This window comes from Colossoma macropomum, unplaced genomic scaffold, assembly GCF_904425465.1.
Source record: "Colossoma macropomum unplaced genomic scaffold, Colossoma_macropomum, whole genome shotgun sequence".
Classification (NCBI taxonomy): domain Eukaryota; kingdom Metazoa; phylum Chordata; class Actinopteri; order Characiformes; family Serrasalmidae; genus Colossoma; species Colossoma macropomum.
The window spans coordinates 27,330,488-27,474,666 of NW_023494810.1; the positions used below are offsets into that span (position 1 = coordinate 27,330,488).

Here is a 144,179-nt window from a genome sequence, read left to right on the forward strand (position 1 = left end):
TACTGGGGCCCCTACATACAAAAATTACTTTCAATTAATAAAAGAATGCCCACATAAATAGTTTTACATAATATTTTCTCAGATTTGCAAACACTCTCAGAAAAAAAAAAAAGTTATGAAACTGTCACTGGGGCGGTCCCCTCAAGGGTACATCTCAGTACCTTTAGTCAGGGAACAAAATTGTACCATAATCCATTGAAATTATATATTCAGTCATTGACTCCCCACACCCCGTCTCATCTCCAGACTTTTAATTTCGCTGTTCTGTTTTAAAATATTAGGTTATGAGAAGGTATGGATATGTGTACTTTAAAACCACTGTTGTACCTTTGAGGGTACATTTACATTGTTTGTACCTTGATGAACAAAAAAAGTTCCTTCATAGAACCTTTATTTCTGATAGTGTAGTAGTGTATATATTAGCATATTGTTGTTTATTTACAATATATTGATTCCAGCCTTTTAAACTCTATGTCTGTATCATGATACCAAATAGCCTACATATATAATACCCATTCATACAGGATGACAGTCCCATAAGAAGTTTAAGCCTTAATAAAACAGGATTAGTTTTACATGTGGAGGTGGTGTAATACCATTTTTACTGGAATTTCTCAGTATTTTCGTGATGTTTTTTACCGACTGAACGCTCCATTAAAGGTTTCTGCACCTTTTATCTTCTATGAAAAGAATTGTAGGAATAACTACAAGTCATATTAATACTGTGCGAATGTTGGTCAAAACAATATCATATCCTGTGGAAAAAGAGTTTCTTTCATATGAAGGCACTCAGGAATCGTTTAATTTATTTTCTATGGCAAAAGTCAAGCTAGTACTGTCCTACCTCAAAGGTCCTACCTCAAACTCAGAACATTAAAAATTACAGAAAGATGTCTGATTTTATGCAGTGGTGTTGACTCCTGGCTGTGACCTCCCAAGCTAATGACAGGATACATTCACTGAAGACAGCGAGACACATGATTAGGGTAATGAAATATCAGCTAAATAAAATGTTTTAACATGTTTTTATGTCATTTATACTGAGATTTCTTATCCTGTATGAATTGGTCACCGTGGCGTGCGCCCGTCCACCCAACTCGGAGCTCGGGCCCCGCCTTCCTGCCGGCTTTGGCATTACATTACAGACATCCTTTGGTTAAATTACATTACCCCACCTCCCTGTGGAAAACTAATCCTGTCTCAATACTGTTTCGGTGTAAATAATGCTCCATATGTTAGCTCACAGTAACCGGCCCAAAATGCTACCAGCCCACTGGGAATTCTCCTGACTCTCCCAATTGCCCACTCTGGCATTGCTTTAAATGCCCTGCTGAAAAAAAAAAAAAAAACAGCAAGCATTTCATGCTGGTCTGTGCTGGTCTGGTTCTGGTTTAGCTGGTCAACTCAGCATGGCCTTGCTGGTTGATCAGCATACCAGCATCAAAACATAACACATGCTGGTTTTGCTGGGGAAAAGCCATGCTGGTCTATGCTGGTTTTCCTAGCTGGGCGTACAGCTTTTTTGTTCTGATTCAGAACTCTCCACAGCCTGAGACTTCAGTTCTCTGGCAAAATATTACACCTCTGCAAAGAAGGTCGATACCAGTACCCTGGGCAGCTATTGAATTTTATGCCTTATTGTGTCCAGCTGCTTTTTCTCGCTCACTCGATTCATCTATTCATGTATTCATGTATTTGTGTCTGTAAGCATAGATTCTAATATATAGGGTGTTGTGATACACCTCCACACACTGACTCTGCTCTACTCTTTCCCTTGACAAAGGAAGACACTTTTACAGCATATAGGAAAAAACATCACTGTTCAACAGTTCAGCTTTAACACAGCTTCTCCTGCTCTTTAGGCATCAGTTGTTGTTGGTTGTTGAGTGTAGCACAGGGTTTGAACAGTGAGAGAATTTATTAGGCTCTGAAACTGTCATCATGACCTGCCTAAGCAGTCCTAACTAGTCAATTAAGGCCTTATTAAGGCTTGAGACTTTTCAACAGGATGGGTTTGCACATTTTTGCCCCCTGCAAAAAAATTATTATTATTTTTTTTTATCTTTAAATTAATCAAATATAAACTTCAAAAATTAACTCAATATGTAAATGGGTCATTCTCTATTTGGAGTTGGAAACCATGTCACAAAGGTTTCAGGGCTTAAAAAGATGCTTAAAATATTAGGCACGGCTCCAAAAGTCGGTAACACTTTTCCTTTATGATTTCTCTGATTTTTTAAAATTTATCCTGTTTCATAGTCGCTCTACATCTGTAAAACAGCTCATCACAAAACCAATGTTCAACATTTGGGAAACCATTTTAATATAAAACAATTTTTTAAGAGGTTTAACTTAGGAATTTGTATAAAACAGATTCATTTTTACTTTTTATATCTTTAACGTTACACTACACTTAAAAATATATATATTTTATTTTAAAATTTATTTAAAAATGTCAGAGATTTTGGTCGCTGGTTTTATCAGGACTCTTATGTTACGTTTTATTATTTAGTATTTTCAACCCTATTAAACTGCTTCTTTGGGTCGAGGCTCATCAGAGAGGAAGCATCTCAAGGCATGCGGAGGCGAGTCCATACTTTCTCACTATATTTCATTAATTTATTAATAATTTTGTTTATCAGGCAGCTCATAACTTCTGTGTGTCACCGGTGTTATTTGCTTTAATGGCTGGGTAATTAAAATGTTGTCAAAATAATGCCTGATATCATTTTTATTACTGATTTTGAATAGTTGCACAAGGTCATTTGATGACCAATGAGTCAGCCAGTTCACAAAATCCTCGGTTTGAAAATGTCAGAATGTCACTGGAGTCACAGTCACTGGTGTTACACCATATTCATATAACACCAATGACATGTAAAATATTTTTGAAATTAAGCTCTTCATTTTGCATATGTGATAACAGGAGGTGTTATGGACATTAAGATTGTTTAGTTTTGGGATGAAAAAAATGATTTTTTAAAAATGTATCCACCTGAATTCCCAATCCAAATGGGGAATGACCCAAATAGGCCAGGGGTGCTCAAACTTTGCAAAAAAAAGTACGTCAATGAACAAACCCCTCTAGAGGTAAAGTGGACGAGAAGCAGCAAAAACACTAAAATGTGCAAATACGTGCTTCAGGACCAGGGCTGGGAACCACTGTAGTGGACAGATCTTGGGTCAGTGTTTTTTCCATTCAGAGACACATGTTCCTCAGCTGTCAGTGCGAATAGGACAGGTGGACCGGATGGCCAGGCGATGCTCTGACCCGACCTCACAGGCAGCTGGCTGGGCCCGAGTCCCGACCTAATGTTCCTGAGACAGCACGCCGTCCCGACTTCTTTTCGAGCACACCTCGGTGCTGTTACCATAGCGATGGGGGAGAGATGTGTCACAGCAAGCTGCTCTAGCTGCTCTCTCTCGGGGAGCCGAGCACAGAGCACTCGCTTTCAGACAGCCAGAGTGAGAGGAGCCGGTCGCTGCATTGTGTAGAGAAAGAAAAGAACTCAGACAGAGAGACAGCGAGAGTGAGAGAGAAAGAGATGGACAGGGAGAGAGACAAAAAGAGCGAAAGCAGGAGTAAGTGAGGCTGCAACGTTTTTCTAACCTTAGGACCTAGTCATGGAAAACTACATCAGCAAGACCACAGAGTAGCTGTACTGTGGCCTGCAGGCAAGATCTCTAGTTGACACCCCTATGACAGAGTGTGAGCTGCTGTTGTCGTAGCCAATCACAATTCACATTTTTTTCTTTATTTAAGATTATTTTCACACAGTGGGAATCATTTTTTGCGCTTGGGTCCATAAGTCTAAGTTACACCATTTAAATACATGGATATTTAGACTCATATATTAGAATATTGTTCTAATATAAAATATTCAAATTTCTGTGTTTTGGAATTTTTAAAATAAAGGGAACGGTTACATTTTTTACACATTTTTCTTGGCAAATTCAATTCTCCTCCAGGATTATTCTTGGCGAGTTGAAGTCACCCTACTGTGCTCTGATAGGCTAGTTGAATTTTCTGTGCTGCAGTCTGATTGGTCAAGTAAATTTACTCTTCTGCAATTCGATTGGTTATTTGAACTCTCAGTCCTGTAATGTTATTGACTCAGATCTGCAGTGTCACTGGCTGGCTGAATTATTAATCCTGGAATCTGATTGACTTGTCAAATATCTTACCTGCAAGCTGATTGGCTAGTTTATTATTAGTCCTGCAATCTGACGTGCTAGATTATCAATCCTGGATTCTGACTGAGTAGTGGAGTTATTGGGCCTGCAGTCTAGTTGGCTAGTTGAATGAACAATCTTGTAATCTGGCTGTCTGATCTAATTTTCAATCCTGCAATCTGACTGGCTGATCTAATTTTCAATCTTGCATATGACTGGCTAGTCTAACTACCCATCATCTAATCGGACTGGTTAGTTGAGTTTGTCCTCCCACAATCTGACAGGCTAGTTGAATTTTTTCTGTGTTGCAATCTGACTGGTTAGTTGAATTATCAGTCCTGCAATTTGATTGGCTAGTTATCAATCCTGTTTTCTGACTGACTAGTCCAGTTATCAAATCTGCAATCTGATTGCCTGATTTCCCTAGTCTAATTATCAATCCTGTAATCTGACTGGCTAGTTGATTTTTTTTCCTGCTGCAATCTGAATGGCCAGCTGGATTTTCTCTCCTGCAATGTGACTGGTTAATTAAATTACCAGGCCTGTAATCTGACTGACTAGTCCAGTTATTTCCAACTCTGGTCCTGTAGGCCCATTGCCCTGCACTTTTTTAGCGTTTTCCCTGCTCCCAACACACCTGATCCAACAAATCAGCTCATTAACAGCCCTTTATTGAGTTACAGTGGCTGAGTTAAACCAAGAAAAGCACTAAAGGGGCAGGGCAGTGGGCCTCCAGGACCAGGGTTGTGAAATGATCAATCCTGTAATCCGACTGACTTGTTAAATGCACTTCATTGCCTAGTTCTCTCCTGACACCTCCCATTTCACCTCGCAATTTATAGCACTCACAAATCTGTATAGCCCATCCACATAGGCTAATGTCCATGTCTTCAGACTGTGGGAGTAAATTAGAAATTACGAGTGATTATATTTCTTAAACGAGAGCACCAGATTCTTCTTGCATCAGTGGTGTTCTTACTGTTGCTGCTAAACTGACCTAATGAGAGGTCTTGACTACAGATTGCAGGCAAAATTCTTCTTAGATCTTGTGAAATTTGTCAAAAACAATGGAAGACCTCATCAAGACCATGGGAGAAAATCAACTCACCTGGAGGAAACCCACAGGGACTCTGGGAGAGCATGGAAACTCACCCAGGGCAGGAGTACCTGCACTGTGGCCTGCAGGCATGGTCTCTAAATGACATCCACTTTGACGGTGACATGGGTGTGAGCTGCTGTATTTGCAGGCCAGTCACTCATTACCGTCACTCAGTTTACATTTGGGGTTTGAATACTGCAGCCCAGAACCTGTTTATTTTATTTCCCTATGCCCTGTTTCACTGTCCAGCATTTTAAATAGTTAACGCCATCAGAGCTTCTCAGAAATGTCAGTATTGTCATATACAGCATTGCCTGCGGCAGAGTAGCAGAAGATGTGCATCCATCAAGAGCAAATAATGACTGTCATTGGCCGAGGAGCAGGACAACACACCATGTAACAGGGGGAAACAATCAAGTGGGTTTTTCCCCACCTTGTGACATTCTCTGACTGTTTGCCCCATCATTGCAGTAGATCTTAACAATAGGCTAGGCATTAGGTCGAAACAGCAGTCCAAGAGTATGTGAAAAGTTTGGTTTTAAGCCTGCAAGAGACAAAGTTCTCAGTGTCTATCCATCCAGCCTGGGTCTGACTCACCAGGCAGTCGTCTCTCTCTCTTAACAGCCCTGAGAATCGTGCTCTGTCTCCCGCTGGAATTGGAAGAATTTGGCTGCCACTTTAAAACAGAGAGCTAATTAGAAACAGCACGGCTGACTGCTGGGACCGCATTTGATTATTCATGGGGTGTGGTGGAGTTCTGACTACTCTGTTGTGAGCCCTAATGTTTCTCACAGCGTTCAGGATAAGAATATTTCTGCCCCAGGCTGCTAGACACGCCATCGTGGAGGATAGAAAGAGTCTGTTTAAACATAGAGCCTAAAGAGAGTCAAGTACACTCTCAAAAATAAAGGTGTAAAAAACAGAACAGTAGTCTAGAGATCTGCATTCCTGCAGAGATTAGCTCCAACCTGCATCTATCATGCTGCCCCCTTACTTAGCACTAATGCACCTGATCCAGCAAATCAACAATGTCTTCAGAAGTTAAAGGGTAATTTTGCCAGTACACTCTTGCTTCAGATCTGAAAAAATCCACAAGTGTCAAAGGAACAATTTTATTCTGGGAGTGGCAAAAACCAGAAAATCCATCCACATCCACAAGGCTTGTGCAAAATAAGTCCTAGAGCAAAGAAAAACCCCAGGCACACCATCTTAAGAAAAATATGCAAAGCCTTTATTGAAACCTGGCAATATGTATAAAAATGTGCCATAAAAATCCACAAATACAAAGTGTTTCTGTGCATCCTTCCACTTTGAGAAGACAACTCAACACCATGAATCTGAAAGGATGTGTAGCTGTCAATAAGTACTTACTGAGAAAAGGAATCGGACAAAATACGAATAAAAAAATGGTGAATCAAGCAAAAAAGAGAGGCTGAGTCTTTCAGAAGTAAAGATGAGCAGGTGTTCACCACTCTGTGAAAGACTGCACGATCAAATAGTGCAACAATTCAAGAATAACGTTTTTGGTACATAATAACATTAAAAGATTCAGAGAATCTGGAGAAATCTCTGTATGAAAGGGACAAGACCAAAAATCAGTATTTGCTGACCATGACCTTTGGGCCTTCAGGTAACTCTGCATTAAAAACAGACATGATTTTGTAGTGGAACTCGTGGACCCTTCTGAACACCACTGTCAGTTTGTCACTGCATCCACAAATGCAAGTTAAAACTCTAAAATGTAAAGAAGAAACTGTACAGGATCCAGAAACACTGCCACCTTCTCTGGGCCTGAGCTCATTTAAAATGGACTTAGGACTTAGTGGAAAAGTGTTCTGTGGTCCAACGAATCAACATTTGAAATTTTTTTTGGAAATCATGGACACTGTCCTCCAGGCTAAAGACCACTCAGCTTGTTATCAGTGCACAGTTCAAAAGCCAGTATTCATGATGGTATAGGGGTGCATTAGTGCACATGGCATGGGTGACGTGCACATCTGTGAAGGCACCATTAATGCTGAACGATATATACATGTTTTGGCAGCATATGCTGCCATCCAGACGACGTCTTTTTCAGGGAAGGCCTAGTTTATTTCAGCAAGATGATGCCAAACCACATTCTGCATGTATTACAACAGCATTGCTTTGTATTAAAGTCCAGGTGCTGAACTGGCCTGTCTGCAGTCCAGACCTGTCACCACTGAAAACATTTAGTGCATTTGGTGCAATTGGTCTCCTCAGTTCCCAAATGCTGTGTTGTTAAATGAAGAGTGTTGTTAAACACAGTGGTAAACATGTACCCATCCCAACTTTTTTGGGATGTGTTGTTGGCATCAAATTCAACATGGGCATTTATTTTTCAAAAAACAATACAATTTCTCAGTTTCAATGTTTGATATGTTGTCTTTGTACTATTTTCAATTACATATAGGGTTTAAATGATTTGCACAGCATTGCATTTTGTTTTTGGTCAGGTTTATAACAGTAATGAATCAATTGCTGCATATCCACCTTTTGTGTGATTCTGTTTCAATAAATACAACCAGCAATCTATGTTCTTTCAGATTGGGTCACAAATAATATTCTGTCCTGCTATTTAGTTTCCTCCAAAATGATAAATTAGTTCAGATCATTTCCATTGTGTGTGAAAAGGTGTCTTTGTGAAAAGAGGCCCAGTGAATGCTGGGAGCAGAGGTTTATTTACAGTTCAGGTAACCTTCATTTTCTTGTATGTGTGTCACCCACCCACCCACTTAATGTGACATGTGCATGGCTGTACTGTTGCATCCTACAAGACTTGGTAATGTATAGTAGCTAAATCCAGTCATATTCGCTGTCATTTCCAACCACAGTCCTGACCAAAACTCAAACCTCCCCTACGGCCTCCAACTGCCTGTCCATTCAGGCTTCACGTAGGGGGCATTTTGGAGCGCAGCAGGTGCTCGTGCTGTTGGCTGAATTGCTTATGTGTGTGGGAAAGAGTGCAATGCTAAATGGGTCATTAAAACCAGCGTAGGCCATAATTATACAGGAGAAATGCAGAGGCCAGTGTGCTAATGGCATGACCTGCTATTGATTTTTGAAACATTTGACCTTTGCTAGATAAAAAAAGGGACTAAGAGTTTATTTAATAACTCAATATGCTGTAAAATTCTTGCTGTTCATTAAAGAACTTTAATGTAAAGGGCAATGGCACTGATCTTTTCAAAATTTCTGCATAATTCAATGGTTGAGATGTAAACAAAGACATTCAGAGTGGTTTGAAGAGGAAACGGTTCATTGTAGAGAAATCTATTGACTCTGTAACTTTGCCACAAATGGACTTTGGAAAAGACAATTTGGGCCATTTGCTGACAAATGAACAGTAATTTGATTTTGCTGAGCTTTATTGCAAACCATTTATAAGTGAAGAGTTTCATTACAAAATACTGTATAATCCATTTGTAGTTTTGGATATGATGCGCTTTTGAAAGGAATAACAGCTGATGTATGATGGAAAACATATCTTATTTCTCTAATAAAAGTGGTATTTATCATAATATAGCATTGATGTTTCCTATATGTGTAAAGCCCACTCTCAACAAAGTACATAATCAAAAAGGACAGGTGCATATTGTTTTTTAACAGATATTTTGTGCAGCAACAGAGTCAGTAAACTTACACGGTGCATCTATATGGTAGGTGTTTCTGATAAAACGGCCTATGAGTGTAGGTAACTAATAAATTAGCAGCTCAGTGTTGTTATAAAAAAGGGGTGTGAAGTAATTCCAGTCTACAGACTTCTTTCTTCTGGCACCATGAATTATACATTATTATAGACATAAGAAAATAGAAATTATTATTACTTAAATTAGAGAAATCACTCATTTCAAATCAGCAGGCTTATTAAAAAGGGTCTTTTTTCAAGGGTTCTTTAGTATATGCAATGTTTACACACTGACTAGCCACTTCAATAAGGCCACCTCCTTGTTTCTACACTCATTGTCCATTTTATCAGCTCCACTTACTAAATAGGTGCACTTTGTAGTTCTACAATTACAGACTGTAGTCCATCTGTTTCTCTGCATACTTTGTTACTCCACCTTTTACCCTGTTCATCAATGGTCAGAACGCCCACAGGACCACCACAGAGCAAGCATTATTTGGGTGGTAGACACTGACGTGGTGGTGGTGTGTTAGTGTGTGTTGTACTGGTACGCGTGGATCAGACACAGCAGTGTTTAAACACCTCAGTGTCACTGATGGACTGGGAAGAGTCCACCAATCAAAAATGTCCAGGCAGCAGCGTCCTGTGGACAGCATCCTGTGACCACTGATGAAGGACTAGAGGGTGACCAACACAAACTGTGCAGCAACAGATGAGCTACTGTCTCTGACTTTACATCTACAAGGTGGACCAACAAGGTAGGAGTGTCTAACAGAGTGGACAGTGAGTGGACACAGTGTTGCAGAGAAACAGATGGACTACAGTCGGTAATACAGTCTGGATCTACATAGTGCACCTATATGTTGGTGTACAGCAAATAAATAGAAATTGCACACAAAAATGCCACATTTAAGTTTGTTTTCGTGTTTATATGGTGCATTAACTTAAAAAAAAAGGGATTTGACCACGGCTGTTCAAAATCTTGCATAAGACTGTAGATGCCTTCCATGTGTACTTAGAGGCAGAAACCTATATTTGAATCCAAAAAGGTCATGCTGACAGATCTGGATGGATAAAAAGCAATAGCAGGACGGCACTGGGAGACTTTTTCCTCTGCGTTCGTTCGCCTGTCCGTCACTTCTGATCTGCTGTCAGAGCTGCAAAGAGCGGCTGCACCAATAACAACCTCAGTCTCCGCAGTGTCCCCTGCCATCACCCGTCTCCGAGCATCAGCCTCATTCCTACATAGGCAGAGCGTGGTATGGTCTGCAAGCTCCCCTTGTTCTGTATTGTATATAGATTTTAGAATGTGGTGAACTTCTCCTTGCTGGACAGCTTCTTATGCTGTATGCTTAAGCTGACTGCTCTTGATTTCTTTGCAAAGGGAACTACATATGCATACCCACTAATGTACAAAACACAGAAATGTAATAATAATAATAATAATAATAATAATAACAATATTACAGTGAGAGCTTTTTCAAATACAAAATACCTAATAAAGGCTCATAATAGTAATTTTCTATAGGTGTAACATATATTTTGTTCCTGAGTACTCATAGTAAGGAAGAAGTGTGCCACAAGACAGTGGCGCCATCTGTTGGTTTCAGCTGCTGTACACACTGGCACCCCAAGTTAAAAGGGAACTTTTTGATTTTTCAAAATTTCCAGATAATTCAACCAATAAGGTGTAAAAAATACATTAAGAGTGGTTTGAGGTAAAATATATATGCATGTATGTATGTGTACATATATATATATATATATATACACACAAAAAAAGTATTCACTCATCTGCCTTCACACGCATATGAACTTGAGCGACATCCCATTCTTAATCCATAGGGTTTAATATGATGTCGGCCCACCCTTTGCAGCTATAACAGCTTCAACTCTTCTGGGAAGGCTTTCCACAAGGTTTAGGAGTGTTTATGGGAATTTTTGACCATTCTTCCAGAAGCGCATTTGTGAGGTCAGACACTGATGTTGGACGAGAAGGCCTGGCTGGGTTGAGGTCAGGACTCCGTGTAGGCCAGTCAAGTTCTTCCACACCAAACTCGCTCATCCATGTCTTTATGGACCTTGCTTTGTGCACTGGTGTGCAGTCATGTTGGAACAGGAAGGGGCCAAACTCCCCGAACTGTTCCCACAAAGTTGGGAGCATGAAATTGTCCAAAATCTCGTTATGCTGAAGCATTAAGAGTTCCTTTCACTGGAACTAAGGGACCGAGCCCAACTCCTGAAAAACAACCCCACACCATAATCCCCCCTCCACCAAACTTTCCACTTGGCACAATGCAGTCAGACAAGTACCGTTCTCCTGGCAACTGCCAAACCCAGACTCATCCATCGGATTGCCAGACGGAGAAGCGTGATTGGTCACTCCAGAGAACACATCTCCACTGCTCTAGAGTCCAGTGGCGGCGCTTTACACCACTGCATTCGACACTTTGCATTGCGCTTCGTGATGTAAGGCTTGGATGCAGCTGCTCAGCCATGGAAACCCATTCCATGAAGCTCTCTACACTGTTCGAGCTAATCTGAAGGCCACATGAAGTTTGGAGGTCTGTAGTGATTGACTCTGCAGAAAGTTGGCAACCTCTGCGCACTATGCGCCTCAGCATCCGCTGACCCCGCTCTGTCGTTTTACGTGGTCTACCACTTCATGGCTGAGTTGCTGTCGTTCCCAATCGCATCCACTTTGTTATAGTACCACTGACAGTTGCCTGTGGAACATTTAGTAGCGAGGAAATTTCATGACTGGACTTGTTGCACAGGTGGCATCCTATCACAGTACCACGCTGGAATTCACTGAGCTCCTGAGAGCGACCCACTCTTTCACAAATGTTTGCAGAAGCAGTCTGCAGGCCTAGGTGCTTGGTTTTATACACCTGAATTCAATGATTTGGATGGGCGAGTGAATACTTTTGGCAATATAGTGTACGTATGTATGTATGTATGTATGTGTGTGTGTGTGTGTGTATATATATATATATATATATATATTATATATCTCACTGCTCTCGGAAGAAAACTTCATATCTCCATTACTATTGTTTTTCAGTTTTTGACATAATTTGAAAATGCCTGTTGCCATTTACATTGTGTGTACATTTCATGAGGAATGGACTAAAAGAAATTGTCCAAAATGACTGGGAAAAAATTCTGGTTCCAATGACTTGCATTAAAAGTAGAGTATGTTTTTTTCCTTCTCCTGTAAAGTTACCATTTTGGAGATATGAGGTTTTCTTCTGACAACAGCGATAAATATATATCTCTCTGTTGTTGGAAGAAAACCTTGTCCATTCATACATATATAAACCAAACTGAAACTAAGATTATGAAAGCATTGCTTTTATTCCAACAAATGTATCTAACTGCATTAACTGCAAGCTTGCATTGCATTTTGGGCTCATGAAGAGATTTAAAATTGTGAAAAAAACTAGTCTCCATTTTCCACTGGGCTCTCTTGACTCGCTTCATCACTTTCCATCTTTTCATCATCTGCCATACAAGAAACAGCAATTACAGATTCAGAAATAATTCAGTAATACACAAAATATACAAGAAATGCATATATGCCTGGCAATTCATGACAAAAAGACTTAGCAGCAACTCTACATCTGCACAGACACTTCTTGCATCAGATTAAATACTGCATCTGTCATATTCCATTACATAAACTGGGTTTGATTTAAAATGTTTTTATTATTGTGACATTTCAATCCTACTGCGACATCTCACCAGACAGATTTATGAGTAATCCTGCTTTGTGAACTAGCGCTGATGTAGTGTTAATGAAGGTCTGGCTTACTCTCCAGTGTCTGCTGAAGCTCCTGAATCGTACTGAGGAGCACATGGAACTGTTTCTTACGAAGCTCCAGCTGAGGAAATGAGAACAAGCGAGAGTGAGAGAAAGAGAGTGAGTATTTATGTATGTGAGAGAGAAGAATCTGCAACAACAACAAACAATGCATGACTTTTACCTTGTCTTCCACGTTCTCTTTAATTTGTGAAAGCTGTTGAAGTTCTTTGTCCAGCGCCTCAAGCTGCCTGTGATGACAAAAACATACAATTACTTTGATTACACACAAGAAGACTACAGAGCCAGAGGTTTTCATACTGGTCATTTCAGGAAGCACAATTGTTTAAAGAGCTTTGGCAAAAAAGATTTTGTTCCTGTTGCTCTTGTATGATTCATAGCTTGTAAATTTCTTTGGATAAACGTCTTTGGATTACGAGGCCGTTAAGAAGTCGAAATACGATTATTGCTACATGCCAGCTAACACTGCTATGCACTGATATGGCTAGTAACCTCACCAAAATAGCCCATGCACACTACTTCAAATATGGTTATTAAGCTGCTTTGGCAGTATTAGTTTACAGTTTAAGAACCTGTGTCATTTTATAAAAGCAATAAGCCACTTGTGTTACTGCAATTTTACCACGGGGAAGGGTGTTTTTAGGCACGATGTGAAGCAGAGCGCCTAACACTCCCTTCCCCGTGATAAAATCACAGTGACGCAGAGCCTCAAGTGGCTTACTGCTTTTATAAAATGCCGGCCAACGTAAAATATAATAAAACACACAATTTTCATAAAACAATTAATACTAATCGACATAAACAAGTATTCTGCCAAGAAATGTAGTTCCTGTAGAGTGCGGTATCGTTGCCAAGCAACTATGGACCTCTGAATGAGGAGAAAAACGTTTGGTCTTAGTTCTAGTTAAAAAATAAGTTGCCAGCCCCTCAGTTTAAACAAAAAACGGGTTCTTACTTCATCAATATACTCGGTGGTCAATGCAAGCAGCATTTTGGAGTCAAAGGTTATTCCATTAACAGCACAAGGATTTTTTTGTGATGCAGCGCAGTGATACAGAGTACAGTTGCTGTGAGGTGGTCATAGGTGGCCATATATTGTGTGTTTTACAACAGCTTCAAACACGGCTCAGCCAATCAGATTTTAGGACCGGAATCATCCGTTTTATGAAACAGTATTAAAGTACAGTATTAGATTTACGTTCATGCACGTTCATTTCAATGCACCGTGTTCCCTTGTTTTTAGCACGGATGCAGCATTATTCATGTTTCAACTCTTTAATTCTTGTTTTAATTCTTCATTTTTCCCACTCCTGGTACGGGCTTGTCACTGACTTAAGAATGGACCAAAACTTATACTTACTTCATTGTTTCGTGTCTGTCTGGATGCTGCTGGATGACCTTTGCCAATGCGTCATACTCTAAAGTGAAGACATTAAAAAAAAACAAAAACCAACGTTTGTATCTTTTTGTATTTTACTATAAAAACATTTGAGCCAATGACCCACAAACACTGATGCCTTGAGTTGGGTGGGCTGTCACTATGAAATATTCAGAGTTCTTAAATAAAGACTTTGAAAAATGGTCTTGACGGTAAACCATGTTCAGCCCATCAAAGATTCCGAAATACATCATTGGAAAAAAGGATAAACCAAAGTACTACTTGGCTGGGATTAATTTTACATGGGGAGGTGAAGTAATATAATTACTACTAGTGTCAATAAAGATTCTGGCAGCTTCTGTCTACTATAAAATAATCTGTAGAAACACCCCCATGATTATGTCAATACCTTGTGTATTACCATAATAACACAGTGGCAGCTCAAAGTGCTTTACATGTGATAAAGCTTAACAGTAATACAATAAATTATAAGTGTCAATTTAGAATCGTATAAGAAAATGACACAGATCAAATTCAAAGATATCCCATGTCAGTAAATATTCCATAATAAAGACACTTTTGCATTTTTTCTTAAGTATAGAGGCGCTCAAGAAGCATTTTCTTGTATTCTCTGTGGTCTAAATCAAGCCAACATGTATTGCCCTATCTGCACAATTCTGAACACTGAAACATGTAAGATGACAGAAATTTGTTTGATTTAATGCAGTGATGTTGATCTTTGGCTGTATACGCCCTCACTAATGACAAAGCAAAGGACATTGCATTTGCTTAAGAAACCCAAGTAGATGGTTATGGCAAACAAAATTACACTTTTTTTACACAACTAGTAAATATCAGCTGCCATTTACGCCGTGTCAAAATTTCATTACAAATGGACCAATAAAAATGGTCCAGAATGATTTCTAGTTAAACTAAGTTGAGCTAGTTACATTAACTTGCATCAAAAGTTTAGAATGTTTTTGCTTCTCTCATAAGTCACTTTTATGAAGATATAAAGTTTTGTTCCAATAGCAATTATATGTGAAAACACAGTGTGGGTGTCTATTAGGCTGCTTCTTACTGTATAAGCATGATCACCATTCAAATACCAACTAATCACTGTCGATTCAACAAGAAAGAATATTTTTAATTAACGATTTTTAATTGATTAACTACGACAGAAATAGTCTCAGCTGATCTTACCTTGTCGGTTCTTTCGTATCCTCTTTGCCCTCTGGATTTCCTTCTTGCACTCTGCTATTTTCTCATGTGCCGATGATATACTTTGCTCTGTTGAGGAAAGAGATGTTCCGTGGTCATGTCCAACAACATGCATGCACTTCAAACCACTAGATACCACACAGCCTCTCTGACTACTCATTAAAAGCCTCACCAATGTCTGTGTAAATTTTTTCGTAGTTCTCCATCTCCTTCAGGTTCATGTCGTACACCAGCAACGTCTTTCCCATTGAGAACTCGCACTGTGTCAAGATGCCCAGCATCCTCTGGTACTGCGCAAACCTGTAGGAGGGAGGACAAGACACCTGAGCAGGTGAGGCCTTGGCGTAGACTCATAGGATGCTGTACAATCCGACGATGGCATCCCAAGGTGGAAAATACTACTTTAAGTTTGGCCACAGATTAGCTCAAACCCAATTATATCACAGATCAAATTACCCTTCCTCTGGTGTCACGTTTGAATGGCACCATTTGATGAAGCTTTTCAGGAGCACGTTGATGCGCCGGTCATCTCCAGCTCCATCTCCATCAATAAGAAGGCGCTTGCGAATGACCTCATCTGGGGAAAAACATTCACAGTAGTTTATGTAAGTTAATCAAAATTCTGTTCATGACTAATCCACATTTGTTGCAGGATTAATTTAAAGGGGATCTCGACCAATTTCTCGAAATTTCTGCATGACTAAATGGATCACATATCAGCAAAGTCACTCTGAGTGGTTTGATGTGAAATGCTCTGTTCTAGAGAAACTCGCCAGTCAGAAATGTTTACAGTGGTTGTGATAGGAACCAGACATCTGAAGAGCTTAATCCCTCTAAAAGCTCCCTCACAGAAAGTTACTGCATGAAATGGTTATGAATACACTGCCTGATATGTTGTTTCATGTTAGTTTTGTAATAGTTTTGTAATAAAGTTTTGGTCTAAAATGTATTTTAATCAATTTATTTTATTCTATTCTTGGTGAAAGGATACATGCAGGGTGTTGTGAGGCAAAATAGTCCCTAAAGAAAACTTTTTTTCCCCAGATTTTCCACTATTCTACCATCAAAGACATTACACATAAAAACACAGAAGACATATGTAGTTTCATTAGTGGTTTTGGATAGTAAATGCATATTTGCATTGTAGACATCATGACCGCTGGCTCCTGTAAGGAAACCTGAGTGAGTATGTTTCTCTACAAATGAACCATTTCACATCAAACCAATCTGGATGACTTTCTTTATATCTCAATCACTGATCTATGCAGAAATTGTCAAAGCCTAGCCACTGACTTGTAGGCTAATGATCACACCCAAGCTAACACTGGCCTTATATTTGGTTCATTAATTCATGTAAATTCATTAGACTATAAAATGAAAATGGAAACTCTATCTTTATTCAGCTCTAAAAGGCCAGAGAGTTAACCCACTTTGCTAACTTTGGCTTTTAGCTTGTTATCCTTCTCATCTGCCATTTCTATCACTTAAGTAATCCATTTTTCCACTGTAGTTATGATTTAAGACCACTGTTACATGGCCGCAATAAGATATTGACCTTCCTGGCAGTAATGCCAGCAAACTGGCTTCCTTCTGTGTTTACCATTGAATAAAAAAAATAACATTATAAAATTCCCACAAAATCCACCCCAAAGTAGTCATGCCTTTTCAAAGTTCCTCACACCTTCAACATACCACGTCAGTGGTAGGTTTTTCCAAGTCTTTAAACCAGAAAATACTGCTCTAGAGACTTAAACTATAGGCATGTTTACAAGAGACGCAGCAACGTTTAGATTTTTTATTTTGGCCGTCGTGTCCCTTTAAGATTATAAAATATCCTATGATCTCATCATTTACGATAAAAGATGTCTAAGGAAAGCCAGCAGTATCACCTCAGACCCCACCCACCCGCTGCCATCTGGGAAGATATATTAGAACATTCAAGCCAGAACCACCAAGTTTCTACCCACGATCTGTTAAACTCTTCACACCTACAGCAAACAGCAATTCATTCATTCAAATGCTACACAAACTATATGCACACTGCACTTTAAATGTTACGCCGAACTACAGGCTGACTTCACGCATACTTGGACTGAACACTTGAACTAACATTCATAGCATTGTCTACTAAAACTACCTCTGAAAAACTGCTGCACGTATTTTGCACTTACATATACACACTGTCAAGTCAAGAAGCTTTTATTGTCATTCTATCTATGTAAAAGTACACAGTGGAGTGAAATTACGTTCCTCCAAGGAACAACGTGCAACATGGAACAAAATAGACAGTACAAAGTGCAACGTGCAGACGTAAGTGTGCAAAAAGAATTAGATTAGAAACGATACAATAAATACGATACATAAAACAGATATTAGACACAGTAAACAGACAGGACAGTACAGCACCGACACAGCACTCGTTTCTGAGCATGAGGTAGGGTTGTGAAATAAGGTGCACAGATTATCTAACAACCCTACCTCATGCTCAGAAATGAGTGCTTTGTCTATGCACCAGTGCACTTCTGTCAGTTTATTCTGTATTTATTGTCTCTTTATGTATTGTGCGTATACATCCCACTAATACATGAGCACTCATGTGATTGTCTGAATGTTTATGCACCAGAGAAGTAGCCTATAACCCCGTATACGTACAATAACAACAAGATTGAACTGCATTGATTTGAATGATGTGCAGAACTCAACATAAGCACATGATGTACTAGCTTATTATTATTATTATTATTACTGTCCTGTGTTGTGTGACTGCTACTGGCTGCTAAATTTCCTTCGGGATCAATAAACTATCTCTCTATCTAGTTATCTATCTATATATCTATGTAGTTATCTATCTATATATCTATCTATCTGTCTAGTTATCTATCTGTCTAGCTATCCAACTATAAACAGAGCTCTAAACTGACGGAGTGCAATTCTGATTTTGCAATCTCTCAAGTGAAAAACGATTTAACGTTATACATTTTGTACATTGTTATCCTTAGTTTCCATAAGTAAGGTTAGCTTTAACGTTAGTTAGCAACGTAATAAAGACAGATTCACTCTGAAGATCACCGTTAGCTAGCTAACCTAGTCAGTTAGAAGCTAAAGATAACAGAAAATACTTTTGAAAGTATATATTTTGTATTGTGTGTCATTAGCTGAGCAAAATCTAGAGTCAGTCTGAGCTTTTAAAATAAAACATTACAGCTCCTTTATTGAAATCTAGACTAGCGAGTATGCTAACGGCTAACGTTAGCTAGCTAACCGGCAGGCTGTTACAGCTACCGCAGCGTTTTAAACCGCTTTTAAAAGCGCTGTACTCAAACACACACCCGCGTTTACAGCTGCGACCATAATCTGTTCAAATATACGAATGAAAATGCTGAAATAACAGTCAGAAAACATCATCTCACCATCGGTTATGCTGCCCATTTGTCCTGTGCTGTATGCAGTCAGTGACGTTTCACCAAAACTTTATCGACGCTCTCACAAGAGGGGGCAAAATGAGGATGCGGGGAAACAGCGCCCCTCGAACTCATTCATCACCGAACGCGTGGACCCACATATCCGCGCTGTAGAGCACAAACGTGCTTCTGTAAAGCAGAGCCGGATTAAGGAGAGCCTTTTTTCTCAAAATGAACTTTCACACCATAACTGATCGTCGCATTTGAGGGAAATGATCTTACTAGCAAATCAAAATCAAATCACGTTTATTGTCACATCACATTTACACAGGTGGAAAGTGAGTGAAAATCTTAAGTGCGTAGCATTATACATATATATATATATATATATATATATATATATATATATATATATATATATATATATATATATATATAAAGAAAAAAAGATAAAAAGAAGAAAAAAGAAATATATATACACCGACTCTGAATATACACATATACATAATATACACTAGTATTGCACTATTCCAATGTACAGTTGTTCAGTAATAAGTTATGAAATAAAACTATGAAATGTGCGGTTGTACACATTTCGTATGTGCAGTTAGTCTGAGGTAGATGAATAAATGAGATGCAGGTACACAATAATCTTCCAGATTATACAAGATACGGATAAAAGATGTACAAGATGTCAATCTATATATGTGTACAGATTTGCTAGATTGAAAGTGCAGAAGATCAGAGCGAGTCTGATGAGATGTGGATGAGGTGTAGATTGTCCACGGAGATGATGACTCAGAGGTGCAGTGACAGGTAAGAAAAGATGGTTGTTAGAATTTTAGAAATAAATACACATTTTCTGATTTCAGTGTTTGGTTTTAGGGGAGCTTTGCTGCCTCCCTTTTCTCCAGTTATATCAAAAACGTGACTGCACAACGCCAGAGGGCGCCCACGAGGGAGTCCTCAATGGATAGGGGTGAATGGAGCTAAACGGCTAAAAATGAAAAGTTAAAATACTTTATAACCACTTGTCCAGGACCTTCTTTTAATTTCGGGACGTATGGGGGTGTGTTTCACTAAAAAAGTAAAGAAAACCTACCTGCATGTTTCTATTTTTCTAAAGCAAACAGCTTTTGGGCAGCAGGACACTAGCATTGCTGCTACTGAGTGCTGATTGGTTGGAATTACTGCTACGGGTGCTGATTGGCTGGCGAGCGGAGCAGCTCATTGGCTGAATGAAGCTGACTGACGTCATGAACGTACATGAGGCGCCGTTATAAATCTATAACTGGAGTTCAAACGCGCTCAAAATATAACAGCGGTGTTAAAATGTCTTCGGCTGCTCTGTGATGAGGAAACGAATACATTCTTCTACGTAATAAACGTTTAAGCGTTTAAAAACTATGATTTTGCTCGAATGCTCCATATTGACCCATTCATTTTGGACTCGCTCGGGAGCGCCCTCTAGCGTCCGACACACCCGGAAGATATTAGTGACAGTTCTCTTCTCTCCACATTCTCTGACTGTAAAAATCACAACTCCGGATCAAAACACGGGTTTGATCGAGGAGAAATTTGCCACACATACTAACAGACACGAAGCTGAATTTAGTTTCCTGCTCGCCATCTGTTCTAATTTTCCCGTTCCACCTTAAATGGCGCAGCGGTTGCAGTCCAGCGCCTCAGGTAAGCGCTTCAACGTTTTAAGGTGGAAGGTGTGAATTCGAACAAGAAGGCGGCGAATAAGAAGCCGAGAGCGTCGCGCAGCAACAGGGACGTGCGAGCGAGCGGGCGGCGCGAGAGCGAGCGCATGCGCGCGCGGGCCGCCGCGGTGACGCGCTCGTCCCAGAATGCTGCGTGGTAAACAGACATGGACGCACCTGGTGGAGACCTCCACAGTCACTGAGCACCGCGTTCGCTCCCCCTTCTTTTACTTTAGTTCCCGAGCCCCGTCTTCGTCTCCAGCGCGCCCAGAAGCGAGCGTATTCCTTCGGTTGCGGAGCCCCTTCTCCCCTCGGAGCCGGAGGACGGAAAGGTAAGGGAACAAAAGAGGAGAGCGCTGTTAGCTGCTAATGGCTGTTCGGGGTTTTTCTGCTCCAAATGGCTGCAGCTGTTAGCAGCCGAAGCTAACTTGCTGCTACCGCCGCCCCCCTCCTCCTCCTCCTTCCCCCCCCTTCCCTCCCTCCTCTCTCTGAATGTCACTAACATTTTATTTTGGTGACGTAATTCTCCACCAACTTTAATTCGCGCTTTTTGCTCCCTGACGAATCCCCTAGGCTCAGTCATGCTGTCAGAAACTCTTTTACTTGATTATACTTTCTTGTTTTTGTGCCAGTTTCGCCTCCTTTTTTCCTGCTTTCACTCTCTGCAAAGTGCACTTGTTCAGCTGAAGGAGCCAGCAACCAGCACGGCGCAGAACAAGTGAGCAGCAGCACTGGCAGTGAATGGAGGAGTAACGGTCGCCTGACAGAGGGAAAAATAACTCAACACAGTTTGATTTTTTTTTCTGTGTTTTTAGCGAATAGCTATGCAAACGACCGTGAGACGACTGAGGCTCTCAGAGTTGGAAGTGAAACTGTGTAAGTCGACTTATGAACTGTCACTGTCAGTTTCACTGCAAATAACTCGACGTCTGTGAAGTTTTTTTAGGTCGAGTTGTTGTAAATATACACTCTTAAAATGGCTCTTTAGTAAAGGCAGCGGTTCTATTTAGAATCACGAGTTCTGTTTAGACCAATTTCATGCTTAAAAGGTTCTCTGCACGGTGAAATAGTTCCTCAGATTGATGGAGGATGTTGTGTATGGTTGTATACAGAACCTTTTTGAGAATGGTTCTGTTTTGCACCAGAAATGGTTCTGCTACTGCTACAAGCTCGACATTGTTGTAACAGCAGAAGACTTTTTAGCGGTGTATAGAACCAAAGAACCATTTAAGCATGAACCATTTGAACGATGTCAAGCTTGTAACGGTAGAAGAACCCTTTTGGTGCTATATAGAACCATTTTTTCAAAAAGATTTTATCTAAAACCATATACAACACATTCTCCATCAGTCTGGAGAACCATTCCACTATGCAAAGAACCATTTAAGCATGAAATTGTTCCAGATAGAGACGTTCCCTTTACTAAAGAACCCCTGAAGAACCACCTTTTTTTAGGGTCTACCAGTAACATATCAGTCCTTCTGTCTCTAAATTTTAAAGCAACTAAAGCTGTATTTATTTACTTTAGTATCTAACTAAGCTGTTGTTACAGTGTCAAGCTTATAACAGTAGAAGAACCCTTTTTGGTGCTATATAGAACCATTTAACTAAAACCACACACAGCACATTCTCCATCAATCTGAAGAACGATTTCACCATGCAAAGAACCATTTAAGCATGAAACGGTTTAAATAGATCCGTTCCCTTCACTAAAGAACCCCTGAGGAATCTTTTTGAGAGTATAGTGCAGTAATAATAAGTAAGGCGAGTGCGTTTCTGTTCTAGTCTTTAAATTTGCAGTGCAGTTCTTGGGATAGTCTTCAATTCCGTGGGCCAAAAAAAAACCCTCACGTTTTGAAATTTTTTAGCAAACAACTATGCAAATGTTGCGTGAGATGAGTCGGAGCTTCAGTGAGTTGGAAGTGAAACTTTGTAAGTTGCTGACACGTCAGAACCGGCAGAACTTTTGTTGTGAATTTACTCCAAGTGAGGGTTTTTGAGCTGTCAGTGTGAAAGTCCTGATAGTAGTAAATGAAGGTAAATTGACTTTCGCCATAATCCTAAAGCTTGTTATGCTGTGTGTGGAATAATCTTAAATCTGAAAGTCCACTCGCCTTGACTTTTAACCCAAAAACTTTTCTAGGAAATAAGTGTGCAGATGTTTCATGAGATTACTCCCAGAATTGAAAGTGAGACTGTTGTAAGTTGTCGACCTGTCAGTTAAGTGCAGTCTGTGAAGTAACCATAGGCCGATAATTGATGCGGTCGGATAGTGCGATCATTTAAATAAGTGCTGATATTATGCCAACTATTATTCTTTCATTCTCAATGGACATAAAGAACCACTGGATTTTAATGTCTGTCTTCATTGTAAATGATTAAGTAATAGTAAAAACCAACCCCTGTGGTAATTATACGGTTATTATGTAATTAATTAAATATTAAGTATCATGCTATAGGCTGAGGCTCTGTAACAGTCACATGTGGTACTTTGTAACAGAATTTGCATCACAATAGCATCAGTTGATAGTAAGTTGATAGTCGTTTGTTGAAATTTGCATTGTTGTCCGCACTTTCTGTTAAGGTCTTCAGTCATCTTGGTTAATAAATTGCCTGTTAATATAAATCCAGGCAGCTGGACTTGTCTTATAATCTTAAAATTGGTTGTGCAGTTTGTTATTATCTTCAAGATCATCCAGCAAGTCCACTGATTAGTAACAGCCTCTTGCAGAAGGCAAAAAAAACCTCATCATGTTTCATAAAATCCAAATATTTGGTGAGGTAGTTTTGCTTTTTTAAGAACTAGAAGTGAAGGTGCCAATTATCGACTGAGTCATTGCAGTTACGAACCCTTCATGTCTCTGAAGGCTTTTAATCATCGAGGAGCGTTGAGTTGTACGGTGGTAAGAGTGGATTCATGTAAAACAGACCGCTCACCTGATATTAGAGCCATTTGAATTGTGGCTTATCCACATTTCTATGCTGAAATATGTTAATAGCTATTTTCCCACCAAGTGCTGCGTTTGCTTAAAGAGGATTGGACGCCTTTCAGCTTTCTGAATGGGATAGTTGGAGAGATAAAGTGGGACACTGCCCTTGCATTTAAAATGCAGTTTCAGTGGCTCATTATCATGGAAGATTATATACTATAATGGCAATGTTTTAATTCATTGTCAGCACAGACTTGTAAAACCAAAGAACATGGAATTATAGGAAGCCTGCCAAAACTATGGTCTTAATATTTCAAACGTCATGTGCTGGGTCAGAGCTCAATGCAAATATTAACCCTTAACTGCCAGGAAGGTTTTCAGTCATCCAGCTCATTAAATTTTTAATAGTATTAAATTAAGGTGGCCTTACTTGACCACTTCACATTTGCTGAGCAGCTTTACATTTTGTTGTGTAGACCTAATTTATGTTGCGTCATAAGATGAAACCACATGTCTATTTTTTTATGATTATGAATATAGGAATGTAGTCGCTTTGTGAAGAAAGCTTTGGAAAGATTTTGGGTTTTGTTGAATTTTGTCCATTTAGAGTCTGAGAAAAGCCAGTAGTCCTTCATGCTTTAGGTCTTTGAGTTCAAAATGTGGGCGTCTGGGTCAGGCCCTGTAATCTTTTATAATGTTCACAGACTTTGAAGGGGTTTTAGGAGGTGTAGCCACAATATACAAAAACAAGATTTTAACAGCGGTGCCTCTTGATCATCCTAAATGTATGTAATCTTTAATATGTCCATTTATGCATATTTGCTAAAAATCTTACATAGAATAAAAGTAATTTCATCGTGGCTTGTTTTCATATTTTAGATGCACTGCACTAAATTTCAATCTTATGTAACGATCTATATCAGCCGCTTCAAAGTGATTTAATTGTCAAAAGAGCGTTTTTACTCACTGACTTTCTGTAGGTCAGAATTAGAAAACATTTCTTTAGTAGTTACAAAAAGTGTATCCAGTTTTGTTAACGTGCATTATGTGACAGACTTGAGCCAAAATTGAACACTTAGTCTTACAGTCGGGTCTTTTCTAAGAAGGCATTAGCGACGTGATATTTCCTTCCACTTCCTGAGAAAACTTTGTGACCACAAAGAAAGAAAGTTCATCAGAAGCTTCGATGAGAAGCTTCATACCAGCACCCTCGTGGGGAAATTCCTCCTCCCTCGCCAGTTACACAAACTGCAGGCCTACAGTCACACTGAATAACCACAACACTGCATCACTATTTATATAAATGGCATTTCCACAGCTTGTGATAATGTCAGACTTGAACTATAAATTAGGATGTCAGAGCTTTCGACGCAGAATAGTGATCTTTACATGGGAATTTTATCGTTTTTTTCTACATTTTCTAAACAAAGTAATTCAGAGCATTCAGGGTAGTTGATATGAAATGCGCTTTACTAGAGAATTGTTTACAGTGGTGGTGCTAAGAATATGACATCTGAAGAGTTTAATGCCTCTAGAAGCTCCTTCATAAAAAGTTATTACTTAGTAGTTATGAATTCGCTGCCTGATGCCTGAGACATTGTTTTATGATAGTTTTTAGAAGGTTTTGGCCTGAAACATGTTTTTATAAAATCTATTTATGGTGGAAAGGTACATGCAGGGTGTTCTAAAGCAAACTAGTATTTTTCAAATATATGATCATCAACATTACATATAAACACTTAGAGGACTTTTACATATCGCTGTTGTTGGAAGAAGACCTCATATCTCCATTTTGGACATTTTTTCAGTTTTGGCCTAATTAGAAAATACATGTTGTTCTTTACATTGTATGTTATTTTCATGATGAATAGACTAAAAGAAATGACCCAAAAGACTTGGAAAAAAGTCTGGTTCCATTGACTTACATTGCAAGTAAAGTAGGTTTTTTCCTTCTCCTGTAAAGTTACCATTTTGGAGATACGAGGTTTTCTTCCGACAGTAGTGATGTGTAGGTTCACTGGTCATTTTGACAGTAAATAAAATGGCTATGTTTGCTTTGTAGACCCCTGGTTCCTATCACCGCCACTGTAAAGAAATCTGAGTCAGTTCATTTCTCTACAATGAACCGTTTCACATTAAGCCACTCGGAATGACTTTGTTTACATAACGATTGAACTATGCAGACTTTTTTAAAAATTGGTGGAATTCCCCTTTTGGCATGTCCAAAGCTGCACTATTTTGATGTGATGGATTTTTATCACAACATGGTCATTTGCTTTATTTGCAGTATTGGCTCGTTCTGCGATACAGGCTGCCTTTGCTATTCATCTTACCTGCATTGTTATATAGCTAAAGCTTAAAACGCGCTAAAAGGCCAAATAGTTTTCAGAGCTGCTTTTTATCTCTGTGAGGGATTAACCGGCTGCCAACTGCAGAGCTCTCAGGTGGTTAACCAGGGATAGTGCTTAGTGGATTGGATTACTCTGCAGCGACGGGTTGCTCCATAAGTAGCTCATGTACCAGGGTGAAGACTGGAGACCAGAAAGCCACAACCAGATTCACTTGGCCTCGGGCCGAGAAGCATCTCCCTCAGACAGACGTGCAGCTAACTCCCTAAACGGTGATTATTGCACGCTAGGCTATGAAAACAATACTATCAACTTTCTCCCTCTGCTTCTGCTGTCTCGCCGGCAGGTCCTGTGTTCAGCGCGTGTGGCCAAACGGAATCGCCAAAGCTGATGAGGATCTGCTGATTTGTGCAGCTGAGTTCCAGTTTTCACTTTTGACTAGGTATGAGATGTTTGGTGTACCTCACTCAGAATCAGGTGCTTTTTGTAACACCAGGCTTTCACATCGCAGGCAACCACACTAGTGTCCATGCCATACATTACAGTACAGTACAGTACAATACAAGACAAGATAATAGAAGTAAATAAAATAAGCACAAAGCAGTAAAGCATAATAAAAGGCATATATATTAGAGAGAGAGAGCTGTGTAGATACAGTCGTATGCAAAAGGTAACCTGGTCAAAATGCATGCTTTGTTGATTTTCCAAGTGAAGATAAGTTAGCACAACCTCTATAGGGAGCAAGCTTAAATATGACATTTTCTTGCAAATTTAAGTGCATAATTTATTTTATTTTAACAAATTTAGTGTAACATACACAATATACAATGTGCTATAACTTTGCATGGGCCACATTTTGTTATTTTGATTTTTTTTATTGTTAAATACAACAGATAAACAGTAATTGTGAATTAAAGGATGATGTTAAAGGAGGATGTGTTAACTTATTTTCACTTACAAGATCAACGCTTGTCATTTGACCAGGGGTGTTCAAAATTTTACAGACCATAGAAAGATGAGCACCTGAATGGTGCAGAATTCCCCAGAACCTCTGCACATATTACTATATAGTAATGCAGTACTGTACAAAGCAATATTATACACCATATATGGAAACACTCAAAGTGCTTTATATCAAGTTACAGTAATTGTCATTGAATTAATCATTGAATTGTCACTGAATTAAAAAAAGTAAATCGCTGAAAGAACAAATGTATATAAATTCCCTGATGTAGTGTTTCAGCCAAGGCTTGTTTGAGGTTTTATACATTTATGTTTATGTATTTGGCAGATGCTCTTATTCAAAGTGACTTACAATGTGATCATGTTACAGAGGCAAATGTAGCTTTAGGAGTCTTGCTCAAGGGCTCTTATTCGTATAGAGTAGTGTGCTCACCTGGGCAGGGCAGCGATAGTACCCACTACACTATGAGTCTAATGTAGCTACCAAGCAATGGAAGCTAATATCACACCAGTTTAACTGAAGGCTTAATCATCACACACTTCAAGCCAAATTGAGCTGAGTTGATCTGAAATAGACTTTCTGATGTGGCTTTTAATACTGTATAACATACTTTATGGACACAATTCACGCTTTAAGACATCTGTTACTAAAACTCAGCTCGGCAAAACTAAATAGGCAAACGTAAGATGGTAAACGTTTCTTGGCAATGGGCAAAACTGTGTCAATTTTCATTGAAATAGTCCTTTAAAACATCATTTTATTAATACACTCCTTCCTCTGAACTGAGTTTGACCTTAGTTAAAAGGAGAAGCAAAGTTTTATTTACGAGTATCAGTACAACTTGAGCACACATTTTCATCAGCGATCACTGCTGCACCATTGTTATTATGCTGTTATCACAATGAGTTTTGATTTGTTCACTTTGTGATTCCGTCGTACTCATTATTTATTGAGGAGTTTGTTTTTCCATTTCCCTTTTGTTAATGTGCATTGGTTGCATAGGCGAACATTGCTCTCTTTACATATAAACTTAACCTCACTTGGCATTCATAGCAGTTTTTAGGTAGATTTGATATTTAGTGCCACAATCATACTTTGCGTAGTAAACTCAGACCAAATCCTCTGCTATCAGAATAGTTTAATGGAGGTAGGCATTCTGTCTTGTTATTGAGGCTTTAATAGACATGAGAGTTTGGTGTATAGTATAGTGTTTTGTTTTTTTTTTTCCTTTTCTCTGGTTGACTAGTGGAGCTAACCAGACAGCTGGTACTTCTAAAAAAATACTTTGCTTGAAGTCAGGCTGAAATCAAAATGGACCTTTCAAACTTTGTTAGTTGATGTACCTAATAATGCCTGGGCAATATCTACAAATAATTAGGACAATATTTTCTACAATATTTCTAAATATAATATTGCCCATCCCCCCTCTAAAAAAGTGGTCTGAGGCAGCTTTGACCTACTTTCTGTTCTGTTTTCGTCTGTATGCCTTTTAAATATTGATTGTTTAATTAAAAATCTAATTAAACTTACATATTAAATATGATACTGAGTAGCCCAGCATCATTTGAGAACTACTTCAGCTAACATTATATAAGTGTTGTTGCAAACAAACCTGCGTGTTCCTGAGCTTCTTCTGGTGCAGATTCACAGCAACTTGCATGCTAATAGCGCTCCCTGCTGGAGAAACTTCAGACTGCAAGTGACTTCCAAAGCTGTGCCCACATGCTTTCCACGTTAAAAAAAAAAGGTGTTTTCCGTCTTTACAGCGGCGTTTTTATAATTCAGCTAACCACCGGACCACTTAAGCTGTACGGAAAATACTGCACACTGGTCGTAGAGGAGGATCAGAGGAACTCTCCAGGTTAGAGTTAACTTAGCTGCTCTGCGCTAACTTTCAGTCATTTTAGCTCGTTTTGTCACCTTGAGGCATTTATTTTTGATTCCATTCAAGTAAAGAACATTAAGGGGAATCCATGCGGTAATGCTAGCGTTACAGCGCCTAGCAGAGACAAATAACACAGACAGCTTCTTAACAGACTCCTCGCTCTCTCTCTGGTGCGAGAGCCTGCACATTTCTTAAACATTCCCAATGTATTTTCCAAGCTGTTTAATGGTAAATTAGTCTCTCAGTTCTTTTACCAAAATGGCGATGATCTCCTTTTACGCATTGCCGTCGGGTTGCTTGTCTGTCATCGACGATATCCAATTACATCGCCCTATCGCCCAGGCCTAGCACTTAGTTGTATTACTTTAGTTCATCATCTCATGTAATTTAAAAGACAAAATTCTTGTTTTCCATGGTCTTCCATCCAATTGTGTTGACTTTTTTGATTCGTCTTGACCTTAAGTAAATGTATATTAAAGTCTAAGACACAATATAATAGTATGCAGTATATTGTCCATCTTTACATTTCTCACTACCAAAACATTAGAAACACTAAACAGAGGTAGAATTTGCTCACAAACCATTTAACATGAAGTCTAGTTTCTATTGTAAGGTAAGAATCTACAAGAAGTAATTACAGATCATTGACATAAACGGCTTTACAGGCTAGCATTAAGTCTATGAAAAGGCAAAAATTGATTGACGTTCTTACCCTGCGGTCACATTAGCAGGTGACAGCGACAGGTGACCAGTCATTTTCTATGGAATTGGGCAGTTTGCAGCTGCAATTTAGTGACAAGTGACAGATAGAACTGCGATTTTCTCAGTATCGTATCATTTCAAATTAATTATAATGTGCTGAATTATGACATACTGACATTTCATTCCTATTCCCCATTTCTATAATAGTGTTCCTATAATTGATGAGAAACTTACAAATTTGTAAACTTATAAGTGCAGTTTATATTTTAAGCAAAACTGTAAACTGTGTATATTTTCTTATCAGACTATGAGCAGGTGACAAAAACAGCGGCCTTGAACAATCCCAAGCAAAGAGACACACTTGAAACAACTTATTTCCTCCTAATGTGAACATATGTTTATAAGTTTTATTGGACACATCCTATTTTATACTGATCTGCACTCAAATTGAATTAGTGTAAGTGTAAAAGATGGAGATTCTTCTGAATGTTTTTTATGCACCTAAAAAAGAGCTGTAGTTACATTTTTGGGATTTTTGTCCGGGATACATGCTACCTATAGATTTAAAATTAATTTAACTGTTAATGAGGATTTTGCACTGAAAAATCTTTTTAGTCTAGAGCAGTGTAAAGACACACAGTTGTGAACTGCTCAGTTATTAGAATGCCTTGCCTTGCTCCAACACATCTGATTTAACTTGATATTTAGCTAAGGATTTGGTTCAGATGAGTGAAAAAAAGGAAAAACGCAAAACTGTGAAGTAGTTCTGCCGTCACTCTTCAAACTCTAGAGCTAAACCAGAGCTAATCTACATCTGTCAAATGCACCCATAAAAGTCTGTAGGGATGGGCGATATGGCAGAAATGATAAAATCATGATACTTCAAGACATTTTCATGATACAAGATGTGCATCACAATATATATTTTTTCTAAATTTGATAAGTTGGAACAGGCTAAAAGAACATACCGCACTGCATTAAATCCACTCAACGTGATCTCATATATCGCAGTACTAGTGAATGCCGTCCTATTGCCGACCTCTATATGAAAGTAAAGGGTAAGGTATTTTAAAATAATAAATGTATATTACAAGTCTAATAGCTTTAACAAGACAAATACTTTAAGTGCACAAAATTCACTTCAAAGTTTTTCTTATTTTTCATGTGCCTTGACTGTTTCCAGTATTTCCATCTTTGCAAATGAAGCTGTTCTTTCCTCTTTGAAAGTGTGTCAGTCTCACACACTGTAAGTGAAGTCTGGAATAAAGAGATTTATTCATAACACAGTGCAGATCAGTATCATGATCTGAATAAATACATTTTTCTGCGCATATGTATTATGTAACTGCATGTGCTCTGTTATGCAGTATGTGTTCGCTCCATTTTTTTGAGTTGCTTTTGACCTTTTTCAAGGATGAACTTGAATGCGTTCGGAGAAGTGGCATTCCGGGTACACATGAAAGTTAATCTTCATCTGAATTGCACTGTTGGACAGTGATCCTCGAATGAGAATGATCTGCGATTCAAGATTAGGATAAAAGAAGATTCCATGCAGAACCCATCATTCGTTCAGACTCTGCGAGTCAGTTTGGAGGAATTTACCCTCACCATTGAGGGGGTAACAATATTAGAAAATCCTTAGGATAAGGTAGGAAAAAAGGCAAGCCTGCTAGCCAGTCTCTACCAGAAGCACGACATACATCACTTTGAGCATGTTTAATGACAATGGTGACGGCTTATCACGTGTCTTCTCATCTGACAGATCTAACAGGGTTTGCTTGCCTGCTGCAGGTGTGCGCTGGGTGGAGACCATGAAGTGTACGTGTGTTTTCAGTGGGACAGGAAATTTTAGGGAGGATTCTAATCAATGGTTTCTAACTACATACATAAATTCATTGTCTGTTTTAGCCAACAGCTAACAGCGGGCCTCTCAGGAGCGATGTGTAATAGGCAAGACTTTTTTGCTACAGTACTGACTGACATGTAGAAAAGATGATTTTTTCAAAATTTCTGCATAAGATGTAAAGCCATGCAGCGTGGTTTGATGCAGAATGCTCTGTTCTAGAGAAATTTACAGACTTAGAATTGTTCACAACAGCAGTGATGGGAACCAGACGTCTTCGAGTGTCCGATGCCTCGACTTACAGTTATTATGCTACAGCAGTACAAATACGCTGCCTGATGCCTCAGACATTGTTTTCTGATAGTTTTGAGATAAGCTTTTGACCTAAAACCTAGTTTTAAAATGCGTGCAGGGTAGAGAGGTACATGCATGTGCGCAAACTGGCACATGTATGTTCACTGGTGGTTTTGGATGTGAATAAAATGGCTATATTTGTGCTGCAGACGATCACGCTCCCTGGTTCCTATCACTACCACTGTAAAGAAATGTGAGTAGGTACGTTTCTCTACAGTGAACCGTTTCGCATCAAACCACTCTGAAAGGCCTTTTACATTGCAACCTATGAATTTTGCAGGAACTTTTTAAAATCAGTGGAATTCCCCTCTAAGCTGTTTTCGGTTATGTAGGTTTAGTCTCTGGTCTCTGAGGACTAGCCTGTGGATACACACTGACAGACAGGCTAACACACCATACACACCACACCATGGAGAGACTCTACAGACTACAGCGATTGTTATTTTATTACAGTTAGTCTATAGCTTGCTTTATTAAGCATACCGTAGCCTATATTGGATTAAAGTTACTTTACAACACGTTCGTAAAGTGTTTACAAACACTTTTACATTGCACTTACATGTTATTTTACTGTATGTTCATAAAATATTTCAGGAATGACTTTGAATTGAATAAAGGGGGATTTCCATGGATTTGGAATTTTATTGAATAACAACAGCAACATAATGAGTCATTCAGAGTGGTTTGACGTAAAATGCTCTGCTCTAGAAAAACTTACTGAGTCAGAACTGTTTGCAGTGGCGGTGATAGGAACCAGATGTCTGAAGCATTTAATGCGTTGAAAATTACCTCACTAGCACATGAAATGGTTACAAATTTGCTGCCTGATGTCTGAGATGTTGTTTGATAATAGTTCTGAGATAAGCTTTTGGCCTAAAAACAGACTTTTTTAAATTCCATTGATGGCTGAGAGGTGCATGTAGGTCATTGTGAAGCAAATATTTTATCGTTACTAACATTACATAGAAACATTTGTGTAGGTTCACAGGTCATTTCGGACAGTAAATGAAATGACTACAAATGTTATCACAACTCCTGGTTCCTATCACTACCACTGTAATGAAATCGGAGTCAGTACATTTCTTTATGGTGCACCATTTTACAGAAAATCACTCAATTACATTACATCTCAAACAGTGATTTATTGAATTATGCTGGAATTTTGAGAAATTGGCAGAATTCTCCTTTAAAATACAGCTCAAAATGCTTTTCAGTGCAGTGTTTAAAAAAAACCGGGAAGAAACAGAAGGGAGTCAAAGACTTAGAAAGTAAAAAAGGCAGAATAATAAAAATGCAACAAATAAAAGTCTGACAGAAAAGAAGAAATACAGCAATTATAAATGTGTAAGTGAATAGAAGAAAAGCACAACCTGTACAGTAGTGTAACAGTACAGTATCAATATAAGTAGGGAAAGTAATAAAAGCAAGTTTTATTAAAACTGAATAAATACGTTTATAATGGTTTTAAAATCAGAGACAGAAGGAGCCTGGTGAATATTTTATTGGTACACTCATAAAAAAAGACTGTTCTTCAAAGGAATGGTTCTATTTAGAACCATGAGTTCTGTATAGAACCATTTGATATTTGTAGCACCAAAAAGAGTTCTGCTGTTGCTACGATGCCAAGCTTATAACAATAGCAGTGCTATATAGAACCACATACAACACATTCTCCAATCTGAAGAGCCATTTCATAATGCAAAGAACTTCTTAAGCATGAAATGGTTCTGTGTAGAACTCATGGTTCTAAATAGAACCATGCCCTGTACTAAAGAACCCTTGAAGAACCAGATTAAGTGTTCCAGATCTTTAGCACATAAAAACAAGACTCTTTGTCATGTGGTTTTATTTAGAATGATGTGTTCTGTTTAGAACCGGTTCATGCTTAAATGGTTTGTTGCATGGTGAAATAGTTCTTCAGAATGATGGAGAATGTTATATATTGTTGTATATGGAACCCTGGTTCTATATAGTTCTATGTAGCACCACAAATGGTTCTGCTACTGTTACAAGTATAATGTTATAACAACAGCAGAACCCTTTTTGGTGCTATATAGAACAAAAGAACCAATTAAGCTTGAAACTTATGGTTGTAAATAGAACCATTCCCTTTACTAAGGAACCCTTGAAGAACCATCTTTTTTTTTTTTAACAGTGTACCAATAACATATCAGTCAGGCTCCTTCTATCTCTCAACTTAAAGCAACTAAAAACATATTTATTTACTTTACTATCTAACTAAGCTGTTGTTATGATGTCAAGCTTTTAACAGTAGAAGAACCCTTTTTGGTGCTATATAGAACCACGTTCCAAAAAAAAAAAAATCTAAAGTCATATACAACACATTCTCCATCGAAGAACCATTTCATCATGCAAAGAACCATTTAAGCATGAAATGGTTCTATTTTAAACCATGCGTTCTACACAGAACCATTTCATGCTTAAATGGTTCTTTGCATGATGAAATGGTTCTTCGATGGAGAATGTGTTGTATATGACTTTAGAATTTTTTTTTTTTTTTTTGGAACGTGGTTCTATATAGCATCAAAAAGGGTTCTACTACTGTTACAATCTTGACATCATAGTTGCCCTTTACTAAAGAACCCTTGAAGAACCAGATTACGTGTTCCAGATCTTTAGCACATAAAGCAGAAAGGCTCTTTTTCATGTGGAGGCCAGCGCTGACACGAGTTGGCAGTTCTAGGCATTTAGAGACGTGTGAGGGTCCTAAAGCATTTTAAGGGGTTTATAAAATAGTCATAGTTCTACAGTCAGCTCTAAGGTAACAGGCAGCCGGTGGGGTGACGCTAGAACTGGTTTTTGGCCTCGTTCTCTGGCGTGTGTTAATGTTCTAGCTAGCTGTAGTTCTGTTTGTTGTTGTAGGAAGTCCTGTGAGCAGCAGTGCCTCACAATGGGAGAAACAAACAGTGCTAATAGTCTTGGCAATCGACTACCCGGAAGTTTTTCATTCCACCTTAAACTTTTTTTGGCTGTGAGCTTTTAAACCTGCGTCGCGGGGACAGATGGTGCTGAAGTTGGTTTCATATTCGCCAGTTTCTTTTTCGAATTTTCCCGTTCCACCTTAAATGGTGCAGCAGTTACATTCTGATGCCCGAGGCGCCGAAGTGTAACTGCTGCACCATTTAAGGTGGAACGGGAAAATTCGAACGACAAGCTGGCGAATAAGAAGCGACTTCAGCCTCGTGTTTTTTTCTTCTTTACCTCAGCGAAGCAACACGAAGCGCGCTGAAATTAACCGTCGCTCTCTCTCTCTCTCTCTCTCTCTCCCTCCCTCCCTCTCTCTCTCTCTCTCAGTGCGGGTGTATGTGTGTGTTTCTGTGTCCCAGCGGGAAGCATGTCGGACAGGGCCGATGAGGAGGTGAGGGGGGAGCGGAGCAGAGCGGCCAGACAGCAGCTCCAGCAGCAGCAGCTCCAGCGGGGAGAAGCAGCCACAGCAATGGCGCCCGCCTCCCTCCCCAGCCCGCAGATCATGCCGGGCCAGTCGTGGAGCAGCTGGGCGGACGCCGTCAAACTCCACGGGGGCGACGGTGAGTGGAGGAAAAAACACACGCAGCACACGCCAACACGCTGAGGGTGGGCGGATCGATACTCGAGTATCGACACCTCCGATCCTCAGAATCGATTCTCTCATGAAAACGTGTTTTCTTTAACCCTTTAATGCCCATATCTGAATTTTTGCTTAAGCACAACGATTTTCTTTTTCAAATCAATCAAAAATATTTGTCTTAAAAAAGTGATTTTTAAATCAGTAAAAGGGGAATTCCACCAGTTTTATAAAAATTTCTGAATAATTCACTTGTTGAGATGTAGCTAAGTAAAGCGATGAGCTGTGAGATAATTAATTGTAGAGAATCTTATCAACTAGGATTTCTTTACAGTGGTGGTGATAGGAACCGGAGGTCATGATGTGTCTTTCTGAATGATAATGATGATGATTTTAAAATTAAAATTATTTCGAGACTGTTTTGCCCTAAAAGCTCCCTGCGATGGTTTGTATTTTAAAACTACATTTTAGTCAAAAACTTTCTCAGAACTGTTGAAAACAATATCCCAGGTAACCATTTCTTGTAAAACTTCTCTTTAAGGTAGCTTTTAGAAGTGTTCAGCTCTTCTCATGTCTGGTTCCTATCACCACCCCTGCGAAGTTTCTCTAGGACATAACATTTCACACCAAACCCCTCCGAATGACTTTGTTTACACAGTTTCGATTTATTTATAATGAAATTTTGAGAAGTAGGTGGAATTCCCCTTTAATTTATCAAATTGAATTTTGTCTTTTGGTCATATGAGGCTGTATTTTTGTATTTGATTGTGAATAGAAGGATGAAAATTACATTATTATAAAATTCCGATGCTCATTTATATCTATGCAAAATGTTGTCACTTTAAATGGATCAGAACAGATTCTGTGGCATTTCTTTCTTCCATACAAATGTATTGATTGGAGTTGCATTGAAAATAACATCTTTTTATGAACCCAAATGTATCTTTGATGCTGAAAAAGTGGACAAGTGATTGTAGGATTGGGCTGCTTTTCTTTCTGCTCTCGTCATGTTTTTCATATGCACACACAGGTGGACACAGCCTGAGTGTTCTATAATGGCAGATCAAATGGATTTATTTCACTCCAGTAATCTTTATTAATCATCTTTTTTAATAATCAGTCCAATTATCTTTTCCTTTTTTATTCATGTCCTTGCTGTCAAAGCTGTTAAATGGGTTTTAATTGCTTTTAAACAATGACAATATCTGTCTATCTATCTATCTATCTATCTATCGATCTATCTATCTATCTATCTATCTATCTATCTATCTATCTATCTATCCATCTAAAAAGGCAGTTAGTTTCAAATAAATTAATAAATAAATTCTGTAACAGTCCCACTCGATTACTAGAGTTTTGACCGCGTTTTCTTTTTTTTTCCTGTGTAGGTGCAGATTCAGAGGAAAGTTTCAAAGAGTGCGCGAAGAATCGAGAAGCCATGCGTTTGTGCAGAGAAGGTGAGTGGTAGATATTTTATTTTTCTGCATTTGCTTTTTGCAGGTTTTTGTGCTAGTTCTGGCACTGTGTGTGGACTTGCGTGTGGCGCGTCAGCTGAAATCTGGACAAACTGGAACAAGTGCAGCCAAGTGTGGGGGGAAAACGTGGTTGTCATATGGAGTAGTTAAACATTTTACACATTGTTGTTATCAGTGCAGTCTGCTGGATATGAGAAGGGACTCTCTCTCTCTCTGTCTCTCTCTCTCGAACATCAAGGCTGCGTGTTAGTAATGAAAATGCTTATGACAGTTTCAGGGTCTGAAATGGAACAAAAATACCAACCAACTTTGTGTTTGACCTGCTTATGTATTGTGGCATAATGCTTGCAAAAGGTGGGGCGTCGTAAAGTATTGGGCTGATATCTGCAGCAGGAATATATATACTGGATCGGAGGGGGGTATAAGAAATTCAAACCTATCCTGTAATAAATGTTTTGAAATAGAACATGCTCACATTTTGTGGTGTGATGTTGTTAACTGTGTATTTCTTTCTGTGGAGTAGGAGGGTGATTGAGTAATTTGAGAACAGTGCTTGTCGTAAGTGCATAGCTCATTTTAAAACTTAGTAGTTTTATATAAAAGAAAGAAAAGATTAGATCAGTATTGGTATTGGCCAGTGTTCAAGGTTTCAGTATCAGTATTGATAAAAGAATAAGTAGAATTGTTTCATCTTTAGTGGACACACTCGCAACTTAGAAGGAGAACACCCTGTTTTGGTTCAGTCTCAAATATAATTCTTTGATATAGTCGTAGTGGTTGGTTTTCGTCAATGTACACTTTTTAGAAGCATCTCAGAAAAAACCTCAGAAAAAATACCTGTAAAAATGGTGGTGCTGTAAATTAAGCATGTATACAGTCTGTATTTTATCTTTCTACAAACATTAATAGAAGTGTTTTCTCACTGGGAAAGCTCACTGTATTTTGAGCTTCAGTTGACTGTCTGCTGTTGTGCTAGTACAGGGACCTACCTTTTCATTGTTGACCATTGTAGATTATTGCCCAAGCGCTGCAGCTTAATCCCTGTTGCTCATGAGTCATAGTCACACACCAGGCCTGTCGTCGTCAGTCAGCTTTTCATCCCTGCATCATAACAACCAGTTATTAAACAGAATTAATTATGTTTACATGTTGTTAATCCTGTCTGAGTGGCGTGGGGTGTCAGGTTTACTCCTGTGTTGGCCTTGTGAGAGAGAGGAAGATGATCCAAATTAAAGAGATAGTTTGACTTATTTAAGTTAGACATTTTCTTCTTAGCCCAAATAGTCGATCAGCCACAACATTTTGATGTCAGAAGTTTGCTCCTTTAGTTCTACACTGGAGCTACGAGGCTGATGTTTCTAACAAGTAATGGAAGCTCATGATCACTGAGTAGCAGAATGCATATCACACACTGATCACAAACAGTGTTGAGTTGTTTCTGACACTGTTTTAACAAATGGCATTTGCAAAAGTTCTGGGACATTTTAATTTTTTTATATTTACTTTTTCCAGTATGTTAAACACAGCAAATAAACAGAAATTGTGCACTAAAGTTTTCAGAGAAAATGTCGTATTTAAGTGTGTTCTCTGTAGAGGATGTCTTAACCAATTTTCACAATTATATGTATTGTTTTGTATATAATCAGCAGTACATGTAATTTGACCAGGGGTGTTCAAACTTTTACATACGACTATAAATGTGGATGTGATATTTGCCTACTCAGTGGTAACATGAGCTGTCTGGCTTACTTTACAATTCGCCAGCTAGTGCAAACAAAACAAAACAAACAGCCCCCCTCAGGTGTCTACCTCAAATTGCTTTGTAGTTTTTCAAAAGTCCTTCCCACCTTCAAGATGCATCATCAGAGGGGGGTTTATATAGTCTTCAAATCAGAAGGTGTTACTCTAGAGACTACTGCGGCAAAACTTGGATGGGAAACATGGCTGAATGATGGTATTTGGAGGAGGGGGAGACTTAAAGGTCCAATATCATGTGACACAAAATTTTCATCACTGTTTTTGAAATAAGCATTTGATATAATATGTAAACCATGTCAGTGTACCAAAGTTGCAAAACACCCCGTTTTCAATTAAAGGCAAATTTTGTAATGTCACAGAAATCAACATATTTGCATGCAGCTTAGAGCAGTTTAGCCCCACCCATTTACACTGAAGTTTTAAGGTGTTTCAGCTCTCGCTGCTATTTGAAGGAGGCACAGTACAGGACAGCCAGTTAGAACTGAGACCATTTACATATTGCTGTTGTCGGAACAAAACACTGTATCTCCAAAATGATAACTTTGCAGGAGAAGGAAAAAAACCTTCTTTATTTTTATTGTAGGTCAGTGGAACCAGACTTTTTTCCAAGTCATTTTGCATCATTTCTTTTGGTTCTTTCATCATGAAATTTAAACACAATGTAAAAGACAATGGGCATTTTCAAATTCTGTCAAAAACTGAAAAACAACAGAAATGGAGATACGAGGTTTTGTCTCGACAACAGCGATAAATCGGTCTTAAATGTACAGTAGCAAAATCAGCCTGTTGAATTTTAAGGGATAAAGAGAGGCTATACAGTGGTCATGTAAAAGCAAAGAATGACCAAAACCAAAAATAAATGTCTTAAGTGGACCTCAGGGGAAAAATAAAATACAAATAAATCCAAAACAGAGAGAGTGCAGTAAAATATGTTGACATGGATGATATAATATTTATTAATTTATTTATTTAGGAACAATTTGTGGTTTATTCCAATGTCATGAAAGCTGACTTCTCAATTTGCATAGATTTTTATGTTTTTTTGTTTTTGTTTTTGTTTTTGTTTTTTTTTTTGTTTTTTAAACCAAAGTGGTTGCACTGTGTACTTGTGAGGATCTCTTATCTAACGGTACATTTGCACGGGTACACAATGAAGCCAGTGTGCGCACATGGCATTTTGTGATTTACAGCAAAGCAGTCTGACTGTAGAGAGCCTGCAGAAGCCACGGTGCCCGGGAACCTGTCAGAATTATCAGCCTCCGTTTGAGCTAGAGAGGAAACAAACAGCTCTGGTGTGGTATTGATTCGGAGTGGACTTGCTGGGTTTGCTTATCCTGAGTGAAAGCTGCTGCATGTTAGTCTTGTTGGGGAGAAGGTTACCAAACACGAGCGCCTTTTTCGCCTTGATCTATGACCGAAGCCTGGGCTTTAAATATTACGAGAAAAATGTCAAACCTGGTCTGTAATCAGTGCCAAAAAGGGCTGTAGTTCTGCCAAGGCCATGTTGGCGTGCTGCTTTGTTAAGGTTTTGATTTCAGTTTCACTTTCATGTAAGCGTTTGCCAGGAATAAGGTGCAGAAGTGTGCGCGTAGACAGAACAACACCGGGCCACACCCAGTACCTGCCCGAACACACACTGATCAGTTGGGATATTATTATAGTGCACTACCTCAGGTGCACAGAGAGAGATGCAGATAGATAGATTCATTCTGTTTTCCATTGCCAAACTGCTTTCTTTCTCTAATTCCCTAATGAAAGAAGAGATGTGATCTGTGGGTGTATGTTGGTAGAAAATGCCCTCTCAGGCTGGATTTGGACCAGCTTGCTCCAAACTGTTTTAAGAGAAAGCACAGAACTAGCTTCAGATCAGTGCAAAAGGGCAAAAGCTTTCAAAAACATGAGAATGCAGTGAGCTGTTCTGGCTTCTGTTTCTGCAGATATGTCTGAATTCAGCCAAATTTAAAGCCTTGATATGTAGCATGGACTCACAGCACTAATACTTCATTATATCTTATGCTTATTTTGTTAAAGGGCCCATATCGTGGAATATGGATTTTTTTTTTAAATAATGTTGTAGCAAACACTGTTTCTAAACACATCGTTCACTGTTGAGTCCATATATGGATAGAAAAGCTGGAAAAACAGCCCATTTTGAATGAATTTACATATCCGTTTATTTAGCCTACAGCAGTTTGGCTCCGTTCATTTACTTCATGGAAAAAACACTGGATGTGCTTCCTTTAAATGTTGCCATTCAAACAGTGTACAGTATGAGTAACATCCCAGATAAGGTCTTATTTTGACTATGTAGTTTGCATGTCTTGGCCTCAAGACACTTAGCCTGGCTAGACATTCCACTGTTGCGCATGTGCCGCTGTTTGGTTTTTAAATAAAACACAAACTAAAAGAGACACAGTTGACCAGTTGTCAAGCTGTGTTCAATCAACTGCAGAACCTATTTTCTTTACTCTGTCTTAAAAATGTGGCGATCAAGTCAATTATTATTGTGTGTGTGTGTGTGTGTGTGTGTGTGTATGTGTGTGTGTGTGTGTGTGTGTGTGTGTGTGTGTGGGGCTGGGCAATAAGGCGAAAAGCAGTCAGTATATTGCTATATTTCATATATGTGCAGTTTCTGTGACCACATTGAAAATCTGGGATTTCTTTCATTTATACCTGGAAATAAACAAGTTTTAGAATTTGAAAAAATTAAAACAAAGTTGTGACAAGTAAAATGAAGAAATATTCAAGATTCTCAATTATTTTTAGGCCACTGTTCAAATTTAAACAAATTTGTGATGCTGACCATGTTAAGACCTTTTTTATTTTTAAAATGATTTTGAGTCTGATCTCTTTCATTGAAGAACGTGTTCAGACGGCTCTCACGTGGATTTGATCTACTTATCAGAGGTTTTTGCACAAATTTGTGGAGGCCTTACCAGCTTGAATGCACACTTGTACTAGATACCAAGACCAAATACTAAGATTAAGATTCTGCTTTTAACAAGGGATGCACTGATATCATTTTTTTTTTCTCTTCCGATATCGATACCTGATTCTTAATTATCGGCCGATACCGAGTACCGATACCGATGCTAACTTTATGTAAACTACCTAGCTTGTAAGTCCTGATATTCCACTTTTTACGTATTTTATTTTGTGTTCTGAGTCACAAATAAAACATATCAAGCTTGAATTAATGACATTTACTTGTTGGATTTATAGTGTAGGTCTGCAGCAGCCTCTCTGGCTCAGCAAAAAAGGACTGTAATATTACAGTCATTCATGCTGTCATTAGCAGAGGTTGAGCTGCGGATTTCTCGGCTTTGTAGAGGCAAAAAGCTGTGAGACCCCACTGTTGCTTGATGCAGCTGATTGGGCTAGCGGACACAGGCCTCGCTAGCAGGCTGATATGCTAAAGGATAAACCAAAGCTGAAGGCTTTCATTGCCTCAGAAGACTGGCAGTTCCTTACATGTCTCCCCAACGTTCGCTCCCTCAGTAACAACCTGGACCAACATGAACTCAGACTGTAACTGACTATGCAGCAGGAGATGGGAGATTCCTGAAAGAAGCCTGACTCAGCCACACATATTAAGGGGCTCCCGTTAGTGTGTTTTACAGTCTGTATGTTCTGGCAAGTGAAGTTCCTGCTAACATGTCAACACCTTCTGCAGCAACAGTTCACAAACAACAGCCAAAGTGCAACGTATCACTAAAAAAATTTTGGAATTAATTGTTTCGAGTGACTGACTGTTCTCTGTGGTGGAAGACATTGGATTTTGAGACGTATACCGTAGCCTAGATGCAGGAATTATTTTAGTAGGGTTGTTTTATGTAAAGTGTTTTTATTTATGGTCAGCTTTTTCCATTGTTTAGCCCAGTGTGTCCTGAATTTCTGTTTCAGTTTCTGCCAAGAATGAAGCTTTCAGATGCCCTCAACTGTGAGCATAAGATGTGCCTTCAGACTGAGATGTTACCCAGTTTTGTATCTCTAAGAAAATAATCTTGAGTACGTTAAATATGCAGTACATCTCTGAGCCCCAGTGTGTGTGTGTTGTGTATGTAATGTATAGTGTATGTAAATACACACACACACACTAACATGAGCTGTAAATCAGAGCCAGATAAAGACAGACCTGCACGACTCACTTCTGTACAGTCATCAGTGGAACGTGACTGAAGGCTGTGCCGCGTGGTGAGGAGCGCTGAGACTGGAGACTTACACACACACACACACACACACACACACACACACACACACACACACACACACACACAGGCTCGCTCTTAAAGCAGCGTGTGTGTCGTCTCTCCCTGCGCACCTCGGTTCTAAAGACTGCTCTGCCTAGATCATTTATCACTGACAATGAAGAGGATGGTGAAATTATCATCTCTCCCTCTCTCTCTCCCTCTCCCTCTCCCTCTTGCCCTCACTCTCTCCTTCTCTCACATGCGTGCTCACCCCCTCTCCTGCTCTACCTTCTACCTCTTGCTCTACTGCTCTCTCTCCTTCTTGTTCTATCTCTTCTTTCTTGTCCTCTCTTTCTCTCCCTCTCTCATGCGTGTGCTCAGCCCCTCTCTTGTTCCTACTTGCTCGCTCTTTCTGTTTCTGTCTCATTTTATTCCTCCCTTTCTCGTGCTTTTACTTGCACACTTTCTCCTTCACTGTCTCTCTTTTTCCTTCTCTCACTTCTTTTTTCCTCATTCCTCTTTTTTCGTCCTTCTCCCTCCCTCCGTGTCTTTCACCTCTCTCTTCCTCTCTTTTCTGCCTGTCAGTTTTTTCCTTCCTGCTTTTTTCTTCCATTTACCTCGTTTCACCCCTTTCTGTCTCTCTCTTGCTTCCCTCTCTCTCTTCTCCCTCCCTCTCCTCCCGTTCGCTCTGTTCCCTCTCCCCTTCTCTCGTTCTCTTTTCTGTCACTTTCTCCTTCCCTGTGTCTCCCTTTGTCTTTCGCTTTCTCTCACCTTTTTTTCTTATTCCTCTGTCTTCATACTCACTCCTTATGCACTACACTACTCTCTCTCTCTCTCTCTCTCCCTCTCTCTCTTCTCTTTCTCTCTTTCTCCCCACACTGAGTAAGAAGGCTTTTGATTGGCTCTGCTTTTTCTGTCGTATCAGCCTTTTTGCATGTCTTGCCTGCTCCAGTTTTCTAAGTTTTCTCCTCTTTGCTGTTCAGTCTGATGTCCAGGGAATCACTAAATTGCACAAAAGATCCCCAGTTTTATTTTTTATTATTAGCAGCCATCTGGACCTTCTCAGCATGACGGCGTGCCTTGAAGGAGAGATGTCTTGCTCGAGTGATGTTCACCCTTTGTGTTTCTAATGGTATAATTAGTGTAAAGTTGCCCAAGTGCCCTTGATGGCTGAGAAAACTTGATGTCATGACGTTTTCCAAGTTCATTACAATATTTGAATTAAAATATTTACGTTTGCATTAATAAAGTAAATGAAGTCTGTAGAGATTTTCCAATACCAGAATTTTGGTAATGTCAGTGTCTGTGAAATTACACAATTCTCAATACCTGATTGGATACCCAGCCAAAACTGAAATTCCAGTGAGCAGACATTCACTGAAACCTGTGAACATTGACAATGAAAACAAATAGCATGCTGGTTTGTGGCCTTCAGGTACAAAAATAAAGCAGGCTTTATTATGCACATTATTATTGTTGACATCATTCAGGTAAATAATATTGTATCAGTAATATAGTGTAAAAATACTGCTTGGTGAGCAGTAGCATTAAAAATACTGTAAATGTACCTAAAAGGCTGTACATTAGAGTGAGGCATAACTTGAATCAGTATAGAAATCTATAACTAAGCCATATCAAACCTTGTGTGCCAATACTTTAATAGTAATAATAATAATTTTCAATTCAGACGTTCTCGAGGTGAAAACACCTTTATAACGCTAGCCCCTAGTTCACCATCAGACTGACTGGAGGGTCACCTGCTTTGAGCTCCTTCACATTAGGATGCTGTTATTTGAGGAGCATGGCTAAATTTGACGAGTTATCTTTAGTTTGATATGATTGATAATATTCTTTGCAGTCGTTTTGTTTATTTATTTTTTTTTTATGCATGGATTGTATTAGCAGTCCATCAAGAATGTGGGACGAACTTTGACCTTGTACTGCCAATACCGTAAAAAACTAGCTCTGTTAAGTTGTTTTTCTGTTTTGACTTTGACTTAGCCCTGAAGTAGAGGTTCTTGAGACCTCTTTAGAACCCAGGCTTCTTAAGTACTACGGCATCATATTGCTTCTGTTGGGACAAAACCTTGTATCTCCATTTTTGAGGTTTTTTGTTTGTTTCAAACAAAAAGAACAGTACAGTACTATTTTCCAGAACAGTATTATTTAAAAAATTTGGACAATCCTAAAAAAGTACAGTTAGCCTGTGTTGTATGTTTGTTTGTGTACTGAGCTAGAATGAAAAACTAGTGCTGTAAGAGAGCATGCAGGTTTCCACAGATTCTGAAAATGTCTTAATTTTTGATGATTTGAGGTATTAAAGACTAGTATGTGCATTCAGAAGTCATTGTATATGTTAGACTAATTTAGAATAACTTACTAATACATCCAGTCGACTGTTGACCTGTCAAAAACTGACCACTGATGAAGGGCGAGAGGACGGCAGAGCTGATAACAAAGTCAAACACACTGAAAAGACTATGTAAGGAGAAGAGAGAGCAGTTACCGGAGCTACATAGGGAAATTAAGAAGAGACTGGTGACTTCGACACATACATGTGTCATACCTCTCAAAGCGTTATATCCATGTTTGAGTAAGACAGACATTCATACATGCCATGTTTTAGTTTCTTTGCATTATTATACTGTGACAATGGTTTAGTTTTTCCTTTGCTGAGATATTAAAATGCGCTGAATTTGGTTTTAAAAATTGCACAGCAAGCCTGACGTGGTATTAGCTGGAACAAGGGCTGGGCGATAAAACGATAACGATAATTATCGCGATATAACTGTTCCTCGATAGAGCCATACGACATGTTCGATAAATGTTTGATATAATACACCATTCTCACGCTTCCACATTCTAGCGAAAGCCTTGGTGGCGTTTTCTACTGCAAGGACAGCGACACTACTCTGCTGTCGCCAGGAGAGGGCGCACTTCTGAGTTTTTCTACATGATTAGAGAGGGAGGGGGCCACGAGTAAGATGAGTCTGAACGGCTGAAACGTTATACAGTGAGTTATACATATGAGTTATACAGTGGAGTGACCGGCGATCTGTTCTCCTGTGACGAGGTCAGTGGTGTAACTATACTGTCCTACAGTGAACTCACCTCTTTCCGTGCCTCCTAACCAGCTTTAGCAGCGTTAAATCACAATCACAATCACAATCCTCACAACTAAAGCGCTGTTACAGCGCTCGGACAGTCACATTTAAGTATGAATGCATTCCCGAGCAACGAAAGTGAAAGAAAGAAGTGGGTTCATGTAAATTACAGCCCTGATTTAAACGAAAGTAAACTGAGGAAGCTGTGAGGCACTGGAGAGCGGGAGAGCGCTAGCTTTCCAGGCTAGCTGTTTTTAGCACCTGGCTAACTTTAAGCAGCGCACTGTCACTCGCACAGCACGGCAAATTGATGACACTGTAGATCAAACACGACACAAAAGCACCACTTTCAGTTTAAACATGCCTAAAAGGAGGACTCTGTTTGTCTGGTGTTGATATTTTGCGGTTCACCCGTTAAACTACTACGATAGTGTAGAGAAATCCAGTCGTCGCTTCTGGTGTCTGAATACTGTGATGTCTTTTGTAACAGGGTAGCCAAGCGCTTGTCACCGGCTAAAAATAATCTGTTTTCTTTCTTAAATTATGACTATTACAAAATAGTCATGCTTTTCCAGCTGGTAAAAACAGCTCACCAGACACTCTCTCCCACTCTCCCATGACAGATTTGTGAAGTGTTCCACTGTTTGACTGTTTGTCTCGTTCCAACCATAACAAACAAAACAGCAATTAACCACCCAGGAGCAAAAATCAGCCTTCAAACTTGAAAGAAATAATGATTTGACATTTATCGCGGTATGTATCGACGTCGAACAATATGAATTTTGTTTATCGTGATAACATTTTTGGCCATATCGCCCAGCTCTAACTGGAACAATGAGGTCAGATGTGTTGGAACTGACAATGGGAAAGGAAAAGTTAGTCCTTACTATTAGCTGAAGGTTAGAGTATAATTGCGTTGCACAATAACACTTTGGTCCTACAAACAGTGAACAGCTTGTTTTGATTGAATTATTCTCTTATTCTTGTCTTTCTACCCAACAGGTTTGTTCCTAATTTATGAAACAGAATGTTGTTAATCCTCTTTTATCTTATAACCCCACTAAAGCTAAAAACCAGTGCTGTTATGTTCCATCAGTACTGATACACACATATAAACTATACATCAGCCGTTACTGTGCTGAATGATACATCGAGTTCACACATTCCACAAGCCAAACCCCAGTGTTACTCATACTCCTACCCAACACAGGATGTCAGTAGTAGCCAGAGTAGTAGTATGACGAATGGTTTTGCCTAGAGGAGCTCAATTAATTTTCCCTAAATTAGTCATCTGCAGGGGCAGTCCCCTGTGGTGCAACTTCACGTTTAAAGGACCTTGCTCATGATGGCTGTAGCTGGATGTTATTACATGGAACTGAACCCATGACCTTTTTGCTTCATGCTCAATGGCCAAATTCTTTGACCTCTGGGTTTACACCACCCGTTCTAGTGCTCATTAAGGCATGATGGAGTTGGTAAACCGCTTGATTTACAGTAAGTGGCCCTTCAGAACATCTGAAGCGTGTTAAGTGTAATGGAGGACTTGAATCATCCACCATCCAAGAGCAGCTTTCAAATGGAGCTCACTGCTGTGACCACTCCACTGAAAGCTGTACTCGCGGCAGGAAATTGAAAAGAGTGGTCGGACTGAAGCGGTTACATCACACTAATATTAACCTTCTCAGGTCCCCCATGTCGTATATGCCTTGAAACGCCTCTGCATACATTTTGTTTCATTATTTCTTACTCACAGCTCATTGAAGCAGAGGAGACGTTCTGTTGGAAGGATTCCGTTTGGGCTGCTCTATAGACAAAATACTTCTATTGTGATTGAATTACTGTTGTGATACATTGGAATTCTTTGGTGGATCAACAAAAAAGTGGAGCCTGTATTATTTTGATTAAAACTTTTGTTGGATTGCATTGACACCTTGATTCAGGAAAACACCCAAAGAAACGCTTCTCTGTTGGTCCGAATCGGTCAGAATGCTTGCGTTGAATATAAGGCTCATTTTCATAATGTTGTCTTCTACAGCACCAGTATTGCAAAGACCAACATCGCGATAATGATTAACAAGCTGTATTTTGTGCAGTAGGTCTGCAGGTTATTGACATAAAATGCAGTGTTCAATAAAGCTGATGATATGAAGTGACATTATTAGGATAGTGTGCCTTTGACCAAATAGTGCCCGCAAGAACAGACTTTTTTCCGTAACTTTTTTTTCGCAGACTGTTTTTTTTGTAACCTGTAAGTCTGTTAGAAAGAAGAAATATATGTATATTTTGTTTTTTAAAAATCTCCTTGTGCTTGTCCTTGATGCTGGTTTGTTGTGACAGCATTAGCCAATACTGCAAATTTTGCAGACAACTCTGAGAGTAAGAATAGTATCACATTCAAAGTGTTTTTAGGCTTGTTGTTCAGGACAGAGTAGTTTTTGGTAGGTCTGTAATCGGTTATTTAGCTGAATGGTAAAGGTCACTCACTTTCCAAGCATGAGGATAGAGGTCTGCGCAGGATTGTTTTTTCAGTCCCACCCGCTCCCGCAGGATTGTATCCCGCTTCTGCAGAAAATCGGAATAATTTGGTCCGCTCCCGCCCGTGCAGTTCCATCAAGGTGAATTGACATCCATTATTTGACATAGTCTATTCACAAATTAACCAGAGAGCGGTTATTTTTGGTACTTTTGCTGGGCCCGCGGCCATCGGAATGAAAGCTCTGCTGTCTCACATGATCACTTGCTTCGCTTCACTTTAGAATTACTTAATTTATTTTGTTTTACTGTTATCACTTTATATTGTTTATATGTATGATTTAGTGATCGTTCTACTTCATTTAGGCTATTCTTAATCTGCGGGATTTTCTACACACATGCTTTGTCCTGCTCCCGTCTGCAGTGGGCTGCTTATCCACCTCCTCCCACGCGCAAAACACTGAAAATTAGTCCCGCGCCACAAGATTTTGTGGTGGGTGCTGCGAGTCCAGCAGGAGTGCAGACCTCTACAGGAGGGCACAGGTTAAGCCCAGCGCAGGGCAGCACTTTTTTGGCCTCTGACGCTGCATTGTTGCCCGTCTAATTTTGTGACTCTGGTGGTCTGCGCAAGGTAATTTGATCCGTTCTGTCACATTTATCGTTCAGGCTTGTTAGGTAGCCATGCCTTGTGTTTGCAAGTAGAAGTGATATTTTATTATAATTTGGATTTGATGGAAAGTTACTGTGTATAGAGTCTTGTTTTGCAGAACATAAAATCATCCTTTATATTTTTGCTGTTGTTTTAGTCAGAGATGCACCCATCATGAATTTTTGGTTTCTTTTCAGCCAAATCTAACATGTTTTTTTTAATTAGGTTTATTTTGTTATTAATTTGTATTTCTTTTTTCCAAACAAAGCTTAAAGCTTATTTTTTAACAAAATATGGGTTCTAAATGATCACATTGAAACACACTAGCACATTTCCAGTAGCCAAAAACACAAAAATAATAAATCACATTATTTTCTCTTTAGTGGGACAAACTGGCATTTCACATTCTTAAATGAAAAATCAGTTGTCTGTCTAAGTAATATGAATTAAAAAGGCTATTTTTCTCAATGACCCATGCATAATCATGCAACGACATTTTGGTACAGGTGTAGCAATTCAGATACAGTGTGTGTGCGCTTACCTGATTCATGTTACTTATCATGAACGACACTGATCTGCCAAAACTAAAATGATAAACTGGACAATTGCTTGTTTGCAGCAAGAATCTGTTGGTTCTGCTCTTGGCCGACATCTCTAGTTTTTGTCGTTATTTGACGCTGAAACAAAGGAAAAGGTTGGAAGTGCAGACTAGGCTCTGTTAATACAGAACATAAATTAAATGTAAATGTTATTAAATACATAATGTATAAATAACTATGCCGTTTAAATGGAATATACAGCAGTTACATCTCTAAGGGTTATTTAATTAGATTTTCTTTTGTGCTAACAGTCGAGGCTCTATTGAAGGAGACGTTACACAAGCGACAGGTCTGTCACAGCTGAAAATATCTGGCGATACTGATGTTGTTTATCTTCTACCTTCTGACAGCCAGCACTGGCAAATTAGGTGTGCTTAACATCCTGATTTCCAGGGAAGCACCTGATTAGCTGGAGAGCAGGTCTGGGTGAAGGAGCTATAAGAGCACTTTTCGAGTGGCTCTGATTTTTTTGGAGTGTCCTCTCGGCTGTGCGGAGGCGCTGCGGTCCTTGGCCCTGGCCTCAGCTGCGGCGCTGCGCCGCTCTCTCAATTAGTCAGACTAATTAACTCCCCGACTCTCCTGGTATAGGATCATCAGTGCCTTACCACTCTGTGCTCCATGTTTTTCCCTGCTAGAAAGATAAGGTCATTGCCAGTGCTCAGTTTTTGAGGAATCCTATTAAACTACTTTATTATTTAGTGCTGATTTACAAATTAAAATGCATGCACATATACAGGATAAGGGCTACAAACGTATTGATGCATATTGTATTAGTGATGCACCTTGCATGTTCTAAAAATGAATTAATAATGTGACATGGTTAAAGCTTGACCTCTGTTGTTTGCAAATGTTTAATCTTTTTAAGCTTTTTTCAAAATTGGAGCAGAATGCATACAACCTTTTCCTAAAGCCCATGGGTCAAACACAAGCCCCGTGGGCCAAGTGAGGCCTGTGGCATAATCCTTTTTGGCCCACGAAATTATTTTAATTTTCTATTATTAGTAGCCTGTTTCACCCTGAGATGCACTACAGTTCCCAGCATGCACTGCAACATGATGTGCGTTCCGACACCCTTCCCCAACAATAGTCTACGGGTCAGCGCTTACACAGAAAGAAAAGATGCGTGGTGTGTCATTCAAGCAAACAGACAGTTTTAAAAAAAACTACCTAAAACAATCTGTTTTTATTTAGAATTGTTTTTGAGTACATTTTCAGTGTCTCGGTCATGGCAACATGTATATTAAAATTGAAATACAAACACAGCTGGCCTATGGATTTGCTGAGATTTTTTAATATGGCCCTTTTAGTGGTTGAGTTTGACACCCCTGTCCTAAAGTTTGCGTCACAGTATGATACCCAGCAGTCTCAGATTTTGAAGACTGTAGTAGGGGATGTTCACAGACACTGCTGCTACTTGGATTTGTGCTTGTTTTTGTTAAACAGACTGCAGATGTTAATATTATGTGTATCAGTCAATTACCAGTCTAGATTTTTGGAAAGATCATGTTTATTGGCCGTCTGATGCCACGAAGACAAACTGCTATTTTGCCGTGTTCATTGGTACTGAAGTAATTTGTTTGGTACAGATAAGTGTAACGTTTTTCTGTAATTATGAAACCAAGTAGGTGTAGTGCCAATTTGTGTATTTTATAAGTGTATGTGTATCAGTAGGCATTAATAGATAGTCATGCAAAATAATTTTTTTTTAAATGAAAAAAGGTTAACACATCCTCTACAGAGAACACACTTCTGCACAATTTAATGCTCAATTACTGTTTATTTTTTAATTTAATATATAAGGGAAAAAACAAAATATAAAGTGTGGCCTATGCAAACATTATTGGACATTTTATGTTTTCTTGTTTTCCAATAAGCTAAACTCAGAACTGGGAATGTTAAAACTTTTGCATACTACTGTATGTACTTATAATAAACATTGGATGTTGCCGTTGGCCCACAGTTGCCATTTGGTGTGTCCCTAGTCAGAGGCAAAGGCCAATACTGCAACAACGTGTTGTACAGCCTTTATGTGTGTATACTAGAAAAAAAGAGGCTTGATATGAATCCTTTGGATTGATATTATTATCATTGTTGTCATTATTTTAGTACATTTCCTAATAAACAGCTCCTATATAATAGAATCCTGCCCTCATAACCCTATATTTCTGAAGACCTGTATGTTTCCGATGGTAGTTCTACCGTGTGTAGTGTGTCACAGTTCAGCTGATTTGAATATTTTCCTGTTTAAAAGATCTTGCTTTCATTTTTTTAGCTGTATCTACCTTTATGACTTTGTTAGAATGCAATTGTTTGCATTTCAGTGAGCAAATCACTCAGGCTCGGTATTATTATCATATTAGTTAAGCGTGAGGAACGTGAGGAAAGGTCCATAGATCTAGCCAGTTAGTTCTAATGTAACACACGCAGTGAACAGTTGCCTTTTTATCTGCAGGTATTTTTTTCTTACTTTTATCTATTTTTGGCACAGTTATTTGTGTATTTTTTGGCAGATAGTGATTTTCTAACAGTGCACGAACTTTGCAGTTACAGATACGGAATAAGGACAAATAAAAAATGCTACTGTGTATCTGCAGAGACGGGCTTGTTTATAGACCTTTGGGCTTACAGATGTTTCGCAATCTTACAACTGCCATTCAGTCTTTGAGTATCTCTCTCCCTTTCACTCTCTCACCCTCTCTTCCCCCCGGCAACCTTTGGAATGGCTGGCTCTGTAGCTTGTCTTTCTCTGCCGCTCGCGCGTTTCCTCTGCTCTATAAAAACAGCTTGAGATCAGCCTCACTGAAGTGGCCGATCACTTTCACTGAAACATCCTTGAAAAGGCCTGAATGGCCCTCACCTGAGCTGAGCTGCTGAAGAGCAGCACAGCCCTCAGTGTAGCGAGGGGGAGTCTCCTGTGTGCAACAAGGGCCTTTTGCTGCTGGTTGAGAAATTGCACCTTTTATACCACTGTTAAAAGCGTGTACGTTGGTAATGTTGAAGCATGTGTTGAACTCAGTCGGAGGCCTTTTGTTGATCAGAGTAGTAGCTTGGACTGAAGTTCCCAGGCCTTCACTGCAAATCTGAGAAGTACTAGTGATGGACATATTTATGGGCATTTTGAATATACTGATAATCAAACTGTGCAAAAGTTCCAAGATATTTAGAATTTAACTAAAAACAACATATTCTTGTTACATTTCACTGTATGTTTGTGTTTATTCTAAGGTTATATAGTGTTTTATGCTGGAAAAAACACACTATAAATAGATAAATGGTTCTCAACTATTTTCTGGAGAATACAGTACTGGATTTGTTTGCTAAACATCTGTAGTTTGGAATAAAAAAACTTAATTATTTTTGAATACGGTTCATCTATTTTGAATTAAGGTCATAAAATATATATATAGAACTATTTAACGTGTTTGGTTCTAAGATGATACTTAAAGACTTGAAAAGCGTCATCCTATCGATTCATCTAATCCAGAATAGTCCCTCAAACATAGATGTCCAGTGGACATTTGTCCTTTCATCAGAAACTGACCACTGATGAAAGACTAGAGGACTAACACCTTAAAAACATCATGCAGTAGCAAAGCATATAGCCACATTTGTCTGTGTGAATGAAATAAACTTAGTTCCAGGAGTTTCTCAAAATTACTGCATAATTCAGTGGTTGAAATGTAAACAAAGGCATTCAGAGTGATTTAATGTGAAATGGTTCTCTGTACAGAAACTTATGGACATTTTTTTTTATACAGGTGGTAATAGGAACCGAGGTTGCAGTGTCTGTTATTTTTACTATCCAAAATGTGTCCTTTGAGTTTTAATATTTAATGTTGATGTTGATTATGTGTAATGTTAATGTTTTGGCCTTCATATTTGCAGCCCTTTCATGTAGTAACTTTCTGTGAGGGAGCTTTTAGGGGTAAACCCTTCAGATGGTTCCTATCACCACCACTGTGAACAATTCTGAATCAGGAAGCATCTCCATACGGAACATTTCATATCAGACCTCTCTGGGCTCAGTTTCTCTAAAGCATCTTAGTGTTAAGACAAACCTTAGCTGTTAGAGTGAGCATCACAGTAAACACTACCATACAAGAATCATCCTTGTGCTAAGGGTGCTTTTAGGGAACTCAGCCCTGAATGATTTTTTTTACATCTGAATGACTACATTATTGAGGAAAAATAGGAAACAGAGGTGGAAATCCCCTTTAATATGGTGTAAATATTATTATTTTTCATTTGTTGAGATTTTTGAAAAGGTATTAAAAAGCATGATGTTTGTTTCTAAAAATTGAGCCGTAACATTTTTGTAAAGTGGAGAAGCTGCTAATATTACGTTTCACGTTAAATGTAAAGTGTAAGCTATATTGGCGGTATAGGTGGCCACGTGCTAAATCACCTAAAACAAAAATAAATCACTAAATCAATAGAACAGGTATAGATCACCTCTTTTGGTGGCTGCATACAGTAAACAAATGGTAAATCCTTCACATTTTGTTTTTACTCATGACAATCTAAAGTATTCTCCTTCCGGGATATTTGAATATTTATACGGATTAAACTGATGCATGTAGACTCAGTTTGTGTCATTGTTCCTAAAAGCTTCATGATCAGCTGTGTTTTATATACTGATAGGTTTGGCAGAGACAGTCAGGAGGATCAGAATAGCTCTGTGTGTAAGAATTTTGTACAAGCCTGAGTGCACAGTTACAAGACCAACAAGCTTGAACTTTGACCTGCTAACTTTCTGTGTCTGTGTTTGTCTGTCTATGTTTTTTTTCCTGCAGATATGCCCATTTTTGGCCAGTGTCCTGCACAGGACGACTTTTACCTGGTCATGTGCAGCCACTGCAGTCAGGTAGTCAAACCCCAGGCCTTCCAAGCACACTATGGTAAGATTTATTGTTTTTTTTTCTCTCTCACACTCTCTCTCTCTCTCTCTCTCTCTCTATGCCTTTCTCTCCAGCGAGATGTTGTAGCAAAATCTTATCTCCCTGAAGGGAATTAAGACAGAAATCCCTCCTACTCCCACCCCTGCTCAGTCTCTATTTGAGCACACAGAGAGAGAGAGAGCACTGTCCTTTGATTTCCGCCGCCAGCCACTTTGTGTTTACAATCCTCCGGTTAATATTTGATGTGCTCCTTGTCTGCTTTGCCGTCCTCTCACCGCTTTATCTAAATCCGGCACTTTTTAAAGTGGAAAACTGCCTGCAAGACTGTGAAGAATCTTCAAGGATGAAAAGCCAAAAATATATAAATAAATAAGAAAAAGAAAGAAGTGCTCACGCGAGTTTACTCCAGGAATACTTGACCTGCATGCTCGATGAAAATTGCTGATTATGGATCAGAGAATGAAGAGGTTTCTTACGTAGAGTGGCGTCGCTGCCCTCCGTCAAACTCATGAGCAGTTAAAATGGCTGCATATTTGATGCTAGATTTGTCCAGCTGCTCTAGGCTGTGTCTAAGGGTGTGTTCCCGCTTACCCTGATTGGTACAGACCTATCAAAATTTTTCTTTACTTCGATTCATTTTTGACAAGTATGAACACTCCAGCCTCTGCAAACAACTGATCTGGATATTTTTACAGTGGTACACACCAAACAAGAAGCTTTAATTCAAGAAGCACATCAACACTGTTTTGCATTTACATTTAACTCTTTGCAGATGCTCAAATTGCTCTCAAATAGCTGCTGCTGCTAATTGCAAATGAGCAATAGTGAAAGCATTTGATTTTGGCACATGGACCCCAGAATTTATTTTTAGTAGGTTGAGTCAGGTGATCTGTTTGGTTCAATTCAAACTGATGCATGTTTAAACTCACCAGACATAAAGAGTGGAGATCAAGTAAAGTTCATTACTCTGAATATTTAAGAATCTCTTTTCATGTAACACAGTGAGTAAGATTATGAGAGAGAGATAAGTTTGAACTGTGATGGGTTAGTGAAGGTTAAAATCAAATTTATGGCACTAATGGAGGCAAACAAAATAACAGAGTGCTTCTGTTCCCACCCAACGTCTAGCCAGTCAGTGAACACCCATGTCTATAATTTGGTGCACTTTATCCATCTCAATGTTAAATCAACTGAACCAATTAAAAAAAGATACAGTCTCATAAAAATAAATAAATAAATAAAACTGCAGACTTTTAGCAAACAACCTGGTAGTGAAAGTGTCCTAAGAGTAAAGGGTAATATGGCAAAAATATAACCTCACAGTTCTTTCACATTTAAGACACAAATAAAATAAGAATAAAAGGCCTGGATACCATGAGTAAAGTGCACAAAATAAAATGGCCATTATCTGTTAAATATATCAATAAATATATCACAAAAACTGGAAAGTGATACCATATGGTACTGCAAAATCATAGATACTGTAGATGATATGTCGCCCAGCACTATGCTAAATGTTTGGCATTGGAATTTCATTTTATGACGTGGAAATGTTTAAAAAAATGTGTGAGCCTTCTAATGTCCTTGGAAAACTGTGTCATGGCTAGGCCTGTCACAACCAAAAAGTTTCAGCTGACATTTAATTACTATATAATAATATATAAATATAATGTAAATATAATACATAAATAATTGTATTTAATAATTTAGTAGTTCTTTTTTGTTTGTGTGCAGCAGTAATACAATAAAAGCCTAAAACTTGTAGCTTCCTTGTTGTGAATACTTAGCAGCTCCAAACTGTTTGAGTCTAAACAAACATTACTCGCCACCATAATAGATAAATAAACATAACTTACATAAACATAACTAAAGCTGTTGACAAACATCAAATAGACAAACAGACTCCTCTAAAAGTGTTAACAAACATTAAATAAACAAAACATTCTCACTGCTGCCCTGAAAGTGTTTATTAATAAACACTAAATAAACAACCGTTACACTTCGCTGCCCTCAAAGTGTTAACAAATATCAAATCAACAAATATTGTTCACTGCTGCCATCGTTATTTGTGTGTATTGGCTTTAACTGAGAAACAGTCACAATTCACACTGTTTTTGAGACATGAATAGATTATGAAAGCTTACAATTATTGTGATCAGGCAACTGTGTAATAATTGTGAAAGACCTTGTCGCTGCTTTACTAAGAATCTACAGCAGCTAGTTTCTAGTAATCTGATTGTGCTGTTCAATTTGGTGAGTTACTGACATCAAAATCAAATCATTCTCAAAGAGCTGCTGCTATTAATGGCAAATGAGCAATAGTGAAGCATTTGATTTGCATGTAGACCACAGAACTTATTTTTGGTGGATTGGGCCAGGCAATCTGTTTCAGTCTGATTCAGTTCAAACTGTTGCATGGTATGCACTTACCGGACAATGAGGGTAGAGATCACGTAAAGTATTAATATCCCCAATTTACGTTGATCGGGGATATTTATACCAATTATGGTCATTTTTATTGTTGACACGTTGTTTAATTTAATAAAACCACTCATATGATACCATTGATTTGTACCATAAAATAAGAAAGTACAAAATCATGACTGGCAAAAGGAGAGGAACTGAAGAAAGCTTGATAGCCTATTAAGCAAATAATGGTCAACAAGTTGATCATTTATAGAATTGATTATTAGTTGCAACTACTTTAGAGCAGGATAATTCCAGCACTACATAGTTTTTTGTTTCCCCCTTTGTTTATTTAATGGCCTCTCTGTGACAGCAGCTGCCAGCTTCTGGGCTGCAATCTGTCTTACTCCACCAGAATCGCCCACAAGGGGGAGACACAATGTCATTTAGGTCGCATGGCGGCACCCTTTTGTTGCTTTTTTTGTCAAGGTTGATAAAGTAAATAACACAATGAATAACTCTCAACAAGACCGCTGCATCATTTGGAGCACGAACGTCTTATTGGTACACAAGTGGTGACTTCTCCAGCGCCAGTTTTTCTGCCTGATTGTTTTGCTATGCGTCAAAAGCTAAACATGTTTTGTGCTTGGTTCTTAATTTAATGATTAAAACAATGTTACCAAGTCTGTAACCTCTCTTGCCAAGCTGCAAAGCTGATTATTTGTGTAAACTTCAGATGAGATGATGCTGCTGTGGTCCAAAAAAAAAAGAAAGCAGAAAAACGAACCTAAAACTCAAATAGGTTGGACCTTGAGCCTAAATATGACCCGAGGCTCCTTTTCTGGATCTTGGGTCTACGTTCCAACTTTCCAACATTCCAACATTCCATCATTCAGCATTGTAAAATTGCATAATTCTATTGTCTGCTGTTCTATAATTCTGTATTCAGTTCTAGCACTAAATAGTGCAGACCTTTTTCTACTTTTTCTGAGCTCACTGCAACCCACTCCCCCCCTCTTGTTGGGTGTTTCTTGCAAACACGTGCCCTCGTTTATTTCACACATTGAAAGATTAATGACCTGATTAACTGCACAGTTCAGGAAATGCGAGCGGTCGAGTGCAGGATTTCAAGTGTGTGCCAGGTACAAGTCTACTATGTAAAGTGCTGATCTAGGATCAGTATGCAACCCAAAGAGGGAGTCACAAAAATTTCTTCGTGTGATTGTGTCTGTTTTAAACCTTCATAATGCCAGTTTTAAAGAGGGATCACAGTATAAATCCTGATGTAAAGTTTGTCATTTTGATAACAGTGTATGATGACAGTAAAAGTAAATAGCCTATTTCTGTAGTCTACGTACATATGCCAGGACAATGCCTGTGTACATAGTTAGCATCTGAACAGTAAACAGTATTAGTGCTGGTTATTGATTGGTGTTAAAACAAAATACAGTTCTGTAAAGAGTTTCTAAATAAAGTCCATCAATGTAATACTTGTAGTAAAATGATTTCTTTGTGTACTAGTGCCTTTTAAACGTTGTCACTAGACTTTAACCGAAGTGTGATAATATCGAAAACATCCTGTTCTTGGTCACTGATATCAGTAGATAATTGTCATGTAGTCTCATCTTAATTTTTGTATCTGAAATTGTCTTAGCTCAAGCATGATTAACACTTATGTAAGCAATTGATATTTGATCCTTTTTTTCCAAATCACCTAAAGATAGCTGATGTTTGGCAGTTACCGAGTGCTGGTTGTTAAGCTCAAGAGCGGAAAGTTGCAAACGGAGCTTTGGCTCAATTCAATAAGTTTAGATACACAATCACAATGTTTAATGTTCAGGTGACAGCATATGTAGTTTGGATTCAAAGCTTTATTTGAAGACTTCTGAGCGCACAGCACAGAGTGATTGTTTCAGTTTTTAGTTCTTACACACGTGAAGCCCAGCACTAGCTGCTCACTGCTGTATTTTCTTTGTTTCTGTTTATGCTTGGTGTTTTAGTTTTCTCAGTCTGATATACAGTGACCGCTTCACTTATAGATGGTGCAGCCTCAGAATTTCTCCTTTTGAAAGACCCTGATTTGAACCATTTATCTATGATGACTGAATTCTGTACGATTGTAAAGAAGACATTTTACATTAGCTTGGACTTTGAACTAGCCAGCGTTTTCCCAGAACAATCAATGAGCTTGACCTGCTCCTGATGTTGTTTTATTTTTATTCTTTTCTTTTTCAACTAATTATTACAGCAATATTTATCACATTTAAAATTGCGTTTGGTTACATGTCTATATATTAAAAAAATAAACCTAATGGCCAACACCACAGTGGGGGGCTTTGGCCCACAGGTTGAAAACCAACGCCATAGATCACTGCTTTGATTTTTTTTTGCGATAACACAAAACCTTGAGTGTTCTTTTTGCTTTTATACAAGAGTTCTGAAAATAAAGGACAATGTAAAGCACGTTGTGTCAAATGTGCTTCCTCCAAGAGTAAGTATTAACCTTTTGCGCTACGAGTAGAGCCTTAACATTTGCTTTATGGGGTTCAGCTTTGCATTTTCAATATTTGCCAGATTAACCTGAACGTCCTGAACCAGAGCATCTTATTTGCCGAATTGTATTCTGTTTGGCTCTGGCTAACTGCAGTTTGTTTAGTTCTCTGCTGTCACAGCTGCCAACCAAAAACTTGCTTAGAGGCAATGACAGGTTCTCAATTTGATGTGGTCCTGCTGTCACACTCTTCTTTATAATCTCCAGGTTAGGTATTATCATATAGAAGTTATCTAATGCAGGGGTTTCCATTCTTTTTGCAGCTCACAGCCCACGCAAACAATTACTAAAATAAACGAAAGGATGTGGGTTCATTGGGTTCATCAGACTCATGGTCCGGTTTGTGTCTGAGCTGAGAGAAAGAAAAATGGATGTACTTCTCTTTTCCTTTAGCCCCTGCAGCCAGACTAAAACCATATTCTCTACCTGTGATCTCAGTCCACGGTTGGTTGGTTGGGCCTGGGTGCTCTAAGCAGCGTGAGGTGCTCAGATATACTTGTGCTCACAGCAGGAGTGACAGGTTAAGATGTTCCAGCGAGCTGTTTTGGTCATTAATTTATGAAGCTGGTGTACTGAGCCCTTCTCCACTTTGCTTTGCATTACAGTTGGTTAGGCTGGGGAGAGTCTGAGGAGGGTTTTTTTGCCTTAAAGACAAACTCTTTTTTAGACTTATGCAGTTTCCTTAATAGGCATTTTCAAACGTATTTGTATTTAAACGTAGAAAAAGGAAACTGTTAAACCTTTAAGAAATTGTCTTTGCAAAATGGACATATATTAGGAAAAAGCTACATATATTTACAGAATCTATAGACATTTAGATAACACTGTGGTTTTATGAATTGGTGCTTAAATGCAGGAGATTATTTATGTTATAAACTGAAATAGTCAATAATAAGATTTGAAAATTGTTCATGTTAGAGCCACAGTATACGATTCTGGAAGGATTCTTAATATTTGAACTCAACAGCTAAACAAATACACCCCTCCCTTCAGTGCTCCTTCAGAAGCTCCACCCCCCAAATTCATGGACACTCATTGCCAAGGTGAAGGACATTGGGCTGTTGATAACTGTTGCGAGAGTTGCTGCTGTGAAGCTAACCAGTTACTATCATAAATATTAGCAAATGGCCGAAATAATACTGACCTACTGGTTTTGTGAAGCAGCAAAAATAAGCTAATGTTACCCACCTGTCGAGCAGAAACAGAGCAACCTCCTCATAACTTTTCATGCCTTTCAACTTTCAATGTAGATGAAGCTTCTTTTTCAGCAGCCTCTTGCTCTGAATTTCCCATTCCACCTTAAATGGTGCAGCAGTTACCTACCGGCACCGCGGCTTCTTTTTCCAATTTTCCTGCTCCACCTTAAATGTTGCAGCAGTTACATTCAGGTGCCAGAATGGAACTGCTGCACGATTTCAGGTGGAACTGGAAAATGCAAACAGGAAGACAGCTTCAACCTCATCAACTTTCAGAGGTCTCTTTTGTTTTTCTGTTATATTTTGTGCACTTTTACAAATGTATTTAGGTTTGACAGTTAACTGCATTGTTTTCTAGATGGTTTAGGTTGTTTTGAAAGAACTGTTTAAAACTCATAAAAATTAAGTGAACAGTGAAACACAAAATTTCCCATTTCTTTCTGGAAATGTGGTTTGTGTCTAGTTACACAGTAATTTGACTAGTGGTGCACCGATATGGGAACTGTGGGTTGATGCCCACAAAGCCCATGATATATTTTTCATGTGCATATCTGTTGATGCCAATTCCGTTACGTAAACATTAATTTAAGTGTAGAATCTGAGACCGCACCTACTTCAGTTTCTCAGCATTGCAGAGAAACATTATGCTTATTTCTATAAGATTAGAAATGCAGTAAGATGAATAAAATGCAGGTATTTTGGCTCAGTAACATCAGCGTCACCTAAAGGTTCTACTCTTCCAAAGTACATAATCATTACCAGTTTGAAATATCAGCCGAATCCAAACAACTGTCCAGTGGGGATAAATATAAAAAACTGGCAGTGCTGAAGTGAGTGCAGTATCTTTGTGCATCCATAACTGTTACTAATAATAAGGTTTCTTGTAGCGTAAAAAGAAAATAGTTTAACAGAATAAAACTGTACCATCAGAACACCTTTGTGAGGTTTGTAAGACTTTACCTGCGCTCTGGAAGCATAGAGTAACTTTATTAACTCAGACTTAAATTTGTTACCGTGATGCTGTGATTTATTTCGAAAATATTTTGAGTTTTATTGAAACTGCCTAGCTCTATACACATGTGCAGTACTGTGCAAAAGTCAGAGACCACCCTTCATTTATTTGATTTCCATTCGTAAAGTTCTTCCTTTTTCAGAAGATATTTCTGAGGCATTTTGATAATCCACTTGCATATGGAAGGGAAAAGTCAAAGGAATATAAGTGAAAAACAGGGAAAAAAAAAATGGAAAAAATAATACTGAAAAAATGGAACTCCTAACAACCGTGCAAGACCTGGTAGACCACCAGAACAGTTCCTGTATTTAAAGCTTTCGTCTTTAAGTGATAGCGGAAAAATGAAGCTCCACTCTTACGTCAGATCTGAACGAATCCACAGGTGTTTCTGTTTGTTGTTCCACTGTGAGAACAGCCCACCAATCAACTAACAAGCAAGCTACATTACTTATTTGAATTAACTTGAATTGAACCAGTTAATGTCAGTAGTTAATCTGCTGATTCATTGTATTGACAGCTGTTTCACCGACTGCATAGATGATGTTGACACGACGATATAGCTGGATATTGCATGGTCATTTGGCAGATGTTGCTGTCTCCTTGGTGTGTGATGGCCTTTAGCTGGCCCAGATTGCTTTGCCACAGGGAACTGAGTAGCATTGTGTGATATTATGGCCTAATTAGGTCTTTGTTGATCAGGGTGGGTGATATATTGTTTTTTAGCGCTTTTTCTTGGAGCTCTGCCAGCTTCAGCCCACAAGAAGCGCTTCTGAGGCGTCACATTAAGTCAGTGTGAGTGTGAGAGAGAGATGGGGAGAGATAAAGGCCTGCGTCCGAGAAAGTGTCATATTTCATCGGCTGGAATAAATCAAGGCAGACTTTCCTGGTGCCTTTTTTCTCTTCTGTTTTTTCCCTTCTCACTGAGGACCTGGATGACTTGCTGCTTTTTTTCAGTGCTGCTTGCGTGCAGCTTGAGCAGTTAATATTGGGTGGGAGCAGCAGGGTTGTGTGTGTTTGTGTGTGTGTTGCTGACAGGCAGGCGAGTGGGGAGAGGCTGGAGCCTTTGTGTGTGTGTGTGTCTTAGCGCAGTGGTTTACTCCTGCAGTTTGGAGTGTTTGGCAGGAAGCCCGGAGCGGCTGGAGGTTGCAGAGCATTCGAATGGAGCTGAGTATTAACACCACACGCCACCCAGCAGCTCCTCATACACAAATACTGCTGCCACGGCCGCTTTCACTGCTGAAGAAACCTGCCTCTGTTTATTTGTTTACTTTAAAACCTGCCTTGTTTCCTCATTAAGTTTCTGGCTGAACTTAATATGAATGGGTGCTCTTTAATCTAGTGTATGATACTGCAAAATATATGCAATATTTGAAGGGCTGTGCGGCATGGACATAAAATGCAACGTTCGATAAAGCTGTTGGATATCACAGTTTTGTTAGAAGAAGCAGTAAATTGTTATTAAAGTCGTGTGACTGGATGTGCCGCAAGTACAGACTTTTTTCAGTGTGAACAGTGTCTCACTAAGCTGTCCTGTAAGCAAAATTACAAAAGCACCATTCACTATTGTGCAAAATAAAAAACAATGAAATACCAAGAGCACTTTTTTGTGCACTGTAAAGCAGAACAAGGACACACAGTGTCACTGATGCAAAGCTCTGCTCTTATAAAGAAGCATCAAAAGCTTTCTGACTTCTAATGGCACCCCATTGACTGAGTTCCAAGAGGTGCTTCAGTCTGAAAACAAGTTTCCTTGAACAGCCTTTTCTGTTCATGTTTACAGTCGGGCTACAGACAGGAATAAATTTATATACATACATGTATTTTTTTATTATAGGCCTACAAAATGAATAAATTCCTTAAAAATTAAATTCCGTAAAAAGGCTCCTTATGATGATGCAGGTTTGGTGTTACAGTAGCCATTACTGCTTCATTTACCACAAAGTCTATTAATTTTACACACAACACAGGGTGAGAATAGATATCTTGTCTTTAGCAGTTTTACAGGCTAGTAGTTCGGCATAGACTAGTTTTTGAGCTGTGCACATGGATGTTTTGTTAACTGGCTTGAAATATACCACCATTAATTATATATTATAGAATATTATATATTATTATTCATACATCTTTGTTATTCAAGCAGCTTAGTATAACCCATTATCCCAAATTTGTATCTACCCAATTTTCTCCCCAATTTAATCGTCTCCAATTCCACCCGCTAGTTAAGACTCCCCCAATCACACGATACTACCAATGCTAGGAGGGTGAAGGCTAACACAGGCTTCCTCCGAGACCTGTGAAGCTCCACCACATCTTTTCGACCTGCCGCTCATGCAACGTCATTGGACAGCTGAACGCGCTCGGAGGAAAGCGCCAACTGCCAGATTCCTTACGTCAGCTAACAGATGCCTGCGCTGACTACCATCTGCCTGAGTGATGGGGGGAGAAGGAGGATGCCCCCCGCATCCGACCCACCCAGAGAGAGGATGCCCCCCGCATCCGACACACCCAGAGAGAGCGAGGCCATTTGTGCTCTCTTGGACTCCCGGCCATGGACGGCTGTAGCACCGCCAGGGATCGAACTTGCGATCTCCTCATGATAGGCCAACGCTTAGACGCTTACACCACTCGGGAGCCCAATTTGTATCTTTTTTTGACCCAGAAAATCACAATGGTGAACTCCAACTTTGTGTTCCTCTCTTTTTCCTCTGTGTCCAATTGTTTTTGTCTGTTTGGTTCTAACTTGCTTTTTCAGTTTATCATTATTCTGGTCTGAGATACTGTCAAGATCAAAACACTGTCTATCACTTCACCTTTCCTACTGTGCCAAGTACATTTACACAGCCTGTTTCTTGTTTGTAGAACATGTAACAAGCCCATAAGCCCCTCTTCTCTTTATGGGTTTGTAAATCTGAGAGGCAGAGCTGTGGTCTTCATGAGAAACTGACTAGTGCAGTTGTGGTTTGTTTTTTTTGCTTTTTTACTGTTGTTTTATTTTTTTTAATTGCTTTTATTTCTTAAAGTTACTTCTTCTGCTTCTGCATTTTGAGCTTAAGCTACATGTTTGAAAAAAGCCCTGTAGTTGTTGCTATTATTATTTTTTATTCAGCAAATAAACAGTAATTATGCACTAAAATGCAGAAGTGTGTGTTAACGTATTTCAGATTTAAAAATACAGTAAAACAGTAGGCATTTGAACTACTAAACATGCCAGTAGTCGAAAGAGAGCACAGTAAAAAAGGTTTCGTCCTCTTCAAGCCTAAGTGCTGCTTTATTTCCTAAATGAATGGCAACATGGTCACAGGTGTCAACTTACTATGGTTGAGACTTTTAACTCGTGCTTCACTCCTTTTGTCCTTCTAGAGAGAAGACACAGTTCCATTTGCAAGCCCCCGTCCGCCTACCCTTCCTCCGCTGCGTATCCAGTCTCGGGCCTCTCCTCCCGGAATCGGTCTGGAGGTGTGAGTGGGAGCGGGACGGCGGGATCCGTGGCGGCCTCCTCCAGTGGCAGCAACAGTACCCCCTCAGCCAAAGAGAAGATGCCTCACCGGAAGCCCCACTTCCCCTTGAAGGGGCCGCCTGACGACAAGTGAGTACAGTAATACTCTATAAAGCAAAAATTTATTGCCTGTTATTGTCGGATCAAATGGTGCAAAACATACCAATAGACTTCTTTTAAAGCTGTTGAACGTGTTAATGGCTGCTTAGTGGACGCTTACTAGCCTTCATGTCTTACTAGCCATTTTAAGTAGCCATTTAGAGACTTAGCTTGGTTCTAATGCAGTGAAGGCTATTCACTCTGTGCCAAACACCCTTGAGGACCCGTTCAGTACAGGTGAGTGTTTTCTCTGCTTTAACGCACCCAGTTCGACTCAGTTTGAGCTTTTTATCAAGCTCATCCCAAGTTAAGTCAAGTATGTCAGGGAATAAAGTGCTGAACTGCAAAACAGGCAATTCCCATGCCTGAGATACAGTACTCTGTCCACACCGCAGCCAGGGTGTGCTTAGGCCAGTCACAATTATTACACAATAGCCTATTCACAATTATTTTAGATGATTGCAATTATTTAAGCAGCAGTCAGTGGATTTCACAGTTATATTATGCTGTAACAAACAAAATGAATTGGGTGCACTGGGTTAAGCCAAGTAAATGTAAATAAAAGAAAGCAGTAAATGCATTCATTGAGACATTGTGTTATAAAAACAACAAAGGTTCTAACTTCTTATTGCTCTAGCATGCTTAGAGGCAGCGCTGAGTAATATTTATTTAGTAGATATGTAGCTGAACATTTTAGCATGTACACTAACAAAATTAGTGTTTTTTTTTTTTTTGGTTGTATTTATGTAGTACATCTAGGTTTGCTTAACTTCACACATGATTCATTGTAACTGTAGACATTGGTGAGTGTGTGTGCAGTATTGATTAAACAGCACTACCAGGGTACCTATTAAAGAAACATAACTAGCAAATGAGATGGCTAATAAGTAATATAATAAGCTAACAAGTTTGGCCATGTTTAAACAATGACCAAAAAAAGACATCCTTAATCGCAATTATTTATAGGACAATTAAATCAAAAGCTAAGATTGCATGGACGTGACAGCCCCAGATGTACAGTTAGTAGAACTAGGTGATGTAAACTTGCATTCAGTGGCATAGAATGATAAGGATTTTTGTTATTGCGCATGAGGGCTACCCAACATCAGGCCTCATTCACCAAGAAAGTTCTTCTTAAAACCCACTTATGCAGTTTTCACAAAGATTCTCACATTCACTAATGTTTTCTTATTTTGAGATTTGTTCTTGGGTAAGAACAGAATCTACACTCACTCAAGAGCACAAAGGTGTGAACAGTTCTGCGGTTTAGCAACACGTCATGAATCTGATGTAGACTTTTTTTTAGGATCTTCTCGAGCAAATTTAAGAAAAGCCTTATAAAGATATTGGTGAATGAGGCCCATTGTTGTATTGTCATAAGGTACATTTCCATCCACATTTTTTTTCCTGCAAAAAACATTGTAGCACATCAAACAGTTGGCCAGTGTTGCCTGTAGAAGCGGAAAGCGGACACGTTTTTTTCCCCAACTTTGGCAGAATAACATATTAATAACCCTATGGTGCGTACACGCAAGTGTGCAAATATGCAAATATGTCTCTGTAACGTTCGCTCCCTCAGTAACAACTTAGCATCAACTCATACTGTGACTGACTACGCAGTGGGAGATGAGAGATTACTGAGTGAAGCAGCTCAGTGAGTCGGGTAAAGGAGCCCATTGGTGTTTTACACTGTGTGTATGTTGTGTTATCTGCCATATTTGTGAAAATCAATGAAACAGATGAAACCGATAGCTTAATAAGAATTGCAGCTGGTCTGCCGCCCACAACTACTGCCATTCCATGAAATATCTTGTTACAGATTTTGCCATTAGCATTTTTACTGCTGCTTGTCAACGCACACCACTAACATGTTAAGTTCCATCTTCACTTGCGCATGCACTGGTGACTCAGTAGCGCACGTTTTGTGGTATCAGTACCTCCACTGCCTACAACGATACTGCTACCAGTATGTGCACTGATATGGTGTTGGTATCAGTGCAGCCCTACTGGAGAGCAGACAAGAGAATTTTTAAAAGGGCTGCTGACAGTTTTTAGCACTAAAAGAGAGAGATGTCCAAAAAACACTACAACCTTTCTAAGTGAAAAGCCTTTAAACAGCTCTATAAGCAAAAAATGTGATCTCTTCTGTAATGCCTTAGATGGAAAATAAATAAATAAATGAACAATTTCAAAATCAGTGGGTTATGGAGAAGTCAGGGAAGCCAAAGCGACATAAGTTGTGACACATGAAATCAGAGATGGAAACATGTCAAACGTGATGCGCAGAAAATCAATGAAACATTTTTGACCAACCGCAATATTGTTTTTTTATGTGTTGCAATGTTATTGTAATTACAGTGTATAACAGTAATATTTTGTCCAGATCATGGATCTTTACTCCGCATTAAAAATACAGGAAGACATGTTGTTGTTTTTAATCTTGAGTGCCTCACTCCCGTAGACTTATACACATACTAGACTGACATGACATCTTTTTTTCTTCCATTCAGCCTGACCTCAGCTGTCAAAGTGGAGAAGGTCCATGTAAAGGCGGACTACTCTTCCTCCTCCAAGCTTGCCCATGTGCCCACCTCCTCCTCTTCCTCCATTTCTGCCAGTACTGTGAGCTCATCACCCTCAAAGCCAGGCCTTAATAGCCCCTCTGTACCAAAGGCTCAGCTGCTGGCCCCGGGCCACATCCCCAACGGAAAGGGCCACCTCACCTCCCTTGACAAGAAGCAGGACAGCAGCACCAATGCCAGTAGCAGAAGACTGTACAGGAAACAGCCAGGTGAGGGCTGTGGGGGGGGGCACAAGTCTGTTCTTCACCTACGTGTTTACCCTGCTGTTGGCATTGATGGAGCAGAGATTGCTGGTCAAGATGATGATAGTGTAGAAGTGAACTTGTGACAAAACTTCTCCGCTTCTACATTTTCATTCATTCATATTAATTTCATAGAATTAATAATATTTTCAAGCTCAGAGAACAGTCAGTAATTATTATGTTCACATCAGCTCACTGTGTGATCATTGGATAGTGTCTTTGTGCCAGACTCTACCTTTTTGCTTATAAATGAAGACAGAAGTATTTCAATGAACAGGCAGCTCAATATGAGGCACTTTCTGTTTAACTCTTTGATAACTGCTCTGAAATAGTAAATCTGAACACGAACACTTTCATATCACAGTCTTACGAGAATATAAAATGCATCCACACGTAACCTTTTATATGAAAATAACTAAGAGTAGTAAGAGGTGAAAAATGGAAACCAGTGCATTCTGGTTAGCTGTGCTCCCAGAGAAACTGTTTATTATTTAAGACTGTAAGTGTCTTTTGTCTTTAAGAAGTGTGATAATTGACAACTGACAGTCATATCTGTTGGTAAAGCACTGTTTAACTAAAACTATTGGACTTTTAGACCTATTTAATTAGATTGAATTGTAAAGTGTATTTGACAGTGTAGCATGTAAGTATAACTTTCCTGTTTTAGTTTTTAAATAAGTAAATAATTAGTTAATTATTTAATGGGATCATTAATGAATGAAAAAGTCACTGAGGTCTATTTAGGTCTGCAAGTTAATAAAGAGAAAAAACAATTTTCAGTTACTCAATTTTATTTTGCCTTGTATTGCTTTGTATTCTGTTGTACCTCATTGTGTATTGCTGTTCTGATTTTTTTTCTTTCTTCCCCACTAGAACGCGAGTTCAATCCTGATATCCATTGTGGAGTTGTGGATATAGGAGCACGTAAGCCATGCACAAGATCCTTAACATGCAAGGTGAGTCACACCCAGCGCCCTTTTCAAATCACTCTCTCAGTGGAGTATTTTACAAATGCAATCAGAGAAACTCTATACATGAATTGCTGTTGATGATGGCGTGACAGCACACTACGTTCTACTGACAATAAAATATTAGTCTATAAATTTAGGTGTAGAATGTGCCTTTTAGATTTGACGTGGCTACACTTGAAGCTTTTGTCCATTATAGACTCAATATGGGCACTAAAGCAAACTGGTTAAAACCAGTTACTTGTAAAAACTTGTAAGATTAGAACATAATCTGGTGACAAGTTTCTTGAAACAGCCAATCAGAACACGATAAAGCTTAATGCTGATCATGTTTCACGGCATACTTTCAAACCGTTGATTTCACCGGATTCATAGACAAAAAAATAAAACAGAAGATGGTTTCTTTGGTGGGTGAAAAGGAGACCCCACCCAAATGATGTTACACAAGGTTGGTAGTTTTTGATTTTGGCAGTTTTAAGCAGTGACAGCAGACATGAGTTTTTAAAGCTAACACTTCTGTAACCATCTGCGTTAATTAACCAGATAACGGCAGCAGCTGTTTAACGGCTGCTTGTTTCAACATTTATCCTTCTGCCAGTCTACTGTTCATGATCTATGAAGCTGGTTTCATTTTCTCCACTCTTGTAGCCCCCTTATTTTACACAGAGCTCAGTTTCTTTTGGGATCGAAAGGATGAATATTATTACAAAAGAGGAGAACACGTTGTGCTTCTAGGACAGGATGAGCGAGATATCAGGTAGGCTGCAACTGTAACAGATAGTAGATAGATATATAAGAAGAGGCAGTGACATCTGGAAAAAATAGAGGAAGATGATAACATTTTATACCAAATTCAGTAAAGAATATCCAGAAATACAAGCTGCTAATTTGGCTGTCTAGCGGAGTAATGAACATGTTCCGTGCAACTTTGTTTTTGAATTGCTTTGTGTAACTGTCAAGTTTCATGGAAATTATTTTGCAGGCAACTCGCAACATGCAACTAGTTACTACATACAGGTTTCATCGTATAAAGCCAGCCTAAAACATTCGAACAGTAATATATATAAACAGAATATAATACACAATTACATTACTATATAGAAGAGCTGATAAAACCTTAAAAAATAGAGCTTTCATTTCATTTGTGCACCGCTGTAGATTACATTAGGGGATACATGGTTCTGTTCTGACTGATTGCCGAGAAATAGACTGTTTTGTGGCTGTGGTGGAAAACGCTGTTGATGCTACTGTGCAATCTGTTGCGGTAGCAGTCCTTTCAGTGTGTGGTAGTACACAAGCAGTGATCTTTTCTGCCACCTTTCTGTCTAAAACTGAGGTGTTGCTGCAGTTGCAGCTTTTCCCACACAGACACTCTGAATCATGCAGCAGTTCTTCACTAATGCTGCTTTGTACAGCTACAGGAGATAGATGCTCGTTTTTTCTCAAATGTTTACAATACATGGAGCACAGTGGTTGTTATCTTAAAGCTTTCAGACACTTTGGACTATGACGAGAATAAATGGGTGATATCTGTCAGAACAGGAGCTGGCTGCTTTGTACACAGCCTGTGGCTGCAGGGGGGGTATTCCAGTGGGCCGAGACGCTCTCTTTGCTAAGTGATCTGTACGCATCAACATTCAGCAAGCTTCAGCATGAATTCATGTGGTCCAACTGGAGGTCCAACAGACTTCTTGTTAAGAAACAGCACTGAAGTGAGTGTAGAATATGTTCAGCTTGACAGATAGTGCTGAGTCACTCCTGTCAGACTTGCAGCACCTGACTCTGTAGCTGCTGATAGAATGTAATCCTTGTCGAGAGTTATGCATAGCGGTTGGCAAGGTTTCTCACTTCAGCCTTTCCTGGACTGCCTGATGGTCATCTCTAGTGTATACGATGACTTCTTGGGTAATAGATACAGTACAGATATTTTCACTCAGAATCAAATGTGCTCTGTAGTTTGATCCTAGTATGCTTGTACTTGTACTGTGCTGGTAAATTGTGTCACCCCTGATCAAATTAGATGTTGTGTAGATTTTCTAAGCTTAAAAAAAAGTTAACACATCCTCTACAGAGAACACACTTCTGCATATTTTAATATCCAGTTACTGTTCATTTGTTGAATTTAACATAGTGGAAAACAAAATAAAACGTAAAATGTGGCTTGTGCAAAAATTTTGTCAAATTTTATATTTTATTTTTTTCCCCAAAATGTTAAACTCAGCAAGTCAATAGAAATTGTGCAAACATTTTTAGATTTGTTCCCTGTACAGAATGTTTTAACTCACTTTCATTTAGAAAATCAACAACAAAAAAAAATTGACCAGGAGTGTTTAAATTTCTGCATACAACAGTATATTCAGTTGTAATGTAGTACCTAACCATGCATTCACACCGGCAGCGACTTCTCGCCTCCAGTCGCCCAAATCACTGATGGGCCTGTGGCTATTTCTGAACTCGAACTGACAGTTGGTTGCCATGGTTTCACTGACGCCAAACACAAATCATATGCATTTAAAATAAAATTTCTATTTAATCCCTGTGTCTGTGCAGTAAGTTTGTAAGGAAAACAGTGTTTGGCCTGGGCAATTATTGTCTATTTGCAGCGAAAGCGCCGCCGCCATTGTTCCATCTCTAGTAGGTACAATTATGTAGGAACCAAATAAGGAGTGCACTGTGTTAGTGGCAGAGATAAAGCGTGTCGTATGCTGCTCAGTGCTCAATTCCTATTGGTAGTCGCCACATCACTTCACTCCTTATTTGCATAAAGTTAAACTTAGCTCAACTTTTCACGCCGCCGACTTTACCCACTTCGCGTCGCCAGCGTTCGCCCTGCTTCTTGTTGTCGGATGTCGCCAGCTCTCATTGAAAATTAATGACCTCTGGCCGCTTTGTCGCATCAGGCCACTGCCGGTGTGAATGCAGGGTAAGAGTGGGTGATAAGGCAAAAATATAGCATTACGATATGTAAAGACTCAGTGTGTATCAGGTATTTTTCTTATTTTCAAAGTTGTTAAAAATGCTAAATAAAAATCAGTACAATGATTTTTGTTTATTCAGAATTCGCAAAAATGAACTAATTAAGAAGGAGCAGGAGGAAAAATTCAAATCAGCAATTGGTAAAAATAAATTACCAAAAAAAAAAAAAATTTAATGGCATAATGCGCTGACATCCAATTATGTGTTTGTTACTATGCAGTTACTATACACTGGTGGTTGTTGTTTACAGGCTTTTATAATTGTTCTTTTTTTTTATGATACATGCAGTTGTTCAACAAGTACCGACATACATAGAAAAATGTATTGTGACCTAGTCGTGGGTGATATACTGGTTCATTTGGTATACTGGTTGAAATTCTACTTGAAGTGCAGATTAACGTTAACCTGTTTAGCTGAATGGTTGAGTCAGGGATCTTTGTTCCTCATCTGCCGCTGTGGGGTCAGTTGCAGTCTGAGATAATGTTAGTCTAGATTGTTATTGAGGCAAGAAACATTAGAGAGATAAATGAAAGGAACAGCCAGTATCTTGAGGGTAGCCTTTAGCTTGCCACACTTCTGTTTGTTTTCACACCAAAAGGAACTCTCATCAGGAATGCAACATGTTTGATGCACTTCAGCTTTCTTTGGGTTGACTGGGTTCAGGACCACAGTGCATGTAGCAGCTGTGACAGTAGAAGAGAACTCCATAATCATCCGAACTCTGGTGTTATAAAAGCAAGATTCCAGGTGTACTTTAACGTCAGTGCTGTAGATTAAAAAGAAACTACCTGAACCTTTGTTCTTGCCAGTTGATTCAGAAATCCTATTGGTACAATAAACTTGTGTCCCACAGCGTGAACATCCTGTCTGAGGTTAATGAGTTCTGTGAAGCAGTGCACAACGTCCCCTGTCGAATATTAATTTGATAGTACAGCTCCTCTGTTTTATTATTCAGCTGTGTTATGAAATACATGGCGGAAGTGGTTTGAACACAGACTTCTTATCATGCCACTTATATCCCTTGAAAGCATGAAATATGTATTCTCTTCAGTCATTTATAAACTTAGAATTGTTTCTGTAATTAAACAGAAAATGTATGTTACAGTAATTGTTCAGTATTTTGACCTCAGTTGCTGCTAATGCTACAAATAAAGAATAAAAAAGCTACATTTTGATTAGCACATTTCATAGGTTTGTCAGGCAATGCAAAGTGCTTTACAGTATGTATGAAAACTATATATCGCTGCTGTCGGAACAAAAATTTTTCAGTTTTTGGCAGAATTTGAAAATGCCTGTTTCCTTTTACATTATGTGTAAATTTCATGATGAGTAGTAAAAAATTAGCCCAAAATTACTTGGAAAAAAGTCTGTTTTTTCCTTCTCCTGTAAAGTTATCATTTTGGAAATACAAGGTTTTGTTCCGACAGCAACGATATGTGGTACACTTGTGCTGATTGCTGCTGTTAAATGTCTAGTGGGTTAGTATATTTTCTTTCACTACGCTTTTATAGATTTGCATTTTCTATTGTGTAGCATTGTTGTTACTAATAATATAATTAATAGCTTTAATGGTAAATTAAAAAAATTTATTGACTCCTTTCCTCTGCAGACACATTCCTTAAGCCAGAGGAGGGCGGTCACTGGGCGGCGAAAGCGCTTTGATACGTTGCTAGCAGAGCACAAAAATCGAGCACGAGAGAAGGAGCTGCAGCACAGGTCCGAGCCCTCCCAGCAAACCCCCCCTCTCAGGGACCCCCACCCACCCTTCTCCCGCCTCCCGCAAGACCCCCACCACCCGCCTCCCCATGGCAATGGCACCGCCGCTGATGCCTCCAAGCCTTTTACCCTCAGCAAACCCAAACCTCACAATCCTGGTCTTCCACGGTGAGTGGACCCATTCCTGTCCAGTTCCATCAACATCCTCCTTCTGTCCAAACTGCATCAGGGCTGCAACATATATTCACTTATGTTGGATAAATTTGATAATGAAAATATTTGAAAACCGACATGTTTACCACTTTGAATCCATGCACTTCCATCAGGAAACACAACTCCCCTGTTCACTGTGACAAAAGCTGACCACAATGTTCTTATTTTTTAGATGACGGTTACAGATGCTCTCTTGCAGTGCTTCTTGTTTTTTATACAGATTGCTATGAAAATAATTTGATATCAGTGATTGTTTTTTCATTGCTTTGTAGTATTTCAATTAGTCTTCACTAAAAACTAAATAAACAAATATTATTTATGCAAATATTAATTATGCCTAATAATAATAATAATAATAATAATAATAAAACACATCTACAATATTTGTAGTAATAATAATAATAAAAAATAAGAACAAAAATGTTTTTTATTCCGAGATTAAAGTGAAATACGTCTTGAGATTTTCTTATTTTTTCTATGGAATGTTTAAATATTCCAGATGACATTTGGTGGGACATTCAGAAATGAAAATGTACAGTTGTTGCAGCCCTGCTCTGCATAGAGGAGTTTATACTGCCTGTTTTGTTCATTAGTCTTTAAGAGAATCCTTTATGTCCTTTAGTTATGTGTGCACTTCAACAAAGCAGCATTTTTGGACAGGTTCATAATATACTTTGTCTACCGTTGACATATAGGGCTGAAAATAACTAATTCTTTAATAAACTTAATTGACTAATAGTGGCAGCCTACTTTACGAACCAGAAAGTTCTCATGCAACAGCTAAAACGTTATAAAGAAATTCCCTTTAAAGCTGTTGTACTGATGGGTTTGTTGTGTATGTGTCTCTTCCAGGCTTGACAGCAGTAGCTCTCATAGTGGGGTGAGCGGTTTAGGGAACCCTGCCCTGGTCCATGACTCAACCCAGCACCCCCACTCAGCTCCCACACCTGACGGGGTGTCCCGCCTGTCCAGCGATGAGGGCGAGAATGAGGAGAGAGAAGAGGGAGTGGACAAACTGGACTGCCACTATTCAGGTTATCACCCGCGACCAGCTGCTGTAAGTCCTTCACAATAACATCTTTCAGCCAATGCAGCGGCAGGTTTACAGGTTCAGTGGATTATAATCAGTGCCTAGGTGTGCTAACACACCTGACCCAGCTCATGAATGGCTTGATAATTACCTGATAAACAGGGGCAACATAACACATTTGGAGTGCATGTGGGCCATGGTACTAACACTGAGAGTCACTTGATCAATGTGTGTAGAAAGCTGTGCCGTATTCTGTTTATTTTTTTCTAAGTGACTTTGAATTCACTCCAGCCTTGGTAGCTAGTTGAAAGACAGTTCTGAATAAATATTAAGCAGTTAATTTGTTGGTTTGTGTATAAATGTAAAGTTAGCTTTCAGTATGACATTCGTTTTCACAAAACATTAAATGTAATGTGAAAGGTTTTGAATGATTATCTTTTCCTCTCTGTCCATCTAGTTCTGCAGTTTTGGAAGCCGACTGTTCGGGAGGAGCTGTTACTCGTTTGACCGGCGCTGGGATCGAGTCCGGTGTGCATTGGCTGTGATGATGGACAAACATGTCAACTCTCTGATGTGGAAGTGAGTACCATCATCACCTCTAAAAGCTGTTATGCTACAGCTCGGAAATGGCCAGCAAAGCACATTAGACTTATTCCCAACTCTTACTTATCACAGACTTTATAACTTGACAACTTGAGTCTAACTCTAAATTTATGCACCTTACTATACCATGTCAGAAGAATGCTAAAAAAACTTAAAACAAAAGTACAATTATGCGACTAATTGTTTTCAAGCAACAAACATGGATGTAGTGTTCATTAATAATAAAAAAAGTCAATTTATAAGTGGCAAGGAAAAACTCCCTCAGAGCTGAGGAAGAAACCTTGGGAGGAACCAAGGCTCACATGGGGGGACCCATCCTCCTCTGGTCAAACTACGTACAAAATTATTATTCTACTAATATTAATAGTAGTAGTAGTAATAGTTAGGAGGTAGTAATAGTTAGGAGACTTCAGTGTAGAGTGGGCAGCCAGTCCAAGGCAGGTGGCGGTGACTGGGTTGTGGGTAACTCGTCTGAAGCGGGTAGCCGGAGAGCTCTACAAACAATCATCCAGCAGTGTCCGGCAGGACAGGTGGGCAGTCGTTTTCTCGGAAGAAAGGTAGGGAAATGGAGTTAGTTTAGTTATGTATGGGTGTATGTATAGTAGTATGTAAATCATTTCCAGAGTGTGGCTAATGACTCCGGCAGATCTGACTATAACAGCTTAACTAAAAGGAGCGAGCCAAAAGGGCACACAGACACGGGAGCACCCTGAAACAATCTGGCATCCCTCCGCTCCACCTTCCACAAACCTGAGTGTTCGCGTGTGAGCGGCGGGACGACAGCACCAGTCTCAGTTTACTATAATTCCCTGCGTCCATGGACCCCTGGTTCTGCTGCCTTTATCCAAGGGGAAACATTAGCTACCAAAAGCTAAACTAAACAAGTGAGTTTTCAGCCTAGATTTGAATATTGAGTCTGAGTCCCGAACATTTTCTGGAAGATCATTCCAGAGTTTGGGGGCTTTATAAGAAAAGGCTCTTCCCCCAGATGAAACCTTCTGAATTCTGGGAACTATTAAAAAGCCAGCACTCTGTGATCTGAGTAATCGTGGTGGCTCGTAAAGGGAAATAAGGTCTTGTAGGTACTCAGGAGCGAGCCCATGTAGGGCTTTATACGTCAATAAAAGAATTTTGTAATCAATACGGAATTTAACAGGCAGCCAATGGAGTGATGATAGAATTGGACTGATATGATCAAATTTTCTAGTTTTAGTGAGAACCCTGGCTGCAGCATTTTGAACTAGTTGAAGTTTACTTAAATTCCTGCTGGTGCATCCTGATAGTAGTGCGTTACAGTAATCTAGCCTTGAGGTAATAAAGGCATGTACTAATGTTTCTGCATCGTGCAGCGATAAGGCATTTCTTATTCTGGCGATATTGCGAAGATGGATGTTCTCGTTCATACTTGCCATGAAATTCCCAGTAAACTGGATGTGACATCATCAGCATGAATGGCCAACAGCTTTCATTTCTGAATCATGTATAAAAATACATAATATTTTTCATGCAGCTTTTTTTCATCATATTAACTGAAAACTGCTGTGAAAAACACAAATGCTTTGCTGATCATGCTATGTCACTTCTGCGCAGAAGCCACCACACACACTAGCGAGAGGTTTTCTAAATCTAAGAAACTGTTAAACTGAATTGACCAGATACGTTCCAGTTTGCCAGCTTTGATCTATACATCACTGTAAAGCTGCTTTGTGACCAGGCCTGTTGTAAAAAGTGCTAGATAAATAAACTTTGACTTGACTTGGCTTGACTGTATTTTCCGCTAATGTGTCAGCTTTTAAACACATGGGAGCCCTCCGGGATTTAATTTAGGAAAGTTAAAGTTCATTACTGCATGTGAAATACCTTCTTCTGTGGCAAGGGTCACCCATTAAAGTCCAATAGGGCTGGAGTCCAGTTTAATGATTTCCCTTCTCAAGCAAAAAATAATTCAACTAATCAGTTAATTAATAGGTTTAGTAAATGTGTAAATGCAGGCAAAATGCCAAACTGCTGTGGACTCTAGCCCTTCAAGACCAGAACTGGTGACCTCTGTTCTGGGGTTTCTAGGGCATTAAAAATAGGCAGAACAAGACAATAACTGTTGCCTCTTGTAAGCTTGTTATAAAATCAGTAAATAAATGATTACTTTTCACAGTGTTGTTGCCTTTCCAGATGTTGTTTTTCATGCTGCTTTTTAACCTTGTAGGAAAATCCCCCTGGCGCCAGAAAATTCATCCTCATCGGCTGTTGCGTCATCTCATCGGTCAAGCGCAAACTCTCTTTCCTCTTCTTCGGGCTTCCTCAGCCCCTCCCCTCCGCCTCCCTATGGCCATTTGTACGACAGCAAGCCTGTGCTGTCGTACGGGACCACCCTGAATGCTCGGGCCACGCCTCAGAGGGCAGGAGAGCAGCTGGCCTACAGTGGTGGCAGCAGCAGTGGCTCGTCCAGACAAGTGTCCTCGTCATCACCCCAGATGCCTTCAGCTCACTCCTCCTCGTTGCCCTCTACGCCTGGCTCCAGCAGACCCCTCAAATCCCGCTCCGGAGCCAAATCTTTCCGGGTCAGGGACTCTTCCTCCTCAGCTACACTAGCTAGCTCTGTCGCCAACAGCGGGGGCAGCAGCAGCATGAGCACGAGCAGCAACGTGGGGGCAAAAAAGCGCAAAAACAGCTCTCTACTGACGCCCCACGGCACCTACGCTGCGGAATCTTCCTCTTCGTCCTCCTCTTCCTCCTTCAAGAAGAATTGCGCGGTGAATTCGGGCACCTCAGGTAGCAGCTTCCACTCCTCACTTACCTCCACTCCCTCCTCTACAGCTTCCTCGTCCTCCTCTTCCTCTCACAGTGCGGGTGCGAATTGCCCGCCAAGCCGCGCCAACTCACTCAGCCTTCGACAGGAAGCGGCCAGCCGCGGTCCGCCACCGGCCAGCCCGGCCGAGCCCATCAAGCGGATGAGTGTAGTGATGAACAGCAGCGACTCCACGCTCTCGCTCGGCCCGTTCGTCCACCAGAGTAGTGAGCACCACAGCCACGCAGACGCCCGGATCGACAGCAAGAGGAGGAAGAGTTCGCCTGCCAGCAGTGGCCTCGCTAGCACTGGTACCTCCACAGGTAAATGTACTATTTAGAAACTCTTAACCCTCTTCGAAAGCGAGGAATCGCTGTTTTCAGTTATGTAAAACCAGTTTTGTATGAAATGCTGCTAGTGCTTTGTAGGTTTCAAATCATTCTTTGTGTCCAGAACCTTGAATAGGGCTATACATGTTTCCGTAACAAGCGATATAACAAAAAGCTGTATAACATTGAAAATGAAGAACAAGATTAACATCCTGAATGCCTCATATTTAAAAAACGATGTTCAAATCTCACAGTAGAGAACTTGACAAGAAATTGGTATGTGTAGTACTGGAAATATATTTATAATTTAAAAAAAACTTTGAATCAGAAACATATTCTAGTGTCTATAATATTTAAATCTGCATTAGAAGATATTATAGTATAAAATCAGAACAGTCATTACTAGGCCACATGATTCCAAACATTTGAATGATAAGTGTAGGCACAAGCTGGTTGGGACCAGTTAGCATGATCTCATTCACATATCGCTGACCAGCCCACACCACTGTCTTATTATTAGCAGAATTTTCTTTCACTCTAGATGCAGTGTTCCTTTAATCTCTACAAAATTACAGTATTTTCTGATCATTTCGGGCTGTGTTTCGTAGTAGTCCTTCTTAAGACTTACATTTGGATGTTTAGTTCAGGAAATCGAGCACTAGTGCTCATTTAAGACCACCAGAAATGTCTGGTCTATCTTCCCAAATGTTCCCAAGCACATGCACTTAAATGAAGAAAACACCTATGATGGCTGTAATGTATTTTATTGTTCCAGGCTTGTATTGTGTATGTGCGTGCGCAGTAACGAAGCTGACTTTGTTTTTAATAGCATCTGCGGGAGGAGGAGGGTCACAAGGTCCCGGCAGGCCCAAAATGCCCAAATCTCCAGCCGTCAACAACATCCACAGCAAACATGCACGGCCCATGCCAGGAACACCAGGGCTTCCCAATAACTCGCTCATACATCAGGTGTGTGTTCACATGTTTGTATCGTAAAGATGTAAACAATTTGCATAGATACCTACCGAGACTGTACAGTTCTACACACAGAAAAACTAAGTAGGGCTGCAGTTAATAATTATGTTTGTAATAAATCTGTAGCTTTTATTCAATTTATCGACTTCCATTTCTTCTCACTGTGCCCTGTCACAGGGACACGTTCAAAATTCCCACTTTGCAACAGGGGCTTTTTTATGGTGCAGTGAAACAGCAGAAGCCATATCGCCCCCTACACTTCTTGTACTGTATTGCAGCTGGTCACAGTGACCTCTATTACCATTAAATAGGCCAGGAGAAACTCACTAACATTTGTTTCCTGCCGTTCAGTTTTTATGTGGTATGCATTCAATTTTTTGGCCAAAATTAAATTCTCAATCTGTTTTCAAATGTGAAGATACACTAAATACAGTTCTCAACTCTAGTGTACATCTGATCATTGACATAGCAGCGTGTGGCAAGCTGGATTCTGCTGGAGTTGTTGTTGTATACCTTTGTGTTTGAAACTCAAGCGTGTACCAAATACTAAAGTATATTAAGCAAAAAACATTGTTTGGCCATATACATACATTTTCAAATGTATTTGAGATACACTGTATGTTTGTTACATTTCTGTATGGGAAACAGTGTTTAAAAATGAATTAACAGAGAATTCTGCTGGGGTTTTTTACTCTCCGTTTTAAGCTCTAAAACATCGAGTAAGGGAAACATTGCCATGTATTCATGCTTCACTTTTTTCCATAGTTGTTGTCAACAATTGTTGCAGCCCTAAAACTAAGCATGCGCTGCTGTTCACTGTTTGTGCTTGTGTGCTCAAGATGCAGCTGACTCTATCAGGCAGAGGCACAAAGTCGAAGTGTTGATTATTCATTTGGGACTTTCTGTTGTCCATTATTTGAATTGTGTAGTGCCATATTCACAGGACTGTGGCAGTAATACAGTACAAACTTGTATTATTAACTTAGAATTGTCTGTGTGTGTTTAAGGCAGTAATAACACTGCAGAACTAGTAATACTGATTTTTTTTTTTCTGTCCCAGCCAAAGGCCCGCCCCTGACACAGGTGGGCAGGCTCTGGGGGTGCGGAGCGGTGGACTGAAACCCGATCTTCGCAAGCTCCCTTAGCGCCCGTCACGCCACACTGCACGAGGCCTTCTTCTTCTTCTCTTACTCTCAGCTTCCCGCAATCCTCAGGGTGGAGAGCGCACTGGGCGGCTCAATGACGGCGATCCATTCCTCCCAGCCACACGGGGGCACCGCGCGGGGGGGACAGTGTTTGACGTAGTGGGGCGTAGTGGTAAATGTGGTGGGTGTGTGCAATGCACTTGGTGGCAGCCCCCTTGGAAGGTGGAGGAGGGGTGGAAAAGCGAGGGATGCAGAGGTACAGATAAGGGCTGGTACTGGGCCACACCAACACTACTATGAATCGTCGGAGGGACTTTTAATGGGTTATATGAGCAAAAGGAGCATTTCTGCTGATCTCTTCCGTGTGCGTGCGTCTGTTTGAATGTGTGTTCATGTACGCGTCTGGGTGGATGATACTGGAATACTGGAATTTTTTTTTTCTTGCGCGATCTAAACAGTAAGTGCTTGGAGAAAGGAAGTGCACAGGAAAAAAAGGAGGAAATATCAGGAGTCTCAGTGTGAAAAACGCGATCACATTTAGTTGAATATATTTACTCTTTTAGCACCCTGACAGATGGAGTTTAAACAATAATACAGAGTTTTACTCACCACAGAGCAAATAAGGAAGAATAGATACAGACCAGTATCCAAATGAACAACTCGTATAAATGATATAAGTCTTAATGCTTCTTAATGGAAAGCATTTTGTTTACGTACTTCAAGTATCAGCAGCTTTGGAGCAAATGGAACAAAATGTCATTTTGCAGAGTTTCATCCAGTTTTCATCCCATTTGAAACGCAAAGACCAGCAGTACGGACGATTGTTTAGAAATTTGAATTAAATTCAAATGATTATGCCATCATTATGACCTAAAGAATGGCTTGAACAGGGCTTCTTTTAAATGAGCCTTCCTAATTGTTGGTGTTAACCACAGTTGACTTGCCCCAGTCGACTTCTGTACTGTTTATTTACCCAGCCGGACCCCTGTATTCTGGAAAGCTGGTGGTCCTAGCAGCCTTTCCCCGCCCTAATCATTTCTAGGCAGTTCCAGCAAAAATTGTATTACTCCTGATGACTTCTTGTCCTGAAACATGACTTGATAAAACCTTTAAACACATTGTAACTTCAGTGTTACAAGTAAGGACTGTTGGAAGTATTTGCCTTGGAAACACTGTCTGTTATAGTCAGTCTTATCGATGTACACCGACCCTCAGACAGTTGCAGAGAATGTTGTTCGCCTTCAGTTATTCCTGTCCAAATCAGATACCCCTTCATCACTACAGCTACATGTGGATATCATTCTGTATGAATCAAGTTTGCCTACATACACTAACAAGATAGCTGTAGGGTTTTCTTGGCAATAGATGACAAAGGCCCGATCACAGCAGCTTGCAGGCCAGTTGGTACTACAACAGAGGCTTTTGAATAAGACCTACACTAAAATGTATAACATGTTTACCGTGCCCTGTAATCTACTCAAAGGTGGCCCTAAGGCAGCTGGTTCAGCAGCTATTTTAGGCTGTGAAGGAATAGTTGAGAGAAATTGAGTTTGCACAGTTTTTCCCTTCCTTCACGTGTAGTTAATCAGCTAAGACATGCTTGTTTGCTTCTTTTTTGCACTGGAGCTACAAGGCTAATGTTGCTACCAAGTGATGGAAGCTTGTAAGCACCAATTATCCAAAGACGGAGCTAGAAAATGGATGATGATATACAAACGATATACATTTATCTATAAAAATGGACAAAAGCTATGAGGCTAATGTGACTCACAAGTAATGGAAGCTTGTACGCACCAATTATCCAAAGATGGACAAATGGACTTGCTAATGTGGTATCTGACACTGTATGACATACGTTTATCTATAAAAACGAACAAAAGCTATGAGGCTAATGTGGCTAACAAGTAATGGAAGCTTATAAGCATCAGTTATACAAAAGTTAAGTTGTAAAATGGACTTGTTTATGTTGTATGTGACACTGTATGATATACTTTTATCTATAAAAATGGACAAAAGCTATAAGGCTAATAAGTAACGGAGGCTTGTATGCACCAATTATCCAAAGATGGAGCTAGAAAATGGACTTGCTTATGTGTTGTCTGACACTTTATCTATAAAAATGAACAAAAGTTATGAGGCTACCGTGGAAAACAAGTAATGGAAGCTTATACGCATGAGTTATCCAAAGGTGAAGTTGTAAGATAAACTTGCTTATGTGGAATCTGGCAATGTATGATATACTTTTATCTATAAAAATGGACAAAAGCTATGAGGCTAATATAGGTAGCAAGTAATGGAAGCTTACACCGATCAGGCATAACATTATGACCTGGTCTGAGTGGATCAGACACAGCAGTGCTGCTGGAGTTTTTAAACACCTCAGTGTCACTGCTGGATTGAGAATAGTCCACCAACCAAAAATATCCAGCCAACGGCGTCCTGTGGGCAGCGTCCTGTGACCACTGATGAAGGACTAAACAGTAGTGACAGATGAGCTATCGTCTCTGACTTTACATCTACAAGGTGGACTGATAAGGTAGGCGTGTCTAATAGAGTGGACACTGAGTGGACACAGTGTTTAAAAACTCCAGCAGCACTGCTGTGTCTGATCCACTTGTACCAGCACAACACACACTAAAACACCACCACCACATCAGTGTTACTGCAGTGCTGAGAATGATCCACCACCCAAATAGTACCTGCTCTGTGAGGGTCCATGGGGGTCCTGACCACTGAAGAACAGGGTAAAAGGGGGCTAACAAAGTATGCAGAGAAACAGATGGACTACAGTCTGTAACTGTAGAACTACAAAGTGCACCTATATAGTAAGTGGAGCTGATAAAATGGACAATGAGTGTAGAAACAAGGAAGTGGTCATAATGTTATGCCTGATCAGTGAATAAGCACCAGTTATACAACACGACCAGATAGCATTGTGCACACTGCATGACTAAATCACATACTTTTGTCCATTTTTACAGATAACAATCTGCTTCAGTGTCAAAAACCACAAAAGCAAGTCTCATCTCGATGCGGTTTGAGGCAAGTGTGGGTTGATTTAGCCGTGCAGTTAGCATAATGTGGTATTAGCTTCCATTACCTGTTAGCTGATAGCCTTCAGTGCAAACTAAAGAAGCAGGCATGCTTTAGCTAACTGACTAAATATGAGGTAAGGGTAAAAATGATGCAAGTTAGTTTAGATTAGTTTAGTAATTTAGATGCTTTATCCAAACATGCGTTTGTGACTAAGAACGAATGAACGCTAGCATCTTATTTCCATGATGCTAATTGATCCCTACATCCGCTCATTTGTTGGGCAGAAGCTACGTTAGCATTTTTGGGCAAAGTCCTCTATTACCAGGCCAGGTGTAGTGTAGTTGAAGACGGGCCACATGGTATCATCTCAGTGACAGCACGGAGAACTGCACAATATGAGACGAAGTACTGTGAGAAGCTCCTACTGATCGATAGTTAGCCTTTGTCCGCTATAGCCATACATTTTCATTGTGCTGACGAATGAATTGAAAAGCAATCTCCGCCTTCTTGTATTGAATAACCACTATCCTGTCTATTTGCCACTTCTGATAATGGCTAATCCTGTTCGCAGCGCCTGCTGTCCTAATACAGTGTTTTGTTAACTGAATTTAATGAAATAGTGGGGGATCACCCCGGCCCCGATCCTAGCGAACTGGCAATAGATCTGTCGTTTTGGGGGGCAGTAAGCTTTGAGAAGAAAGTATTAAACAGTGAGGTTGTGGAGATAGAGGTGTAAGCTTTGGCTCTTCGATCTGACTCCCGTAAACTCCACTGATGTCAGTCAACGGTCGTAGCTGAGAAGCGAGAGCGTTTTTTTCTATCTTCGGCTTTTTTCTATCGACGAATATTGAAGTTATAACCCTATTTCAGAATACATATTTTGTTAAAAGAATTGTACATACTGAGATGTATTTTTGCACAGGCATTTTCTTACACGACGTTTTTTGGTACAACTGAGATCGTTATTATTTATTTAGTGAATGGATCGGTTTTGAGATTATTTGAAGTGGTTCACTGCCAAGCCGATAATGCAATACGCCTCTTACTAGCAAAATGGAGCTTCTTATTTAGTCGTATACTGAAAGTGTTGCCACCGTAGTGGAGCCAGTCGTGTGATGCAAGTTTATTAGAATCATTTTTAGCCCCCCTCAGTCAATCGAATTGATCAGCGAATGTGATCAGAATGGCCTGTGACACTGCGAGAGATTTCATCTGTCCCATGTATTTCAATGAAACAAAACGATGATAACTCATGTCTGTACGCCAACCCGACTGTGTAGGGTTGATGGGGAGACGAAAGCAATTACTTTAACGCGAAAAAGGAGAGTGAACACTGAGCGCAGACCGTTTTTGCACCGCCGTTGCCAAACATATTTAGAAAAACACTGCTTTTTAATCAACCATTCTTTTGCAGCTTTTTAAATAATGACAAAAAAGTGCCTGAATTAGTTTCTCATCAGCTGTTTTTAGACAAGGAGCATTTTTCAGTAGTTGTTTTGTTTCACGTTACTTGAATGTTCTATACTTGGTTTTAGAAGCTTGCTTTTTAAACCTGCCTACAGAGTCCTATTACGTGGTCATTTTCCCTTTTCACATAGTGCAGCGAGTCCTGCATTGACTGGCAAGATTGACACAGCTAATGTAGACAATTATATGGTAAAAGCATGGTCCCAAAGTTCTTTTTCTTTGACTACTTTTGAAGATGTAATTTTGCAAGTCAAAAAAAGGCCTAGTTTATTTTTTTGTGTTTTTTTGTGCTTTGAAAGCTGAACATTGGGTCCCTTTAATTCAGTTCTTTTTATTTTAACACAGATTAATGTTCTGTATACTGTCAGATTCCAACTCCACTGACGATGTTTTCACATGATGGGAAAACGTGGAATATATTTGATAAAAGAAGCACAGATCTGGAATGTGAATCAAAGACAGAACACAGCTCAGTTTATCGGAGGAGGAGCATCTTCATAGAACATAGAGAATTATGTACAAGTGTGTATATTTGAGTTCTTTTTTTATCTACATAATCAAAATCATTTGATCAGCTGGACTTTTGTGTGTTGGCTGCTATGTAATTCATGAACAAACATAGTAGGTTAGATTTACTTAATATTTAAAGAAAAAGATTGTATAGTCTATTTGTTTTGTAACAGGTTTTCTGTAAATAAAAAAGTAATTTATACAGTTATTTATAAGAAAAAAAAGGCTGGATTTACTCTTCTTTATGTTCTTATGGTGTCATGCTCGTTTTTAATTAAATAATACAAAAAAAACTAATGTGAAAGCATGGAAACCCAGTGGCAAAATGAGAACAAATACAAAAAGGTGAATTGTGAAAAAGCACAATGATAAACATCAAATCACAAAGCAACTGAAAATTGATATCACGGCTTCAATAGAGGTTATGCAGTAAAATGGAAGTGTTCCTCTACGCCTCTCCTAGGCCTTCATCCGATTATGTTTGATATTTTAATATTCAACTCAAATTTATTGGTATAGCGCTTTTTACAGTGGCAAGAAAAGATTCCTTAAGAGCAGGAGGAAGAAACCTTGAAGAAGACCTGTATATACAAATACAAATATACAATACTGAATACAGAAAAAAGAAAAGAAATTAGCCCTTCATTGGACAGAGGTATTGAGATTAACCAGTGAAAACCAATGACGAAGTATTTAAATGAACCAATTATAACTGGTGGCTAGTGTTAGAAGCCTGTTAGAACTCAGTATTGTGTCAGGCAGGTGAACAATGTTTAAGATTAAGTAGTTCTAATATAGATCACAGAGCGTATTTAAAGTCAACCTGAACTCAAAATTAACCTTTTTATCTTGTTAGTTGATGCCACCAGTCCATTAAAAAGACAAAAAAAAATAATTCATGTTTTCCTGTAACTGTAGATCAAAACGCAAAAATAATATTAAACAGTGAAAACGTTTCATTCCTTCCCTTCAAATATTGTTTTCTCTGATTTACACTGATTTCTGACTGAATTTTTTTTTTTTGTTTTGTCATATGCAAAAGTTTGAACACTTAGCTGCTCATTTTTAAGAGAAAGGTTAGCATATCCTCTGCAGAGAAGAGTTACATATGGCATTTAAAAAGTTACATGTGGCATTTTCTGAAAATGTAATGCACAATTTCTATTCCTTTAACATATTTAGGAGGAAAAAACAAAATATCACAGAACTTTTGCACAGGCCACATGTGTGTTTTTGAACTGATGAACAGTAACTGTACATTAAAATGTACACAAGTTCCTTCTCTGTAGAGGGTGTGTTAACTTATACTCACTTAGAAAATCAACAAAATGTCGAACTTGACCGGAGGCGTCATGCGACTATGTAAAATAAAAAGTGCAGAAAACAAACAGCAACTTAAAAGCCTAGTTAAGTAAATAGACTGTCAAATGCTTTTACTGGAGACAGTCATTGCAGACAGTGATAATACTTACTTTATGCCTTTTACTCCTCCATAAATCCACACAACAAACTAATGAAGGGTTCTATTCTAGGCACAGACATAAGGTTATCATGTCCTAAAGTGAAATTCGGCGCATGACAGCCGGTGTGACGTCGGGTCACATGCTAAATCCAGCAAAAATTTATAATCTTATCAGAGCAATTGATTCATTTTGCTTGAACATTTTCGAATAACTTACAATGAACATCAGTACTCACAGGTACAACAGGGGAACTCGACACACAAAAAAAAAGGTTCTTAAAGGGTTCTTTAGCAAAGAAAGTGGTTCTATATAGATCCATGAACAGCCAAAGAAGTCTTCGCATGATTAGTTCTTTGCCTCGTGAAAGTGTTCTTCAGATTGATGGAGAATGTGCTGTAGATGGTTCTATATAGAACCTTTTTGAAAAGGGTTCTTCTATTGTTACGATGTCAGGCTTGTTACAATAGAAGAACCCTTTTCGGTACTATATAGAACTCTTCAAAAAGGTGAAATTTGTTATTTGATTGTCATTGTGCTTTGATTTCACATTTTGCCTTCTGTTCTCCTTTTGCTAATTTTGGGGACTTTTGTGTGCATATATGTTGTCATTTGTGTTGTATTTGCAGGTTTACTCTCTACTATATACACATCTTGTGCCTTATGCTGCACTGTTATGCACAGGTGAGCTATGAATTCCTTAGTCACAGACAATGAAGACAAAGATTTCTCTGAAAAGATTTTATTATATACTGTACATAAAACAAAAAAAAGTCATGTTTTACTGCCGGGACAACGTTTGTGTTGAAACAAGCATCAAAGGTTTGACCCACTCAAAAGACGACAGCCCCCCAATACCGTATGTGGCTACATGTTAATGACCCGGGAGAGCTTCTGCACTCTGTTCAGCAGGAGATCGCCTTTCTTTATGGTTTCCTGGTACTGCCAGTTCTTACTGTCCGGCCTGAGGAGAGAGAACAGAGAAAGATTAAAATAGCCATCAGACGACTGGACTGTCATGGTCATAACTACGATAAACTGAGATACTTTACGTAGCATGTGATGTGATGAGGTTACTTTCACTATTACCACTCAGATTTGAAACTATGGTTGCACTATTGTGATACTGGCCTTGGCAACACTGATCTGGCAGAAGGCTGCGATATGCAAATAAGCCTCTAACAACTGTGTGTGCTGAGCATCCTGACATTCCAGATATGTTTGGAGAAATCTGGGCATTTATGTGATCCAAACAAATGCGAAAAACGCAGGCCAGTCTTCAAGGGTCACAAATGAGTAAATATTACAAGGCATTTTGTGATGAGTGGCAGTGTAAACACAATAGTCTCCATATCATATCATGCAGCCCTTACAGCAGCACCCTATAAAAGAAGGCTGTGATTTAAGCAGCACTGTACCTGTTAGTTTCAACAATTTCGTTCACTTTGTCGATCTTGCAGTGCAAACGACCCGCAGCAATGAATCTGGAGAGCTCCCTTGGGGAAGACAGGAAAGAAAAAAGGAATATCAACGAAACGTTTGTGCGTGGACTACTATCAAAGGAGGACTGCGTTCTCCTAGACCCCTTAATCTATTTTAATGCATAATAGATGTTTTCCACGTACTGGTCGATGAATTCTGTGCTGACTCCAAAGGCTTCAGCCATATAGCCCAGGGTGAGAGAACGATAGGACTCCAGCAGCTGACTGTAGGCAAGGATCCGCATCTCGCGTACATAGTAACGGTAGTGTGGAGCGAACAGCCAGTCCCTCTTCATCTCCTGCTCTACACGAGCTACAACAGAAGAACAAGGAGCGGGAGAAAAACATTTTAAATACAGAAATAAAGGCTGATTTATGAAGTACTTTGGTTTCATCTAGAGGCGGGCAATATGACATTCATCACAATCTGTCATAATAATCGTTTCTGCAGATGTTGTGGGTATCATCCGCACTTTAACAGTGACAGACCGCATATTTCGTTAAAAAGAGATTTAGAAGAGGCTCCCAAACCATCCATGGCTTCACTCTATTGAGTGTTAACAATGCTGGGAGTCCAATGGATGTGTTGGTGCATAGTACAGGGTGATTGAGAAAGATTCATCCGATTTTAAAGCAGCATATTTTTACAAGCGTGAGGCGCCCAGGAACCAATCACACACCAACTGAAAGAGGGGGCCATAGAGTTTAAACTTTATGCTCACTTAAACCATTTACAATTCACTGCATTGTTCGGTAATGGTTTACAAGTGAAATAAATCATTTTAAAATCAGATGAATCTTTCTGAATCACCCTGAAAGAACAATCGCTGATAATATTTTTAAATGTAGCAGTACTAGACCAGATTAAAATAGTGGTCTCTTATTTCCCTTTGAGGATTAATAAAGTATTAACTTCACGATTATGTCAGTTACATGTTATCAAACCCCAGAAAAAACAAAATATATTGTGTTGCCCACCCCAAGTTTCAGCTAACCCTTTCATACATGCATTTTCCTCAGAAAGTTAACAGTACTTAAACGGGAAGGGGTTGAGTGTGAACACAAGTTGGACTTAAATACAGAAATTTATCGGCACAAGACCTTGTACAACTCCTGGGAAATTATCAGGAGGGCTCTTGTGAACAGAAGCTGATACATTACTGGAAGATACTTTGATGATTGTGGCTGGCTAAGTGGAACAGCACAGCAATGTTACAGCTGTGTTTTTTAGTTTAGCGAGTGACAAATATACCTCGGGAGTGCATTTTGTACGTGATTCTAAAGAAAAGTGGCAAATCTACATCACTACTGTGCAAAAACTACAGCATGGCCTGCAGAGCAAAGCATTTGTGAGGCTTTTGTATTTACAGTCGAGTTTTCAGTTTTCTCTGTTAAAACGGAGTTTAAGGGGCATGTGGGAATGACGCAAAGCCAAAACAGTAATGGTAAAACTCATGATAATGTCCCAGGTCTGACAGTGAAAGGGGTTTCTGAGTGCCTGCCAGGTGTTATTGAAGCAGAGAAAACTGCAGTGCTATGGCCCCCCAGTGTTGGCAGTGAATAACATCATTATATAATCAACATGAAAAGAGAGATTTGGACTCACCTAGAGACTGGAAGAAGATAGAGTAACGGCACTCATAGAGAGAAAACAGGTACTGACGCACATCAGGAAGACTGTGCAACACCTCCAGAATCTCAGCACCTTTTATTACCTGAAGGGAGAAACCACCACAATCCCAAATTATAACCATACAGCTCAAATACATGGAATTAATAGTAATGTAACTGATTAACACAAAAGCCATTAAAACCTATGCACCAAAAGCAACAGATAGAGAGAGGACAATTACATATATACAAAGGTGTGTGATGATCCCAAATATCTCACCTTTTCTCTCAGGTCAGGCCTCTTCAGAGCGATCATGCACACATAAACGGTATACGTGACGAAGGTTTTGTAGTCCATTAGTTCATATGAGGTGAAAGTGGACACTGTGTCCAGGAACAGCTCAGCCGCCTGCTTGAAGTCCCTGATGGCCACGCAGTAGAGGCCCTGATATACCTTCAGACGATTCCTCCTGTCCCAGTCACCACCCTCTTCAATCAGACTGCAAAAGAGATTTAAAAGATTGAAAAAAGCTCAACACCAGCAATAAATCATCAAAATGTACACAATTTTCCTCTTGACCCAAACACAGTCGATCAGCCAGGCATGTTTGGTGTCTGAAGTTAGCTTTTTTGGGTTGGCACTGAACCTAAGAGGCCGAGTAACAGAACCTTACAATCACCAATCTGCCAAACATGGAGTTGCTTATGTGGCATCTGACACTGTTGGGCAGTGTTCATAAGGCTACATTATACCTGCATAAGCTCTTCATGGCAACTGACGTAAACCTATATCACCATTCACAAAGCCTTATTCCAATAGGTGTCATCTGTCAGTTTTGATGTCAGGTTGGCATCAGTTTTTTCTGACTTGGTAGCTCTGTGTATGGCACAGTGACAAAAAGCTGATGTGACATTGTGCAGCATTGTCACTAAAAGGCCTGGGACACACTGAACCGACTGTCGGGTGGAATCAGTGAGGTGTGTATGGTACAACTGACTTAAGTCGTTTCTCATCAGCACTTTTTTTTGGCCGGCGTGAATCGGCGTCAGCAGCTGATCACAGAAGAGTTGTTAGTAATATTTAATGCTGTTATTACTAGCAGTTGAAAATGCTCCTTGCATCCCCCATCAAATCCACCTAGTAATAATAGTAGGATAGTAGGAACTAGTAAGAATGGACCAAACTAGTATTTAGAGCATTACTATGATTACATTAAACGATCCCACATTTCAGTCACATTTTATGAACCTGCATGCATTTTAATTCACTGTTTAAGGTACGTATGTTCAATTTTAAGTAGGCTTTAAACCCACCCAGTGATCCTCATGCTGTTTTATCTTCACTTTCACACACTAGGGTTAGCTTAAACACAGACATTTGAAGCTTATGATGCGTTCAAACAATACGTTCTTTAATTTGTACGCTGCAGTTTTAGTTTTAGACTATTGCCAACTTAGACATTAGATGCATCAGACATCATCAGCTGTAGTCTTCACTACGTGTTCAAGTGCAAATTTTCACAGGAGATAAGAAGCGATCATAAGCTGGACATAGTTCTTAAGTGTCACCTTGTGTGTCCCAGGCTTGACATACATACACTGAGCTACAAAGTCAGGGGTCATAATGTGCCATGTCACTCGACCCAAGAAAGTTGTCATGAAACAATCCAGTGTCACCTGATATGTGTTATCATCAAAAATTCACAAAAGCAGTCTTTACAACAGTTGACACCTATTTGGAATAAGTGTTTAAGAATGTTCATGTAGGTTTATGACAGCTGTCATTAAGACCTTTTGAAGGTGTCTTGCAGATTAAGAACAATGGGCCTCATTCACCAACCGTTCTTCAGAAGAAATGTCCTCTTAAAACCCACTTAGACAGTTTGTATGAAGATTCTGACATTCGCCAAAGTTTTCTTAATTTGGATTTGTTCTTAGGTAAGAACAGAATCGACAAACTCAAGAGCACAAAGGTGCAAACAATGCTGTGGTTTAAGAACACGTCATGAATCTGATGTAGACTTTTTCTTAGGACCTTCCTCAAAAACAAATGTAAGAAAAACTTAGGAAGAATTGGTGAATGAGGCCCGATGCCCTGCAGTAGTGCTACAAATAACAAAATGCCAACTGGTGGGCACTACTTCCTTTAGTTGTTAGCTACATTGTAGTTCCAGTGTAAAAGCACAGAAACTTTAGATATCAAACATGTTTCCTAGGAAACAGGAAAATTACCCCGAAATGTGAATTCGATTTTTCCCCCAAACCACTTCTTTAATAATTGTGTTTGGGTTTATTGATTTTAATCTTTTATGGAATAATACCTCTTGGCCTTCTCAGTGTTTCGAGTGATGAGGTCATTATCCATATAAAAGAGGCCAATCCTCAGCAGATAGAACACAATGTCTAAGCGATGTCCCAGTGCAACTGTCTTGTCATAGGTTTTTCTGAAAGCAGTCAAAGCTCCTTCCTGCACAAAAGGACGAGAAAAGTCAAGGAATAAGGATATTAGTTTGATAATGAGGTGAAAAAAAGAGTCGTGCTTATAAATAAGTTATTATTATAAATAAGGTTATTCAGTTACCTTGTCCCCGATCCTAATCAGATACTCAGCTTTGGCCATCATTGCATCCCGGATCTCGCTCTCCCCGAGGTTCTTCTCTGCATCCTCCAAGACATCGTCCAAGCGCTTCAGCTCATCCTCATTGGCCTTCTTCATTTTGCCGAGAAGGTCCGAGTCCACAGGCCACTTCAGCTCCTTGCACAAGGCCTCGTAGTATGGAGCCATATCTAAAAAGGCACATGCTGAACTTAGTGACAGAGCTTAATAACCAGCTGTATTACATAAATGTGAACAAGTAAAAATTCAACTTTTACTTTTTTCCAGTAACAATAGAAAAATGGTAGAACTTAGTATTTACTAGTAAGAATAAAACAAATTGTGTTGTTTAGAGTTTTTACTAACAAGAACAGAACAAATAGCACAATTTAGAGCATCACTAATGTATGAGAAAATCCCTCAGTAGTCACAAAGCAAAAAAAATAAATAATGCATGTGTGAACTGAACTAGTTCAGATGCTGAAAGACAGAAGATTAAATGGACACTGCAGTCAAACTGAAAAATGTATGCATCGCTTTATCTGTTGTACACATGCATACTTTTCTTACAGTAGAGCTGTAAAAGTCTCTGAAGCAAAATCTCCTGACTCAAAAACTGGAAAACCACCTTCTGATGACGCATCACGAAGATGGAAGTAAACTCTGAAACACTAGTAGTGCTCTGAGATGGACAATCAGCGGAGGGTTTTCCTTGCTAGTCTGCTATGTTGTTTGGGGCTAGTGCTATATCACTATTGCTAGCTAGAACTATAGATGTACTTATTTGCCCCCAGATCTAGATTCCTCATAATGTATTTATATACTGCATGCATAAAAACAAGAAAATTGATACAAAATCATGAGGCTGGAGGTGCTGTGCTACAGAACATAAAATAAACAGCCTATAAGACACGTTTTAGTCAGAATGCCCTTTAAACCCACAGTGATTATAAATGTGCTCCACTGCTACAAAATAAAAAACGTATTTTAATACGTTTAGTATTTTAACGTTTAAAAATTAAACTTATTTTAACTGACAGTAACAGTTGCTAACTGCCTTCTTTAAAATAGGGTCCCTAGACTGGAGCCTTTGCCCCCTCAGCCATGGCACCATTTAAAAACAAAGTGAAACAGCTGTATTTCACATTAAACAGACACCGCAATGCTCAGTTAAATGGTTTTATTACACTACAGGAACCTAAATTTGGGTCTTACAGTGACCAGACCTCTCAGAAATTACGTTAAGCTGGAGAAGTTGGAGCCGGCCTGTCAGAAACAAGAGCCGCTAGCTTAGCATCTCCTATGCTAACTTTAGCAGCCTAGTCATCCAGTGCGCGGCTCTGGCTAAGCTATGCTAAGCTAATGGCGATAGCGGTCCGAGCACGGAGCGAAGTTCCCGTTCCACCTTAAATGGTACAGCAGTTACATACTGACACATCAGGCGCCAGAATGAAAAGCTGCACAATTTAAGGTGGAACGGGAAATTCGAATAAGATGCTAACTAATTAGCTTATAGCGAATAGAAAGCCAACTTCAGGCTCGAGTCCGAGCTGCAAGGTTAGTCTCGGTCAGCTGAGTAAATAAAGACGCTCCGGGCTCCAGTCCTGACTTATGAGCCGATCCTGGCGGTGTTTGTGGACTCACTGTTGGCCCGGATCGCCTCCATCAGCTCGGATTTGAGCTCCGTGTCCTGCCGGTGTCCATCCAGAGTGAGCAAAAATTTCAGCTGCGCGATCTTCAGGTCGGGGTTTTTAGGCAAACCCTCTTCTTCCAGATTCTCCAGAGGCATCTGTGCGGATTCGGGGCCGAATTATAAGAGAATATTTTAAATAAAGAGGCCGGGAGTGACACAGCAGAGCCGCCGGAGGATGACGGGGTAATCTACACCAAAAACACACCCGCGAACAATACGGCACCCCCTCCGTCAACGACACGCGGAAAAGAGCGGACAGAAACGCAGCGGCTCCCAGAGCTACTGACATCCGGTGGCCGAGTAATGTTTTACAGGCAGATCAACAGTTTGGAAAAACGCGCGACGCGTATGAAGTTATTCATTTTTATTGGAACCCTACGGAGCCCCTAAAGCGACATGGTGGATATTTTTAATAAAGCATAGCGCTAAATTACTATATTGAGGCCACAAATTAATATATTGAGGCCACAGGTTACTATGTTAAGGCCACAGTTTACTACATCGAGGCCACTAGTTACTATATTGAGGCCGCAATTTACTACATTGAGGACACAAATTACTATATTGAGGCCATAAATTACTTTATTGAGGCCACAAGTTATTATGTTAAGGCCATAGTTTACTACATTGAAGCCACAAATTAATATAATGAGGCCACAAGTTACTATATTGAGGCCACAAGTTACTATGTAAAGGCCACAATTTATTACATTGAGGCCACAATTTACTGTATCGAGGCCACAAATTACTTTATTGAGGCCACAAATTACTATGTCAAGGCCACAATTTACTACATTGAGGCCACAAATTAATACATTGAGGCCACAAATTATTATGTCGAGGCCACAATTTACTATATTGAGGCCACAAATTAATATATTGAGGCCACAAGTCACTATGTTAAGGCCACAATTTACTACATTGAGGCCACAATTTACTGTATCGAGGCCACAAGTTACTATGTTAAGGCCATAGTTTACTACATTGAGGCCACAAATTTATATAATGAGGCCACAAATTACTATGTTGAGGCAGTAATTTACTATATTGTACGAGCTGGGCTTCGCCGATCCTTACCTCCCAGTTTCTGGCTTCAATCTCATCAGCTACTTTTTCTTCGCTGTCTGCTTTTGAGTTTATATTCTTCTTCCGGCCGCTATCCCACTTCTGACACCAGTGGTAATCAATAGACAAATCGACAAAAGTCATTATTCTGCACCAAGAACAACTCTTCAATTAACAACCAGCAGAAATATATACACGTCTAATGCTGCCCCCATGGGGGAGGTCATCACCAACCACATACTTGACGCTACCGGTGACCCCCCCACACACAAACACAAACACCCCAGACACAGAATAACACATAATACATCACACACCTTTTAACTAACAGACAACATAAACAAGAGTAGCCTCTTCCCTGCATGCCAGCTCCTGATTGGCTGCACACCCCATGGCTGTCGCCAAAATATTGAGGCCACAAGTTATGAGAAACTTAACTCGTGGCTCTGTAGAACCCCATTCTCACCAGGTAAATGATTTTTTTCTCCTTCTCTGTTTCTGGCAGCAGTTTGTCAAAACTTTGGTTTAGCTTATTGGAATAATGACTTATTTTCTCAAAGACTAAGTCAAAAATAATTATTATTTTTTCAAAATATCAACTTACTATGTTGAAATAATAACTTACAAGGTCAAAATAATAATGTATCCCATAATAATGGCTTATTATCCCAAAACAATTATTTACTTTCTTGAAATTGAATAGCCCAGAACGAATAGCTCATAGTATCTCAAAATCTCAAAACAAGTGATTATTTCAAGTATTAAGTCCATATTTTGACAAAATGAACTATAAATAAATACAAAATAAAACTTTTGATTGTACCTTCCAACAGTTTTATTCGCAAATCCTTGCATATGCAAATGATACATACAGTGGTCCCAAAAAGTATTTAGCCATTTGAAGTTCACTGTGGTGAAAAACAAAATGTCAAACCAAGTGGCATTTATTTTAAACTGGCCATTCCAAGACACAAGTATTCTTTCAAAATGCTTTTTCAAATCATTATTTCTTTGCGGATTTCAGTAGGTTTACTTTCAAAATGTATTTGTACACTTCTGAGTTCATCATCCTGTCACTGAACATGAGCTCACCGACACTAGTGTAAGAAAAATAGACCCAGACTTTGACGTTTCCACCTCTGTGCTTCACAGTACAGCGGCCTTTTTGGCTTTCTTCTCCAGGCTTTCTCCACACTAAAAGCCCACCATCGTTTTGAAACACATCATTTTGTTAAACCAGTTAAGAATTAAACTAAAGAACTTTGAACTTTACTAATGATTAAATGGTTAAAGTGTCCAAATTCTTTTGTGGGCCACTGTGGTGTAAGGATTCAAAAATATCCAGAGACCATTCAGTTTAGTGAATTCAGCTACTTTAAGGTGCCCTTATTGCTGCCACAGGAAATCAACAGCACATTCATAGCTTGTATAGTCTTCACAGAAAAGCACTGACCAATAGTATTGGCCACACTCACCATGCCCAACACCATGCCTTAGTGGGATATAATAAACCCCCCTAACAAAATCATTTCTCCTGTTGATTCTTCTTTTGACTGCCGTGGTGTCAGAAGTGGGATAGCACCCTCCAGCAGCCAGGACGAAAATGATACAAAGCCCCCCAGCGTTGGGCTGCGGAGCAGTGGAGCTATGTTTTCTGGAGTGGTAGAGCTCCATCCATCCTTTGGGATGAGCTGGAGTGATCCAAAGCTGATCATCCAACATCGGTACCTGACCTCTCTAATGTTCCATCAAATCCTCACGGCAATGTTCCAACATCTAGTGTAAAGCCTTCCCAGAAGAGTAGAGGCTGTTACTGCAGCAAAGGAGAACAAACTCTTAATTTCAGAAGAAACATTGGACGAACAGGTGTCTACAAACTTTTGGACATATAGTGAGTATAAAGTATATAGGGAGAACACTGTTGAATATCCATTCTTGCAGGGTTATTGCGCTGCCCCACATGATGTAATCATGACGTTTTCAACTTGTGTAAAAAATTAATCTTATTACTCTAGATACCTAACAGACCTTTAACATGTGTTTGGTCAACATGAATCATCATTCTTACACAGAGGTTCAAGTGGACGGACATGGACAACTTGTTGAGACAACTGGTAGGCCAACTTCATATTTTTAAACATTTTCAAGCTGTTTTTTGCCAATCAATTGCCACTAGTTACACTAGCTAATATGGCTGAGCTCCAGTAAGTGAGAGAATGATGAAATATAATGAACTGTGATATATGAATGATGTAATGTTGTTTGCTTATTCCTCATCTAAATCCAGAAAGTGCTTTGCGAATTTCATCATTGTTTCAAAACCTTTGGAAGTGCGCTTTGATTATTGTAGCACAGGGGTGCTCCTTTAAAAGTAAAGTATGTTTTTTCCTTCTCCTGTAAAGTTGCTATTTTGGAGATATGAGGTTTTGATCTGACAGCAGCGTTTTATATATATATTTATATTGTTTTTGCCATATGTTTACATTTGAACAATTCTCTGACCCCTAGCCAAAAACGAACAGCCATACTGCTAGTCTATGTATCATTCTCATAGACAATAAAATAAACGAAACAAACAAAAAACAGGACTTTCGTCAGAACTGGCTTCTCAATAGCTTGATTCAGTTTTCAAATGGTTGAAACAGATACCTCCATTGACTTTAAGTGCTACAACAGGGGTGCACAACTCCAGCACAGCTTAGAGGTTTCCCTACTCAAACACACCCACTAAAGCTGCCAATTAACAGATTAGTACAATCAGGTGTGTTTGAGTAGGTAAATCACCAAACTGTGCTGGACACTGGCCCTCCAGAACTGGAGTTGTGCACCCCTGTAGCACTTAAAGTCAATGGAGGTATCTGTTTCCACCAGTTGAAAAATGAAGCAAGCTATTGAGCAGCCAATGCTGATAAAAAGGCCTGTTATTTTATTGTCTATGAAAATGATACATAGACTAGCCATATGGTCATTCATTTTTGGCTAGGGGTCAGAGAACTATTCAAATGTAAACATATGGCAAAAACAATATAAATATATATATTAAACGCTGCTGTCAGATCAAAACCTCATATCTCCATAATAGTAACTTTACAGGAGAAGGAAAAAACATACTTTACTTTTAATGTAAGTCAATGGAACCAGACTTTTTTCCATGTCATTTTGGGCCGTTTCTTTCAGTCCATTCATCATGAAATTTACAAACAATACGAAGGACAAGAGGCATTTTCAAATTATGTCAAAAACTGAAAAATAAAAGATTTTATTCTGACAGCAGTGATATATATAGACATACATGGCAATCAGTTAAGGCTTTACTTTCACTTAAGTACACTTTGTCTGCTCTGTTTCCACCTCTGGCCAAAACATTGTGTTTTAATCCTAATCTTGTTGTTTCAGGTTCGGGGGAAGGCCCTGCTCTTTATCATAGTTCTTGGGCTGGGTGGATGCTTCCAGGTTGGATGCCACAACACATTAATTAGCTCGCCATCTCCGGTGAGTTTATTACTCAATATATCTCTTCTATAAGCATTCTAACACAATTAAGCCCTTCTAGAGGCCTTGACTCTACTTGGTACTTTGTTTAAAAAGACTATAACCCAGGAGGTCTGATTTAGTCAGTTATTATTTAATAACTCAATTTTTGTAGTCAAAGACAGTCTTTCCTGCTCAGTACTCTTCATGCTTAAAAGTATGTTTCAATATATAACCTCTTTCTGTGGGCCACTTAGCGGCCATCCTTACTGCGGAATGGAAACTGATGTGCATATTATTAATTAATATAATACGATTAAATATTTTTCTCTGTAACTTTATCAGATTAACTAAATAACAGATTATCAGATTAACTAAAACACTGTTCACTGTCTGTGAAATGTTGTGACTGTGTTGAGCTGCTAGCGAGCAATGAGGACTAAAAGGGGAGGGGTTATGAAAGAAATTCACACCTCTTCACAAATACAGCCATGCTGAGATAAACTGGACAGCAAGTCCAGCTTTTTAATAATAATAATAAAAAAACATAAAACTGCCACAATAAAAATAGCATTTAAACTCAATAAAAACACTCTATCGAAATATCTTAAAAAAAAAGCATAGTTCAGCTGAGGAACCCTCAAAACAGGCTGAAATTGCATTTTATGACAAAGGAGGAGTTAAATAGAATGTAACATCCATTTAAAGATCTTTTGAGACAACTTTGGGCCTGTTAGTTCAGTGTAAATAAACCCTTATTGCAAAATATAATACACTATGTGTCTGTTCATCCAACGTTTCTAATGAAATCCAGGTTGTTTGTAGAGAATTTATAACGGCCTCTACTTCTCTGGGAAGGCTTTACACTAGATGTTGGAACATTGCTGTGAAGATTTGATTGCATTCAGCCACAAGAGCTCTAGTGAAGTCAGGTGCTTAGGTTGCATAAATAGTTCTGGGTCACTCCAACTCATCTCAAAGGTATTGGATGGAGCTCCATCACTTCAGAGGACGCAGTTCCACTGCTCCACGGCCCAATGGTGGGGACTTTACACCCTTCTATTCAGCGTGTAGCATAAATATAGGCTTTGAATGATTTGCACATCATTGCATAATATTTTTTTTTGACATTCTGCACAGCATCACAACTTTTTTGGAATAGAGGTTGTAATATTATTTGTGAAATACTGCGTTCTGTGCCTTCTGGAAATATTGCCACCCTCTGCAAAGATAATTCTGGCAAAATGTTCAATAATGTGAGTAAGAAGATCATAATTTCCTCATTCTGTGTTCGTCCACAGTTCATTAAGAGCTTTATAAACAGCAGTTGGACTCAGCGCTATGGAGAAGCTCCAGGAGAGAACACAATCACATTCATATGGTCTGCTATAGTGTCTGTCTTTGCTTTGGGAGGACTTCTGGGCTCCATCAGTGTCCGGTGGGTCACCAACCTACTGGGGAGGTGAGAGTTTCTATCTAATTTTCTGTTTAACCAGTACTTAAAGAGGAATTCCACTGATTTTTCTAAATGTCTGCATAATAAAATGGTTAAAATGTAAATAGAGTCAATCGGATAGAGTTGATAGGAACCAGGTGTCTAAAGTGTTTAATGCCTGTAAAATGCTCACTCACAGAAAGTTATTTAATGAAATGGTTATGAATGAAATGCCCGTGAGACATTTTTTGAGAAGATTTTGACCTAAAACATGATGTTTAAAACCAATTCATGCTGGAGAGGTACATATAGGAAGTTGTATGGCAAAATTGTCCCCAAACAAAAGTTATTTCTTCCAGTTTGCCACAATTTTAGCATTATCAACAAATAAAAATACACCTGTAGGTCACTGGTGGTGTTGGATAGTAAATAAAATGACTAAATTTGTGTTGTAGACATCATGACCCCTGGTTCCTATCAGCACCAGAGTCTGTAAATTTCTCTACATTGAACCATTTCACATCAAACCACTCTGAGTGACTTTGTTTTATGATCTCAGCAACAGAGAAAATTATGCAGAAAATTTTAAAAATGGTTCCTCTTTAAAATTTGTCAGCAGATAACCATTTCACGAGCTAATTTCACAGGCCTAATTTAAGCAAAAGTTGAATAAAGAGAATAAGCAATAAGATTACTAATTATTCTCTGTGCCACTATTGTCTCCCTCACAGAAAGAGAGCTATGATCTGGAACAACGCAATCAATGTTGTAGGTTTAGGCATCATGATCATCAGCAAACCCGCAAACTCGTTCGAGATGATCCTGATCTCTCGCTTTTTCTTTGGTTTCACCTCAGGTAAGCCCCTCTCACCTGCTACATACTTTACAACACCAATTTAGAGACATTTCTAATTCCTCAGTATGCAGTTGCACTCAATTTATCTTAAGTCTTAATGCACTATGCACTACTATCACCATGTCTGCTTTTTTGATTTTCAGTAAAAGTTCTTTACAATGGAAATGTTCCAGTGATTCTGCTTGTTGTTGATTGTAAAGGTTTAGGTGGGAACCTCCATGTCATCTACCTTGGAGAGATCTCACCCAAGAAAATAAGAGGGATGGTCACACTCACTGTCGCCACCTTTAAAGCTGTCGGAAAACTGACAGGGCAGTTTGCAGGTCTAAGGTGAGGCCTAACTTTTATTCTTAGAGCTATCTGGAAAATGCAGACGTTCCATTCCTAATTTAACACAAAACTCACATAATTAAAGTATTTATACATCTGAATATTATGAGTTAGATGACGATAGTGTTGGAAATAAACTCTTGTATCATATAGTACCATTGTATTGTGACTAGCATGTTAGCTTATGGCTAGTATGTTAGCTTGGGGACAACACATTAGCTTGGAGCAATAGATTAGGCTACTATTATAAACTACACTTTAAACTTCTGCTTTAAATATTGTGCTTTTATTACATTAAATGCTCTATTAAACCGAAAATGGAAGCATTTGCATATCGCTGCCGTCGGAACGAAAGCTCGTATCTCCAAAAAGGAAACTTTACAGGTTACAGGTGAAGGAAAAATGTTCTTAACTTTTAATGGAAGTAAATTGAGAATTTTTTTTTTCCAAGTAATTTTGGACCATATCTGTTGGTCCGTACAACAAGAAATTTTGACACAACATAAAGGGCAACTTTTCTTTTCAAATTAGGTAAAAAATGGAGATACAAGGTTTTGTCTTGACAGCAGCGATATTTAGGTAAGGCATATTTTCAGCCACTCCTTATTTTTGCTGTTTCAAAAATGTATTGAATTGAGACACCACTGTATCATATTAAATCAAATAATGAAGTACAGTATTGGTTCACCTAAAATATCAGCTAAAGATAGCATTGTTAATGTAGACAATAACTTAGCAAACAAGCTAGCGTAATGGTTGCCAGAGTTTTGCTTTGTCATTCAATTTGAATGTGATGTTTTGATGATGTTTTGATGCCAATTTGATGTTAGTTAATTTAACCTGTGTCGGCCTACAGTTTCTCAGAAATCTATAATGTTTTATCAGTAAGCTGGACATGAATGTAAACCAGGTGTGCGCAAAGCCAGTTAGCTTGCTATTATTAGCTAACAGTAGCTAGCTAGCCAGAATGATAGATATTGAGTAGTTCTTGTTAAAGAAGTAGAAGTAGAATACTTTACAAAATAGCCATGGCTGTTGAAGCGATGCTTATATAAGAAAGAAAATCACATTTAATTACAAAGATTGACTTTTTGTGATCTTTTTCACCTTGAGTAAGAGCTGTTGGAAAGTGTTAAGCTAAGATAGCAAGATTCCTTATTATAAAGGGATTTTAATATTTTTCTTTTTGTGTGGAGAAGACTGAAAATACTCTGTGAAAGCAGAATTTTCTCTTTTTTGGATAGAGATACAATTGTTATAATACCTATATGAATTGAGGGAAAAGGAATATTTGTTCCAGATATTTTTCGTTAAAAAAACACAGCGTACAGTGTTTCTCCCAGTTATAATGTTTCTCCAGTGCCGTTTGTTACTCAACACTAATGTGTAAGGTACCATAATGTACTAATACCTCAATATGCCTGTCTCACAGTGAGATCCTGGGTCGGGAGGACTGGTGGAACATCCTGCTCTGTGTCCCAGCCTTTTTCTCCATAATTCAGATGGTAACGCTGCCTTTCTTCCCTGAAGCTCCAAGATACTTACTGATAGAGAAGGGCAACACTGAACAGTGTAAAAAAGGTATTCACATCAAGTTCAACAAGTCTCTCAAAGCTGATCTGTCCTTAGTTTACAAAGAGGTCACCCTCGTCTAAAAATTAATGCAGACGTTTATGTTTGTGCATCATACACAAAATAAAATAAGTACATCTACTTTTGTACCGGATTGCCATGTGCACAAATGATTGGTATTATTGTAGTTTTCTATTTTCGTTCTTATTATTGGTATTATAGATGATACTAATAATAGTTTTTGTGTAGTTACGGCAAATGAAGCTTATTTATCAGGTTGTTAAAATATAGGACAGCTTAGTGTTACGTCAAAACAGCAGACAACTTATTTACACCCAGAAGTACAGCTAACTTATCCACCAGGAAGTATAGACAACCGTCATGTTTACAAACATTCTGATTGGGTCTATTACACTTGAATTTACATACATTCGTGCCAGACATTGAGTTCGATTGAACAGATACGCCAAAGAGTATTTGTTCTCTCCTACTCTATGCATACATGCTGTGTGAACCTTTGCATGTGCTTTTGTGTGTATATGTGTGTACATGTGTTTACATATTTATGTTTGTGTGTGTACTGCAGCGCTGCAGTGTCTGTGGGGTCCGGGGGACTACAAGCTGGAGATTGAGGAGATGCGCCTAGAGCAGGCGTCTCTGGGAGGAGAGCGCAGTAAGACTCTGCTGGAGCTGCTGAGGGACCAGAGCGTACGCTGGCAACTTCTCTCAATGTTCGTCATCAATGGAGCTATTCAGTTCGGTGGCATCCCAGCGGTAAGTAACCTAGAACAGGGGTGCTCAACTCTTGGTCTTGGTGATCTCCCACCTTTGAAAGTTTAGTTCCGTAATATTAATTCCAATATATCTCCTGAAGGCCTTGATTAACTGGACCAGGGCGTTAGATTGGGGTACTGGACAGTAGAGTTGGGCCCTCTAATTTGCATTTAACAAGACTCCACATCACTTCAGTGTAAAGGGGAGGGGCTAAACTGCTGAATGGGCAAACATACTGAGGAATCACAACCATGGTTATGACATCACAACCATGATGAATTCTGAACTGCTTTTGCAGTCTAGGTTTCAGTCATTGCCGCTCACACAGGCAGTTCCCACCCGTTTGTTTTAATCCTTTTTGAAAACAAGACTTTCAAACCTGACCCTGGATTTCAAAGATCACTGAAGTCCTCTCATGATCTTCTTGTACTGTTGTTCATATTGCAGTATGAGGCTTTCTGATCTATTCTCTTCTGTTTGCACAGGTCAGCGTCTTTTCTTTCAGCATCTTCCAGGAGGCGGGAATTCCTGTGGAAAAGATCCGTTACGTCACTCTGGGGGTGGGGGTATCTGAAATCCTCACCAACATCACATGTGTGAGTTCTAAAGTACATCAGAATGAGCACTTCTGACCCTTCAAAAGATTGTTTACAGATTTAAAAGATGGACATGTGATCTGTGTGCATCTGAATGATGTTCTACTATGTGTACGTGTATATATTTTACACACAGGGTCTGCTGATTGACCGTGTGGGCAGGAGAGTGCTGCTTTGGGCAGGTTTTGGTTCCATGGCGGTCATTATGGCACTGATTACCGTCAGTCTGGAGCTAAAGGTGACTGATTTTCACCCAACAACCAGATTCATATGCTATGGATCAACTGTACTGTCATAGATCAGTTATTTACATGAGCACTGAGTAGAGGCAGTAGAGACTGAAGACTGATACAGTCCTATGCAAGTGTGAACATTCCTGGTCAAATTACATGTTTTGTTTTAGTGCACAATTTATTTTTAGTTTATATTAGATATTAGGAATGATATATCATTAGATATTAGATATTAGATATTAGATATTAGATAATAGAAAACAATTAAAACCTAAAATGTATGTGTACAATGTGCCATAATGTTTGCACAGGCCACAATTATGTTTTATTTTTATTATTTGTTGTGTGCTCTTTGTGGTTCCACAGAGGATGTGTACATATTGTCCCTTTTGCATATGACTGTTTTTGTATTAAAAAAAAACAGTAATTGCAATTTAGATAATTTTTTTTTGTTATCCAATTTCATGCCCATTTTTGTTTAACATCTGAATATAATCTAAATAAATCCGAGTTCTGAACATACAGTCATATGCAAAAGTTTGCACACCCCTGGTGAAATGACATTGTAAATGAAATAAGCTAACACATCTTCTAGAGAGAACTGAAATGTCTTTTTTTTTTAAATATGCCAAATTTTTGTGCACAATTTCTGTTTATTCGCTGAGTTTAACAGATTGAGAAAAAAAAAAAAGCATAAAATATAAAATGCAAAATGTTTATTTTGACCAGGGGCACCCAAACTTTTGGAAACAGTCGACTGTAGCTCCAGGAACTCCCTTATCTCAACAAAATGACCAGTCCCAGATCAAATAAATGTATACAACTCAAAAAATCAAACGCAGTCGTTTGCGAAACTTTGGGTGCTTCTGTTCAAATGACCTTTTGTATAGTATCGGGTGCTCACCTGATAGTATCTGGTGCTCACCACATAGTATTGGGTGCTCATCTGATAGTATTGGGTGCTCACCTGATAGTACCGGGTGCTCACCATGTAGTATCAGTTGCTCCCTTGATAGTGTTGGGTGCTCACATGATAGTATTGGGTGCTCACCACATAGTATCGGGTGCTCACCACATAGTATCAGGTGCTCACCTCGTAGTATCCGTTGCTCACTTGACAGTATTGGGTGCTCACCTGATAGCATTGGGTGCTCACCACATAGTATCTGGTGCTCACTTGATAGTATTGGGTGCTCACCTGATAGTATCTGGTGCGCACCAGATTTTTACCTAATAGTATCTGGTGCTCACTTGATAGTATTGGGTGCTCACCTGATAGTATCTGGTGCGCACCAGATTTTTACCTAAAAAACATACACCACGTCCCTTCAGGGGCTCTGGTGTAACTCTCACTTAGATAATCAACATGTAATTTGAGTCAGGTTGTTCAAACTTTGATAACTGTGTTAATAATCTCTAATCGATACCCTCTCACTCTCTCACATCACCAGGATTACTCTTTCTGGATTCCGTACAGCACTGTCGCCCTCGTATTCCTCTTCGTCATCTGTTTCGGAGGAGGACCAGGTGAACCCTCCTTTACCACCTTTAAACTTGAATATCTTTGAGAAAAGCCTTTCAAAGCCATTAATACAATTCATTAATCAATTGTCTGTCTTTGATTGACAGCTGGGGTGGTGCCATCATTCAGCCACGAGATATTTGTCCAGTCGTATCGCTCTGCAGCGTTTGTGTTCATTGGAATCATGACGTGGGCCGGTTTCACTGTGCTAGGATTTATCTTCCCTTTCCTTCTGGTAAGTCTGATGTTATTACCACAGTTTCGAATTCTGCCATCACTCACTGAGGCCCCCATAGCCCACCATTAACCATGCCAGACTGCAATCACCACTTTTATTAATGTATCATCAAATTTAGATCCTTTTAACACAGGCTATACAATTAACATTGATATTTCTGTAGGAAAAACCTTTTCAAATGCATTACTTACAAAGAATGATTAGGCATAAAAGCAATGTTTGTTGCATAGTGACAGCTTTAAGTGTTCCTCATCTTCGTCCAGCTATAACTCTCCACTCTCCTTATAATTATAACTTTATAGCTTTCTTGCCATAGCCAGTGTTGTCTGGTCTGATCTATTCTATTGCTGTTGTTTTATTCAAGACTGTATTGTACGTTATAAAATATTTGACAATACTTTCCAGATAATTTGCATGGTAGATCAGATGAGGCAAGTAGGTTACTGAATGACCAATGCTACAATACAGTCTGACCAGTAGAAGAAAGCAAGATCACGGCCGTGTCACAGAGACAAAAAGGTCAAAATAGTCTAATGTAGGCGGTCAAAATGACCACTAATGGTTTTATGAGGTAGAAATACTTCGTCCTTTTTTGTGTTTCGTAATATTGATCTCATAACAATGTCTAAAATATTCACTTATTTAATACGAGTCAGGGAACCGCAAATGTTTGGGTGCCCCTGGTCAAATTACATGTTTTTGTTGATTTTTTTGCACACATTTACGCACTTACATACGCCATTTTCTGCAAATTTTAATGCACAATTTCAATGTATTTGCAGAGCTAAAAATATTGGACAAAATAAAACATAAGCTATGCCATAACTTTTGCACAGACATAATTTTAATATGATAAATTCAGCAAGTAAACAGTAATTGTGCATTAAAATGTACAGAAGTGTGTTCTCTGTAGAGGTCGAGTTAGCTCATTATCACTTCAACAAACTATCAACAAAATGTTATGTGACCGGGGTGCCCAAACTTTTGCATATGACTGTATGGGAGTTTATTTTGTCAAGATGATCTTCAGATTTCATAAAATCAGCCTCAGCCTTTCAAGTGTTGATTTGTCAGTGGTGTATAGCACAATCTAACGTACTATGTTAAAATAAGAAAATACCTGGTGACTTGATGTAGACTGTCAGGTACAGAGTCCATTATTATGGCTGTTGTTAAGTTCTTGTGTCTTGTACCTACACATTCATAACTACAGTATGAACTGCACTGAATAAAGAGCTGCTGCGCAACAGCTAATGAGCAGCTTTCAGCACACCATTCCAGCTGTGCTCGGCTGAACAAAGGCTCATGCGATGTTCTCTTGTGTTCCTCAGGCCGCTCTGAAGTCCTTCAGCTTCACGCTCTTCTCGTGCGTCTGTTTGGCCGCGTCGCTCTACATTTTCTTCACCCTCCCAGAAACGAAGGGCAAAACTCCCCTGGAAATCTCTGAGGAGTTCAGGAACATCAGAATATGTGGCTCTTCCACTGACGACAAGTGCTTGGAGACGAGACTGTGAAAAACAAACGGGACAGAAGTGGAGTTTTTCTCTTGTTCACTTTACTACTGAACTGCTAAATGAGACTTGACGAATAATGATTTATTTTTCTAATTTAATAAAATCATTTTAGTATCTCAGAACTGCACAATACTGGGGCGGCCCTGCCCTATATTTATTTATGTATATATTTATTTCCATCTTTGTTAAATTTTGTTCAGCTCAACATTTTTTATCAAGCACTTTATGAGATAAACCACGTTACAGCATAGAGACCCATCTCCAGAGACGCTCTTAGCTATGGTGTTTGTTGTGCCTTAAACAATGAACTGTCTCTCCAATACATAATAATACTCTCTCAGTCCTAGTTTATTATCTTTACCAGTTTATATCCAAATAAAACTTGAATTTACTGCAGGAACTCTATTATTCCACTAATTTAAAGATAAACTCTGGGCTAAATGAAGAAAGCAACCATCATTACATCTGTTAAAAACATGCATACTTATTAGAACTAGACTAGGAAAACCCCTGTCTGATGACGTATCTTGAATGTGAGGGTTTTGAAAAACTACACCTGCTTCAGGGTGGCTTAACCAGGCTGGTTAATATGTTACTGCTAAGCCGAGTTTCTTACTTAGGCTCTATAACTGGTAACTGTGTTCAAATTATCTTTGCAATAGAGAGAAAGGATTAGTCAAATGACAGAAAGGACTCGTCAGATGAGGAGAACAACGAGCTAAAAGCTCAATTTAGCAAATTAGCTGGCTTTCTAGATCCTTAACTCAGTTTGGCTTCTTTTCTCTGGTTGAAAGGTTAAAAAATGTCTCTGGCATCTGTTTTGTGCTAAATAAAGATTTGATGACCAAGGCAGCAGTTATGCTAATGCTAGCTGAGTTGTATGTATAGATCAGCCTGTAGATCAGTGGCTAGGCTAGCAGTTGGGATTGTTTGACACCACAGGGATTCCCAGTGGTCATATGATGTATTTGCGTAATGCATGCTGGGTATTGTAGTGAGAGAACACTTGGTTGTATTTTCTAGCTTGGTTGTATTTATTAGCCTATAGACCAGTGGCTAAACTAGCAGTCAGGATTGGTTAACAGCACAGGGATTTCCAATGGATATAAGATGTATTGCGCAATGCATGCTGGGTATTGTAGTAAGAGATCACTGAGGAACGAAATATAAAATGAATTCTGCCAAAGTGATGAGTGATACAGTGGTGCAGTACAGAATACAACACCACATTAAGCACATTAAACTCTGCCTTTAGGCCTGAATGTCCTTTTAATCTCAGCTCATTTTAAATGAACTGTTTTGCTGAATTTGGTTCCTTCACTATTTCAATGTTTACATGATCTCCTGGCTAAAATTCTGGCTGCTAATGTCGACTCCATCTTTATTACACAGCGACTATTTTCAAAAAGCCCATATATGTGGACATTAGACTCCACCCTCCATTAATTTCTTTCCACCTTATAGCCCAAGGTTGAGGACTCCGGTGGGACCCCCTTCATGTCTGCTCAGAAGGGTTTCCCCCTTATCGACAGCTGCCAGGCACCGCTGCTTAGCCCGGCCTCATTTGCAGTTTAAATACACGCATCGTGCTATTAGACAAGGCTGATTATGACTGACATTATCTCTCCAGTAACAGACTGTTTTATCTGAGCCTCGGCCGTCCGTCCTTATCTCACAAGAAGAGAAACTACAGGATTAATCAGGAGTGCCATTACGGAGAGTTATGGCTACTTCCTATGAACTCACTCAACAAGCTCGAGCATAAACTAGAAACTGGCTTTAAATCTAGGTCAGTCCATAATCCATACTGTAAACAATCACCAGGGACCGTGTTTATTTCTGCCGCTTGGTGGCGCTGCATTACATTCGTTTCAAATGCTGTACATTTGCAGGTCACATGATCATATTTGCACCTAGACCAGCTGTTGATGAGAGATTTCGGCCTTTTCATGTGATGTCTGCTAGAATGGTCTAGTTCTATAGATCAGTGGTCTGGAGGACCCCCAGGTTACACATTTTAGTGTTTGCCCCACACCTGATCCAACTAATCTGATAATTAACAAGATAATTGACGAGTTGAAGAGGGTGTGTTTTGGCAGAAAATCACAAAAATATGCAGGGTAGGGGTCCTCCAGGACCATGGCTGGAAACCACTAATTTAAAGATAAACTCTGGGCTAAATGAAGAAAGCAATCATCATTACATCTGTTAAAAACATACGTACTTATTAGAACTAGACTAGGAAAACCCCTGTCTGATGACGTATCTTGAAAGTGAGGGTTTTGAAAAACTACACCTGCTTCAGGGTGGCTTAACCAGGCTGGTTAATATGTTACTGCTAAGCCAAGTTTCTTACTTAGGCTGTATAACTGGTAACTGTGTTCAAATTATCTTTGCAATAGAGAGAAAGGATTAGTCAAATGACAGAAAGGACTCGTCAGATGAGGAGAACAACGAGCTAAAAGCTCAATTTAGCAAATTAGCTGGTTAAAAAATGTCTCTGGTATCTGTTTTGTGCTAAATAAAGATTTGATGACCAAGGTAGCAGTTATGCTAATGCTAGCTGAGTTGTATGTATAGATCAGCCTGTAGATCAGTGGCTAGGCTAGCAGTTGGGATCGTTTGACACCACAGGGATTCCCTTTTCATGTGATGGCTGCTGGACATGTCTAGTTCTATAGATCAGTGGTCTGGAGGAACCCCTGGCCTACACATTTTAGTGTTTGCCAACACATCTGACAACTAATCTGATAATTAACAAGCCCTTCCTGAGTTGAAGAGGGTGTGTTTTGGCAGGAAATCACAAAAATATGCAGGGTAGGGGGTCCTCCAGGACCAGGGCTGGAAACCACTGCTATAGATCATGTTAGGAGTTTCTAAGGCCACAGTAGCATTTAAAATGTTCAGAAATATTCAAAATGATTTTGATTATTAACCAAGTCGGCTAAAAAGCACCCTACACTGTCAGAGCTGTACTGTTCACACAGTATGAATAAAGTGGTTTCCAACTATTTTGGTGTTGACTGATGTTGAGTAACACATTAAGGAAGCCTATAAAAGGGTCATGGTTAGGGTCTTGGTTTCACCACAGGTCATATAGGGCAGATTTATCAATAGTAATGCTCTTGTCATGGCTAAGCTAGCCTCAGTGAGCTAATTAGCTAGCTAAGTAAGCATTGTAATGCAAAGCTTTGATGGCAATTCAGAATATTAAATATGTAAACATTTTAATCATTTTAAAGTAACATATTGACATCAGCAAGAAGGTTTACTTGTAATTAATGATCATACTGATATCCAGCCAAGTTCTTCTCCTAAAGAACTTGGGGAAGATGATTGAGGCAACTTGGGGATGAACGTATGGCACTTGAGTTGTTTCCTGGACATGTCCAAGGATAGGGCCCTGAGAAAATATGATCCTGGGAATAGGGCTGTTTTCAGAACTATAAAGAGGGAACACAGGTCATAGGAATGTCCTTCAAGTGGTCTGTATATTGGCTTTGATCATGTCCATCATAGCATACCTGTAAGGCTAACACAGATCCCACAAACTGAAGTATTTTGTAATGTACACACTTAAATACATTGTTCTTCAAGGGTTCTTTAGTAAAGAAACTGGTTCTATATAGAACCATGAACAGTCAAAGAACCCTCTGAATGATTGAAGGCTTATTTGCATCATGAAAGGGTTCTACAGACCGATGGAGAATGGTCTGTAGATGGTTTAATATAGAACCTTTTTGAAAAGGGTTCCATATAGCACCCAAAGGGCCCTTTTATTTTTACAAGCTTGACATCATAACAACAGAACCATTCTTGGTGTTTTATAGAACCCTTTTCAAAAAGGTTCTATGTAGAACCATCTACAGCACATTCGTATTAACCCTTTCATGATACAAAGAACCCTTTAATCATGCAAAGGGTGTTCATGGTTCTATATAGAACCTTTTTCTTTACTAAAGAACCCTTGAAGAGTCATCTTTTTAAGAGTGTTAGTCTTATTTCCACAAGTGTAAATTTAGCTCTTAGGGTTTTTGTATGACTTTGTAAATATTTAGCTTATTAATACCTCGGTTAGTGCCTTGGGTTTAAATAGAACACAATATAATCCTTGTAAATATCTAATGTCTGACCACAGTGTGAACTAGTTTGGTAGAATGATCTGTCCATATTCTTATCTCTTTTTTAGTTTTTTTAAATACAGTTTTTATTTGTATATTATACTTGCATGTTGAATTGCATGAAAGTAGGGCTACTTCTGTTCTTCTCCTCAACTGTCGATGCTTAAAATCCCTAATGACACTTCCTATCTCCAAACTTTACAAGAAGGAAAACATTCAGTTGAAAAAAAAGCTGTTTGTTATTTTCATTGGTCCATTCATTATGGTTGCACAATGTAAACAACATAAACAATTATCACAACAAAAACAACAACAATAAGAAGCAGAAGACGGATAAAATCTACAGTTTTATGACGATAACGATACATTCTCACCCTCTTCATATAAAATATGAGCCAGGACGGTAAACAGTCTTCTGGTCAGTAGGACAGAAACTAGATCACAGAGCCTTTTCCTTCAGCCCCTCCCTACAGAATGTGTTTTAAATTCTACACTGCACCCCCCCAAACAACCTGGGCTGGACTTTGGCCTTCTAGGTCCGGAACTGGACTCTCCTGATGTAAGCCATGTTTTTTTATATGTTAATGACTCAGTGTGATCCACAGTGCTGAGAACTGAATGTTCTAATGTTCTCCAGCAGTAATGTGAGACAAATAAGCACTGGCATTGGCAGCTGCTTTACTGACCAGCTGAAATAGATCCCAAATAGGTAGTGATTAGGTATAGACTTCAATAGTGCATTTATGGTACTGTACAAAAGTCTGAGACTACCATTCATTTATTAAATATCCAGTCAAAAGTACATACTATTCATTGTACATTCTACATCACTGTACGCCAAACAAAATAAGTGAAAAAAAACATTATTCAAAGATACAGAGAAAATTCTAACAACTGTGCTGGTAGACCGTCAGCAGTACTGAAAAACAGTACTTAAAGTTACCGTCTTTGAGAGAAAGGAGAAAATCAAGCTTGTGAAGGGATGTGTAGTTGTTGAGAAGAGTTTACTGACCATCCCAGACGGCAGACCACAACACACATGCTTACTTAATGGCAGTTTTGGCTGAAATTAAGGAAATGAAGTGTGGCCTCTGACTTTTGCAGTGTTGTATTTACACACACACACACACAAACACACACACACACATTTTCTAAGCTGCTTATGCTTCTGGGTCATGGGGGGGGTGCTGCAGCCAATCCCAGCAGTCATTGGATGGAAGGCAGGAAACACCCTGGACAGGTTGCCATCGCAGGGCAGACACACTGACATATACAGTTACACACACACTCACACCTAGGGGCAATATAGCATGTCCAATCAGCATGACTGCATGTCTTTGGACTGTGGGAGGAAACCCACGCAGACACGGGGAGAACATACAAACTCTACACGGAAAGGAACCTGGTTGCCCGGCTGGGGAATCGAACCCAGGCCCCTCTTGCTGTGAGGCGACAGCTGATTTTAAAATAGTGACAAAAATTAAACATACATTGTGCCATAACTTTCGCACAGGTCACATGTTAAATGCAGCAAATAAACAGTAACCATGCATTAAAATGTGCAGACGTGTGTTCTCTGTAGAGGATGTGTTCACCTATCTTCACTCAGAAAATCGATACGTCATCTGGCCATGGGCGCCAAAACTTTTGCATGTGACCGTACAAAGAGCATGTTGAACATCTATTCTTGCAGAGTCATTGTGCTGCCTTACTACTGCGACACAATCATGACATTTTAAACCTGTGTAAAAAATTAATCTTATTACTCCAGATGCCTGATGGGCTCTTTAAATCAGTTTGGTCAACCAGAGTCATCACTCCTACACAGACCTCCGAGTGGACGGACATGGACAGCGTGTTAAAGCAACTGGTAGGCCAACTTTATATTCTATTTTCAAGGTTTTAGTCATTTTTGAAAGATTTGAAGATTTCCAGTAAGGGGTGAAGGGATGTAGATTATCTCCCATAATTAAATTTGCATCTTTTTAATATAGAATATTTTGTTTAAGGATATATTTCTGACACTTAGGAATTATAGTTCTTTGGCTTTTGTATCTCTGTAAGGCCTCTAACATGTTCCCTGATCTTCACTGTGACATGAGATAAGGACTCATTTATGCCCATCTCAAATCTATCCAACCAGACATGGTGGCAGCCTGAAATGTAAACTTAAATTAATTCTGCTTATTCTTCAATTAGTCCAGTTCACTTGCATCAAATGTTCCTCTTTGTGTAAAGTACAGACATCAATTAAAACAAATGCATTATATTAAATGGACTGTTGTATACAGTAACAAATATATGGCTTTGGTAAGTCTAGAATCACCCATTTCTGAGGGCTTCTAATAGCTTAAAGCATATTTGCCATTCTGTTAGCATTCATAGTGATAGGCTAACTGCTAAACCTGAACATAAAAACATCATCTAATAACAAAAACATGTCAAATGCATCCAAACTTCATATCTCACATGAGAGTACACTATGACACAAAAATCATTTTTTGCAAAGAGAATTATATTTATAAATAAAAAAATAGAGTTAAACCACTTTGTTTCAGACTATGTAAATATTTGTGTAAAAAGTCAATATTTCTTAGCTAGTGTTACAGAGGAAACACAAGAATAAATGATTGTATCATCTGCATAAAAATTAATTCTACAATCTTCATTGTCTTAAACCTTTATTAATATATAAATTAAAAAGCACTGGCCCAAGGATAGAGCCCTGTGGAACCCCATTAACTATTTCCTGAAACTGTGATTTTCAATTTTTGGCCAAATTGCCAACAATGGCTTTGTAACAAAGTATTAATGTTACTAATTTGTGGTGTCGGGATGCTCTTCACTATCAATTTCATTTTTAAACATATGCTGATTAATGCATACTTTTTGTTCATATTTATAAGCACAACATCAAAACACACTATTTAAAGAGTGGATAAATGCATTGAAAACATATAAATTAACAAAAACACAAAAAATAGTGTCTTACTTGTTTCACCTGTTGGGTAATGTATCATTTCTGTGATGTGATATATCCCAAAAACAATTGAATTTTAAAAGTAAAATAGAAAAATGTTTTTCAGGATTACAGGAACACAAATAAGAGAATAGAATGAAAAGAATGGATAAAAGTAGAGAAAAATAATCAACAACTTGGGTTAATTTACTAATTTGTTAAAAGTTTCTAATACAAATCTGGTAACATGTCATATTTCTTGTATGAATCCTTGCTGAGGTAAATCTAGCTGCTCTTGATAAGTCCTACAGACTGAAGTGTTTTGTGCCCAAAAAGCTTCCCAGCATTCTTTGTTGGTTAAGTCATTTTTTTTTAATGCATAAATGAATTCTCTTAAGAAAGTGTTATTTTTGTGTCATTGCGTACTCTCATGTTAAATTTGACGTTTGGATGCATTTGGCAAGTTTTTGTTGGCCATGATGTGGTGTTTTGTGTTCAGGTTTAGCAGTTCGGCCCTTTACTATGAAAGCTAACAGAATGACAGATATGCATTAAGCTATCAGAAGCACCTCAGAAATGGGTGGTTCTAGTCTCATCTATTTAATACACTGATGTTGTTTTAATTAATGCAAATACTTTACACAAAGAAGAATAATTTTTGACTCATTAACCTGACTAATTCGAAAGTAAGCAGAACTTGAAAAAGTAGAGTATCACCAGGTCACCTTTTATGATATTGGACTCTTTGACTCAGCCTTACCTGCTGAAGAAGTGTGGATCACTGAAAATTAGAAAGTAATTATAACTCATCTATAAAGTTATTTACATTTGAACCTGTTGAGTGACTTTACTTATTTTTTTGAGGCAATAAATTTGCATGATTTTTAAGGTAAAGTCAAATAACTTAAGTTTAAAGTTCAGGCTGCCACCATGTCTGGTACACACTTAAAAATGATGGTTCTTCAAGGGTTTTTTATTTTTAGTAGAACCTCGAACACTCAGTTTCCATTGATATCACTATCATCATTATCCCTATCTGATGGTTTAGTGACATTAATGATCCTAAGTGACTGATTAAATCAACTAATGTCTCTTCGGTTGTTTCAGGTTCGTGGGAAGGCTCTGCTCTTCATCATAGTTCTTAGCCTGGGAGGTTCTTTTCAGATGGGAAGCAACATTACGCTCATCAGCTCCCCAACTCCGGTGAGTTTATTACTCAATATCAATAGTTTATAACTCAAAATCATTCAGAGTGGTTCGGTGTGAAATGCGCCTTTCTAGAGAAATTTATCAAGTCAAAATTGTTCACCATTATAGTAATAGGAACCAGACATCTGAAGCATTAATGGCTCTAAAAGGTACATCTCATTAAGTTATTACATCATAGATGTGTCTGGCCCCTTTTTAGTGGTGCTGAAGCACCCCTAAATTCAGTCCCAGCACCTCTAAAGATAAGAGTAAAAAGTTTGTCTGTGATAAGCAAATGTTTTGATCCACTTTCTCTCTCCTACTCTTAGCTAGCTGTCTTCATATCTGCTAATTAATGTTATAGAGTTATTGAAAGATATGATGGGCGGGGGGGTTGGTGGGGCTGGTCTAATTGGGTGCTAACCCCTAAAGCTCTGATCTTAGAATCGGCCCTATATTACACAAAATGGTTATGAATGCGTTGCTTGATACATGAGACATTGTTTTGGCCTAAAATGTATTTTTAATATAAAATGTATATATATATATATATATATATATATATATATATATATATATATATATATATATATATATATATATATATAGGATTACTTCTTTGTTTCCTCTCAAAACTGCATTCTCAACTGAGATCAATGCACACAAGCTACTGCTGCTGTTGTTATTAGCATGTAGCTACAGTCGTTGAACACGGGTAATGCCAGCAGCAGCATTGGTTAAGTAATTTTGACCGCTGTGGGCATGTGGGTCCCGACACATGATTGGTTACTGCTGATTTTTAGAGCTGTGTTGTGATTGGCTGGCTATCGGTTGCTGCATATAAAAAAATGGCACAGGGCTTTCACTCTAGAAGACAACCTTCAGAGCTGACCGATACAATTACGTTAGCCGAAATGCTGTCTGTAGTTACTTAATTCTATCTTTGTGGATGTTTAGTAATCATGATTAATCACTCTCAGCCATTTTGAAACCAAGTCATAAAATTGTAGGAACTCCTCTTCTTTCAGGTTAACGTGAGTTTGAGTGGCCCAGTGTGGTTTAAACCTTTGGCTCAGACAGGAAAGATTTTAAACAAAATATCATGGTCATTTTAGAGGTGAAAATCATATATTTTTAGGACATCCTGTTCTTTCATGCTGATGTGAGTTTTAAGTGACCCAGTGCATTTCAAACATTTACACTGCGGCTCTTTTCCTGCCCTGTTGCAGCTCCGCAGCAGAATTATATTTTTAGGTAAAAATAAAATAATCCACCTTTGCAGTAAAATAAAGCTCTGCTGATCATTCTAACAATTCTAACAATGAAATTTTCTAACAAGTTTTAACAATTGACGGTGAGCTAATGTATATCTGCTAATTCAACCTTTAACCCGGTAGGTTGGTGCACAGACTGCTAATCACCATAGCAAAGCAGATAACAACCTCACTTTGTTAGAAGCTAATGAAAAGGCAAAGAGAAAGATTTAAGATGAACATCGATAATTTGGAGACGAATAGACTTGTTTATGTTTATAATCACTCTAGCTGGTTTCCTGATACATTTAATCTGCAACGAGAAACTGTCAAACACTAATAAGTTGCGAGGCTGAAGTCGCTTCTCACACCAGCTTCTTGTTCAAATTCTCCCATTCCTCCTTACATGGTGCAGCAGTTACATTCTGAAGGTGGAACGGAAAAATTCAAGCAAGGAGCTAGCAGATGAGAAGCTGACTTGTAAAAAGTTGAACGTTGAGAAACATTTTACAAGAAACTGTTCTACTTTTGCGGAAAAGTTTCCTGCTGGAGATGCGAGAAAGGCTATAGCTGAACTAAAGCTTAAAGCAGAGCAAAGTAAGTCAAAGTCAAAGTAAGTAATGTTTTTGTTTATATTTTTAGCCTGTACTTAGACATAAGCATATACTGAGACATATTTACAGCCAAGATGGTAAAATGGATATAAAATGTTGTGGCTCGCAAGGTGGTGTGATTTTTGTCGAAAGGACCAAATGGCTCTTCTTAACATTTGGGTTGCCGACCCCTGTCCAGCAGTGTGTACGAGTAAATTAGGCCAGTTTGTGTAATATATTTGTGGTACTCTTAGAATGAAGACACTGTGGGCCGTCCTAAAACCAAGTTACATTATTTTAGCAAGTGATATTCTTCTTTTATGATACAGTGAAATTGTACTAACCAACCATATGTCGTGACCCACGTGCCTCAACCCAAACAACAAAAATGTCTCAGTTTCAATATTATATATGTTGTCTTTGTACTATTTTAAGGTTTTAAAAGATTTTCACATTATTGCATTCTGTTTTTATTTACATTTTTTGCAGTGCCCCAACTTTTTTTGGAATTTAGGTTGTAATATTATTTGTGAAATACTGTGTTCTGTGCCTTCTGGATATTTTGGCACCGTCTGTAAAGATACATTCTGGCAAAACGTTCAATGTAATGAATTAGAAGATCATGATTGTCTTCTTTCCTCCTGCTGTGTTCGTCCACAGTTCATTATGAGCTTTATTAACAGCAGTTGGACTCAGCGCTATGGAGAATCTCCAGGAGAGAACACAGTCACACTCATATGGTCCACTATAGTGTCCAGCTTTGCTTTTGGTGGTCTGTTTGGATCCATCAGTGTCCGCTGGATCACCAACCAATTGGGGAGGTGAGAGTCTTTCTCTAGTTGTCTTACAGTTGTGGTACACAGGCAAAAGTTTGATAGTGAGGATAAGAATTACGACTACTAAATTTGTATTAGCCAACAAAGCAGCATCTTCACTGTGTCATTTCTGTCTCCCTCACAGAAAGAGAGCTATGATCTGGAACAATGTGTTCAGCTTTGTTGCTTTAGGCTCCATGATCACAAGCAAACCCGCAAACTCGTTCGAGATGGTTATACTCTCTCGCTTGCTGTTTGGTTTCACCTCAGGTAAGCCTCACCTCTCTCACCTGATATGCCACACCAGATTTAGAGACATTTCTAATCTAACAAAACTTTAACAGCACTTAACCTTTCCTGTAGTGTACCAGCACCAGTAGATTACCAGATGATTTTACAGTGATTTTGCAGGTTTCCATAGTTCTCGTTCAGCAGTTCTCAAACTTTTGACTAGTACTGTATCTAAGATTTAGTATGAACTAGATTTAGGCTGTACTATGAGCCATCTCTGCTGGTATAGTAGGACCTTTTGGTCTGCAGTTCTTTCTAAAGGATGTCTCTGATTTTACTCATTGCTGATTGTAAAGGGTTAGGTATGAGCATCCATGGTCTCTACCTTGGAGACAGCTCACCCAAGAAAATAAGAGGAATGGTCTCGCTTACGGTCACTCTCTTCTTATCTAGTGGCAAGCTGTTTGGGCAGGTCATGGGACTAAGGTAAGGCCTAAGTTTTATTATAGAAAATGAAAGCTTTCTGGACAATGCATGAGTGTCTAACTCCTAGAGATCCCTGGAGTGGTAATACTTTACTGTAAGGTATTGTTAATAAGGCTACATGACTCCTACTTGAGCTCGTCATGGCAACTGACATAACCCTACATAAATGTTTATAAGTGCTTATTCCAATAGGCATCATTCACTATAAAGGTTATATTTGCCAATTTTGATCAAAGTTAGCTAAAGTAGTCTTTATGACAGATGATGCATGTTGGAACAAGCTTTCATAAACTTTTGTGTAGGGTTATGTTAGTTGTCTTGACAAGCTTATGTAGGTGTCATTTAGCCTTATGGACAGTACCCTACAGTAAAATGTTACCCCTGGAGTTTTGCCACTCTGCAGAGTTTCATTCCAGCTCTAATATCACTCATATAACAAAAGTGTGATTTGTGGGGGGAAGCAAGGAGATGACATTGCCTGCAGTCAAAAAAATCATCCCCTTGCTAAAACTGACATCCCCACCCCTTTCCATTTCATTTGGATGTATCAGGAGCTCTTCATGTAAAATAAGTTATTTATTTTAGAAAAAAAAATAAAAATATGTATTTTTCACTAAGGAGGTGATTTTGTAGAAATACACGCTTTTCACTAGAAAAAAGAAGTCTAGTAACTATAAAGTTAAAGGGGCTCTTATGCTTCTCAGGTTTTTAGCTTTCCTTTTGTGTGTTATATAGCTTTTTGGACTGTGAACACTATGCAAAGTCCCAAAGCCCAAACTCTCTCCCACAAAAACCACTTTTATCAGCTGCCTGAAATGCTATCTGGAATTCCAGCCCTTTTCCTTTGTTACAAGATGACTCAATTTCGTAACACAATCCTTATTGCCTGCCTACCAGCAAGCTTGGCACATCCTCACGCAAGAGAAACGTCCTGCTCCAGTCTAGCTTGTGAAGGTGGATCGGTCCTACCAACTTATTCTATCTGACGTTCAGGATCCGACTCTGGTTCAAACTGATACGATAGAACTGACACCATTGTAATGCTGTGTTCACATATTTGCGTTGAAAAAATGTCATTCCGTGGGATACGGCCAATGGCAGCATGAATATACACAAACTCTGCCAAGGTGACCGTAGAGCTAACGAAAATAGAGTTATCAGAGGAGAACTTTAAGTTAAGTGACCCTTATTAGTCCCACAATGGGGAAATTTCACCTCTGCATTGACCCATCCGTGCAGTGAAACACCACATACACACTAGTGAACCCACACACACTAGGGGGCAGTGAGCACAATTGCCCGGAGTGGTGAGCAGCCCTATCCACAGAGCCCAGGGAGCAGTTGAAGGTTGGGTGCCTTGCTCAAGAGCATTTCAGTCATATGCTGTCAGCTCAGGGGATCGAACCAGCGACCCACAGGGTAAGTTATTTTTTTTAAGGTGGAATCAGGCAGGGGAAAATACTGTGCTCTTTTCTTTTTGTTGTACAATACTGAGTTCATCTGTAATTCAGCAATTAGTAATTTGGCATCAATGGCGCCCAAAAAACGTCCAGTTTATTCCACCACTGCGGTCAATGGCAAAAAATGGTAAAATTGAGTCCATCTGCCATTGTCTGTCTACTGCAAACATGTGAAAGCAGCATAAGAACAGCCACAGCGGTTGTAGGGACAGAACTTGCAGCAGGACGCTACTCTGGCAGTTGACCAATCAGAGCACACTGAGCTCCTTGGGAGGGGGGTTTACAGACACAGGAGCCCTAACAGAGCATTTCACACAGAGGGTGAAAAGAGATGTAGTATAATACAGTATGAGAAAAACAATGTTTTTGGAACACTGAAGCCTGTAAATCTATTCTAGTAGATCCCAAAAATAAAATTATGAACATTGAAAATGAGTATAATAGGTCCAATCTAAACAGCTCATGCTTTTTTCTATATAAACAAAAGGCTGGTCTAATTACAGCATAAGATGAGAGATAGTTTGGCTACAGCTAACAGCCAACCTCCCCCACCTAGTCACCTGAATCTACCAAAGAGGGACCTTAACATTAGTGTTGGCCTAAACCTTGTGTCTCCAAAATAATAACTTTACAGGAGAAGATAAATATTCTTTATTTGAAGGCTGCTTACAACAAGCCTTGAATAGCACACTTAAAAAAACAATACCAATAAAAAAACAATAACATTATATCTGTATTCACAAGATGACATTACATTTTTATGAAATAAATTAAATTATATGTTATTGACATAAGGGTCCTTAAAACTAATGTGACAGACCTTTGTTTCATGTATACAGTTGTTATAAAGAACTTAGGCAGAGGCCTAGTTAAAAAGCATATCTATATACTTTACATTCTTACAGCCTTATGGGGCATTATAAGGTAGACTTCAAAGAAAGTGTTTCAATTCATAAACAGTTATAAATGTGCTTATAACTCTCTGTAACTTGGCAACAATGCTCTGTACACATCATAATACACTTCTAATAATGCCTCATAATGCAGTAATAATGTGCTATAATTTATTATTATGTTATAGTATATTTATAAACATGTTGTTACTCAAGTATTTGGTGTTCTTAACTAGGTCTCAGCTTTAGCAAATCAATTACATGGAAATGGTGCTTCATAGCAGTGTTTTAAATGGAACAAATGCCTGTCTGTCGCTTAAACTTATCAAAACAACATTGTTTACTTCATAAAATGTCATCTTGTGAATACTGAAAAATATCATAAAAAAATATGGTAGATGTGTAAGAAGAAGACTGGACACTCCTGCTCTAATACTGCGTCTTTTAAGCTTCTCTTTGGTATGTCTCGCTACTCATACGCCTCTCTGCTCTCACAGCCAGATCCTGGGTCGGGAGGACTTGTGGAATATCCTGCTCGGCATCCCAGCGTTTTTCTCCATAATTCAGATGGTAACACTGCCTTTCTTCCCTGAAGCACCAAGATACCTATTAATAGAGAAGGGAAACACTGAGGAGTGTAAGAAAGGTATGTATTCACTTAAATCTTAAAAATGTAAAAATTTTTAACCCCAAAATAGAGTTTGCGATGGCACACGTTAGTAAATCCTCCCCTTTGTGTGTTCAGCGCTGCAGTGTCTGTGGGGTCCGGGGGACTATAAGCTGGAGATTGAGGAGATGCTGCTAGAGCAGGCAGCTCTGAGAGGAGAGCGCAGTAAGACTCTGCTGGAACTGCTGAGGGACCGAAACGTACGCTGGCAAATTCTTAGTTTGCTCGTCCTGCAAGAAGCTATTGAGTTCTGTGGCATCTCAGCCGTAAGTAACTATTAATATTACAGTATTATTTAAAATAATAATTTGGTGAAAAATCTAAATTAAATATCAATAAAAATCAATAAAATCCCATTCATTGTATCACAGGTTGTTGCTACAGTGTTGCTCAACTATTGCTATGTTATTGTGTGGTTATGTGCTATATTATGTGGTTGCTAATGTGTTGCTAGGACATTGTTATGGTATCCCAGGTAGCTGTTAATATGTGTGTATATACATGTGCTAAAAGGATGGTTCTTCAAGGGTTCTTTAGTAAAGAACGATTAAAGGGTGAGAGACGTTTGTGAATTAAAAAAGCACAAGCACACACTAGTTTTGTGGTTCTAGCTGTGAAAATGGTGCAAAAAAGGTGTGGAGTAATAAAATGAAGAACAGTAAGTTTACTTCACACTCGGAGTGCCCTCTTTACCTTGTTTGACCATTCATTCAGTGATCCCTAATGGCCTCACATGATCTTCTTGTGCTGTGGTTCTAAACTCATATTGCAGTATGAAGCTTTCTCACCCTTCTCGCTCTGTTTCCACAGTTCAGCCTATATTCTTTCAGCATCTTTGAGGAGGCTGGAATTCCTGTGGACAAGATTCGTTATGTCACTATGGGGGTGGGGCTGTTTGAAGTCCTCAACAACATCACATGTGTGAGTTCAGAATGTAACCATCCAGCATTTTTGACCCCTCTAAAGACTGATAACAGAATAAAATGAATAGTTTGTTGAAAAATCAAAGTCAGTTTCCCCCTCACCTCAATTGTCCGTCAGCTAATGCATTTGTGAAAGCTTGCTTCTTCAGTTTTGCACTGTTTTTAGCTCTACAACTCTACTATGTTCACTTTAATAGATAATGTGTGCCATACAATATTAGAAGCTGCGTAAGCACATCTGTTTGCGATTGTTCAACACTCTTTCAGGCAGTTGTGTGGTGATTGATGATGGTTGGTTGGTGTAGTGTAGTGGGTAACAACTTTGCCTTCTGTGCTGTAGACTGGGTTTCAGTCCCCTACATGGACAAGCACCCTACACTATACCGAATAGAGTCCTTGGGCAAGACTCCTAACACTACCTCTGCCTACCTGTGTAAAATGATCAAATTGTAAGTCTTCCTGGATAAGAGTGTCTGCCAAATGGTGTAAATGTACTGTAAATGATTAGGCGGAGTTGGTGGGGGGTGTTTCCCTGCGCCCTGTCCTTGATGCAGGGTTGTATATGTCACAGTGTTACATAATCAGACATTCTGTTACAGAAAAACTACAGTAATCAGATTACAGGGACAATATGGACACATGGTGATTACTAGCAGGATTACATTCAAACCTTTATTATGGTTATTTTCTTGCTTTTGCTACAAGCAAAATGTTTCTGCTAAATCCAGAGGAGAGAGAGGAGACAGCCAGCTGTGGCTCTGCTGAGGCGAGGCAGCATATGGCAAGCAATATACCTGCATGAAAGAAACGATAATGACAATGACAAACAGCAGGTTTACTATGGCAATGATAGTAATGTATAACTGATCCAAGTCCAAGTTAAGCTGAAATTCACTTTTTTATATGGAAAATTTTGCTTTATTTCCTCAGTGTCTTTTGCTGCTGTTACAACTGGGGTGATGTAGGTGTGTAATCTTGTTGTGTAAGTTAGACATTAAAAACCGAGTGATGAAAAGCTCAGAAAATGAACTAGGCAGACCTGTAGCCTGCACCTATGTTTGAGACACTCATATTAGCTGAAAGGTATAAATGGCTTGCTGAGCTAGGAAATCCACATCTTTATGTGAGTGGGGTTTGAAGTGTAGATCACCTTGCACAGCATAACAGTGTTTAAAGCCAGAATGTAAAGCTTCCAAACTGTGCATGCCTTTCTTAAATAACTGATTAACTCCACCAAGGTTGCGAGGTGTTGTTAGGCCATTGCTCTAAAATCCTAGGTGGTTGCTAAGGTGTTGCTAGCCTGTTGCTATGGTATGCCAGGTGGTTGCTAAGGTGTTGTTAGGCCATTGCTGTGGCATCACAGGTGGTTGCTAAGGTGTTGTTAAGCTTTTGCCATGTTATCGCAGATGTTTGCACGGCCTTTGCTCTGGTATCCCAGGTGGCTGCTAATATGTGTGGGTGTACATATGTGTGCTAATATGTATGTGAGTCTGCATGTAATGTCTATGAGGGTCAGTGTGAGAGATGTCCTTTTACATTTTCACATACCATACTAACAGATGAGGCCTAAGCTTTCATTACTTGTTAGCGTAATAGCTCCAGTACAAAACTAAAGAAGAAAACTTTGGACACATGCCTTGGCGGTTTGATCAAAATTGGGTCAACAGGACATTTGTGTACATTTGATTTTTTGCCAAGCTAGTCCTTTAAACGATGAGTGCAATGGTCTCTGCATGTGTATTAATTTGACGTATTACTATGTGTGTGCACACAGGGTCTGCTGATTGACCGTGTGGGCAGGAGAGTGCTGCTTTGGGTCGGTTATGGTATCATGGCAGTCATTATGGCACTGATGACCCTCACTTTGGAGCTAAAGGTGACTGACTTTTATCCAACAGCTACACTTATATGCTTTAGATCTGCCATTAGATCAGTAGATACGGACTTATACACAAAACTCTTGACCAGTTTTCAAAACACAAATTAAAGTGATCCAGAAGATATTGGTGGAGTAGATTTAGTCTAAAGATTGAACCATTAAACTGTGGGTCCAGGCTTCAGTTTCTCACTCTCATAACTACAGGACTTGCATATTAGGTTGTTAGTAGTTACTGAATAGTAAATCTTAGGATTAATTGCTGAATAATAAGCCTGCAGTTTAGGAGGTCAGAGGAAATGTTTATAGAGAAACCTACTGACTCAAATTTACATTACAATCCAAATGTATCCATTTCATTTTCTGTCCAAATAACCAGTGATCCTACACATGCTTTTTGAGTTTTCATATGCAATGTTGATGATGCTAAAACAGCGATAAAATAAGTTCTCTATCTCTAGTAAGTTATGCCTGTACCTCTCTGTCATGAATGGAATTAAAAACATGAAGTTTAGGTCAAAAACTTTATCGTAAAACAATGTTTCAGGCATCAGGCAGCAGATTCGTAACCATTTAATGTGATAACTTTCTATGAAGGAGATTTTAGAGGCATTAACCTCTTCAGACGTTCACCACTGTGAACAATTCTAACTCTGTAATTTCTCTAGAATGGAGCATTTCACACCAAACTACCCTGAATGACTTCCAGCTTTTATTTAAGCATCCCTGTCACACTATTGACTTGTGTGAAGGCAAAATATAACTTGTAAAACGTGAAAACATAAACCTATTCTGAAAAATGAGAAGCTTTGAATTTTCTCTCAATCATTTTGTCTCATTTTCTCAGGATTACTCTTCCTGGATTCCGTACAGCACCGTCGCCCTCATGTTCCTCTTTGTCATCTTTTATGGAGGGGGTCCAGGTAAACCATCACCCGCAAGCATTTACATAGACTTTTACAGTGCTTATAAAATATATACTTAAGTCGTTGATACAGCCAATTCATTTGAATATACTCAAATGATATACAAAAATATTGTTTCTGATTGACAGCTGGAGTGATGCCGTCGCTCACCCATGAGATTTTTGTCCAGTCGTATCGCTCTGCAGCGTTTGTGTTCATTGGAATTCTGCTGTGGGGCGGCTTCACTGTGTTAGGATTCATCTTCCCTTTCCTTCTGGTAAGTTTGTTCCTACATAACCACAATAGTTCATTTTATATTTCCACTATTGCTGACTAATGGTCTTAATGACCAGGTCAACAGACACAGCTATTTAATAATTTACACTGATTCTAATATCATTTCACAGTTAACCTTTGTCGCAGTAGCATCACTGGTGCTGTATTAACTCCTGCTTGACCAAACGCAGCACCTGATTACTTAGATGAAGTCATTAATTCGTTCAGTGTCTTTTAGGTGCACACTCAGAAAAAAGGGAACGAAACTGTCACTGGGGTGGTACCCTCAAGGATACATCTCAGTACCTTTAGATGTATCTATTTCCCCTGACATTTTATCATAACATGGCACTGAAATGGTTAACAACGTGTCTGTCGGTATCTTTAGCAATTACAAAGTGGGAAACATCTGCTGCAGTTTGACACTGATTATATAATTAATACATCTAATATACAGTATAGTCTGCATCAGTGAGTTTAAGGAAGCCAGTGGAAGCTCAGCCCATAGAACCCTATTCAAGCCGGGCTTCAGTGCGAGTTAATGGCACTTGCTGTTTTAGCAGAGCAAAGATCAGCGCTTATTGGACAGCAGGCTTTTGCGTCATCATTTTGGGTCCCGCCCGGATGCTGTGCTTCACTGGGAGTCTGTGAGGCTATCGCGAGTGCTTTTTCCAAATTATAAAAATTAAAGATGTACTGGACTGTAAGCTTTTACAACTGTACTTTTTGTCACACCTGGAAGCTCGCTGATGATTGGTGGAACTCTCAAAGGGGCAGGACCACTTAACAAACAGCCAGTACAGACATTGTAATGCTCATGACTGACTCAAACTAAAATATCACCTCAAACAAAAATAATCTGCTATTGAATACACGCACAGTGATGCAGAAAGGTCATTCAAAAACTAACATTAGTGTCACTGGCTTGATAAAAACAGGTTTTTATGGTCTTTTTTTCTATCACCATTTAAAAATGCGAAAAAAGTATAAATTTAGAATTCTGAGTTTGGTCATTTTCTTTTATTTGCTAAGTTAACGGTTAGTAAAGCCTTTAGTTAGTTTAGTTAGCTTTTATTAAGGTATTTTATTAGTGTTCCGCCAATGTTGTCTAGGATTAGCTAGAATATTTAAAAAATCTAAATTCAAAAGTATGGTATCAATGTTTTTAACAAGATAAAACCCACTTTGTTGCATATAAATAAAATTCAAAATAATTTTATTCTATAAAAGTATTTTATTCTAATCTATTCTGGTCAAATAGTGAGGCAGACAGCTTAAATTACACTACATTATCATTCATTGTTACATTGTATACATTATTATGCTACATTATCATTTCTTATTGCTCAAAGTAAAGATTTGAGTAAAGCATCTAAAATATCTGTTGGCATCTTTTTTATAATAACGTTATCTACATTTTATAAGTTATATAAAATAATATTGACTTAACGTGACAGCTGTGTAAGAAAGTACCAGCCACTTCTGCTATGAGGTCTGGCAGGTGGTTGTTATGAGTCCCATTTTGTCTGCACATTTGAATCATTTTTTGAACTCCAGTTTTGGAAACTCCTGTTTTGTCACTTATTTTTCTTTTGACTTTCTCTTTCCTTATACAATGTTGAGATCTTATATCCAACACCCTCAGAAATATCTCCTGAGGAATGTACTTAATGTACTTGAAATGTAATGCACTTGCTTAACTTGTGCTTAATGGCCGTTTTTGACTGGATTGTGAATAAATGAAGAGCCTTATATTTTTTTTCCATCTATATGGACAGAAAACTTTATGTCATTCTCTTGTGCTCCTCAGGTCACTCTGAAGTCCTTCAGCTTTGTGCTCTTCTCAGGCGTTTGTTTGGCTGCGTCCCTCTACGTTTTCTTCATCCTACCAGAAACGAAGGGCAAAACTCCTCTGGAAATCTCTGAGGAGTTTAGGAACATCAGAGTGTGCGGCTCTTCCACTGATGACATGTGCTTGGAGACTAAGTTGTGAAAACCAACCTGATACAAACAGGATAGAAGTAAAAAAGTGGTTTATTTGTTCATCGCTTCACTACTGGCTGGTGATATTGGCTTGTTAATGATACGAGACTAAAAATGACGACTTTTTTCCTTTTTGCAAATTTAATGCAATTATCTTGATGTCTTCAGACTGTTTATCACTGTTTAATACTTCTCCTCTAACAAACAACTCAACACGATTAAGTCAAATCACACAAGCCCAAAATTTCCAAAAAAAGTAGAATAAATGTAAATAAAAACAGACAGAAATGATTAGCAATTTATTGTTTGACCTGCATTAAAATGAAAACAGTACAAAGACCAGAAGTTTAACATTAATATCTAGTGTTTCATCCACTTTATTTATTTTTAATTTTTTGTATATACACACTTATTATAAATCTGATGTCTGCAACATGTTCCAAAAAAGATGGGACAGGTGCATGTTTACTACTGGATTCATCACCTTTCCTTTTAACTACGTTCAGTAATCATTTAGGAATTGAGAACACCAATTGTTAAAGTTGTGAACAGTCTGGGGTATCCCTTGTTGAATATTGCACTCCATAATGTGCCACATGTTTACAATGGAGTTCTGCTCTGAAATGCATATGTACCCCTCAGCATTAATGGTGCCTTCACAGATGTGTAAATCACTCAGTAACACACCCCCACACTATGACAGATGCTGGCTTTGGGACTTTATGCTGGTAACAGTCAGGATGGTCCTTTTCCTCTTTGGCCCACAGAACACAATGTCCATTATTTCCAAAAACAATTTGAAAGGTGGGCTCGGCACATTTCCACTTTGCTTGAGCTTTAGCCCAGAGAAATCGGCAGCGTTTCTTGATTTTGCTTATAAGTGGCTTCCGCTTTGCATAGTACAGTCTTAACCTGCATTTGTAGATGCAGTGATGAATATGTTTACTGACAAGGGTTTTCAGAAGTATTCCCAAGCTCATTCATTACAAAAGCATGTCTGTTTTTAATGCAGTGCTGATTGAAGTTTGGGCATTCAATATTGTTTTTTGGCAGAGATTTGTGTGGCTTCTCTGAAGCTTTTCATAATAATTTATGGATGGTAGACGGTGAAATCCCTAACCTCCTTGTATATATGCAATCATGATAGCATCACCTCTTACTTATTCACCTATTCACCTGTGAAAAGTTCCCAAGCAGGTGATCATTCCACAAACTCCCCTTTGCCACATCCCAACCTCTTTGGAATGTGTTACAGACGTCAAATTTAGAATTAGCATATGTATACAAAAATCAGCTCGTAAGGTAAAATATTCAATATTTGTGCTGTTTTCAGTTAAATGCCTGTGAAAGAAAGTCACAAATCACTGCTTTCTGTTTTTATTTGCCTTTTACCGACTATCCCAATGTTTTTGGAATTGGGTTTGTATTTGCTGTGCTGTGAGTAATGAACTGTAGAGGATTCTCTTATTACTAGTTTATTGAATCTACAATGATATGCTTGGAGAAAAGGATGAGAAAACAACCTGTTATGAAACAGGGAAGACGTAGAATAGTAGTCACCCCTGTGCCACGCAGGGGGCGGATCTACCTGCCACCCCAATTCTGCAGCTCTTATCTATGGCGCAAAATTGTATTAAGTATGTGCCTCCAAATTTAATTTAAAATCTATTTAAATTTTAAATCTACACAAGGTGTGTGTGTGTGTGTGTGTGTGTGTGTGTGTGTGAGAGCCGCTTCCCGCTCAGATTGCTTAGAGTGCCGGTCTGGAGCTGCCACTGGAGGAGAGAGAGAACAGATAGAATCAGCAGCTCTTCTGTGTTAAGTTTCATATGGAATGTTTTTTGTGTTGTTGATATTGTATTGTTTTGTTAAGTGATTTAACATTGAAAATAAAATGTTTTTTAAAAGTTTCATATGGAAAAAACAAGCAACTAATAGTTACTGCAGTGATTTTTAAGCTATGTGTCATGACTGAATTTTCCTTGTGTCTGTGCTGGGTTGCCGCACATCAGAATTGGTGGGACATGTTAACATTTTCACTTTCAACATTTCATTTCAACACATCAAATAGGTTTTCTTTAGCCCAAATCATAGTTATCATAGTTTTGATATATCATAAATGAATTAAATCAATGACCACAATGATATCTAAGCAAGTTCTCCTCCTAAGGAAGTTGAGAGAAGATGATTGAGGCAACTTGGGGCTGAAAGATGTGGCCATAGGAGTTGTTTTCTAGCATAGGGCCCTGACAATGTTTGACCTTGGGAATAGGGCTGTTTCCAAAACTATAAAGAGGGAACACATGGCCTGGGAGACACAGGGAAGACTCTCATTCGAATACCTTTATTTATACTACATGTCAGAACAGTAATGGAGAATATCCTCATCCATGTATATTTGGTTTTGATCATGTCTGGCCTGTGGTTGTGTCCATCATAGCACATGAATACCTGTAAGGCTAACACAGATCCCACAAGCTGAAGTATTTTGCAATGCAGGCACTTAAAAAAGATGGTTCTTCAGGGACTCTTTAGTAAAGAAATGAACATGAACACTTAAAGAACCCTTTGCATGATTAAAGGGTTCTTTGCATCATAAAATAATTCTTCAGATTGATGGAGAATGTGCTGTAGATGGTTCTGTATAGAACCTTTTGAAAAAGGTTCTAAATAGCACCCAACAGGGTTCTTCTATTGTTACAAGCTTAACATCATTTTATTTTTAATCCCCAGGCCACCACCACCCCCCTTTTATGGGGACATTCATTTTTCTTTTTAGTTTTACTATTAATGTCACAATTCATCGTTTATTAATAATCATACAGATAAAAGATGATGTGGTACCACAACCACCCAACCTCCCTCCCCCCCCACAGTCACCCCCCCCTCCCACAACAGCCACCTGCCCACTCGTCCCACCCCTATAAGTGCAAGGAAAGACAGAGAAAGCTGAGAGACATGGCAGAAGAAAAAGAAGAAGGAAAAAAAAAAACATTTCATCAATGGACAAACTGGACAAGACAGGACAGACAAACAAGAACATTTAGCAAAACAAAGAGGGTAAAAATACCCCCTTCTTTTTTTTTTCATGGTATAATTATGATGTGGGTAGTTATCAAATTCTATGTATGAGTTTCAACCTTTTTTTTGGAGTTTGGAAAGATAAATCGGCTCACAATAGATTGTAAAAATTGTAACCAGGTTTCCTTGAATGAACATTTTTATTATTTTTAAAAATTCGCTGTAAGTCTTTCCAAGCTGCTGTGATCTGTTATGAGGTTCAGCTGATGCTTTATTGAAATTTTGGTTCTGTCCTTCTGTCCTTGAAATGAATATAAAGGATTTGAGGTGACTGGGTGATGAAAATGAAGGAAGGTCATTAAGTGGTGCTACAATCAGACATAAAGGGATGACAAGCTTGACATCATAACAATAGAAGAACCCTTTTTCTATAGAGAACCATCTACAGCACATTCCTAAGAACGCTTTCATATTACAAAGAATTCTTTAATCATGCAACGAGTTCTTTGATTGTTCTGTATTGAACCATTTTCTTTACTAAAGAACCCTTGAGGAACCATCTTTTATGAGAGTGTAAGGATTATTTTCACAAGTGTAAATTTAGCTCTTAGGGGTTTTGTATGATATTGTTTATATTTAGCTTATTACTAACTCTATTAATGCCTTGGGTTTAAGTAGAACACAGCATAATCCTTGTAAATATCTAATGTCTGACCACAGTTTGAACTAATTTGGTAGAATGCTCCATATTCTCATCTCTTCTTTGTTTTTGGACTGTATGTGTGTTAAATATTTTCATATTAGTTTTTACTGGGACATTGAATTGCATGTAGGCCAGTTCTGTACTGCTTTTCAACTGTCAATTCTTAGAATCCATAGTGAACCTTAATATCTCCAAACTTTAGGAAGAGAAACATTCAATTAAAAAAAAAAGCTTTTTTCATTTCATTGGTCCATTTATTATGGTTGCACAATGTAAACAGCATAGATAATAATAACAACAATAACAGCAACAATAAGAAGCAGAAGGTGAATAAAATCTTACAGTTTTATGACGACAACGATACATTCTCACCCTCTTCATATAAAATATGAGCCAGGACGGTAAACAGTCTTCTGGTCATTATGAGAGAAACTGGATCACAGATCCCTCCCCCTTCAGCCCCTCCCTACAGAATGTGTTTTAAATTCTAGACTGGGCACCCCTGACCAACGTGTACTGGACTTCGGCCTTCTAGGTCTGGAACTGGACTCTCCTGATGCAAGCCATGTTTTTTTATATGTTAATGACTCAGGTCAGACGCTCTGCTCAGTGTAGTCCACAGTCAATCTCCAGTCAAAAGGTCCATTAAGTACACATTATCCACTGTACATTGTGCTTCACTGTATGTCCAAGAAAATAAGTAAAAAAATTAGCATTTTCCAAAACATTTTTCAAAGATACAGAGAAAATTCGAACAACTGTGCTGGCAGACGACCAAAACTGCCAGCAGTACTTATCAACAGTACATAAAGCTTCCATCTTTGAGAGAAAGAGGAGAACATCAAGCTCCTGAAAAGATGTGTAGCTGTTAAGAAGAACTTACTGAGAAAAGGAAACGCAAATCAAACAAAGAAGCTGGTTTTCTCAGAACAATGGACTGACCACTCCGGAGTCCAGACCTCAACATCAGCAAATGTGTTTGGATTACTTGGATTGTGAGAAGCAGAAAAAGCAACCAACTTCTAAGACTGAACTTTGGGGGTGTGGAAAAATATCCCTGCCGAGTTCTTGAGACTGAAATAACTGAAAGCAGGTCTCCTCAAAATAATTGAATATTTAGTTGTTGAGGCTTCTGTGTAATTTTAAGTTCAATATGTTTTGTTGTTATTTATTTTTCTGGCACTGAAAAAATGAGTAAAACATACTCAAAGGCAGTTTTGATTGGAACTTAAGGAAATGATGTGTGGCTCTGACTTTTGCACAGTATTGTATTTATGTTTGTACAACCAAATGCAAAAGAGTGAACATCTCCGGTCAATTTACACATTTTGTTGAATTTCTGAATGAAAATAAGTGAACACATCATCTACAGACAAACATAAATATGGCAAATTTTAAAATAGCACTACAAATAAAACATAAAATATGAAATATGCCATAATGTGTGCAGGTCATATTTTCTGTTTATGTTAAACTCAGCAAATAAGCAGTACCTGTGTATTAAAATGTGCAGAAGTGTGTTCTAAATAGAGGATGTGTTCAATTATTTTCACTCAGAAAGTCAACAAAATGTGTCTTCTGACCAGGGGCACCAAAACTTTTGCATGTGACCGTACAAAGAGCATGTTGAACATCTATTCTTGCAGAGTCATTGTGCTGCCTCACTACTGCGACACAATCATGACATTTTAAACCTGTGTAAAAAATTAATCTTATTACTCCAGATGCCTCACGGGGTCTTTAAATGTCCTCGGTCAACCAGAGTCATCACTCCTACACAGACCTCCGAGTGGACGGACATGGACAGCGTGTTAAAGCAACTGGTAGGCCAACTTTATTGCATTACTGAAAGATTTGAAGATTTCCAGTAAGGGGTGAAGATGTAGAATATCTTGAATCTTAATGTAGAATATTTTGTTTAAGAATGTATTTCTTACAATTAGGAATAATAGTTATTTGGCTTTTGTATCTCTTTAAGGTCTCTAACATGTTCCTTGAGAAGGACACTGTGACATGAGATAAGGACTTGTTTATGCCCATCTCCAATCTATCCTACTAGACATGGTGGCAGCCTGAACTGTAAACTTAAATTAGTTCTGCTTACTTTTCATTTAGTCAGGTTAACTTGAATCAAATGTTCTTCTTTGTGTAAAGTGCAGCCATCAATTAAAACAACTCCATTATATTGAATGGACTGCTTTATACTGTAACCAGGAAAAGACTAGAATCGCTCATTTCTGAGGGCTACTAAGAGCTTAATGCATATTTGCCATTCTGTTAGCATTCAGAATAATAGACTAACTGCTAAACCTGAACACAAAACATCAACATGGTGAGAATAACAAAAACATGTAAAATGCATCCAAACTTCATATTTAACTTGAGAGTATGCTATTAGACAAGGATAACATTTTGCAAAGAGAATTATATTTATAAATTTAAAAATGAGAGTTAACCAATAAAACTGCTGTTTCAGGCTATGTAAAAAGTTAAAAATCTTTCTGAAAATAAAAATTGCTTAGCTGGTGTTACAGGTGAAGCACAAGAATAAATGATTATATCATCTACATAAAAATGAATTCTACGATCTTCAGTGTGTTTTACAACTTTATACATAAAGTAAAAAGCACGGGCCCAAGGATAGAGCCCTGTGGAACCCCATTAACCATTTTCTGAAACTGTGATTTTCAATTTTTGCCAAATTGTCAACAATGGCTTTATAACAAAAATATTATTGTTATTCATTTTTGGTGTCTGGATACTCTTCCCTATCAATTTCATTAAACATATGCTGAAGAATATGCTTATAAATACATACTTTTTTGGTCATATTTATAAGCAGAAAGTCAAAACACATTATTTGAAGTGGATACATGCACTGAAAGCATATTAATTAACAAAAACCAAAGTGCCTAAACACTTATTTTTGTGTAATTTACCACAACATAAAGATACAAATTTTAAAATGTATGAAAAACACCCTTTCATAATTTCTGTGATGTGATACATGCCCAAAACTAAGAACTAAAGACCACATATTGAATTTCAAAAGTAAAACAGATTTTAAATTCTAGTTCTAAAAATGTTTTTCAGGATTACAGAAACACAAAAAAGGAAACAGAATGAAAAGAATGGATATAAATAGAGAAAAATAACATTAACAGATTATTACCTTCACATCAACACATATAACCTCACACTCAAAGGCTTGACTAAGACAACACAAAGAAAATCAGCAGGCTAAAACTCTGAGAGAGAGGGAGAGAGAGAGAGAGAGAGAGTGTGTGGTGGGGGTGAGAGCACTTGCAAGTGTCTTTTCCATGTCAAAGGTCAAAGCAGTTGTACCTTTATGCAAATTATATGTAAATTAGACAGTCTACATACACAACTGCTGATTCATCATTACAAATCAAAATTACTGTAATGCAGACATGGACTGGTTTAGAAACTGAACACAGTGTCATTGGTGAGATCCGGTCAACAAAGGTAGTGTCCCTCTTAATGACGTCAGCTAGAGTCGCTCTCAGTCAGGACAAAGGCCTTGAAGGGTCCCAAACGGTCACCTTTCACCCAGTTATACGGTGATGGAAATATTCAGTTCCAAATCTTGTACCACAAACTGCAAAATATAATAACTTTTTTTGGTTAACTTTACTACTTTACGACTATTAGTAAAATATTTCTAACACAAATCTAGTAACACATACTATTTATTGTATAAATCCTTATGTACTGAGGTAAATCTAGTTGACCAGTTCAGTTGGATAAGTCTTACAGACTGAAGAGCCTTGTGGCCAAAAATCTTCCCAGGATTCTTAGCTGTTTTGTTGGTTAAGTCTTATTTTTCTAATTCATAAATATAATTTTCTTTGGAAAAAGTGATTTTTGTCTAATAGCGTACTCTCGTGTTAAATATGAAGTTTGAATGCATTTTACATGTTTGTGTTATTCTCACCATGATGGTGTTTTGTGTTCAGGTTTAGCAGCTAGCTTAATCACTAAGAATGCTAACAGAATGGCTTGAAAAAGGAAAGTACTGCCAGCTCGATGGGAACCTTTTATTTATTGGGCTGTTTAAGTTAACCTTACTTGCTGAAGAAGTTTGGATCACTGAAAATGAACTAGTAACTATAACTTAAATACAAAGTTATATAAGTTTGAACCTGTGAAGTAACTGTACTTAATATTTCTGAGGCAAACAAGTCCTTATCTCATGTCACAGTGCCCTTCTCAAGGAACATGTCAGAGGCCTCATGGAGACACAAAAGCCAAGGAACTATTATTCCTAATTGTAAAAAATACATTCTTAAACAAATGATTACGGAGAATAATCTGCCTCCGCACACACACTTTCTAAGCACCTTATCACCCTGGGTGGTGGGGGTGCTGGAGCCTATCCCAGTGCTCACTGGGCAGAAGGCAGAAAACACCCTAAACAGGTCACCAGACCATCACAGGGCACACACATGCACACTCACACCAAGGAGCAATTTAGTATCTCAAATTGGCCTGACTGCATATATTTGGACTGTGAGAGGAAACCCATGCAGACATGGGGAGAACATGCAAACTCCACACAGAAAGAACCCTGGTCGCCCGGCCGGGGAATCGAACCCAGGCCCCTCTTGCTATGAGGCAACAGTAAATTTTAAAATAATGCAAATAATTAATGTAATGCTTTAGTTTAAAATACTGTTGTGCTGTTACAGTTTCCACTATAATTTTATCCTTGTTCCTGTGTTGGAATTGGGTTTAGAGTAGCTCCTGCAGTATGAATTTTAAATATATTTGATAAATGGGTGTCATTAATCATCCTGAGTGACCGATTAGAATCAATAAATGTCTCTTCTGTTGTTTCAGGTTCGTGGGAAGGCTCTGCTCTTCATCATAGTTCTTAGCCTGGGAGGATCTTTCCAGATTGGATGCAACCTTACGCTCATCAGCTCCCCAACTCCGGTGAGTTTATTACTCAATATGTCCTACGTTCACATTACCAGGTTGAAGTGGCACAAATCCTATTTTTTGCCATAATGTGAATCAGATCTGATGTTTTCAGGGCTGTGTGGACACACAAATCTGACCTTTTCAAATCTGGCCTGAGCCACTTTCATATGTGGTCCTTGATCGGATATGGATTTGAGCAATGAGGCTTGTAATGTGAACATATAGGCTGCGTTCACATTACAAGCCTCATTGCTTAAATCCGATTTTTCAAATCCGATCTCTCTGTCAGGATGATTCCCACTCGTTTAGGTAAGTGATTCAAATCTGTCATTAATGTGAACGAACCAGCATCCTGAAATTACCCAAATGCACACATCCTACTCAGTAATGTCACGTGAATGAATCACATGTATCATCAGCAAACAGACTAACGGTCAGAACGAGCTTCGCTGAGAAGATAATTAACCATGATCAGCTCTCAGCTGTTCATTATTAGAGCAAGATGAAGGTGAAAAAGGTGAGATGTGTTGCTTTTCCACTGTTTACAGGCTTTAACTTCTGTTCAGCGCTGCTGCCATGGTAAATGATGGCACATCAATTCCGATCCGAGCGTCACATTAAGGTCGCATCGCCACGAATCAGATACGTTTCTGATCTAGGACCATATATGAAAGCGCCTCAGGTCGGATTTGAAAAGATCAGATTTGCATGTTCACACAGCATGAAATATCAGATCTGAGTCTCATTAGGGCAAAAAATCGGATTTGTGCCACTTCAACCTGGTAATGTGAACGTAGCCGTATACTCTACCACCATTACACACTTTAAAGAAAAGGTAAGTGGTTCTGAGTAGGATACTTCTATATGAGGGTGTCTACAACTATGGGCGCTTTGAGTGGACTTCATATAAACAAAAGTGAACTTTAAATAGTCTGTAATACAAATAATGAGAATTATCAATGATCAGTGATGGCGTTATAAGGTAAAACATTACATATCTTCACTACTGTTTTCATTCTAATACAGGTCAAAGTAGATTTATAAATCACTGCTTTCTGTTTTTATCTGCAGTTTACATACTTTTGTATATGAAATACATGGGTTTGTATATGAAATACATTATACAAGGGCAGAGATCCTATATCAAGACTTTTACCTTGAAATTCTTTACAAATATGCCTAATAAAGCAGATATAGCTTAGCACACACTTAGATTTAGTGTTTTTAAGGTTCATTCAGTTGTCCCAGAGCCTGGGGTTCTCTGTATTTGATGTCCGTTATGTATATGAGTGCAGTATTGTCAGTATTATAAACCAGAAGATCATGATTGTCTTCTTTCCTCCTGCTGTGTCCATCCACAGTTCATTAAGAGCTTTATTAACAGCAGTTGGACTGAGCGCTATGGAGAAGCTCCAGGAGAAAACACAGTCACACTCATATGGTCCACTATAGCGTCCAGCTATGCTTTTGGTGGTCTGTTTGGATCCATCAGTGTCCGCTGGATCACCAACCACTTTGGGAGGTGAGAGTTTCCCTTTAGTTGTCTCAAACAGGCCCAGTTTAAGAAAAGGTTTGATAGCAAGGATAAACACTGAGCCTACTAAATTTGTATAACCCAAAAAAGCGAAATGTTCACTGTGTCATTTCTGTCTCCTTCACAGAAAGAGAGCTATGATCTGGAACAATGCAATCAACATCGTTGCTTTAGGCACCATGATCACAAGCAGATTCGCAAACTCGTTTGAGATGATTATACTCTCTCGCTTGCTGTTTGGTTTCACCTCAGGTAAGCCTATCTCACCTGATACCTACACTACAACACCAGATTTAGAGACATTTCTAATCGGACAGTATGTGGTAACATTGTCCATTCATCACATACAGTCCCACTGGTCAAAAGTTTAGACACATCTACTCAGCACTGTAGAATCTCTCCTGTAAAATTACAGTAATGTACTGGCAGCAGGCCTTTCAGCAGATTACCGTAATTTTACAGTGACTGTGCTGTAGTTCTAGTTCAGCAACTTTTCACTGGTTCTGTATCTAAGATTTAGACTGTATTCTGTGTCATCTCTGCTGGTTTAGTAGGACCTGTTAGTCTGCAGTTCTTTCTAAAGGAAGTTTCTAATTTTATTTATTGCTGATTGTGAAGGGTTAGGTGCGAACATCCATGGACTCTACCTCGGAGACAGCTCACCCAAGAAAATACGAGGAATGGTCACGCTTACGGTCGCTCTCTTCTTATCTAGTGGCAAGCTGTTCGGGCAGTTCTTGGGACTAAGGTGAGGCCTAAGTTTTGTTATGGAACATGAACATTTTCTGGACTCTGCAATGTGTGGGCGTCTAACTTCTAGACATTCTTGGAGATTTACCTTCACGCAGAGTTTAATTCCAGCTCTAATATAACTCATATGACGTGCCCCCTCAAATCACGGAATTTGAGGGGAGGGGAAGGAAGGGGATGACACTGTCAGCAGTGAAAAAAAACTCAAAATATTCCCCTTGCTAAACCGGCCGCATCTCATTTGGACATACCACTATACACCGTATTGACATAAGAGCCCTTAAACTAATGTGGTCGACCTTTGTGCCATTTGTATGATTGTTATGAAGAACTTAGGCAGAGACCTAGTTAAGAAGCTTATATATATATATACACACACATTACATTATTACAGCCTTATGAGGCATTATTCGAGTTTATAGCATTGTTGCCAAGTTCCAAAGAGTTACAAGCACATTTATAACTATTTATGAATACGGGCTTAAAAGAAAGTGTTAAATAGTATAATAGTGTAATAACAGTGTTTATAACTGTCTGTAACTTGCTAACAATGCTTTCTTAGCATACTTATAAACCCTAACAATGACTTATAATGTACTATAATTAATTATAGTACATTAGGGTACATAATTCTTTGATGGCTCACAAACATCTTGTAACACAAGTATTTGGTGTTCTTAACTGGGTCTCAGCTTGATTGATACATTTACATAGAAATAGAGCTTCATAGCAGTGTTATAAACGGAGTAAATGTCTGTCTGTTGCTTTAGTTTAAATTGTCAATACAACATAATTTATTCCATAAAATATCATTTTGAATACTGACAGAAGCTGATCATAAATACTCAAGTTACTTATATGTTATTCATTGCTTAACCATGTGTAATTCAGCCATCAGATAAAGTGTTATTGAACATTCAGTGTAAGTTAATGTAACAAGATTTGGAAACACTTTCTATGAATGTCACCTAAGCATCTATAAACACATTCATAACATGTTATAATGCATTCATTAGGCATTATAAACATGGCTATAAATATTTATAAAAATGCATTACGCTTTATAGCCATGTTTATTATGCATTATGAATTGTTAACATAATACATTATAAATACTGATCATAACAAATTATAAGAGCTCATAAGTTGTTTTTGTCCGCTCTAAGTAAAGTGAAGCATACTGTGCTAAAGCCTCCTCCAGTGTTAAGAGTGAGGCTTCAATTTGAAGTGTTTACTGAAGGCTTTACTGAAACACTAAAACATACACAGTAAAGCACATTACAGGCTTCAAATGTCAGAGTTTAAACTAGAGCTGCCATCAGTGTTTTACCCAATGTGGGAAAGGTAATGTACACCACCGTTAGCTTGGTATTTGTCTTTACTTTACACTCTCCAAGCTGGGACTGACTTCCTTGGCACTGACAGTATAACATGTTATTAACACTATTTATAATGCATTATATTAACAATTAATAATGCATAATAAACATGGCTATAAAGTGTAATTCAGTGTAATTCTTTTTAAAAAATATTTATAACCATGTTTATAATGTCTTATGAATACATTAGAACATGTTATAAATGTGTTTATAGATGCTTACAAATGTGACATTCATAGAAAGTGTTATCCAAGATTTTATTCCAAGTAGTTCTGGATCATTTCTGTTGGTCCATTCATCATGAAATTTTCACACAGTGTAAAGGGCAGATGTTTACTGAAAATATGTCCATGTGCGCGCAGCTCCAGCTCAAATTTCAGACGTTTTAACTGAGCAACTGCATTTGCATTAAGAGAAAAATCACATATGTTTGTTGACCAGACAAGCACTTTAAAGCCAGTGTGATAGATGTTTAAGAAGAGGACTGGACCCTCCTGCCCTAGTATTGTTTCCTTTAAGCACCTCACTATTCGTACACCTCTCTGCTCTCACAGTGAGATCCTGGGTCGGGAGGACTTGTGGAATATCCTGCTCGGCATCCCAGCATTTTTTTCCATAATTCAGATGGTAACACTGCCTTTCTTCCCTGAAGCACCAAGATACTTACTGATAGAGAAGGGAAACACTGAGGAGTGTAAAAAAGGTGCGTATTTACTTAAATCTGTCCAGTATTTACTTAAATATAAAATATTCTATAAAAGTAAACATATCCACCTGTGCTATACATCACAATATTCTGAACTAAGGGTCAATTCCACTTATTTTCAAGATTTCTGCATAATTAAATGGTTAAGATGTAAACAAAATCATTCAGAGTGGTTTGGTGTGAAATGGTCCATTCTAGAGAAATTAACTGAGACAGAATTCTTTATAGTGGTTTTGATAGGAACCAGACGTCTGAAGAGTTTGCTGCCTCTAAAAGCTCCCTCACAGAAAGTTACTACATTAAATGATTTTGAATGCACTGCCTGATTCCTGAGACATTGACTTATGATAGTTTCACGAAAAAGTTTAGGCTGAAAAATGTTTAAATCCTTTTATGGTGGAGAGGTACGTGCAGGACACTGTGAGGCAAAAAAGTCCCCAGAGAAAGCTTGTTTTTCAGGCTTGCCACTGTACCATTATCAGCATTAAAAACAACATATACAACTTAGTAATTCAGAGGATCTGGTGACATTTGAAAAAAAAAAATGTCCATACAGAAAAATGTATCACGTCTGGAACATTTTTACCACAGGATACAGCTGCAATTTTTGAAAACGCAATTCATTTTTGTCACGTTAGCAAATCCTCCCCTTTGTGTGTTCAGCGCTGCAGTGTCTGTGGGGTCCGGGGGACTATAAGCTGGAGATTGAGGAGATGCTGCTAGAGCAGGCGGCTCTGAGAGGAGAGCGCAGTAAGACTCTGCTGGAGCTGCTGAGGGACCGAAAAGTACGCTGGCAACTTCTCTCAATGTTCATCATCCAAGAAGCTATTCAGTTCTGTGGCATCTCAGCGGTAAGTAACCTTTAACATAACTCCAGTATTATTTAAAATAATAATCTGGCAAAAAATATAATTTAAATATCATTGATGCCAACTCCCACGATCAATAAAATCCCATTGCTGGGCCATTGCCATGTTATCCCAGGTGGCTGCTAATATGTTGCTGGGCCATTGCCGTGTTATCCCAGGTGGTTGCTAATGTGTTGCTGGGCCGTTGTTATGGCATCCTAGGTAACTGTTAATATGTGTATATATTCATGTGCTAGTATTTATGTACATGTACTGTCTGTGAAGATCTGATTATTTGTGGCAGTTAGATTTTCATTTTCTCAACATTCTCCTGTTCATGTCCTATGGGTTTTATGTTTGAGCAAATGCTGCATTAAAAGGGGGCATGGGATCAGTCCCCAAAGCACTGTGACACACTAGTTTCATGGTTCTAGCTTGTGAAAATGGTACAAAAAAGATGTAGAGTAGTAAAATTAAGGAAGCAAGTTTGCTTAAAAATGAAAGACTTCAGATTCTAGATTGTCAAACAACAGTGTATATTGTATGTGTTAGAAAAGCTTGCATGTTACTACATGACCTCCTGTTGGTATACTTTGTGTGCGTTCATTCGACAGGAGATATTTGAAAAGCATCTTCAAACTTGAAGCGCCCTCTTTACCTTGTTTGACCATTCATTCAGTGATCCCTAATGGCCTCACATGATCTTCTTGTGCTGTGGTTCTAAACTCATATTGTAGTATGAAGCTTTCTCACCCTTCTCGCTCTGTTTCCACAGTTCAGCCTATATTCTTTCAGCATCTTTGAGGAGGCTGGAATTCCTGTGGACAAGATTCGTTATGTCACCATGGGGGTGGGGCTGTCTGAAGTCCTCACCAACATCACATGTGTGAGTTCTCTAATACATCAGAATGTAACCATCCAGCATTGTTGACCCCTCTAAAGACTGATAACAGAATAAAATGAATAGTTTGGTGAAAAATCAAAATCAATTGTCCTCTTAACCTCAAATGTTGCTTGTCAGCTAAAATGTTTGTGAAAGTTTCTTTAGCTAAAACTTCTTTAGCTTTGCACTGATTTTAGCTATAGTTTATGTTCATTTTTATAGATAATGTGTGCCACACAATGTTAGAAACCACATAAGCACATCTATTTGAGGTTACTCAACACAGGTAGCTGTGTGATGATTTAGGCATGCAGTTTGCACAGAGGCAGAGGGAGCCAGCGGCCAGGGGGGACGTGTTACCCTGGGTATTCCTGGTGGTTTATAGCTTGGTGAAAAATCAAGCTATTCATCGCTTCTCGGCCTTTTGGCTAAGATCATGTGTAGTATCTGTTCTTATCAGTTTAATATCTGATACGTCCTCTATATGAGGACTACATATTAAATTGATTTTTAGAACAGGGAGATGGAAGAGGAGCTTGCTCTGTCCGCTCCACGCATCGATCTGGTATTGCAGTACCTCCGGGAACATGGGGCAGTTGTGGGCTGGAGGTTAGGGAACCAGCCTTGTGACCGGAAAGTCGCTGGTTCGATCCCCTCGGCTGACAGTATGTGACTGAAGTGCCCTTGAGCAAGGCACCTAACCCCCAACTGCTCCCTGGGCGCTGTGGATAGGGCTGCCTACCGCACTGGGCAAGTGTGCTCACTGCCCCCTAGTGTGTGTGTGGTGTTTCACTGCATGGATGGGTTAAATGCGG

At 38.9% G+C, this 144,179-nt stretch overlaps 6 protein-coding genes and 1 non-coding gene across 8 annotated transcripts in view; 5 read left to right on the forward strand and 2 right to left on the reverse strand.

Annotated features, from left to right (window-relative positions):
• Positions 1–12,327: 12,327 nt before the first annotated feature.
• On the reverse strand, positions 12,328–20,736 carry thoc7 (THO complex 7). The gene is made up of 9 exons (XM_036559099.1): positions 20,625–20,736; positions 18,751–18,930; positions 15,797–15,917; positions 15,513–15,640; positions 15,323–15,409; positions 14,102–14,159; positions 12,905–12,971; positions 12,733–12,802; positions 12,328–12,422 (listed from the first exon to the last, which is right to left on the reverse strand). Exons 2-9 carry the CDS (start codon positions 18,767–18,769, stop codon positions 12,361–12,363), a joined length of 612 nt encoding a protein of 203 aa, XP_036414992.1. The 5' UTR covers positions 18,770–18,930; positions 20,625–20,736; the 3' UTR covers positions 12,328–12,360.
• LOC118799329 (ataxin-7) lies at positions 20,675–82,852 on the forward strand. 2 transcript variants are annotated; one of them, XM_036559098.1, is made up of 15 exons: positions 20,675–20,779; positions 21,263–21,323; positions 26,072–26,167; positions 34,789–35,021; positions 36,427–36,495; positions 54,079–54,183; positions 64,709–64,934; positions 67,454–67,734; positions 68,641–68,723; positions 73,321–73,595; positions 74,493–74,697; positions 75,128–75,249; positions 77,477–78,381; positions 79,217–79,356; positions 80,423–82,852. In XM_036559098.1, exons 4-15 carry the CDS (start codon positions 34,829–34,831, stop codon positions 80,438–80,440), a joined length of 2,622 nt encoding a protein of 873 aa, XP_036414991.1. In that variant the 5' UTR covers positions 20,675–20,779; positions 21,263–21,323; positions 26,072–26,167; positions 34,789–34,828; the 3' UTR covers positions 80,441–82,852. The 2 variants fall into 2 exon arrangements, with proteins under 2 accessions (XP_036414991.1, XP_036414990.1); XM_036559097.1 differs by lacking the exon at positions 21,263–21,323.
• Positions 82,853–87,706: 4,854 nt separating this feature from the next.
• On the reverse strand, positions 87,707–94,596 carry psmd6 (proteasome 26S subunit, non-ATPase 6). The gene is made up of 8 exons (XM_036559814.1): positions 94,313–94,596; positions 92,654–92,859; positions 92,394–92,539; positions 90,353–90,572; positions 90,068–90,176; positions 88,606–88,774; positions 88,399–88,476; positions 87,707–87,944 (listed from the first exon to the last, which is right to left on the reverse strand). Exons 1-8 carry the CDS (start codon positions 94,455–94,457, stop codon positions 87,848–87,850), a joined length of 1,170 nt encoding a protein of 389 aa, XP_036415707.1. The 5' UTR covers positions 94,458–94,596; the 3' UTR covers positions 87,707–87,847.
• A 2,894-nt stretch (positions 94,597–97,490) lies between these two features.
• Positions 97,491–108,027, forward strand: LOC118799885 (solute carrier family 2, facilitated glucose transporter member 9-like). The gene is made up of 12 exons (XM_036559964.1): positions 97,491–97,540; positions 98,823–98,918; positions 100,199–100,359; positions 101,064–101,188; positions 101,389–101,518; positions 102,951–103,099; positions 103,677–103,864; positions 104,350–104,460; positions 104,597–104,698; positions 106,145–106,220; positions 106,323–106,450; positions 107,785–108,027. Exons 1-12 carry the CDS (start codon positions 97,517–97,519, stop codon positions 107,965–107,967), a joined length of 1,473 nt encoding a protein of 490 aa, XP_036415857.1. The 5' UTR covers positions 97,491–97,516; the 3' UTR covers positions 107,968–108,027.
• Positions 108,028–113,852: 5,825 nt separating this feature from the next.
• LOC118799884 (solute carrier family 2, facilitated glucose transporter member 11-like) lies at positions 113,853–128,642 on the forward strand. Its single transcript, XM_036559963.1, has 12 exons — positions 113,853–113,958; positions 116,155–116,250; positions 118,742–118,902; positions 119,042–119,166; positions 119,484–119,613; positions 122,464–122,612; positions 122,712–122,899; positions 123,444–123,554; positions 125,331–125,432; positions 126,280–126,355; positions 126,487–126,614; positions 128,424–128,642. Exons 1-12 carry the CDS (start codon positions 113,860–113,862, stop codon positions 128,604–128,606), a joined length of 1,548 nt encoding a protein of 515 aa, XP_036415856.1. The 5' UTR covers positions 113,853–113,859; the 3' UTR covers positions 128,607–128,642.
• Positions 128,643–134,010: 5,368 nt separating this feature from the next.
• Positions 134,011–144,179, forward strand: part of LOC118799883 (solute carrier family 2, facilitated glucose transporter member 11-like) — a 14,555-nt gene continuing 4,386 nt past the window's right edge. Inside the window, exons 1-8 of the mRNA XM_036559962.1 lie at positions 134,011–134,143; positions 137,181–137,276; positions 138,626–138,786; positions 138,926–139,050; positions 139,417–139,546; positions 141,482–141,630; positions 142,297–142,484; positions 143,257–143,367. Of these exons, the coding sequence (XP_036415855.1) occupies positions 134,045–134,143; positions 137,181–137,276; positions 138,626–138,786; positions 138,926–139,050; positions 139,417–139,546; positions 141,482–141,630; positions 142,297–142,484; positions 143,257–143,367 (1,059 nt within the window). The 5' untranslated portion in view covers positions 134,011–134,044. The remainder of the gene's footprint in view (positions 134,144–137,180; positions 137,277–138,625; positions 138,787–138,925; positions 139,051–139,416; positions 139,547–141,481; positions 141,631–142,296; positions 142,485–143,256; positions 143,368–144,179) is intronic.
• On the forward strand, positions 143,773–143,965 carry LOC118800076. Its single transcript, XR_005006162.1, has one exon. It is a non-coding gene; the product is annotated as a U2 spliceosomal RNA (small nuclear RNA).

Coding starts and splice junctions, on each gene's coding strand:
- thoc7 (XM_036559099.1), bottom strand. Junction 15,410..15,512: donor AAAAATTTACACAGACATTG/GTGAGGCTTTTA, acceptor TTTCCTCAACAG/AGCAAAGTATATCATCGGCA. Junction 14,160..15,322: donor GATACGAAAGAACCGACAAG/GTAAGATCAGCT, acceptor TCTTCACTTTAG/AGTATGACGCATTGGCAAAG.
- LOC118799329 (XM_036559098.1), top strand. CDS start 34,829: ATGTCGGACAGGGCCGATGAGGAGGTGAGGGGGGAGCGGAGCAGAGCG. Junction 54,184..64,708: donor GGCCTTCCAAGCACACTATG/GTAAGATTTATT, acceptor TTGTCCTTCTAG/AGAGAAGACACAGTTCCATT. Junction 64,935..67,453: donor AAGGGGCCGCCTGACGACAA/GTGAGTACAGTA, acceptor TCTTCCATTCAG/CCTGACCTCAGCTGTCAAAG.
- psmd6 (XM_036559814.1), bottom strand. CDS start 94,457: ATGCCTCTGGAGAATCTGGAAGAAGAGGGTTTGCCTAAAAACCCCGAC. Junction 88,775..90,067: donor TATCTTCTTCCAGTCTCTAG/GTGAGTCCAAAT, acceptor CTTCTGTTGTAG/CTCGTGTAGAGCAGGAGATG. Junction 88,477..88,605: donor AGCACAGAATTCATCGACCA/GTACGTGGAAAA, acceptor GTCTTCCCCAAG/GGAGCTCTCCAGATTCATTG.
- LOC118799885 (XM_036559964.1), top strand. CDS start 97,517: ATGGACAACTTGTTGAGACAACTG. Junction 98,919..100,198: donor TAATTAGCTCGCCATCTCCG/GTGAGTTTATTA, acceptor GTTCGTCCACAG/TTCATTAAGAGCTTTATAAA. Junction 103,100..103,676: donor CACTGAACAGTGTAAAAAAG/GTATTCACATCA, acceptor TGTGTACTGCAG/CGCTGCAGTGTCTGTGGGGT.
- LOC118799884 (XM_036559963.1), top strand. CDS start 113,860: ATGCCTGATGGGCTCTTTAAATCAGTTTGGTCAACCAGAGTCATCACT. Junction 123,555..125,330: donor TCCTCAACAACATCACATGT/GTGAGTTCAGAA, acceptor GTGTGCACACAG/GGTCTGCTGATTGACCGTGT. Junction 125,433..126,279: donor CCCTCACTTTGGAGCTAAAG/GTGACTGACTTT, acceptor TCATTTTCTCAG/GATTACTCTTCCTGGATTCC.